The sequence below is a fragment of the Crinia signifera genome, chromosome 7 (assembly GCF_055691185.1).
Source record: "Crinia signifera chromosome 7, ASM5569118v1, whole genome shotgun sequence".
In the NCBI taxonomy this organism is placed as follows: Eukaryota; Metazoa; Chordata; class Amphibia; order Anura; family Myobatrachidae; genus Crinia; species Crinia signifera.
In genome coordinates, this window is record NC_139223.1 from 85361198 (window position 1) to 85505376 (window position 144179).

General features: G+C 44.6%; 1 protein-coding gene across 1 annotated transcript; it reads left to right on the top strand.

Moving 5' to 3' along the window:
- Positions 1-3712: 3712 nt before the first annotated feature.
- Positions 3713-116603, top strand: C7H16orf89 (chromosome 7 C16orf89 homolog). Its single transcript, XM_083152018.1, has 8 exons — positions 3713-3916; positions 24489-24635; positions 28129-28285; positions 39620-39737; positions 53371-53509; positions 95067-95171; positions 97033-97113; positions 116530-116603. Exons 1-8 carry the CDS (start codon positions 3745-3747, stop codon positions 116601-116603), a joined length of 993 nt encoding a protein of 330 aa, XP_083008144.1. The 5' UTR covers positions 3713-3744.
- Positions 116604-144179: the final 27576 nt, after the last annotated feature.

A 144179-nucleotide genomic window follows, 5' to 3' on the forward strand; every position in this document is an offset into this window, starting at 1 on the left:
CAGTGTACCCGTTCTGGGTTGTCCTGCCAGTCTATGCTGTGGTGTCCCTATTTCCCTGCTGTGTACATCTTACACACCTTGTACATCTTACCCACCAGATCATTGTTTGGCATTGTTTCAGTTGCTTATTATACCTCAGTGTATTGTTACACCTACACCCTGTATTGGCACTATAGGTACCGGTGCATTCATTTTTATAGTGTCTCATCTCCTGAGCATTGTTGCTCCCCTGGGGTTTCTGGGAGTTCCCCGTTTCTTGTGGGCAGTAGTTAACTTGTCCCCTTGCTTTCTCCTGGCCTCGGAGGACGAGTTGTATGTACATAAGACCTGCCTGTAACAGACCTAATTCGCCCTTACAGCCGTGACGGGTACAGGCGAAGCCTAGCCCTGCACATGTCCGTCGACTCCAGTGAGAGGCAACGGAGTTAGGTTTGGCGGGGACACTCCCAGAACCCTTACACTGACCTTTAATACACACGCACACACTGATTACAAGCAAACAGATCACAGGTGAGGAGGGTTACCTTTAGTAGCTATTCAAACCCGTTTGTGTCCAATGCGTTCCACACGGGGAACGATGCGGCTCATAGCAGACGTCTTGACTTCCGGGTATACGGAGGACGCTGCGGTTCACAGCCTGCGCCCTCGTTTCCGGGTGCGCGGAGACGGAAGCCAGATTGGCTATTATGTGTCTGTTTAACTTTATTTGATTATGAGTTCATCTGTTTTGTTCTAACCATCCAAGGAGCTAAATATTGTATTTATCTAAGCGGCACCTAAGGAAAAATTGTACAGATTAAAGATCGCAGCTTAGGACAGGATATGCTGACCTTTTGACCCGGATGCAATTTAATAGACAGGTATAAATATAGGAGGTGAGCCACTCTTCAGTATACTGCCTGAGGAAGGGACACTTGGTCCCGATACGCGTTGCAGCAGCCTGGAGTGTATCACCATACAAGGAGTTTGACCAGAACTGGATCTTTTTGGGACACCTGAGACCTATGGTTTTTCCGGAGAACCAGTAGATCGTGAATTAACATCATCTATTCTACAGGCGCAGAAAAATCCAGACTCTGGTAAACCTCCAATTTTAATGTTTTCCGTATAGCAACAGGGTTGCCTTATGTATATACACAGTTTTATTGGTGTGAAATTTTGTATGTACGAATAAAATTTTGTGACAATATCACACTATTTTACATATCTTATCTTTTCATATATCTCCACTATATCAAAAATTGGAGAGCCTCTTGGGAGGCGAAGAAACTCCAGACAAGGAGAGTATTATTTTCTTTCATATATTTATCACCTTAACCTCACAGTGTTTTTGGAACAAGTCCAGCGCAAATAATCACTTACCTTTTACACTGGAATTTAATACACACGCACACACTGATTACAAGCAAACAGATCACAGGTGAGGAGGGTTACCTTTAGTAGCTATTCAAACCCGTTTGTGTCAACTTGTGTGCATGTTATCAGGCCAAAATCTCCAGGGTATGTAAACTTTTGATCAGGGTTATTTGGGTGGTTTCTGTTGTCATTATGATTTAAAAAGAGTAGCCAATGACAGTTGTTGGTCAATAAATGGCTTCACCCAACCACTAACAGAGAGTGAAAGAAAAGTTTGAGTTGAGTTATCATTCATATTCTCTGACAAATGGCCAGAAAATCACAAATTCTGCTAGGGTATGTAAACTTATGAGCACAACTGTATTTGCACTGAAAGATGCCAGCACCCCTGCCAGGTCCCCACAGCCACTGATATCGAGGATCGCTAGTTGTGTACACAATTTTAGAGGATAGTCATTTGTTTTGCACTATGCTCCATTTGTTTACACATGGCTTTATTTTGTGATAGATTTTAACTAGGGCAGCAACAAAGTCAGCTTGTGTCAGAGAGCTACTGTAAAGTATATGAGTCAAATAGCTGGTGATGTACTGTAAGTAATTCCTTATAGGAAAACTGTTTTCCTTGAGATATTTACAGTAATGTTACCCATATGTAGTTCAGTAAGTGATAAAACTGTATTTTAAATGTGTTCTGTTTTCCGTACCATAAATGATTACGCAGCTTTACATTTTATTAGTTATTATATGGCTTTACTGCATTTTATTTCAGACAAATTAAAGTACAGGTATTATGTAAATGTGGAACTTGCAATGGTTGTTATGTATAGCGCATGTTGAAGAAAGTATGCAAAGGTGTTAGGGGCAAACTATTATTGTACAGCGCTGTGTTTTCTCTCCTGTTTGCACATATCAGTGTGGCTTAGCAGAAGTTTCCACCGCCCCATCATTTTGCCATATGTTTTTCTGGGTTGATGAAGACAAACTTGCTGATAATCTAATTTAAAAGGACATTTTCCAGTTTCATTATCATAGGAAATGTATTTTTACTTACTGTATAATGTAACTAAAATATTGAGTTACGTAATAAGAGATGAATCCATTATTGAACATTTGTACACTTAAAGGGTTAAGAGTTACATTGTCATTTCATGTAAGCGTCAATTAATAGATGTGTAATGTACAGTAATCACACAGTACTGTAATTGAATTATCGTTACGTGTCATGTCATTAAAGATCCTAATGTCATTATGATAAATCTGCAAATGGTAATACAGTATGATCCATATTTGAACAAAAATATGTTTTCAACATATTTCACAAGATATACTTTTATGCAAAGGTTATGACATATATTGGACAGCCCGATGGAATGCCACATGCTATTGCCAAGCCAGAAGTGCGACTGCTGTGTTGCATGGTCTTTCAAGTCCGTCATTCTGGAACTCACATGGACACTCTCGTAATATGTTACCATGAGCCTGCAGCCAAAGAAGGTTTTCGCAAGACCTGGATAGAGAGAGACACACGTACAGTGCATGACAGAAGGTAAGAGCCACACATCCTGCAATACAAAAAGGCATACTGATAGATGTTTTAATTGCTATTTTTGAGGGACAGGAAGCTCATACAGGGGTGGGGGCAGACAAAGGTTAGAGACACAGGGCGACAGGCTTTTGCTGTATATCCAAAGGGGGTAGTGGGCAAATAGTGTTAACGAGGTAGGAGCAGGGCCAGATTTACCATTAAACAGCCTTAGGCAGCTGTCTAGGACACGAGTATGGGGGGGGGGGGGGGGGTGCGGGCCAGGGGGTGGACGCCACTGAGTCTAACTATCACAAACTTAAGGATTTCATCGACGAAGACATCCTTGTTGTACTTAACACAGATGGAGGCTGTAGAACACCTCCACACTTGAGGGCCAATTGAGGGTCTGGAAAGTGGGTATTGGTGGCAATGTGGGGTTAGGGGGCTAAGTTAAAGTTTTGACTAGCGGACCAAGATGCCTGGTAGAAGTTTGATGAGTAGCTGGCCCTTACAAAGCTGGGCCCCAGAGCAGCTGGACCCCTTGGAACCACAGTTCTTATGCCAATGCCCATACAGTATCTAAAACATTTAAAGACCTTGCTACATAGTCCTTCTATATTTATTTGATATTAATTTGACACTATGCTGAATGATTTGTATATATTGGAACACATCCACTGATTTCTGCACATTTCTGCTTTATAATAAAAGGTTAATAATTCATTAAGGAATCCCTCCCACAGCTAGAACACGAGGTGTACACCCAACATCCAGGTCTTGAGCTATTGATATTGAGCCAGCAGCAAAGTCTGAGAAAACACATCTCTTTGTACAAGACAGGTATAAGTGCAGGGAAGTTGACAATGAAGCTTGCACTTTTGCTTGTTCTGTTGGCGGTGTGTAATTGTTCTGAAACATATAATGAATCGACATTTAGAAATGTTATTTCAGCCATTTGGAAAGCGATTTTACTTTTGAAGAATGAAGACAAAGAATTCAATTTGGATGGAATGGCAGGATTCAAGCTCTTATTAGGTACTGTGTGAAGATTCATCCCTCAAAGTCATTGATTAGATAATTAATGTAATGGTCATTTCTATCATTATTGCATGTACTGTTGCATCGTTCATTTTTTTTAGCATCACAATATTATACCAACATAAGTAATACTTTTATATACCAGTTTGCTTTTACATACATTTGAATGGTAATTCAGTTATTTATATGATTATTGTAAAAGTAGAATAGTGATTTAAAATATATGTAATGTAAGTTACTATACACCAGTGAGGATTAATATGTTTTTGTGGTGAAATGAATACTACAAGTTTCAGCATTTATTTTTAAATAATTGTACAGTTCCTGCTAGTCTTCACACAAACAGGAATTATCTGTGGGGATCAGTAATTACCTGTCAAAATTTCAAGATACATTTGTATGCTGATAAATAATAGTGAAATAATACAGGTTGAGTATCCCTTATCCAAATATCCGTCATCCAAATTATTTTTGCGGAAATTTTTTTTTGCTAAAAACTTACTGGGGACATCTGTAACAGCACTACTGAGGACATGATATGTAACTGGCACTACTGAGGACATGATATGTAACTGGCACTTCTGAGGACATGATATGTAACTGGCACTTCTGAGGACATGATATGTAACTGGCACTATATATCTGCAAGACAATGATTGCTTGGCATTCAAAGTCAGTGCCTGAGTACACAAACTTTCATATTTTGAAACCTTGTTTTTTGAACAAATAAAATATATTTGTGTTTATTTCATGTGTTTGATGTGTTTATATAGCATAAATGCAAGATACTTCAAAATACATTATTGAAATATTAAAATATTCTGAAATACGGAATAATCCATTATCCAAAATTCTCCTGGTCCTGAGCGTTTGGGATAAGGGATAATCAACCTGTATTGTAATCAAGTTATTTATGTATTGGAAGACTGTATTCTAAAGTACAGTACAATGGCCCTTATTCTTGTTCGTGCGGTACGGCCCGCGTGCGGCCGTACCGCCGATGTTTTTACACTGCACATGCGCAGAGGTCAATCTGCGCATGTGCAGCCCCCTTCGCCGCAGACGTATTTCGTCCGCCGCAAAGGGGGCGTATAGGGGCGTGAGAGGCATCATGCCCTCATTTCCCTATGTGTACGCCCCGCGTTTCATGGGCGTTCCCATGCAAACGCGGGGCGTATGTATGGTAATGAGGCCATGACGCAACTCATGGGGGCGGAAAGCTGACGTCGCCGGATGTCAGCTTTCAGCCCCCATACAAGCTACCACACGGACGATTGTCCGTGTGGTCTCAGCTTGCGGGAGCTGCCGCGGCGTGCGGACCTGCCTTCGATGGTCGACGACCATCGAATGCAGGGGGCAGCTCCCACCATGGTGGAGGCGTACGCCTCCACCATTTTTATGCGGATCGCCAGCCGTCCGTGTACGGACGGCCGTGGCGATCCGTAGGGTGGGCGGGGATTGGTTTGTGCGGCTGGAGCCCCGTGTGCGGCTCTGGCCGCACCAACCAGAATAAGGGCCAAAGTTATGCTCCAAAGAAATTTAACTCATTTATGATGTTTAGAATGTAAGTATTAAAATGAAATTAAGGGGCACAAAAACTTTAAAAACAATATGTTTCATCAATATTTTGCATTCAGTGTTGCTCAGCAATTTCGGTACTTATGTATTATCTGGGCTCCCATGTTAAATGCACCCCATTTTTTCATACCCCTACTATCCAAATACGCATGGAGTTGATTTTATATAGTGTGGCGAGCGCAGCGAGCCACCGTGCCCGAAGCGTGGCGAGGCGACGCGGTCTCATAAGAAAAACGGGAGCCCAGATATTACATGAGTACCGCAATTTCAAATACTATATGTTAAAATTTTAACTTATCCCTATCTAAGTGCATATGGTTTATAATACATGAGAAGCAGTTTATTACAGAAAGTAAGCATTTTGGAAACCTTTAAGGCATGGGTCCTCAAACTGCGGCCCTCCAGATGTTGTGAAACTACAAATCCCAGCATGCCTTGCCACAGATTTGCTATAAGGGAGTGTTAAAAATGTGGCAAGGCATTCTGGGATTTGTAGTTTCACAACATCTGGAGGGCCGCAGTTTGAGGACCCATGCTTTAAGGGATACTATAGCTCAGTGGTTCCCAAACTATGGGGGTTATATTGGTTGATTCGCAGCCTTGCGAGTCCACCAAACCCTGCCTTGCAAATAGTTTTCTGGCGCCGCCCATTGACAAATACAACTCGCTCGCAGGGACTAGCGAATGGATGTTACACATTAACATCCATTTGCAGGGTAGGGTGAACCTCCCACATCTTTCAATGGTCGTCGACCATCGCAAGATGTGGAAGATGCACATATATAAAAGTGATTCTCAAGTCACTTACATATGCGTGCACCCTGGGAAGGAAATAGGGGTACTTGTTTCCTAGCACGGCCACAATCGCGGGCATCGGGTGTCATTTTTAGTGGTATACGACGCGACCGACGCAATGCCCCCGATTTTCCCATTGAAATGCATTGAAAACAGTCAAAATCATGTCGGTCGCGTCGTATGCGGCTAAAAAAGGCTTAAATGGTGCAGACGCGATGCCCAAGATTTCCCCATAGGAAACAATGTTAAATGGCTCAATGTACCCGCGATGCCCCCGATTTCCCATAGGGAACAATGTTAAATGCCTCAATTTCACCCAATCATCATAGGGAACAATGGTAAATGGGCCAGAAAGGCCCAAAAACAGCACAGAACAGTGAAATGTTCACCCAAAAGTAGTTTACGCCACCCCACGATCAACGCGAACCCGAAGCGTGGCGAGCGCAGCGAGCCCGCGAGGGGTGGCGGTACGCGTCCTCCTACCTTTTCATAACCCCACTATCCACGTCGGCGTGGAGTTGAGAATAGAATAGTGTGGCGAGCCCGAAGCGTGGCGAGCGTAGCGAGCCCCGCGGATACCTTCACAGGTAAACGTGTCCCTTCGCGGGCTTCACAGGTATCCGCTGCGCTCGCCACGCTTCGGGCTCGGTGGCTCGCTGCGCTCGCCACACTATTCTATTCTCAACTCCGACATGGATAGTGGGGGTATGAAAAGGTCGGAGGACGCGTACCGCCGCCCCTCGCGGGCTTGCTGCGCTCGCCACGCTTCGGGTTCGCGTTGATCGTGGGGTGGCGTAAAATACTTTTGGGGGGACATTTCACTGTACAGGGGTGTTTATGGGGGTTTCTGGCCCATTTACCATTGTTTCCTATGGGAAATCGGGGGCATCGCGGCTAAATTGAGGCATTTAACATTGTTCCCTATGGGGAAATCGCGGGCATCGCGTCGCGACCATCGCACCCGATTTTTTAGTGCATGCGATGGCCGCGATGCCCCCGATTTTCCCTTACGATGCCCACGATCATGATCGTTGTGGCCGTGCTAGGAAACAAGTACCGAAATAGGTGGGCAACTGACATCAGCTGATGTCAGCTGCCAGCCACCCCGCAACTGCCTCATTAGCATGAAAACGCCCAGCGTTCTGATGGGAATGCCCATGAAATGCTGTGGTTCCCATAAGCTAATGGGGCGGCCCGCTGCAGCAAGCCCATTTCCGTCCCCCCCGCCTGCTGTCCTGGGTTCGTTGTGGGTGCACGCACCCTGCATATGCACATGTGCAGAAATGCGCATGCGCAGAACAAAAACATCGGTCCCCGTGCCCTGCTGCGTATGAACTGGAATAACCCCCTATGTGCCCAGTGATTCATTGGAAAACTTGCAGGGGTGATGGGTTGGAGGTCCAAGACCAACTCAAATGACTTATAGTTAATGTAATAAGAAAAACCAGTGCTTATGGCTTCCAATCATAAAATATGTGGACAACCAGTAGTAATTAATTTAATCAGCTAATGTAAGGGCTCGGACTCTCTTCTGCAACTAATGGCAAGCGTTATGTAAATCAGAAGTAACAGTAATAAGAAATTGGTGTGAATAGTTCATAAGAAAATGCAAGCATTAACAAGTAGCCCAGTAATGTGCTAGTACTAACATCAATAATTATTAACAAGCATCTAATAGAAATAACAGCCAATATATGCAAGCAACAGAGGTACGTGCACCTACTATGTCAACCAAGTCAGGGCCGTCTTTCCCATTGGGCACGATGGGCAGTTGCCCGGGGGTACTAGGACCTAGGGGCCCCCGGCCCAGCCCAATGGGAAAGATGGTGGCCGGGGTCCGGGAATCCGCACACCCTCGCTGGGGGATCCGGGCAGGGGGATCAGGGCGGTGGCGGTAGCTAGAAGCCTGATTCGGCGAAGCTCTATTTGCCGGCGGGGCGGGAAGCGCTGTTGCATTTGAATAGACTGGCCGGACGCTGATTGGCTGAATTCAGAAAATCAGCATCCGGCCAGTCTTTAAAAAGGCAACAGCGCTTCCCACCCCGCCGGCAAATAGCGCTTCACCTCCTAGCTAGCAGTGAATTTAATTTCGGGGGTCCGTGTGCCGGGGTTCTGATCACCCTCACTGGGTGATCTGGCAGGGGGATCAGGGCATCGGTGGCGGTAGCTAGGAGCCCGAAGCGGCGAAGCGCTATTTGCCGGCAGGGGGGGGGGCGAGAAGCGCTGCTGCATTTAAAATGACTGGCTGAATGCTGATTGGCTGAATTCAGCCAATCAGCATCCGGCCAGTCTTTTCAAATTCAACAGCGCTTCCCGCCGACAAATAGTGCTTCGCCGCTTCGGGCTCCTAGCTACCGCCACCGCCGCCCTGATCCCCTTCCCCAGCGAGGATGGTCGGATCCCCGCCACCCGGCCACCATCTTTCCCATTAGCGCTATTTGCAGGTGGGGCGGGAAGCGCTGTTGCATTTGAAAAGACTGGTCAAAAAAATATGCACCCCGATATCTCTCCTAGAGGTACAAGCAGCCATTAAAGCTGTTAAGCCTAAAAAATCGCCTGGCCCGGATGGGTTTTCAGGAGAATTCTATAAAATTCTGCTCAATCAAACTACAGAAACCCTCACAATCTTTTTCAATTCTATATTAAGTACTCATCGTACGCCACAATACTTCAACTCAGCCTTAATACGAGTGCTACCAAAAAAAGGGAGAGACCCCAAAAAATTGGAATCGTATCGCCCGATATCATTACTGAATGTCGACTACAAAATATTTACTAAAATATTGGCCGACCGAATAAAACATTCAATACCACTACTGGTAAATGAAGATCAGACAGGCTTCATTACAGGCAGGCACTCCACGCGTAACATCAGGAAAATACTTGCGGTAATACAGAATTTAGACCAACTGCAGGATAAAACATCAAATATTTTAATGGCAATTGACGCGGAGAAAGCCTTCGATTTTCTCTCCTGGGACCACCTCTGGGAGACCCTAAAAAGATTTGGATTTCCTGAGGAATTCCAGGAGACATTGAAGGCGTTATACAATCTAGCTACGTCCCAAATCTTGAGCAATGGCCAACTATCAAATCATATAAAAATAGAAAGGGGGACCCTCCAGGGATGCCCTCTCTCCCCACTACTGTTCGCGCTTGCAATAGAACCATTAGCCATACTCCTGAGGTCAAATACAGAATTCCAAGGTATAAAAGTAGGAACAAAGGAAATTAAAATTTCACTATTTGCAGACGATCTGCTACTTTTTATTTCTAACCCGGAAACATCAGTACAGAGTATATACAAAAACATTGCCCAATTTGAAGCATTTGCAGGGTACAGGGTGAACCGGAATAAATCCGAGATCCTGTGTCTTGGAAATGTACCAATAACAGCTAAGTTTAGGCAGACATTCACGCAATTCCACTACCTAACAACCCCACTAAAATACCTAGGTATTAAATTTACAGCTAAACTAGGGGACCTGTATAATAATAATTATACGCCTATTATTAAAAAAGTAAGTAAACAGCTCAGTGATTGGGAAAATTTACCTCTATCTCTCCTGGGACGAGCAGCTGTCTTAAAGAGTATAATAATGCCAAAAATTCTATATCCAATTCAAATGCTGCCTATGAAGATGTCTAAGAAAGACTCCCTAAAATGTAATAAAGCTTTCTCTAAATTTTTATGGCAAGGAAAAAGAGCTAGAATAGCGCTAAATAAACTACAACTAGGTCGCAAAGAAGGGGGTCTGGCAATCCCCAATACAGAGGCATTCGCACTGGCAGTCTCTTTTAGATATCTAGCAGATTGGCTGCTACGTAGGTCAACATATTCCAATTATGAGATAGTGGCACTGTTGCATACCCCAAGGAAAGCACTTCCCATAAAAATAAAGTCAAATGCTTTTTTTATGCCCTCTTACTTGGCATGGATAAAAATCCATAAAAGCCTACAGTCTTCGCATTCTTCCTCTAAATATATAGCAATTTGTGGTAACCCGTTATTCCAGCCAGCAATGGATAATGTACTATTCAAGAAATGGCATGAACAAGGCATCATGGATGTTAAAGATGTATTCGACCCAGGAGGGGCCCTATTGTCATACCAAGTTTTAATAGAGAAATTTAAACTGGAAAAAAAACAGTTTTTTATGTATCTACAATTACGTCACTATATTCAAAATTTAACACCACACATTTCACAAGTAAATAGGGGCAGGGTAATAAACCTACTTGAATTAAGTAAAACAACCCCATATAGGACAAGATACCTATATTGGGATGTATTGAATATACGCAAACAGAAATTATGGGTTTCACTAATTACAGCCTGGGGAAGAGATTTCCCAGAAGGAATTTTCACACTAGACACACTAGCACAATTAGAAAGCACTTTGAAACAATTACCGTCAGCACTGCTACAAGAGGTGCACTTTCGTACTATACACAGGGCGTATATAACCCAAGGACAACGTAAACACATGGTTCAAACAGAAGAAGGAAGGTGTCCAAAATGCAAAGCACAAAATGCACTTTTTAAGCACAACTTTTGGGAATGCACTAAGATACGACGATATTGGTATAAACTGATTAATTATATAAATAACATGTTTAATATCCAGGTAGAAATTAATCCGAAAGCTTTACTATGTGCAGATTTTTCAAGCTGGAACCTGAAGGGGGATAACAGAGAATTGATACCTATATTGACAATAATTGTTACAATCGCAAAAAAAATTATATTGAACAACTGGATAGCAAGGAAAGCCCCTAGGCTAGAAAACGTGAAACAACTATTGAGGAAAACAATGTATTTTGAGAGACAAACTGCGATGACAGACCCAGAAAAGGGAGGTTTAAGATTCTATGGGAAATGGAAGTATTATATAAGGTCCCTGGAACAGGATATATAACGCCAAGTAATATTCCCTTTTGAGAAAACAAAATGGGGACAAGATAGTGGGACTGCGGAAATCTGAGTTAGTTTTTTATGTAGAAGTATACGAAGACCAATATTACTATAGTGTTTAATATAAAAAAATAAATAAAAAAAAAAGAGCTACCCAAGCAAGGAATGGCAGAGTTGGTACTTGTGTATTTTGGCGGCGCCCATCGCATCGTATACCATAACGCATGCGATGGTATGCGATGCGACGTGATTTCGTTGGTTAGTGTATGATGGCATACAATTTTCAAATTGTATGCCATCGTACATGGCATACAATGCCATACGATGCGATGCGATTAAACATTGTATAAGCACCCTAATGGGTGCTTATACAATGTTAATCACCCTAATGGGTGCATACAATGTTAAATGCACCCCCACGTGAACCCGAAGCGTCCTACGACCTTTTTATACCCCCACTATCCACGTCAGCGTGGAGTTGAGAATAGATTAGTGTGGCGAGCGCAGCGAGCCACCGAGCCCGAAGCGTGGCGAGCGCAGCGAGCCCCGTGAGGGGACGCGGATACCTGTGAAGCCCACAAAGAGACGCGTTTACCTGTGAAGGTATCCTCGCGGGGCACGCTGCGCTCGCCACGCTTCGGGCTCGGTGGCTCGCTGCGCTCGCCACACTAATCTATTCTCAACTCCACGCCGACGTGGATAGTGGGGGTATGAAAAGGTCGTAGGACGCGTACCGCCGCCCCTCGCGGGCTCGCTACGCTCGCCACGCTTCGGGTTCACGTTTATAGTGGGGGGGGGGTGGCGTGGGGGTGCATTTAACATTGTAAGCACCCATTGGGGTGCTCAAAAGCATATAGGGGGTCAAAATCGCGTTGCATCGCATGCCATCGGGTACATGGCATGCGATGCGATGCAATACGTTCATCGTACGATGTACATCGGGGCGCCGCTATAATACACAAGTACCGCAGAGTTATCTTGTATTTAGGGACAGGAAAGGGAGGAGTCTTCCTCCCTTTCCTGAAAGTTTTCCCGCCCTCCCTCCCCTTGTTGGCTTGCTGGTTGGTGGGTGTTAATTGTGTTGGCTGATAGACGGGAAAGAACGGACGGTTAATGGATTTAGGTCTTCATTAAGTGATGAGGCAGCATACATGGTTTGTTTTCGGTCCGGTCACCCCTCATTGACTTTTGGATCTCCTACTCGGGGACAGTGACCCCACCCGGACGGGGGGTAGTCAATGCAGTAACCTGTGAACCTGTGAACCTGTGAATTTAGCATAAAGTGCTTTAAATAAATTCAACTAACAATGGCCCTTATTCTGATTGACGCGTACTTTACCGCATACTTTCGGATCGCGTCTTTACGGCGTCTGTGCATGCGTGGAGAACGCAACGCGCATGTGCCACGCCTTGACTCCGTACCTGTTCGGCCAAATCCCGTCCAAAACTGTTCCCCGCAATCAGTCGGGAAATATGGGCGTATTATGGGCGTCATGCGGAATGACACATGGGCGTAGTTTCAAAGTGGGCAAAACGGGGCGGAAACATGGGCGGACACGGGGGAGTACACTTATGTTGGGGGGCGTACATTCGGATACCACTCCGAATGCACGCGATCAAAAAGGGAAGAAATGTGCGGTGTCCACAAGTGTACTATTGCTTTGCGGACACCACTCGTTCATGCGGTAGGCGAACGTACGCCTAATGACTACAAGCATTAACACCTGAACCCAATAGAATCGACTCCTTTACTCATTACTCACTAATAGGACGCTTGTCAGTGCTTTAATTGAAACCATTGCACTTCAATTGCTGTAAGGGTTAATGTGTGCAATGCATGTGTTAGGCATGCTTGTAAGGATATATTGGCATCTAATTGATTCCAATTCCAAATAAGAAGTTTTTTATGAGGATAGGTAATTGAATAAGTGGGTCATGTGATGTATTGCAGAAGATACTTAATAGTGGGTTGTTTGGCGTAAATACTCCGCTTACGGGCGGTAGCACCGCTTGGCTCCCGGTCGGATGCGGTATTTCCGAGCATACTCTGTTATACTCTGTAATACCGTGCAGAATCGGAGTGTTTCTCCCGCACACGCATGGTTTGTATGTCGTCCGTAAACACGCCCTGTTCTTAAAGAGTGAGTCCGTCCGAATGCGGAGGACACGTGGGCGTTTCTACGGACGATGGCCGCATGCGGCAAAACACCGTGGCGTGCGGACCGCTCCGTAAGAATGCGGGAATATCCGCACCGATCAGAATAAGGGCCAATGTCTGCCAAACCTAAGTCTCTGAGTCTTTATTTCAGGTTTAGTTATGTAAGGTTATGAAATGTTAAAAGTTATACATGTTAGAAGTCACACATCAGTTGCTAGGATGTTTAAAGAAAAAAAGGATATACAGAAAAATGATATACAGTATGCATAAATATTTTGTCAAAAATCAAATATAAAATATACATAAACTCAGTCTGATCAATAGAACCAAGCTAATTGTAATTTATTTTAAGCTGTTGGCATGCATCTCCATTTATTGCAAATAGCACAATCTTTAGTATGAAGTAGAGATGAGTGGGGTCCATGGCTCTGGTGGCTCGGATCCCACAGCGAGGGCCATTTTGAGCACACAGGCCCACCTGCAGGAGGCGGGACCCTTGCGCGGCGAAGGCAGGACCCTTGTGCGGCGAAGGCAGGACCCTTGCGTGGTGAAGCCGTGCCGCAAAAAGGGGTGTGGTCTCATTGAAAGTAGGTGTGGCATCACAAAAAGCAGGCATTACACATTATGGAACACACCATTATGCTCATTACACATTGCCACACACTGTATTGCCCATTACATATTATGACACACACTGTAATGCCCAATTTTTGTATAATAGGGACAATACACTACACAGGAATCATGTCTCTGATTCACTTTCTGCAGCCATTTTAAGCGTCATAAACTCAATCAGGGAATCAGTGTGAGGGCTTCAGTGGTAATCTCTAATCCAATCCTGGCTGCTGTTACATTAACATATACATACATTCAGCGGCGTAGCTACGTTTTGGGTGCCCCCCCGCCGTTAGGGGGGGCGCCCCCCGCCGCCCATTCAAACCCCCCAATCCCCCGCAGCCTTACCTTTCGCGCTGGTCCCGGCGGCTCCGTTCTTCTGCTGAGGACCACCACAAAATGGCTGCCCCCATACAGCAGACAGTTTTAGAGAACTGTCTGCTATATGGGGGCGGCCACCTTGTGGTGGTCCTCAGCAGAAGAACGGAGCCGCCGGGACCAGCGAAATAGGTAAGCCTGTGGGGGATTAGGGGGAGGTGTAACTATAGCACCGTAGCCCCCGGCGCCCCCATATGCACAGCGCCCCCCTGCGGTGGCGGGGGCTGCGGTGCTGTAGTTACGCCACTGCATACATTCACTGATTCCAAAGTCGCATTTCATGCAGCATTATCATACACCAATGAATCAGACCTATGTCTGGTCTGAACATCATTGTGTGAATTAAGTCTGTATGTAGTAAATGTGCAGGTAGATGGTTGTTCTAAAAAGGAGCATACTGTTTATTAATAGGGTGAGATGTAATGGAGTCCGAGGTCGCCGCACGTGCAGGTTAATTACCGATCTCTGATGTTTTTTTTTTTTTAAAGGGGGCAATCACTTACATCTGGGCAGACTCCTCCAGAATCCAGTGTTGTAGCTGCCGCATGGATGGCGGAAGGATCCGGCCACCGTAAGGCAGGGGGTGGCAGCGCGTCATCAGGAGGTGCGCATGCCTATGATGGTATGCTAATGACGCGGGGTGTGCAGATTGGTGCAGCGCACAATGAAGGCGTTACTGCAGTCTTCACCTGGAATCGAAAGAAAGCCAACCTAGGTTGGTATGGAGCGCTTACCAAGAGTGGTTTTATCAGAACAGCAGCTGCTTAAGGGAGTAGTCAGCTCCCAATTGGAAAAAACAGATAAATAAAAAGTAAAGCAGGGCTGAAATTTACAATGTAACAAAATTTATTTTGTACAATAAAAATAACAATTTAAAAACACATTAAAAAATGAACCAATTAATATGGATTAGAACTTGAATGGACCCAATGTTATAGTCACCAATATTGTATAGTAGTGGAACCTGCTCTGATCCAATGCAATGTGGAGGAGTCTTTGTATGCCACTTGATGGTATCCTGAAGTTGTGATATAGGACTACAACCGATGGCAGAGGATGGAATTAGCCTGATCGGGAGTCCCACTGCTGCGAGTGGTCAGGTGTCCAAACAAGGAATCTTGGCTTGAGACTTCCAAAGTGATGGATAATCGATCAGGCCTTGAAAAAGCAGTCAGAGCACTGCGAAACGCGTTGGTGACACCACTGTTTGGACCCTTATTGTCTTCAGGATGTTTGCCTTTTCATCAAGGACGGTCCTATCTGCCTAATAACATCTGATCGATTATCCATCACTTTGGAAGTCTCAAGCCAAGATTCCTTGTTTGGACACCTGACCACTCGCAGCAGTGGGACTCCCGATCAGGCTAATTCCATCCTCTGCCATCGGTTGTAGTCCTATATCACAACTTCAGGATACCATCAAGTGGCATACAAAGACTCCTCCACATTTCATTGGATCAGAGCAGGTTCCACTACTATACAATATTGGTGACTATAACATTGGGTCCATTCAAGTTCTAATCCATATTAATTGTTTTTTTATTTTTTAATGTGTTTTTAAATTGTTATTTTTATTGTACAAAATAAATTTTGTTACATTGTAAATTTCAGCGCTGCTTTACTTTTTATTCACCTGGAATCGGCCCACAAGGCCATCGGCCCTTCTAGGATTTGTCAGAAGTGCCAGGTGGCCAGTCCGGCCCTGGCGAGGGCGAACAACATCTTCACATCCTCAGATTCTCGCTGGACTTTGAGTATAATTAAGGCACCAAGTCCAGTGAATCTATGCCATTTTCAAAATAGCACATTTCTGAATGCTGTGCTCTCTGCTGTGGATCACTGATTTCTCTTTAACTGCAGGCTGTGCACCTAAACTAGCACCTATACTAGTGACTGTGTATAATTAGGGGCATGCTTCTGCACTTTGCACTGTACTCTGCAGTATTCATTAGAGATGTGCAGACTCGGATTCCAGAGATCCGAGCACCCACAGACGTCATCATTCCGAGCCCGGTTCCGAGCAGCGCTAGGAGATTCCCGCCTGACTCGGGTCCATCCGCGTGGGCAGAATGTCATCGCCCAGCGCCGGATTTCGCAAGGCTTTAAATAGCGGCTGCTGTGCCCGCCATCTTCACTCCAGTCTAGTAGTGGGTTGGGAGAGGGTGTGTTGGTGCTGCTGCTGGGGCTTAAACTTGAGCTTGACCTTGAACGCAATATTTTTTATTCACTGGGGCTGTCTCTCAGTGCTGCTGTGTAGTCTGTTCTCCTCTTTGCTTAGGGTGGGATCACCCTAGTAAGGAGGACAGTCTAACTGTGTACTTGTAGTACTACTGTCTCCTCTGTGCAGTCTACCTCTGGTGTGCTGTGCTGTAATTATTTTATTCGCTGGGGCTGTCTCCCTCAGTGCTGCTGTGTACTCTGTTCTCCTCTCTGCTTAGGGTGGGATCTCCCTAGCAAGGAGGATAGTCTAACTCATACTTGCCTACCCTCCCGGAATGGCCAGGAGGGTCCCGCAAATCGGGTCCCCCTCCCGGTCCCCCGGGAAGGGGGGCAAGTCTCCCGCATTTCCCTACAGCCCCGGCTCCCCCTCTCCCCGCAGTCTAAAAACTATGAGTTTTGCGCGTCCGCGGGGAGGGGGCGGGGCTAAATGACGCAATTCGTGGCATTTTGCGTCATTTTTAGCCCCTCCCCCCACCCACGGACCCGCAAATTGAGGCTTCAGCCCGTCATGGGGGCGGGGCTTGATGACATCACACGTGCCCCGCCCCCAAAACGAAGCCTCTACCCGCCCCCTTTCTCTCCTCTCTGGGCTTCTCCCGGAAAGGAGTATGCCAAAGTCGGCAAGTATGGTCTAACTGTGTACTTGTAGTACTACTGTCTCCTCTGTGCTGGGGCCTACCTCTGGTGCTGTGCTGTAATATTATAATATTATATTAATAATTAATTATATTACAGTATATATAAAGTCCACTGGTGCTGCCTGCACTGAATCTGCCAGTATTATTTACTCAGTCCACTGTTGCAACTGGCAGTGCTACTGCCTAATTGTACCTACCTAGTACATACTAGGCTGCTATATATAATTTAATTAAAAAATAATACCTGTGCTGCGTGGGACTGTAAAAAATAATTCCATGCTGCTTGTGCACTGACGTGTGCCACTGAGTGCCACTGCCAAGCAGTACCTAATAATAAAATTAATTATTATAAATTCTGCTGGTGCACTGCATAATTGTGTGCTACTGGTGGTGTGTAACTACCTTTTGTGGTGGCCACTGGCCGTGCTACTGCCAGTTTAGTTTAGTTTCTCTACCTACTAGGCTGCTATATTATTATTAATACTTAATTAATTTAATTATATGTAGTCCACTGGTGCTGCCTGCACTGAATACAGGTTGAGTATCCCGTATCCAAAATGCTCGGGACCAGGAGAATTTTGGATAAAGGATTATTCCGTATTTCGGAATATTTTAATATTTCAAGGATGTATTTTGAAGTATCTTGCATTTATGCTATATAAACACATCAAGCACATGAAATGCACACAAATATATTTTATTTGTTCAAAAAACAAGGTTTCAAAACATGAAACAAAATTTGTGTACTTTTTCAGATATTGAATTTGAATGCCAAGCAATAATTTTCTTGTACATATATAGTGCCAGTTACATATCATGCCCTCAGTAGTGCTGTTACAGATGTCCCCAGTGAGTTTTTAGCAAAAAAACATTTTTTTTAAACTTTCTGGAATGTATGGTTTTCGGAATAATTCGGATAACGGATATTCGGATACGGGATACTCAACCTGTACTGTGAATAGAGGTTGCCAGTATTATTTACTCAGTCCACTGTTGCCAGTGGCAGTGTTACTGCCTAAGTGTTCCTAACTAGTTGTACAACTACATACTAGGGTGCTATATATAATTTAATTAAAAAATAATACTTGTGCTGTGTGGGACTGTAAAAAATAATTCCATGCTGCTGGTGTACTGACGTGTGCCACTGAGTGCCACTGCCAAGCAGTACCTAATAATAAAATTAATTATTATAAATTCTGCTGGTGCACATACAGTATACTAGTATTGCTGATGTATCTACCCAAAAAAATCCAAACACAAAACGTTTAGGAGGTGTTTTGGCAAAACCCATTAGAACCCAAAACCTCAAGGTAATCAGAACCTAAAACCCAAAACACGAAAAGTGGCCGGTGCACATCCCTAGTATTAATTAGAGATGAGCGGTGGCCACTTTTTTGGGTTTTGGTCTTGTATCTGGATCTCCCTTCATGTTTTGGATGTGGATTGGTTTTAGCAAAACCAACCTTGCGGGTTTTGGTTTTGGATCTGGATTTTTATGAAAAAATGCTAAAAATGGCTAAAATAACAGAATTTGGGCCTATTTTTGCCCCTAAAGTATTATTGACCTCAATAACATTAGTTTCCACTCATCTCTAGTCAATTTTGATCACTTCACAGCTCACAAAATTGTTTTCATTTACTGTAGTTGGGCCAAAAGGTTATACCGAGGTAGCTGGATGACTAAGCTAAGCGACAGCAGTGGGCATCACATACATGGGGACCTTACACTTCCAACCTGGCACATCTTGGAAGCAGAGCGGCACTGCAGGGGCAGACAGGGTGGCAGTTTAATAAACTACCCCTAAAAAAGAGAAATGCTCCAAAGAGCAAAAAATACAAAGAAGAGCAAGATGAAATGGTCCTTAGGCCCTCCCACCTACCCTTATGTTGTATACAGGACATGCACAGTTTAACAAATCAATAGTTTCAGCGACAGGGACTTCAGCGGCAGGGACTGTCACATGTGGCTGAAACGATTGGTTTGTTTGGGCCTCCACAAATCAAGCTGGCAATGGGCAGTGTACAAACTGGTTTTACAAGATGTCATCCTCAGCATCCGATTCCTCACCCTCATCCTCTTCTTCACACACAATTAATTTGTCGTTGCTGGAATCAACCAATACAGGAGGACTGTGTGTATTAGGACGTAAGTGCTGGTGAAGGAGGTCCAGTTGTTGGAATTTGAAATTAATTTTTATGAACATTATCTTCTCCACGTTTTGTGGAAGTAACCTCCTATGCCGATCGCTAACAGGGTTCCCAGCTGCGCTGAAGACTCTCTCAGATATACACTGGAGGGTGGGCAACTTAAATAAAGCAAAGCCAGTTTGTTGCAAAGGCCGCCACATTGCCTTTTTTTCTTGCCAATAATAGAATGGACAGTCTGACATACCTATATCGAAGCTATCGCTAAAGTAATCATCCACCATTCTTTCAATTGTGATAGCATCATAGCCAGTAGCAGTAGACATGTCCATTATGGTAGGAAGCTCCTTCAGTCCGGACCAGATGTCAAGTATATTTCCGGACTGAATAGCAGTGGGTCTCTTAGGAAAATTTAGTTTTTTTCCTCACAACCCCAATAGGAGAAACTGAAGGAGGAGTTGTGTGCCTGCCACATTCCGCTTCAGCTGACAATTTTTGGACCAAGAGGTCTTTGCACCTCTGCAGATTTGTGCCCATTGGTAACAAAGACACAATGTAAGACTTAAACCTAGGATCCAGTATTGTCGCCAAAATATAATGATCTGATTTTAAGAGATCGACGACCCTTGGATTCTTGCAAAGTGAATTAAGGGGGTGATCTACTAGTCCTACATATTTAGCAGATTCACTCTGCTTCAACTCCTCCTTCAATTTCTCCAACTGCTTTTGCAAAAGGCCTATCAAGGGAATGACCTGACTCAAGCTGGCAGTGTCAGAACTAACTTCGCGTGTAGAAACCTCGAAGGTCTTCAGGATCTTGCACAACACAGAAATTATTCTCCACTGAGCTTGACTCAGTTGCATTCCTGTTCCTCTCCGTATGTCATAGGTCGAGGTGTAGCTTTGGATGGCCTTTTGCTGCTCCTCCATCCACTGAAGCATATAGAGGGTGGAATTCCACCTCGTGACCACCTCTTGCTTCAGCTGATGGCAGGGGAAATTTAGCATTTCTTGCAAGTGTTCCAATCTCCTGCACGCACTTGCAGAATGGCAAAAAGTCCACAAATTTTCCAGACAACTGCCAACATCTCTTGAACACCCATGTCATTTTTCAAGAAATGTTGCACCACCAAATTTATTGTGTGAGCAAAACATGGGACATGTTGGAATTTGCCCAGATGTAATGCACTCACAATATTGGTGGCATTGTCGGATACCACAAATCCCGAGGAGAGTCCAAGTGGGGTAAGCCATTGCGCAATGACTTCCCGTAGTTTTTCTAGGAGGTTTTCAGGTGTATGCCTTTTACTGAAACCTGTGATACACAGAGTAGCCTGTCTCTGAATGACAATGGGAAATGATGTTGCTGCAGCTGCTGTTGGTGCTGCTGCTGAAGGCAATACATCTACCCAGTGGGCAGTCACAGTCATGTAGTCTTTAGTTTGCCCTGTTCTGCTTGTCCACATATCCGTGGTTAAGTGGACAGTTGGCACAGCAGCATTTTTTAGGACACTAACAACGCTATTTTTAATGTCCGTGTACAGTCTGGGTATTGCCTTCCTGGTGAAGTGGAACCTAGATGGAATTTGGTACCGGGGACACAGGACCTCAAGCAACTGGGTAAAACCCACAGAATTAATTGTGGATACTGGACGCACGTCTAATACTAACATAGTTGTTAAGGCGTCGGTAATACGCTGTGCAATGGGGTGACTGCTGGCATACTTCATCCCCCTTGCAAAGGATTGTTTTACAGTCAGTTGCTTGGTTAACTGATCAGGACTACCCTTCCTGGTCCCCTTCCTGGCAGCAGAAGCCACTGAGGATTCCAGGATAGGAGAGGATTCCAGGATAGGAGAGGATTCAGTCATGCTCATGACATTGGGTGCAGGACTACTTCCCAATCCAATAATCGATGAGGATGTGGATGATGCAGGTGTTTGAGGAGATTGCAGGCCCTTGGAGCTAAAAGAGACAAGGGAGCAGGACAGTGATGCTGGGCAGGCTGCTACATGTTTGTTCACAGTTTCTTTTACCAAAAACTTCTGATGAATGCGCTGCAAGTAACGTAACAGTGAGGAGGTCCCAAGGTGCTGCACGTCCTTACCTCTACTTACAATAGCTTTGCAAACGCTACAAACGGCTTGACAGTTGTCCGGATTTGGGTAGAAATAATTCCATACATACGAGGTGGATTATTTTGTCTTTTGCCCTGGCATGAGAATGGGCTTTTTCATACCCCAGACAACAGCTGTCTCCGTCGGTGCCTTGAAACAAACAACATTATCCTCAACATCGTCATCATCCACATCCTTCTGTGTGCCAGCTACACCAACAGAACCCACATCCTCATCCAATTCCTCACAAGCATCCTCAATAACCAGGTCAGCATCTTGACTGGGGATGCTCTTCCACACAATTGCAGAGGGCACGCAAATGGTGGAATGAACCTCCTCTTCATATACAGTATTTGAAAGGTGTGGCTCACATATGGCATACGCGGACACACTTCGACTCTCCTCTGGGATTTGTGACATTTGTGAACTCGCCTTCCCACTGTGTGTGGTGAATGGCACATTGGCAATTTTATGCTTCTCTGTAGGTAACTTTACCTGTTTGGATTTTTTATGGACCTTTGTAAAATGACATTTCTGCTTTGATTTCACATGGCCTCTAGGCCTTTGACCATCGGCCTTGTCATGACTGGTGGTAGCAGCTTCAGCACTTCTATCAGGTTGCTGATCTCCCACCATTTCCTCCTCCATCATCCTCCAAAAATGTGTTTTTATTTTATTTATTACCTTTATTTATTTTCTTTCATTGCACTGGACACAGCCCGTCACCCTGGACACAGCCCCTGGACAATGGACACCGCCTCTGGACACCGCACCTGGACACAGCTCCTGGACACAGCCGTCACAATGGACACTGCCCCTGTACACTGGACACAGCCCCTGGACACAGCCCCTGGACAATGGACACAGCCTCTGGACACTGCCCCTGGACACAGCTCCTGTACACTGGACACAGCCGTCACACTGGACACTGCCCCTGGACACTGGACACAGCCCGTCACCCTGGACACAGCCCCTGGACACAGCCCCTGGACAATGGACACAGCCTCTGGACACCGCCCCTGGACACAGCTCCTGTACACTGGACACAGCCGTCACACTAGACACTGCCCCTGGACACTGGACACAGCCCGTCACCCTGGACACAGCCCCTGGACAATGGACACAGCCTCTGGATTCCGGCCCTGGACACAGCTCCTGTACACTGGACACAGCCGTCACACTGGACACTGCCCTTGGACACTGCCCCTGGACACTGGACACAGCCTGTCACCCTGGACACAGCCCCTGGACAATGGACACAGCCTCTGGACACCGCCCTTGGACACAGCTCCTGTACACTGGACACAGCCGTCACACTGGACACTGCCCCTGGACACTGGACAAAGCCCATCACCCTGGACACAGCCCCTGGACAATGGACACAGCCTCTGGACACCGCGCCCTGGACACAGCTCCTGTACACTGGACACAGCCGTCACACTGGACACTGCCCTTGGACACTGCCCCTGGACACTGGACACAGCCCGTCACCCTGGACACAGCCCCATGACAATGGACACAGCCTCTGGACACCGCCCCTGGACACAGCTCCTGTACACTGGACACAGCCGTCACACTGGACACTGCCCTTGGACACTGCCCCTGGACACTGGACACAGCCCGTCACCCTGGACACAGCCCCTGGACAATGGACACAGCCTCTGGACACCGCCCCTGGACACAGCTCCTGTACACTGGACACAGCCGTCACACTGGACACTGCCCCTGGACACTAGACACAGCCTGTCAGCCTGGACACAGTCCCTGGATACAGCCCCTGGACAATGGACACAGCCTCTGGACACCGCCCCTGGACACAGCCGCTGTACACTGGACACAGTCCATCACCCTGGACACAGCCCCTGGACAATGGACACAGCCTCTGGACACCGCCCCGGGACACAGCTCCTCTACACTGGACACAGCCGTCACACTCGACACTGCCCCTGGATACAGCCCCTGGACACTGGACACAACGCCTGTACACTGGACACAGCCCCTGTCACACTGGACACAGGCCCTGTCACACTGGACACAATAGCTTATGTACTGCACATGTAATTTTTCCATTTCAATCCTGTTAAATGCATGTTATGTGCATCAGTATGCTAACTAGATGCACAGGCAGCTTATGCTGATTAAAATGATATGCAGGATGCCTATTCTATATGTAATTGAGACTGTTTCTGCATAAAAACAATGTTCTGCTACCGTGTTTCACAGCCAAACAGTATAACATTATTTGATATGCAAATACATTCATGGTAAATTTAGCTCCACTTCTCTACTGCATTATTAAAGCCCTCCCCTTTCCTTTGGTGTTAACAATGGAGGTTATTCAGACCTGATCGCTGCTGGGAAATTTAGCAGAACCCTACAGTCAGATGGTTGCCATCCAGACCTGCCCTGTGCAAGTCTGTGAATGGCTTGCCAAATCATGCCAATTGGCAACAGGCATGGGTACTTATATGTTAGTTGGGCACCCACTATAGTTAGTACGCTCATACCCCCACTATTCATGTCTGCGTGGAGTTGATTTTATATAGTGTGGTGAGCCCGAAGTGTGGCGATCTTAGCGAGCCCCGCGAGGGGACGCGTAAAACTCAGCAAATAGCTTAGTGGTCGCCCAACTAACATATAAGTACCCAAGCATGTAAGTCCCCTTGGCAACTAGCATGTAAGTCCCCTTGGCAATGAGCATGCAAATCCCCATCCACCTAACAACAAGCATATGACTTCCCCAGCAAATAACATATAACTCCTCCCTGACAACGAGCATGTAATCACCGCTGGCAATGAGCTTGTAACTTCCCCTACCAATGAGCATGTAATTCCCCTAGCATTGAACATGTAACTTTGCCCCTGCATGTAACCCCTGGAATTGAGCAATATACCTCTGCCAACAAGCATTTAGATAAGCTGCACTTATGTGTCATAAGATGTAATATATATGCTATATATATAGTTTGTTCAGTATCCTAATTGTTCCTAATGTTTTCTTTTATGTTAGAGCAAATTAAAGGTACACTTGAACGATTTGAAGCTAAGAAAGACCTCTTTCATTGCATATTACTGAAAAGGATGGAGAGAGTATTGAACAATTCACTCAACAATGCATTATACTACACAAAGCAAAGAGAGCCAGAGTACTTTGATGGTGAGACATGTTTTCATACAATTGTTATATTTTATACCCTTGAAAATCAACCTAACCCCGCCTTGCGAATGGTTGGCTGCTGCCACCCATTCACAAATGCGACTCGCTCGCAGGGGCCTGTGAATGGATGTTACACAGTAACATCCATTTGCAGGGCAGGGGGGGTCCTCCCACATTTTTCGATGGTCAACGACCATCGAAAGATGTGGAAGGTGCATGCATATGTAAGGTTTCTCTGAGCAACCTTACATATGTGTGCATCTTCAGGGGGAATTGGATGGGCAGCTGACATCCGGTGATGTCAGCTGCCCACCCCTCATCTGTCCATTATGCTGGCATTAGCACGGGAACGCCCATGAAACACTGCCCGTTCCAATATTCTAATAAGGCTGGCCGGAGCCCCACGCCCCTCTCCGCCCCTGCCCGCTGTGTTGGGTGCGTGCACCCAGCGAACATAATGTTAAACGTGGTGCATACACTATGAGTATGCTCATGTGCAGATATGCGCATGCACACTAACACAACATCGGTCTCCGTTCGAATGCAGCCCTGCTGCAAAGGAACCTGAATAAGGGCCTATGTAAGTAAATAAGTATTTAGAGGACTATAATTGTATAGTTAAATATTTTAAACCCCAATTATAAAAAAACTGGGATAAACCAGAAGATTTATTTTCATCCTTTGTAGAAATGTTACAGATAGGAGGTTTAAACCTATGTGTCAGTGATAAGGACAATGAAAAATGTTGTGCATTGCAGTGTTCTGTAGCATATGATAGAAATACCTGCTATCAATCTGATCGCCTCTGATGCCTAACTAATGAATATCTAGTCACAGAAGCTCTGTGAGCACAGGGCCATCTGTGGAGATGTTTTAATTTGTGACAGCAGGAAACATCCTGCACATTGGGTTATACTGTCGCAGTGTTCCAAAGACAAACTGCTGAGAAAAGTATACAAGTTACTGTTTTTTGCCAATGATTTGCAAAGTAATTAATCATTTTGCAAATAAATCTTAAGCACTTCTGAGGTAAAATGACAATGCAAATTAAAGCAAAGACTCCGCTGAGTATAGTTACAATCAGAATTTATGGCGGGATTGAAATGTCTTAATTTCTCTCAGTAGTACTACAAATCTGAACATATGGCTGGCATGAGTCATGTATACATTTAGTAGCAGCATCAATAAGTAAAGAAGGTGTGAGTACTATTCTGGAAACATACAGTACAGCCTGATTCAGCAACGGTCGCAAAAATATAAATATGATTAATATTCAAACTCCTGAGTATCCTGTGGTCGCACAGCCATTTTCACTGTGCAAGGGTTCACAGTTAGAGGCCACAGAAAGACATGCATGCTGCAGGGGACACTGGAAGGGAACCAAATGGATCTTTCTCAGTTAGGAAGGCCAAAAGAAGTCCATGGGTCTCTAGTGGGCAACACCATCTAAAGAAACACTCCCCACTGGGTCCAAGTTCAGGAACTTATTGCATTCCAGAGCAGTGGTGTAAGTTCGTCCATGTTGCCCGGAGGCAAGATAAACATAGATTATAGATAGATAGCTAGAGAGAGGGAGCATGAGATAGCGGGAGCGAGGGAGAGAAAGAGAGTAGTATAATGAGAGAGATAGGGAATGATAGAGAAACAGGAGTGTCATAGAGAGTCAGAAATAATTTAAGGGAGAGAGTGGAGTCAAGCAAAGTGAGAAAATTAGAGGGGAGAGAGAGAGAGGGTGTCTGGGATAGAGAGAGAGGCGGTGTCAAGGATAGAGAGAGGGGGTGTCAGGAATAGAGAAAGAGGAGATTGAGAGAGTGTCAGGGTTAGAGAGAAGAGGTGAGAGAGGTTGTAAGGGGTAGAGAGAGAGAGGGGGTGTCAGGGATAGAGAAAAGAGGTGAGAGAGGTTGTAAGGGGTAGAGCATGGGTCTTCAACCTGTGGCCCTCCAGATGTTGTGAAACTACATGTTCCAACATGCATTGCCACATTTTTTCCTATAAGAGCATGCCAAAAAACCTCAGGGCATGCTGGGACATGTAGTTCCAAAACATCTGGAGGGCTACAGGTTGAAGACCTGTGGGGTAGAGAGAGGGGAAAGAAAGATGGGGTTAGGTAAAGAGAGAAGTGAGAGAGGGGTCAGGTAAAGAGAGAGTGATTAGGAAGAGAGAGAGACTGAGGGGGTCAGGCAAAAAGAGATGGTAAGAGAACGGGGTCAGACAAAAAGCGAGAGACAGAAAGAGGGGGTCAGGCAGAGTAAGAGGAGTAAGAGGAGTATCAAGCAGAGAGAGGGGTTATAGGGGGTCAGGCAGAGAGAGTGGGGAGGCAGGCAGGGAGATAGAGGGAAGAGCAGTGTTAGGCAGAGAGAGGTGAGAGAGAAGGGGTCAGGCAGATAGGGAGGCGGTGAGGCAGAGAGAGAGAGAGAGAGAGAGAGAGAGAGAGAGAGGGATCAGGCATATAGAAAGGGGGTGAGGCAGAGAGAGAGAGAAAGGGGGTCAGGCAGAGAGAGGGGGCAGAGAGAGAAATGGATGAGAAAGGGGTAAGGCATATCAAGAGAAGGGTGAGGCAGAGAGAGAGGTGGGGGGAGGGTCTGGCAGAGAGGGGTGATAGAGGTGGGTCAGGTAGGTAACAACTTAGGGCCTTATATTGGTTCACTCTTTCTGACAAAATCCTTCTTAGATGGACAAAACCATGTGCACTGCAGGGGGGGCAGATGTAAAATGTGCAGAGAGAATTAGATTTGGGTGAGTTATTTTGTTTCTGTGAAGGGAAAATACTGGCTGCTTTATTTTTACACTGCAATATAGATCTCACTTTGAAGTAAAACCCCACCCAAACCTAATCTGCACAAGTTACATCTGCCCCACCTGCAGTGCACATGGTTTTGCCCATCTAAGAAGGATTTTGTCAGAAAGAGTGAACTAAAATAAGGCCCTTAGTGACATCTCTGAAGTTGCGGTGCCGGAAGCCACAGGACCTCTGCTGCAGTGAGCGGCAAAACCCCCTGTGTCTCCAGCGCTCTGTGCCTCTTATCCCTGTGCGGCCTCCCCCCAGCTCCTGCACTGCAGCCTACCCGCCACCCTCTACTGCTGGCAGTACAGCTCTACATCGCTTGCTGCTGTCTATCACTGCCTGCACTGTGAAGTAGGGATGGCCATCGACCATCGATGATTCCAATCATAAATGGTTTATGGCCGATGTCGAATATTTTTGCCATTGATTGGGGAAAACCGATGTTTTGGTTTGTTTTTCAAAGTGCCAGGTCACAGAGCATAGCTCCGCCCCCGACACCGCTAAGTTCCACCCTCGCATTTTGATTGGTCCACAGGCCAATCAGTCAAACAAAATGGATGACCATCGATAGGTAAAATATCACTGTGCAGTGTCACTCCAATTTTATGAGAGTCAAGAGAAAAGATACCTGTCTGTCTGCCTGTCTATCTATTTATCTTAATTATTTTTTAAAAAGTTTTCTTTGCTATCATTATTTTTAATATGCAGAGTTTCAAGGACTGTTTGGAGATCAGTTTTGGATTCTTCCTTCTGTCTGGAACCATACTGTGCCAGAACTTGTATACAAAGTAGTAATACCTGATAAATCTTTGTGTTTAATGGAGGAATTTAGTGATCAGTGTATGTCCGCTCTTCTGGGAAGCCCGTAAGTAACCATCTTGTTAAAACTGAAATAATACATTTGTTGCATAATTTAAGTTAATGTTATTATTATTATTATTATTATTATTATTATATGTCATATTATATTTATAATTTTTGTTCATTATAATTACTGTTTTATTTCAGCACACAGTAGGTTAAAATTTTACAAAACATGTTAATTTCACATATGGGTCATGCAATATATTAGTTTTTGCACTTCAGGGGGGCAGATGTAACATGTGCATAGAGAATTAGATTTGGGTGAGTTGTTTTGTTTCTGTGCAGGGAAAATACTGACTGCTTTATTTCTACACTGCAATATAGATCTCACTTAGAAGAAAAACCCCACCCAAATCTAATTCTATCTACACACGTTATATCTGCCCCACCTGCAGTGCACATGGTTTTGTCCATTTGAGAAGGAATTTGCCTCTGAGATTGAACCAGAATAAGAGGACCACTGTGGGTTGTATAAGTGGAGCGGGACGGGGAACTTGGAACTTAGTATAAGTGGAAAGGGAACTTGGACGGCACATTCTAATCACACATCAATTAAGAGGTTCCATCATACTGAAACTTTTATTTCCACAAAGAAAGAAATAGTGCTGATGTACAGTATGTATACTCTACGAGGTTTATGGCATACTCTTGGCCAAAAAATACCAGCCTACCAAGCAACGTCTAGGTGACCTCTTCCTGGTGGGTTCCCATACCTCCCAACATGACCCTCTCCAGGAGGGACACAATGCTCTGTTCCTGGACTTCCCCCTGAATATATAATTGCCATCAGCTGTGCTGAACCTGGTTAATTGATAAGAATGGTGTTTCATATTAGGTGATTCCAATCATACTTTCAAGGGAAGTCCAGAAACAGAGCATTCTGTCCCTCCTGGAGAGGTTAATTTTGGGAGGTATGGGTTCTAAGTCTGGAGCATGGAACCCCAGTAGCTAAAGAAGCTAATGAAGATCTACCACTATTAAGAGGTTAAGGTGAGTTTTGATAGTATACCAAACAAGATTTTGGGTTGTCCCCTGGGCGCTTTTGATGTTGAGGTATGTGCTCCTCAATCAAGATGGAGAATACCCAAAAAGGAAAGAGAATACAGATAGTGTAATACTGTAGAGATCCTTTCAAATATCAATTCTGCTAGATGGAATTTGTATAATTCGTACCGGAACAATATGTCTACTAATGGGGTAGACAACTGCGCAAATTGGGGGAGATCACTCCTTTCAGCCAACTGCTTCCACTCCACTGGACACTTGGTATTCAAATGGAAAAATAGGAAACCATCATGGTGTAGTAAAATTTTATAAAATCCAGATAAAAAGCATAGACGGGGGTATACAACATTGGACTCTCACCATATATTTATGTCTACATGAATTGCAGACACAAAGCACAAGATGTAATAGCCACAGGCAACCATGGAACTGCTGCGGTAGGTTGGAGTCCTCTGGAGATCCCTCTATCTCAAAGTCCGACCGGTTTCGATACCATGCGGTATCTTTCTCAAGGTATGAGAGCATGTTCCCCGGTTACAGGTTACATACCATCTCTCATTAAGTACAGGTGAATCCTAATACCAGACATGGGTAATCTAGCCGTCTAAATACATTCTTAACATATAAAACAATCCAGTTCATGTATTAAGATACTTCTGATAGCGTTTGCCACTCGTTTTTTCATTCTGGCACTTCCGATATTACGTATTTCCGGCAATGACTCACTTCTGGTTTCGGACGTTGCCGGAAGTGACCCGTGCGTGTTCATATGGAACGCAGAGGAAGTAATGCTTGCGTCTCAAGCGGCGGCCATTATTCTGAGTCTTGTCATTCTTGTATTTAACGAGCAATGCACTTCGTCATCTTCCTCAGAAATAAATAACAATATATCAGAATAGGCACATGTAATTCCTCTAATGTAATATACGCTATCAAATGCATATGTCAAAAGTTCTATATTGGTAGGACTAGTAGAGTTTTTAAGGTGAGATTAGGAGAGCACCTGAGGAACATAAAAAAATGTGTAGAAACCCATGCTCTCTCCTCCCACTTTAAAACTCACCATATGTGTGATATTAACCCCTTCACGACATTTGACGTATATATACGTCATGGTCGGGAAGTACTTCCCGACACATGACGTATATATACGTCATGACTTCTAACTGTCACTGCGTCTAGAGACGCAGTGACAGTTAGGTGATGTCTGCTGTCCCTGACAGCAGACATCCCCCCTCGCCGCCCAGGGGGGGCAGGGGTGCCCCCCCCGGTCGGCGATCGCTGTGATTGGCTGTTCAAATCTGAACAGCCATTCACAGCGTTTCCTGTGTTACCGGCGGCTAAGCCGCTCGGTAACACAGGGATCGGTGGTGATCGGTGCTGTCAGGTACAGCACCGATCACCACCGATGTGCAGCCCACCCCTCGCACCCGCCGGGCACTCACCCGGCAGCAGCAGCGGCTCCAACGGCTCCCCCGGAGCGTCTGGAGCGCACGCAGCGCTGCCCTCCTCCCCCCTCCCCCCCGCAGCAGCAGCAGCAGCATCAAGCTGCTGAAAAAGGTTTACAATAAAATACAGTATATGCACTGAAAATATATGTATGTATATATATATATATATATATATACATACACACACACATATATATATATATATATATATATATATATATATGTGTATATATATGTATATATATATAAATATATATATATATACATATATACACACATATATATATATTTATATATATATATATATGTGTGTGTGTGTGTGTGTGTATATACCCCACCGATCGCCAGCCCCCCCCCCCCCCCCCTCCCACCCGGCAGCCCCCCTCCCTCCCACCCACCCGGCTGCCGCAGCGCCAGCACCCCTCCCACCCCCCCGCCAGCCGCAGCGCCAGCCCCCCTCCCAAAGCTGGTGACTAAAATGGGGTCACTTGTGGGGGGGTTCCACTGTATTGGTGCTTCGGGGGTCTTGCTAATGCGACATAGCACCCACCATTCATTCCGCCACCAAAAATCACTCCTTCCCTTCTGAGTCCTGCCATGCACCCAACTGGTATTTTTTGGTCACACGTGAGGCATTGCCGTACTCGGGAGAAATTGGGGCACAGATTTTGGGGTGCTTTGTCTCCTTCATTCCTTGTGAAAATAAAAAATTTTGAGCCAGAACTGCATTTTTCTGTAAAAAATTACATTTTTTTACACAAAAATGCAGATCTGGCTCAAAATTTTTCATTTTCACAAGGAATGAAGGAGACAAAGCACCCCAAAATCTGTGCCCCAATTTCTCCCGAGTACGGCAATGCCTCATGTGTGACCAAAAAATACCAGTTGGGTGCATGGCAGGACTCAGAAGGGAAGGAGTGATTTTTGGATTTTGCAGCACAGATTCTGGTTGAATGACCCCCGAAACACCCATACAGTGGAACCCCCCCACAAGTTACCCCATTTTGCAAACTACACCCTTCAGGGAATTCATCAAGGGGTATAGTGTACATTTCAAACCCCCCGGGGTTTCACCAATTTTGATACAACTGAGCTGTGAAAATGAAAAATTAATTTTTTTTTCATTTTCACTGCCCAGTTGTACCACAATTGGTGAAACCCCTGGGGGTTTGAAATGTACACTATACCCCTAGATGAATTCCCTGAAGGGTGTAGTTTGCAAAATGGGGTCACTTGTGGGGGGGTACCTAACTTTTAGCATCTTATGGTGCCTAGAAACCTACATGGTGCCTAAAAAATAATCTCATAAAAAGGAGGCTCCAAAATCAAGTAGGTGCTCCTTCTATTATGAAGCCTGTGGTTTGGTCACCGTGCACACTAGGGCCACATATAGGATATTTATGAAAACCAAAGAATTGGGGGAATCAATTTTTAGTCACATTTCTCTAGTAAAATCTACTGTGTTCCTTAGAAAAATGTATTAAAATTGCAAATCTGCAAAAAAAATGAAATTTTGAAATTTCACCTACACTTTCTTTTAATTCCTGTGAAACACCTAAAGGGTTAACAAACTTTCAAAATGCTGTTTTGAATACTGTGAGGGGTGCAGTTTTTGAAATGGCATCATTTATGGGGGTGTCTCACATACAAGTCACTCAAAGTCACATCATAACTGACCTGGTCCCTAAAAAAATCAGAGTTTGAAATTTTCTTGAAAATTTGAGAATTTGCTATTCATATTTTAAGCCTCCTAGTGTCCAAAAAATGAAAATGAGGTTGAAATAATGATGGCAACATAAAGTAGACATATGGTCTATGTTAGTTATTCACTATTTTGAGTGGTAAGATTATTTGTCTCACAAGCAGAAAATTTAACATTTTGCAAATCGCAAAATTTTCCATTTTTTTACGACATTTTGGTATTTTTCACAAAAAAACACAGACTGTATCGACGAAAATTTACCACTAACTTGAAGTACAATGTGTCACGAGAAAACAATCTCAAAATCACTGGGATAAGTAAAAGCAAAAAAAAGTTATCCCCACTTAAGTGATACATGCCAGATTTGAAAAAAAGGGCTCTGTCAGGAAGGCAAAAACTGGCTCTGTCATGAAGGGGTTAAATGCAGAAAAAATTTTTATATCCTCCCAAAAATATGTCCCAACATAAGAGGGGGAGATTCAATGAAAAAACTGTCCAAATGTGAAATGTAAAAAAAAAACTATTATCAGACCTTGGTACCCAAGGGGTTAAACAAGGACTTCGAAACTAAATGGTTTTTATAAAATATTGTCAAAATATTTGTATTGTTTTAAAACAGTTTTATGTATTCTGATATATTGTTTTTTATTTCTGAGGAAAATGACGAAGTGCATTGCTCGTTAAATACAAGAATGACAAGACTCAGAATAATGGCCGCCTCTTGAGACGCAAGCATTACTTCCTCTGCGTTCCTTATGAAAGAGGAAGTCCAGCGTGACACGCACGGGTCACTTCCGGCAACGTCCGTGACCAGAAGTGAGTCATTGCCGGAAATACGTAATACCGGAAGTGCCAGAACGAAAAAACGAGCGGCAAACGCTATCAGAAGTATCTTAATACATGAACTGGATTACTGGATTTGTTTTATATGTTAAGAATGTATTTAGACGGCTAGATTACCCATGTCTGGTATTAGTATTCACCTGTACTTAATGAGAGATGGTATTTAACCTGTAACCGGGGACCATGCTGTCATACCTTGAGAAAGATACCGCATGGTATCGAAACCGGTCGGACTTTGAGATAGAGGGATCTCCAGAGGACTCCAACCTACCGCAGCAGTTCCAGGGACGCCTGTGGCTATTACATCTTGTGCTTTGTGTCTGCAATTCATGTAGACATAAATATATGGTGAGAGTCCAATGCTGTATACCCCCTGTCTATGCTTTTTATCTGGATTTTATAAAATTTTACTGCACCATGATGGTTTCCTATTTTTCCATTTGAGTACCAAGTGTCCAGTGGAGTGGAAGCAGTTGGCTGAAAGGAGTGATTTCCCCCAATTTGCGCAGTTGTCTACCCCATTAGTAGACATATTGTTCCGGTACGAATTATAAAAATTCCATTTAGCAGAATTGATATTTTAAAGGATCTCTACAGTATTACACTATCTGTATTCTCTTTCCTTTTTGGGTATTCTCCATCTTGATTGAGGAGCACATACCTCAACATCAAAAGCGCCCAGGGGACAACCCAAAATCTTGTTTGGTATTGTATGTTTGTTTGTGGTGTGGTACTTCACATTGGGATTTGAACCTTAGGCTGCATATTTATAGCGCATGATATATTGATTTAAGACCCACTATCTCGTAGTTTTGATAGTGTAACTATGGTTATGTAGGCAAATGTGACATATTGTACTACCACATGCCTTACTGACTTTCATGATTGTGGAGGCTAAAATCAAAAGACCCCACACAGTGGCCGATTCAGACTTGCTCGCACAGATGCAAATTCGACCCTGTCTGATGATGAGGCCACTGCGCATGTGGATTTTCCATAATGCACATGTGCAGGGCCTGGGTGCTGGCCTCTTCGGCAAACTTATATGTTTGCAAGGTGCTCACAGCCTGATTGACAGACAAGGGGCATCTTGATGAGGACCCCTGGCGTTTCATGGGCGTGCCCACAAAAATGGTGGCTGCTCCCATAGAAATGCTGGGAGTGCTCGGCAAAATGCAGGCCTTCTTTTGCCTGCTAGAGGTGGCACCGGATATTGGCGCCCACCAGGAAGCCCCAGAAATCCACACAGGCACCAAGTGACTCCTAGGTTATGCAGGGGCTGCAAGCAGCAGGGATAGGAGGAGAAATCATTTGATGGTAAATAACTATCGAATGATTTATCCTCTGTACTGGTGCTTGTGAACAGATGTGTACCCCTACACATCCATTCGTAGCCCTGCACAGGGGCACGGAAGGGTGAGGGGTGTGCGTTTATCTACTTTATCATTTTGTAAGCTTGCAGCAAGATTCAAAAAATGATAAAGTGGAGTGTGATAAACCACCAGCCAGCCTGTAACATGGCAGTTAGAAGCTGGTTGTATATCACTTTCCACTATCAGTTTTTGAAGGTTGGTGCACCTGCCCAAGTGATTGAAAATAAAGATAGCTGCTTAATGGGCAGCTATTTCCTGTAGAATATTCCACTCACCAGATTTAAATATACATCTCTCAGGACTGATTTAGTGGAGCCAGGGTGGAGATGGCACTGGCCCCTCCTCACACTGGCAGTGCATTGAAAGGTGGGAACATCCTGTGTTACCATTCAGCTTTGTTAGCAAAGCAAACAAGCACACAGCTGCATGTGTAGCAGATGTAACATATGCGGATAGATTTCGATTTGGGCAAGGTGTGTTAAAACTGAAATCTAAATCGTGATTTTCAGGCAATCTGTACAGTGCGCGTGAGCACTGATGCCCAGAGTTAAAGTAGTGATGGGGGCAAGGACAAAGCAATGGGGGAGGGGGGCAATGACAGATCACTGTGTGTCTGGACCATTCCAGGGGGAGGGCCACAGCGGCTATGTGACTTTACGTGCAGCCACAGTGACCCCAAACATGACTGGTCTGTGCCTGGCTTTGCAGGTTATAACGTGTGAGTACTTCACTGTATAGTAAATGTATAGTAATTGTTCGCACAATAGCGATGTGCTGCAAAATTTTGCATGCACGTTGTGGGGCAGGACCTTCATACAAGATGGCCTTTCCCTGTGTCCCCTGTAGCCTACCACCTGGGTTCTAGCTTTGCAAGGATTTTCAAAACTGCAACCCAAGCTGATGTAGTCCCATAAGCAGCACTGCACACCATAGAAGTCAGCATGTTCACTTCCTTTACAAATGTACTATGGAGCTCAACAGAGGCCACTGGAGAATTATGATCTTCTACCACTACAGGAGTTTTCAATAGAAGGAGAGTATGATTGTCTGCAAGTAGTTAGAGGAATTCCAGCACAGAAGATAGTCCCTGGATGATCAGACATGCTGAGGCCGAACTGTGTCCACCAGCCCAAAGGGCAACATTGCTACTGTCACAGTTGAGGTGGATCCTGGTGTGACAGTTAGAGAAAGAGATAATCATATTATCGCTTGATACTCCATATGTTTCTGAGACCAAATAACAGTCGGCCCAGTGCATTCCAGTTGGGAAAGTGGTGGAGATATTCTGGGTGCAGCTGCTTCAAGAAGTGGTTTGAACAACTTTACATACACTGCTCTGGCCAAGGCCTGATTAACCAATAGGCTGCAGCCTGGAGTCCTGGGGGGAAGCATTGATTGCACTGGGATGAAAGCACTTTGTGATACTGCTGTTTGGGCCGAACAAGGTCTCGTGAGATCTCCAATGGGAACTATGGGGCAGTGGTGCCTGCTGGGATTGCCATTGTCACCAAGGCAGATACAATGTGTAGAGAAGATCCTTTGCAAGCCATTGCTGGCTCTGCCACCAAAGCTGTGATTGATGCCACTTCCACCGTTGCCAGCATTGCTAGGGCGGTAAGTGACAATATGAATGGAGCTGAGGCGTGAGCCTGTTACAGTTTTTTCTGAATATGAGTGGTGGGGAAGTGGCAATGATGTATTATCCTAGGGCAGCTGGAACCCTTAATCAGACCCTGGCTCAGGCAAATACTTTTTGTGCATCTGGAAACTTAGTGCACACCCCTCATATAGAAACAGCCTGAAAGCATATATGCAATTTGTATATATGCAAAATGTCTTCCCTAGTATACAGTTGTTGACATAACATATACAATAAATTGGATTTGAAATAATTAAAATCAATATTTGTTAACATGTATTTATTAACATTTACTTATATAGCGCCAGCATATTCGTTTACGCTTTTATGTCTTTATTTAATAAGGTGTCCAACCGTCCTCCATTAGGGAGGACAGTCCTTCTTTTGTAAGTATTGTCCTCCCTCAAAAAGTGTCCTCCTTTATGTCCTCCTTTGTTGCCCTTAATAACACTGCTAGGGCCGCGGCTTCTGCGATCAGACCTCTTTGATCTTGCAGTGCTGTTCCTTTCTCGGGCTCAAATTGAACTGAAGAGTTTTGCGCTAATTTGCAAGAAACAGGATGACTAGTACAAAGGTACTCCAAGCATGATGTTTGTCTTAATCAAAAGATTTATTCTATACATACAGTACATGCAAAAATTAAATAAAATATAAATAAATTAAAAAAATTAATAAATATAGAACATAAAAACCTTTAAACTGAAAAAAATAAAATTGTCATATACAGAAAAAAGTCACAATATATAATTCTATGTTAGCTTAATCTAATTGAATGACATATATATCTTTAAGAACAAAAGATCTGCAAGGTGGATCAGAAAAAGTAATATACAGTAAAAATACCAAATCTTAAAATAGGCACAAAGATTTATCTCATATTTACTGTATTATCGATGCATTGAAAAAATAAAACATGTATGACACAATCTCTTTAATGGTACTTTTGTATCTTCCCAATACGATATCCGTGTTGTATATTAAAAGTTATATTTCCTGGAAAGGTTTTGACCTTTTAATTGGTAATAAATACATTGGTAAGAAACAGTGTAAATCGTACTGTCCCTAAAAAATTGCAGGTTATAATTAGATGGGTAGAAATCTCCAAATTAATCACAATCTTGTTAACACGCACCCAGTGTATGCTGGTGACAGGTGTTTTTGCAAAGGATGCTCTTTGAGGAATAAGGACTGATAACCCTGAGCTCTCAGCTCGAGGAAAGCTGCATCCTGTTGCCGAGGGGACCTCCCTGGCTGATGTTCACTGTATAATTACGCTCTGTCCACACTAGCACAGTGGATGGTGTGGCAAGCGATGGTATCTGCCGTTGCGTGACTCCACTCAGGTAATGATGAGTGTGCTGATACCAGGTGATGCGGCAGTAGTGTCACCATGCCGAGCTTCTCTCCCGTGCCGGCGGTGCTAGAGATGAAGTGAAGCACAAATGTAGGACAAGTGTCACAAGTGGCGCTGTCACCTCTGGGGATGCCATGTCCCAATTCACTTTAGGAGTTCTCTGCTGATACAGAAGGTGATGATGGCTGTAGATAAGTTGTAGTCTCTCACATTCCACAAGAAGGTGTTAAATGGGAGCACAGGTGTCTGATTATGGTGCTCAGCAATAGGAAGGCCCAATCCAATAAATTGAAAAGCTGGCCCTGCACAGGAGGGTGCTTAAGCTGATTGTGGGGGGGGGGGGGGGCAACAACAAATGTGGGTCCTCACAAATGGGGTCTCTGATGCCTTTCGCCCTTAACGGGGCTTTCTCAAAGCTCAAACAGTAGCTTTTGCACATGAGCAGATGCACTGTACGCGGCCATAATATAATAGCCACCCTGAGTCCAGACTCTAGCTAGCTGTGCAGCATGCCTAGCCCAGGCCCTGTCTCAGAGGAGGAGGTAAGAGACAGCTCAGGGCACAGTGAACATATCGGAGATGGGGGTAGCAGAGAATGGGGAAGGTGAGGGGGGGGGGAGATGTTATTGCTGATATGTGTAAAAAAAATGGAGTTGGTTTTAATTTTTCACTGACTGTGTTTGTAGTCCACGCCCCTTGCTGCCAGGCCACACATGTTTATGTCCCTCCTACCGTGGATTAGAAGTTGTGAGGTATGGGTTGCTGGAGGCCCAAAGCATATGCTTGCAACTGGACCTACGAGTTGCTAGTTCCGCAACTGCCACCCTGCTAGCCTATTTAGATTTGCTCCTTGTTTCTTTTATTTACAATATTGTTTTTCTTCAATTTATTTGTGTCCTTTTCATTGTAAAAAAATTGGTCACCTTGGGCCAGATTCTCTAAGCTTCAAAAGTGATAAAATGGAGAGTGATAAACAGCCAGCCAATCAGCTCCTACCTGCCATGTCACAGACAAAAATGTCAGGCAGGAGCTGATTGGTTGGCTGTTTATCACTCTCCATTTTATCACTTAGAGAATCTGGCCCCTTATATTTAATAATTGTCCTAGAACCTACAGTAGCATGGTTTCTATGTTCTGCACAATCTCTGTATAATGCAAATTGATATCTTATTTATATCTGGCAATGAAATACTTATAAAGGTCATAAAAAAGGAGATTATTAGTTCATAATGAAACATTTGTGCTTCCATTCCAAATATATGCTGTGCATAAATATACATAAACAGCTTAACACATATCTGAACACAAATTAACATAAACTTAGCTTATTATACACCATCGCAGACATAAAAAAGTATTAAATAATGCAAAGTGACGAAAGCTCAGCTTTGAATTTTGCTTGATGGATTTTTCTATAAAATTTCCGGAAAAGAGACCGCAGGAAAATTCTGCATGTGGTACATCTCACAGTCCAAATAAGATTGCACAAAATGAGTACAGATGTAATATTCTATGACTGATCAATTATTCAGCTTGAAAAAAAATGGATGATGTATGAAAAATGGTTTAAACTGTATAACAATGTGTAAAAAACACCAAACAGTATTATTTACTGTTTTCATAATACAAGAAAAACAGAAAAAAAGCTAAACAAAAAAGCAACAAAGACATAAATAAATGGATAATAAAAAAAAACAACACACAACAAAAAATAAAATGCGTAGCTCAATAATTGAGAATGGATTTATTTGAAAGTGAACTCATTAAAAGTACCAGCAGGGTGCACTGTCTGCAATGTTTTAAGTTCTCTTGTCATATATGCCAATTAGACAAGCGTCTGTTATTTCCAGGGTGTACAGTTTTTGTGTTTAGGTAAGGAAATACAGTAAATGTAAAATCATCTACATAGCAAAGTGTTTTATTAATAAATATATAACATTTTATTTTTGTCTTATTTGTCTGTGGAAGGAATAGTGACAGAGAGGCCTGCATTGTGAGTAGTCCCTGCTGGGTGAAGATGAAGCAAATAGGATGCAGTGATTACTCCCTCTCTCACCAACTTCTATATTTTATTATTGGAAAAATGGTAAGTACGACAGGTCTAAAACTTATTAATCATCTATTTAGTATTTTTTCACAATGTAAATGGGATACGGTCGGTTGGTCGACCTAAAGATGGTCGACAGTCATTAGGTCGACACCGTTGGGTCAACATACTGCAAGGTCGACAGGGGTCCATGTCGACATGGGACAATGTCGACACAATCATTAGGTCAACGTGGTCTAGTCGACAGTCAAAAGGTCGACATTGGGGTTTTTCACTGTTTTTTGAACCGACATGGGGTATTTCATGCCCTACCATCCAGTAGGGCGTGGTGGGAGAATAAAATACTCGGCCTGAAGCATGGCGAGCGCAGCAAGCCATGCGGGGGATACGGTGCACTTAATCCTGTGTCCATGTCAACTGTGTCGACATTCGGGTCAAAAACCAGTGAAAAACCCCATTTCGACCTTTTGACTGTTTACCTTGTTCCATGTCGACCTAGACCCCTGTCGACCATCTTTAGGTCAACCCAATGATCCATACCCGTATAAATGGTGGGCCTTTTCTCCAAGGCAGTTCTAGGGCCTGTTGTGAGGACAAGGATACTAGCCAAAGACTAGTTTAGAAATTACCTGGCTCATTTAGAGTTTGAAAATTTACTTGCACCAAAGATAGATAGTCCATCCATATCATTTTGCATGTTGTTGACTGGAGGTTTTCCTGGACAAGTAAATTGGGAATTGACTGGGGCTGAGAAGTACTGTATATCATTCCTCCCAACTGTCCCCCTTATCGCGGGAACGTCCCGTTTTTTTGGGGATGTTCCCGCGTCCCTCCCAAGGCCGGCAGTGTCCTGCGGGGGGGGGGGGGGGGGGCAGCTGGGAGTCCCCCCTGCCATAGCGCACAGCGTCTATTCCGGTAGCCAGAGAGGATGGAGGCATAGCCAGCAGGTCACAGAGCTGCTGGGCATGCCCCCACAGCATCAAAAATGGGGCGTGGCCTCATGGCAGCGCTGCAAGTATAGACCTGCCCCCAAAATTTCGGTGCCCATTTCCAAATTTTTCCCATATCCATTGAGACGGACCACTTACGGTTCCGTCTACAGGATCATCAACATCTCCTGGTGCTTTTGCCTGATCAGCAATCCATTGGGAGCTACTTATGCTACCCTCAGATGATCATCTGCCCACACCTAAGCACAACATGATTATTTGCTTCCCATCATGTCATTGCCCCCTTCTGTTGGGGCCTCCCAACTGCCAAAGCAGCACCAACCTCTTCCCCTTTCCACCCCCACAATGGACTGGCCATTGCATCCTCCCTCACCAGTTACAAAATAAAAACATGTCATAATGATAAAAAAAAGGAATCATCACTGAAATTGGGTTCTGTTGACTATAAGCTTGCCCTGTTTGCGGACAACCTATTTTCTGTGCTGTCCAACTCAACTATTTCCATTCCCAACCTCATGGTTGAGTTTCAGAAATTTGGCTCGCTTTCAAACTTTAAGATTGATCTATCCAAGTCCCTAGCTCTGAATGTGTCTAACCTCCATGGAAGGACTCAAGCAGTATTTTACCTTGCCTGGCACCATACTAGTCTCAAATACCTTGAAGTTTCACTGCATTCTGACCTATCCTGTCTTTTTGATCATTTTAAATGTCTACTTCTCACACTCCGTTCTAAACTTAGAAGTTGGAGGAATAAACTTTTGTTGCTTGGTAGAATTAGCATAGTTAAAAAGAATGTACTGCCTAGGGTTCTATACCTTCTTCAAAAGTTGCCTATACGTGTCCCGAAAATATGGTTCTGTGATCTACATAATGAGGTCAGAGCATTTGTGGGGTAATAAGAGACCACGACATGCAATACTTTTTAGACGGAAATATACGGGTGGACTTCAATTGCCGCATTTTTCAGTTTATTATGACTCTATTATATTGGGTAGGGTGTTGGAGTGGTCATGGACAACTGACATTAAATAATGGGTTCATTTGGAAAATAAGTCCCAACCCACGCCTAACAAACACTACCCTTGGCAATCTAGGGTCCAAGTCATCTCAAACCCTTCTATAGGTCCCACCCTGGCCCATTGGAATAGACTACGGAAACTTTTCTGTGTTTCCTCTCAACCCTTACCCCTTTGTTTGGTAACCCTGATTTCCCTCCAGGAGTTGCTAGCTCCACCTTTGATATATGGAAAAAACATGCGGTACAGCAGTTAGGCCAACTGGAGGATGGGTCTGTGTGCTGCCCTTTCCTGCTTTGCAAGTTAAATGGGATTTACCCTCATCTGAGATTTGGTGATACTTGCAATTAAAGCATTTTTCAAAAGGAAGGCAGCCAACAGACCTTTGACTCTCTTTGAGAATATGTGCCTTACCCCATCGCATCCGGCGAACTTTCTCTCAGGAGGCTATGGTCTCCTAATTGTACATATGTATCCTTCTTTATATAAACATGCTCCTGCTTGGGGAAGTGACATTCATATTGATTTAGTAGATGAGGCCTGGACAAAAATATTTCAGGCTACATTTGCTAGTTCTTCCAGCAACTCTGTGATAGAGACTCAGTTCAAGGTACATTTGTATAGGTATAGATGCCCACTTACTATTGCAAAGATGTTCCCCGGGGTGCCTGACACTTGTTGGTAGTGTAATGAAGAGATAAGCTTCCCTTTATATATATATGGTGGGAATGCCGGCTACTCGGCCCCTTCTGGGATCAAGTGGTGTCTATTACTAAGTCCATAGTTGGTAATGAGGTCCCTTCTGTTCCCTCATTCTGGCTCCTTAATCTGTACCCTGGCCCAATGCAGGCCCCGTTCACTGGCGGTCTGCTTCCCCTCCCATGATAAAAGACTGGTTTGCCAGAATTTATATGTATATTTCGATGGAGGATCTGAGGGTGGCCCCAGAGCATTCACAGCTATGTGGTACCCGTGGTTGGAATTTAAGTCTTCCCGGTTGTATTCAGTTGACACTTAAATGGCAGATTTGCATATCTGCAGAGGCTCCACACACACTCCCTTCCTATACTCCCTTTTCCCACTTTCCTCTCGCTCCTTCCCTTCCGTACGTCTTTGCTTCTGTCAGTTTTTGCTAGTTTAATTTTATTTTTTTCTTAGTCCACTTGTGCGATTTGTTCTGGACAGGATTGTCTGGATTTTGTCAATTTGTTGTGTACAACGCTTCATGATCCACTTCTGTTACCTTGTTTGCTGTCTACATTGCCATATGTTGTATTTTGTATATTTTCTAAAAAATTATATATATATATATATATATATATATATATATATATATATATATATATATATATATATATATATAACCAGTGCTGGTGGCTGCCAATCATAAAATATGTGTACAAACAGAAGCAAATCCTGCAGTTTAACACATAACTGAACCTAAGAATCACATATAAACACAATCTACTTCATTTTATATATATTTGTCTGCATTTTTTGGGGGGTCTAGGGGTGCCCTGGAAAAATTCTGATACTCTAAGGTGCCATTATTCATAAAAGATTGGGAACCCCTGACCTAGGCATTCATTATTTTGGCTAAATGAATATTAACCCCTCTAGATAATAGTACTTAAATCACTATAATATATCTCATATAAAAGGGTTTCAGACCTCATAATTATTTTTCATTGCAATTTAGGCAACTCCAGGAAATTCTCTTTTGATGTTTAAGGCAAACAACTGACGTTTCTATGCAATTTAATGTGTAATCATATTTGTAATCTATTACACTTTATTTTGAACATGTAACACTTACATTTGTTATTAATTAAGAAGACACTAATCTCAGTTGTGGATATGTGCTTATGACACTTCCCCAGAATAAAAGGTAGCGTAATCGCTGAAAAGAATCAGCAGCACCATGCAGTCTGTAATAGCATTGGGACATATGTTCAGAAATCTATGGAGTCTCCATAACATAGAAACGTAGTGCTCACTAGGCTAAATTAAACATGGAAAACCAGCTGCAGATGGCTGATAACAAATTAATTGTTGACAGTTCATCTTGCAGGTTTAAGACTATACCTAGATAGGCAGGGCCATTAATGTTTGCGCTCAATGGTAGTGTACTATGTGATGAATGACTTTCCATGGTTTCATCTTTTGATGACCATTCATTTTATTTGAATGACTAGCCTGTTGGGCCAATCGGAACCTGGGGGTTATGCTCTGTGTCCTAGCCCCTTGGGTAAGGAAAAAAAACTAATTTGGTTATACTTTGACATCAATGGAGGGAAACCATCGGGTTCTCTCCCGTTAATGGCAAAAGTATTCTGCATCTGTCATAAACCATCGATGATGACTATTCCTATTGCTAGATGGTTCCAGCAACAGTTGTAAAATAGATAAACAGTTGATAACATTGCATAAACCAATCAGGGGCACTCAATACCATACTAATTTGAATATACAAATCAGAGGCCCTCGTTTCTAAACTAATTTTCATAAAGTTAACTCAGGTTTCCATAACATAAAATAAAGGAAATGCTTCACAATAAATAGGTTAAATTAAAACAGGTAAAACCAGCTGCAGATAACATAGAAACATAGAATTTGACAGCCGATAAGAACCACTTGGACCATCTAGTCTGGCCCACTACCCTTTCTGTGAAGATATTTTTCCTCAAATTTCCCCTGAATATTCCTCCGTTTAATTTCAGTGCATGTTCTCGTGTTCTGTTGCTCCTCTTCCTGTGAAGAATGTCTTCTTCCTGTACCTTGTTAAAGCCCTTGATATACTATATTTCATGTCCCTCTTTCCCTTTTCTGCTCTAAACTATACATATTAAGATCTTTTAGTTTTTTGGGTACGTTTTGTGATGTAGGCCATGCACCATTTTCTTTGTTCAGTCTCTAATGTATTTATATCCTTCTGGAGATATGGCCTCCAGAACTGAACACAGTACTCTAGATGAGGTCGTACCAATGACCTATACAGTGGCATTATTACTTCTTTCTACTGCTGATTCCTCTCCCTATGCAACCAAGCATCTGACTTGCCTTCTTCATTGGTTTCTTACATTGCCTACTTGCCTCTAAGTCACCTGAATAGTGACACCTAGATCCCTTTCCATTATAGTGCCATTTATACTGTAATTAGTCTTTGGATTTTTGGGACCCAAGTGCATGATTTTGCATTTTTTGGCATTAAACTGTAGTTGTCATGCTCTTGGCCATTCCTTTAATCTACCTAGATCATCAACGATTTGTTTTACCACTCCTGGTGTGTCTACTCTGTTGCATACCTTTGTGTCATCTGCAAAAAGGCACATTTTACCCTTAATTCCATTTACAATGTCTCCAATAAAAATATGAAAAAGAACAGACTGGATTGATTTTGAGAAATGAGTTGTTGAGAGTGCATCTTGCAGGTTTAAGACTATTTATAAATGGTTCCAGTAACAGTTGTAAAATAGAAAAAATGGTTAACATTGCATAAAACAATCAAAGGCCCTAATTTGTTAACTAATTTGCATAAACTTGTTTTTGGTCTCCATAACATAGAAAGATAGTGCTTCACATTAGGTTAAATTAAAGCATGAAATACCTGCTTCAGATGGCTGGTAACAATTAATTGTTGACATTTCATCTTGCAGGTTTAAAACTATAGCTAGCTAGGGATGGGCATAGATAGATGTTTTCCATTGGTGGTAGCATACCATGAGATGGATGACCATCCATGATCTTAATTATTGATGGCCTGATCAGGACATCTGACGATCCTGCAGGTTGACTGGCATGTGCTCCATCTGTAGGTCTCCATAATATAGAAAGGAAGTGATTCATGCTAGGTTCAATTAAAACATGTAGAAACAGCTGCAGATGGCTGGAGCCCCCCCTTGTGGGCTCGCTCCGCTCGCCACATAGCGGGTGTCGTGGACACCCACAGTGGGAGAAACTGTTGGGATTCCGGCATCGGGATTTTGAACGCCGGGATTCCGACCACCGGGAAACAGACCACATCCCAGTGAGTCATATATAGAGGAGTGGCATGTTCATAGCATGAGAGAGAGTTATTCTGCCAATATACCTATGTGATCAGATTTGATGCAGCATGTTATGGTGCAAAAAGTGCCCCCTTTCAGCTCTCAATGTCATATGCCATCTTGCAATGACACAACGGGTGCTGGAAGAGGGTGGGCAAAGGGTGGCGTAGTAGCATAGTGTTATGCAACAGCGCTAGCAGGCGGTGGGGGTCAGTGCAGCGGCAGAATTTCAGTCACTCGGCAGCCCTTTGATTGGCTGAGAGAGCTCAGTTAATCAGAGGGCTGCCCAGTGTTTAAACAATTCTGCTGCCACTGCTGACCCCCACCACTCACTAGCGCTACTTCACAGTGCTAAAGTACCCAGACGGACACTGGCAGTGATCCCTCCAGCCCCCTCTCCCAAAACCAGATGCAACCAAAAGTGTTCCCTCTGCCACATACCCGTGGATTGCATTTGAGTGATCGCATGTGATTATAAATCACATGCGATTGCTCCTGCAATTCGATAGATGTTATGTGCAGCACATACTATCTATCGAAGCGACAATAGACGGTGGGCCTGCGCATAGCGTCAATGGTCCCTAAAATTTTCATACAATCATTTGATTTATCGAACAGATGTAGTCGAAATCCAATGATTGCATGCAATATCTCACAAGTGTATGGGCTAGAATAGAGAGGGAGAGAGAAGTAAAGTTAGCCTTAGGCAGAAGTGGAGAAGCAGTGATGGATAAGTGAAAAGAGAGCAGGGGGATAATTCCTCATACTATACACCACACATTCTACCTTACTTCTCCTTCAGTCCCCAGTCTATCCTCAGTTAGTTTTTCCCAGCAACTATGGACAATGTCTCAACAATAACCTTCCCTCGACCTTTTCTGTGCCTGACTACAGTTTAACTTTTACCCTGGCCCTCTCTCCTCTGGGACATTCTTATAAATTTAAAGCAAATGCTTACTTCCCGATCCTGTAGAAGCCTTCTCTTCTCTTTACCCATTTGCCCTCTTACTACTGTCTTACTCTCCTTCCTGAATTTTTAATGTGGATTTTCTTGCAAAGTCTTGGAAAAATAAATAGTCAACCCTCTCCCTGGTTAAATTACATCCAATTCACAGGCCCGCCAAAAGGGGGAAAGTGGGTACTAATTACCCCAACAGGGTGGTCAAGGTCTACCGAAACCAATCCCTTGCGACCTTAATGTGGACCACCTTCCAAGATGTGGTGTCTCCAGTGTTACAAGGGGAGCAGCACAGTGTAAGTGCAGAACCGGAGGCCGAACCAGGACGGTCCTCCACCTGGTGGAGAGGGCTCCAGATCGGAGATGACAACACACGGCCAGACAAGAAGGAAGGAACTTTGGATGTGGTACAAGAACACACCGTCACCTTTAGCAAGCACCTGACTGATATAGGTATCGTGGAAGACATCCATCACTGCTTCCCGACGGGAGCCCACCCCATAAAAGAGCGCCACCGACCAGTAGCCCCAGGCCCTCTACCAACCGTTCAGACAAATGTTGGAGGAGATGAAGTCGAGTGGAGTTATCCGGGAAAGCCACAGCCCGTGGGCGGCACCGATGGTATTGGTCCGCAAGAAGGATGGGCAGCTACGCTTCTGCGTCGACTATCAGAAACTCAACAGCATTACACACCAAGATGCCTACCCTTTCCCCCTCATAGAGGAGTCCCTTGCAGCCCTCAAGGCGGCCAAGTACTTCTCGACCCTGGACCTGACCAGTGGATACTTAGGGTAGCAGAAAAAGACGGCTTTCGTGACACCAATGGGCCTCTACGAGTTCAATCGAATGCAATTTGGCCTATGCAATGCCCCAGCAACCTTCCAGTGGGTTATGGAGCATTGCCTCGGCCACATGAACTTCGAAATCGTGTTGCTATATCTGGATGACATCATAATCTTCTCTGAATCCTATGCAGATCATCTCCAACACTTACATAAGGTCTTCCAGCAGCTAGTGACGTACGGACTCAAGCTGAAATCTGAGAAGTGTCACATCTTGAAACCGGAGGTTAAGTACTTGGGCCATGTCGTAAACGCTGAAGAGGTTGCCACCAACCCAGAGAAGATCAGAGCCGTGTTGGAGTGGCCCATACCCCACACGGTGAAGGATGTCCAGTGTTTTCTTGGATTCGTGGGTTAATACAGGCGGTTCATGCAGGGTTTCACCCCTGTCAGAATTGCTACATGGTATCCCATAAGAAGAATATCATAAGAAGACCCCAGTCGAGTGGACAGAGGCCCGACAGACAGCCTTCGATAGCCTTAAGAGGGCTTTGACCACCGCCCCACTCCTGGCATACCAAGATTACAGCCTTTCTTTTCGACTGTATACAGATGCCAGCAAGGATTGGGCGATATCCTCTCCCAAAGGCAAGGGGGCCAAGAAAGGGTCATCGCCTATGCCAGCAGCAGTCACAGGCCCACAGAGAGGAATGACGCCAATTACAGTGCCTTCAAACTGGAGTTCTTGGCGCTGGTGTCGGCGGTGACTGAAAAATTTCGAAACTACCTGGCGGTCACCCCGTTTGTGGCCGTCACAGACTGTAATCCACTGGCACATCAAGCGACCTCCTGACTAGGCACGCTAGAGCAGAGATGGGCATCACATCTGGCTAACTACAATTACCAGATCAAATACCGTAGCAGCAGCAGCAACACTAACGCCGACACCCTGCTGCGCCTGCCGGCCCCAGAAGAAGAAGAGGTAGACCCAAGGAAGGTGTTGGAATTACCTCCTTTGCTCGCCAGCCCATCGGCAACCGGGCAGCATCAGCTGAACACCACAGCTGCCGGGCTGGTGGGCGACCAAGAAGAGATGGATTGGGCTACATGACATCTGTGGACTCGCAGGAGACTGTCCTGAACTTAGAGAGAGAAGGCACCCGCAGAACTCCTACAACTCTGGCGACAGAGAGATTGACTCAACTTACAGGGGGGGGACTGCTATATCGTAATTTCATCAACCCCAAGACACACTATACCGAAAAACAGCTCATTATACCCCGACCAGCCAGAGATGACGTCCTACGGGCTTATCACAATAGGTTTGGACACTTTGGGGTCCAGAGGACCGAAGCGATCCTGCGCAGTCGGTTCTACTGGCACAACTTGAGGAGAGACGTAGAAGACTGGTGCAATGGCTGCCTGGAGAAAAGGTGCCCATTCACCCGATCGTCAGTTGCCAACCATTGGAACTTGTGGTTCTCGACCATGTCAAGATGGAGCCCAGCTTAATGGGGTACACTTAGGCACTAACCATCGTAGATCATTTCACCAAGTTTGCAGTTGCCCTGCCGGTGCGTGTCCGCAGAAATCTTCTGGCGGGCCTTCATTAGGCCATATGGGTTCCCCCACAACATCCTTACAGACCAGGGTCCGTCATTCGAGTCCCAACTCTTCCAAGAACAATGCAAACTTTATGGATGCAGAGTTGCACATGACCTCGTATCACCCACAGGGGAATGGCCTGTGCGAACGGATGAACCGGACCTTGATCAATATGTTGAGAGCGCTCCCACCAGACCAACGAAGCAACTGGCCAGCCCTGTTGGCTGAAGTGACTTTCATGTACAATAATACTCACCAAACATCGACCGGCTACTCTCCATACTATCTCCTGTTTGGCAGATGGGGAAAGTTGCCTGCAGACTTGCAGATCCTCTTACCCGACCTTGGGCACATTCCCCAGGCCCCTTGGTACAAGAACATCGGTCCAGATTGAGATAAGTAAGCAAACTGGTGAGGCAGAGGATGGAGGAGGCCCAGGGCCGACAGAAGCAGAACTATGACCAAGATGCTTTTGCTCGCCCCCTGACAAAAGGGAGTTTGGTGTTGAAGAGAAACAATCGCCCACGGAGTAAATTGGATCCTAAATGGGAGGCCAGCCCTTATATGGTCACCAAGAGCCCAACCTCAGCAATATAATTCTATTGGATCAGAGAACCAGATGGAACTCGATTGTACTGGGTGCACCACAACCAGCTCAAAACGTACCCTCTGCAAGGCCCGATTCAGGAAGAACCAAGGATTAAGGGGAACAGCAGACAAGAGACCGCTACCGATTCACGGACAAGGATGTCCAACGACCCAATCGAACTCTTGTTGAGCGTAGGGTGGCCCATGTCATTCGCCCCAGCCGAGCCAACTCCTGGGCTCGGAGAAGAACATCAACCGCTACTGGTGCCAGAAGAAATGGTTCCAGTTTCAACAGTGAGAAGATCATCCAGAAGCATGAGGGGAATGTTACCAGCTCGTTACCAGTGTCGAAATGTTGTTGTCTTGTGAAATGTTATACAAATGTTAAAATCGGTTGGTTTGAGTTGTTGTTTAATGTAACCATGTTTGCTTGCAGCTGCCGCAAATGTATGAGGACACACACCCAAAAAAGTGGGGAGTGGGGGTGTAATGCCGGAGAGGAGATCGACGGCTAGCAGCATGTGGCAGCGGAGTGGAGGACAGTCCCGGAGACGGAGCAGTGAATGTCAGCTCCAGTCCCGACGTGTGGCCACATCCCTCCCAGCAGCAGCTCCCGTGAATGGCGGTTTCCGGTGCCTGCATCACCCCAGCAGCAAGACCCTGCATCCAGCTTCAGAGGATGGCAGCTCTGGGGTCACATGGATTGGAGCACCCCAGCCGGGTCACGTGAGTCGGCCAGTGCGGCCATACACAACTGCGGTACCATAGTCTGCACCAGAGGGGATAATGGTACCCCACTCACCTACAGCCAACCCCTGGCCATCCGTTTGAGGCCCTCTTCTCCTCCTTACACGACCCCCATTACATCTCAGTAATGAGAGGTAGCAAGGAAAAGGCTTCCCCACGTGGAGGGACAGTGAACCCTTTCATCCATATATAGGCTATACAGCCCCACAATGCCATCTGGTTGCAATAGTCAGGAGCACCGTCTGGACAGTAATTCCCTGGAGAACATTCCTGTTTAGTCCCCATCCTCCAGAGACTTCACGTTATAGGTCCCCGAGGAGACCCAGAACAGTATTTGTTTGAGACCCCTTTGCCACACCTTCTATGAACAGGGCCCCACTTGGGACGTAAGCTTCAGTCCTCTCAGGAACTTGCCCCACGCCGCCTAGCACCCTAGGATTTCAAAATTTTTTACCCATATTCCCCCTCTAAAGCTTGTGCACAGGTCGGGCCACAGGGTCCGTGGGCTCCAGGACATTGAATAGCAGATGTATGGTTATATCAGTTAATCTCACTAGCGTTACCGGTAACCGTTAGGGCTGTTCTAAATACATGCCTGTGTATTGATGTGCGTATTATAGGGAACAATTGACTGTCGGTAAAGTGTTTACTCTACCTGTAGTGGTAGAATACCCAAACTTGGTGACCGTGTGGCAATGCACCTAGCACTGCCTTGTCATTATACTTTGGGGCAGGGAGTTAAGTAGCACTGTCACCAACCATCCCCATCCCCAACCATCCCCTGCGAAGAAAGGACCCTAGCGACCCTGGCTGGGATACTACACTTGCAAGGGTTTTTATGCAAATGGCAGAGGGTACACAAGACAATCAGACTGGTAAGCATGACTTTGGCTTCCCTTCATGTGCGAGATACAGTAAGCATATTAGAGCTGGACTGATTTATTTTACTAAAAAGGGTTCAGTGGAGATTGTGGTATCTGTCCGTCTGGCCAGCGTGCTGATGTTAGCTTACATGTCAGTTACATATTTATATGTAACTAGCTAAGCCCACTAGAAGCAAAAGTTTTGAAAGCTAGTCTACCTTGAGATTGCCTATGTGTTTCTGTATGTGTGAAAGAGAATGAGATGTAGTTTCACTTGCTGCCAGCAGATGGCAGTGTTTCAGTTACACACGGACACTAGACATATACAGTATATATAAGATAAATGTCATTGGCACCTACTCTCCTAAACATACATAAACACACACAAGAATTGTGTGTACCCCATCACTTTTACATACCATATATATATATATATATATATATATATATATATATATATAGGTACTTATGTATTATCTGGGCTTCCATGTTAAATGCACCCCATTTTTTCATACCCCTACTATCCAACTACGCATGGAGTTGATTTTATATAGTGTGGCGAGCGCAGCGAGCCACCGTGCCCGAAGCGTGGCGAGCGCAGCGAGCCCCGCGAGGGGACGTGGTCTCATAAGAAAAATGGGAGCCCAGATATTACATAAGTACCTATATATATATATATAAAATCACTTATACATATATTTAGTATTGTTATGCCCTTCCACCATGTAAGATGATAATTGAGGAAAGAATGAGACTCTAAGATCTGATTGTTATTTTAAGAAAACCATTTTAAAATTACAATATATTTATTTTACTATAAGCAAGTTTGCTGATATTGCTGGTGTATATGTAGCAGATTTTTCTTTATGTTTAAATAAGTTTATGTTGTTAATGTCAAGTCAGAAATATATTTATTTGGTTTTAGCTAAATATATAGTGTGACTTACTTATCTGTCATCATTTATTTTGGTTTGTGACAAGTGACAGCACTCATGTTTGTATGTATAGTGCTATATGTTGGCTTTAGATTAGTTTTTCCCATTAGAGGAAGTGTTCCTTCCTATTGGCATAATGGCAGTTAAACAGAATTGGGCACTTGTGCTCCACTTTGCTTGTACAGAAAAAAAAATTCAGGTTGGATCGCACTATGCGCAATAGTGGGGCACTGTACAGGTGCAGGATTCGTTCTGTGATCATCAAGTAAAACAGCAAACCCCTCTGCCTGATTGACAGGCAGAAGCAGCTGGCATTTCTGTAAATTTGGGGTGTGTCTTACCCGCTTTCCAAGAATGGCTGTGCCAAGGACAGCGCTGCGAGGTTCAGTTTCCTTGGCCTTACAAGTCGAGCTGTGACAGGCAGCCTGCTTATAGGGCCTACATTCATACCAATATTAAGGGATTTTCCAAGCAACTACTTAATTTGGCAAAGTTGCTTAGAAAATGCCTCTACATCTGTGTGTGTATAGGGGCAATAGCGACAGCAATGCGTGTCGCTGTCCGAGATTGATGGCAGTGTCCATCAATCTCGATGGTCACCAGTGTTCTCCATTGGAGAACACTGGTGCTGTCAGCTCGCTCTGTGCGTGGGCTGTCATTGCTGTGTGCTGAGCGACAGCGGCACAGCAGCACTGCCCAACCTAGCATAGCTAGTTCGCCCTACACACATCGCTACAACCATAAGGTTAGACTTACACAGGTTAGACTTACACAGGCTGCAGTCACATTGTTCAGGCATTCCAGTCCATGCACTGGAAAACACCAACATCACCAAGAATGAAGAAAGCATGTCAAACACATTCAAATTCAAACCATGTTATTTGTTTCCTTTGATATCAATAGAGTTATCCTAGTAGAATGAGATCAATAGTGAATCAACACTATTAGAATCTTTGAGGGAAAGAATCAATAGAAAGAGTCCGGAGTTGTAAAGGGAGCCCCCAATGTGCATGTTGCAAACTTAACAGCCCTCCATGATTATTAAATAGATATGTTCCATTCATGAGATGTCAAAATATTTTACATATTACAGTCAGATATACTGTATATTGGTCACATAGTAATCTGAAACGACATTTTTTTATGCATGTTAATTAAATACATTTTTTTTCTATTTGACAGAAAAAATGCAGAAATGATCTATTTATAAAAGAAGGCAGTAACTACATGAATTTATATTGTGCAAATATGATGAAAATCAACCATGAAATTGAACAAAATGGATATCCCTTTCATCAGCAAGATATTTTCATGGAAAATAGTAAGAGATGTTAAATGACAGACTGTATCACTGACATACACCACATTACTTTTCTAACCATCAAAATTCAAAATCCATTAGATTACTAGACAATTGTATGTGTATGTATATATATATATATATATATATATATATATATATATATAGTTCGGTAGAATGACCGCACTCGCACTTGTAAAATGGAGTATCAATCGGGTGCGCATAGAAGGTACAGAGTTAAGTCCGTGCCATCAAATGTAGAAGAATTCTCCCAGCTGGTAATGTGCACTCGCCACAATATCGAAGAGACTTGCTCTGATAAAATTCAAGGTAGTCTTTATTTCATATGGAGATATCCACAGCTTATGCCAAAATATTAGAGCCCCGACGTTTCGGTCCTACATCTGGACCTTTATCAAGGAGCCTGAAATTTACATAACATAAAGCACATCACTAACATGTGAATGCATAATGTGTTCTAAATATAGAGCACAAACAAATAAGGGGGACATAAAATTAAAGACATGTACTTACACAGGCAGAAGTGGTCAAAAGTATACATCAGCACAACGATAGCAGATCAGCATGGTGCAGGAACGCCAACCATGTCTGAGAACTGCCCAGAACACATTATGCATTCACATGTTAGTGATGTGCTTTATGTTATGTAAATTTCAGGCTCCTTGATAAAGGTCCAGATGTAGGACCGAAACGTCGGGGCTCTAATATTTTGGCATAAGCTGTGGATATCTCCATATGAAATAAAGGCTACCTTGAATTTTATTAGAGCAAGTCTCTTCGATATTGTGGCGAGTTCACATTCCCAGCTGGGAGAATTCTTATATATATATATATATATATATATATATATATATATATATATATTTTTTTTTTATATATTTTTATACATGACACATACCAAAAGTCACCTAATAAACAGTTCCATGAAAAGTTATAATAGGCGCTTATTCATTTGATTACTTTCAATAAAGACAATGAGGTGAGGCATGATTGCATGGTTGCGGCTGTGGATTGTACGGGTGCATGCGAACATGCGCTCATATGAATAAACCAGCTTTATTATATATATATATATATATATATATATATATATAGATAGAAGAAAAGGTTTTTGACTGAATTGCGCTGGGTTGTGTGTGCAGCACCACCAAAATTCCTCCTGTTAGTGAGGAACGGTGTAGTAATCAGGAAAGTGGGGGGTGATTGGGGTGCGCTACCTAGTATAGAAACTGTACCTCCCAATATAACATTACAATTTCAAAATAGAATACACATTTCTGAAATAGTGTTCTTGTATTTGAGGATGTTCCCATTGAATAGGCTCAGTCCATCTCTGGGTAAATAGTTCTTTTATTGGTGAAGAAACCCGACGCGTTTCGTCTCTAAGACTTCATCAGGGGTAAGAACCAATGGGTGAGTATATTTTGTGTGGCTGGTCCTATTTGAAGTTTCTGCTGATCACAGCACCAAGTCCTTCTCGATGGGGCTCAATTAAATGGAAGTTTCTGAGTTGAGAGTCTAGTGTAGGTTCTTACTAGGAACAATATCGCACTCAGCCGTATTCATATTCATCGAGAAGGACTTGGTGCTGTGATCAGCAGAAACTTCAAATAGGACCAGCCACACAAAATCTACTCACCCATTGGTTCTTACCCCTGATGAAGTCTTAGAGACGAAACGCGTCGGGTTTCTTTACCAATAAAAGAACTATTTACCCAGAGATGGACTGAGCCTATTCATTGGGAACATCCTCAAATACAAGAACACTATTTCAGAAATGTGTATTCTGTTTTGAAATTGTAATGTTATATTGGGAGGTACAGTTTCTATACTAGGTAGCGCACCCCAATCACCCCCCACTTTCCTGATATATATATATATATATATATACAGAAAACAGGTGTTGGTCAGAGCCCTGATCAGTAATTAATACCAGCTGAACAAGTCCTTAGTGTTAACACTAAAGGTAAGTATCACCAAAGTCCAAATGAATAGGGACTGCAGCTCCTCCTCTCGCGCATGCACGGATACCCTGGGTCCAATGGGCATAAATTGATCTAGAACAAGGAAAGCAGAAGTGGTGCATTAAAACGACTTTTTAATATCGGATCCAACAAACACTGATCCACAATAAAAGCAATTGATCGTACCGAAAAGACAATCTCTGTGGGCTAGTTACTACATGGCATTAACATATACCACACAGGAAAAATCAGCTCACGGTTCTCTGGCGGGCAGATGGATCACTCCTGGACGCTACAGCTGGCTAACGCTGGATTGTGCTGCACGCTGTAGGAGGACGCGGGGAGACCACAGCCGGCTTGCGGTGAGTGAAACGAGGACGGGCAGAGAGTCACAAGCCACGCCCTGACACGTTTCATCACTGGGACTTCGTCAGAGGGAGTGGCTAGTGTGACATCTCGCCCGAACTTAACCCAAGTTCCAGCCAATGGGATTAATCCCAAGGCTGGAACACTTTAAAAAGTCAACATGCAATATATAGTGTGAAAGAGCTTTTACATAACTAGCTCAGCAAAGTCCCATCATTCTACAACAATGAACTCATAGATGAAAATCGGCACATTAATCGACACTAAAATGTCAACAATTGAAAGTCGACATAAAATATATTGGCATATATGTCTGATAACCAACATTTAGCCTATATAATAGACTATAGCAACTATGCATATGAAAAAATAGACATAAAAAACATGACATAAAACATATATATAAAAATATATATATAAAAATAGCATGAACAGTCGTATAAAAAAAACATAGAAAAAAACACACATTAATATATGGATAAACACAGACAAGTTAAACCATGCGGGATGATTTCTACCTAATGAACGGGGTAATTTCATATCCCTCGTTCAAACCAGCAGGCGCAAGGGTACCCAATTTAATAATCCACGGGGTTTCCCTTCTTATAAGGTGTTTGTCCATATCACCTCCTCTTATACCATGCTTAATCTGTTCTATGCCTTTAACAATGAGACCTGAGGGGTCACAGTTATGGAATTCCTTAAAATGCCTGGGTACGCTGTGGTTAAGTACCCCATGCTTGATGTTACGGATATGTTCCAATATCCTAATTTTGAGGCATCTTTTAGTTTTTCCGATATATCTGAAACCACATGTACACTTCAAAAGGTAAACCACATGAGTGGAATTACAATTAATAAACTCATTGATTCTAAACTGGCCAAGTGTAAGATCAATAAAGGGACCCTTTTCCAAGAAGCTGCAAATTTTACAGTTGTTACACGGGTAGTTCCCTTTTAAAGTGAGAAATGTATTTGATCCAGGTTTAACATTTATATTTTCTAGTTGGCTCTTAGAAACATTAGATTTAATGGTATTAGCCCTCCTATATATAATATATAAAATTTTTGGAACATCTGGAATATGCTCCTTGAGGACTGGGTCGAGTTTCAGAACATTCCAATGCTTATTGAAGATTCTCTTAAGTTCTCGATCCCTACTGTTAAACCGTGTAATAAACAAAGCATCATTGTTTTTACAATCAGGGCGTGTGTTTGTCTTATACTGCAATAGGCTGGATCTATCAGTACTAGAGGCACGCTGCAAAGCTCCTTCAATAATTCTAGGTAGATACCCCTTCTCTCTAAATCGCTTGACATATATCTCAGCCTGCTCATTGAAAGCAGACAGACTAGAACAATTCCTTTTAAGTCTCAGGAACTGTGAATAAGGGATGTTATCCTTCCAGGGACCAAAGTGACTACTGCTATAATCGAGGTAGCTATTAGCATCCACTTTTTTAAAAAAGGTGGAAGACTCGATCTCAGTTACCATGGGAAAATTCTCAACAGTGAGCAGTAAATCAAGAAACTCAATGGTGGTATTTTGCAGGTTATAAGTGAAATGCAAGTTATATCGATTGACATTAATAGATGACATAAAATCAATAAATGAATTTTCATCATTTTTCCAGATAACTATCACGTCATCAATATAACGTTTCATTAAAACAACATTATCGAGCAAACCATTACTGAATGTTTCAAGTTCCCATTCACCCATGTAAATATTTGCCAGGCTAGGGGCACAGATCGTGCCCATAGCAGTCCCGCACACCTGCAAGAACCATTCCCCTAGGAATTCAAAATAGTTGTGTTTTAACACAAATCTGAGACAGTCTCGTATGAACCCAATTCTCTCTCTAGAGAGTGACTCATCTCTCAAGAGGCGTTGTTCAATCGCTGAGATACCCATCTCATGTGGGATGCTTGTATAAAGCGATTGAACATCGATGGTGGCAAATCGATAGTTAGTTTCCCACTTGACATTTTTGAAGATCTGCAGGATATGTGTGGAATCCTTAACATATGTATCAATTAGAGGAACATATTTCTTTAAGAAAACATCAACATACTCAGACACATGGGCTGTTAATGACCCAATGCCCTCTATAATGGGGCGACCGGGGGGGGGGGGGTGCTTCACGGTTCTTATGCACCTTGGGCAAATGGTAAAAGGTGGCAATATTGGGAGTTGTATTATACAGGTATCGGTATTCCTCCAAATTTATAAGTTTACCATCTAAGCCTCTTTTTAATAACAATTCTAGTTCAGCTAGAAACATATTAGTAGGATCTTTTTCTAACTTAGTATATGATTTTTCATCACTTGGCAGATTGTATGCCTCAGTGACGTAATATTCCCGATCCATCACAACCAGGCTACCGCCTTTATCGGCTCCTTTTATGACGATGGAAGTGTCAAGAGCCAGATTTTTTAAAACCTCAGATTCTTTTCTACTGAGATTATATTGGCGGTTAGCATTAATATCCATCTTATCAAAGTCTTTTTTTACCAGTTCAGAAAAGAGATCCACATAGGGACCCCTTAATTCAACTGGGTAATATGTGGATTTATTTTTCAAACCTGATGCAGAACTAGTAACAGTGTCATTATTTAAAAAAATTATCCTTATTAGCTGTTTTGCGGAGAAAGTGTCTTTTTAACGTGAGTTTTCCTACAAACAGATTAAGGTCAATTGTAAGATCTACCTTATTGGGTTCTCTAGCAGGTGCAAAAGACAACCCTCTGGTTAATACCGTTTTTTTCAATTTCAGAAAGGTTTTTTTTTAGAAATATTTATTATGGCAGTGTTAGTTTTTTTATTGATGGGAAGTGCGCTAGGCAAACTTAAACTATTCTCATTTTTGGTTCCCTTTTTGGAAGACCCTGCTCCCCTTTTACCCCTAGTCTTCTTTTTACACTCTGGGTTTTTTTTTGCACGAGACCATGTAATCGGGGTTCTCGCAAGGGGGTTCTGATCCCTAAAAAATGAGTGTGAGTATTAGTATTCTCATTATTGGACGATTTTAATCGCTCAAATCTGTTATTATTTACAAACCCTCTTTGGGCTTTAGGCTCAAAGACTGGTTGATTCCAGTGTTTTTTGGGGTCCCTCGTTCCTGAGGAATATTTATTTTGGTGTCTATTTTTATTCTTATAGGGAACCTTTTGCCATTTTGGTTGTTGCTCCCTGGCAGAAAATCCTCTTTTGACATACTCATAATTTCCCTGTTGATTGCGTGGAGAATATGCGTGATCATTAGAGACTATAGGAACAAACATTTGTTGATTCATATTTTTATTCTTATTTCTATTTTCATTTTTATTTTTATTCTTGCTAGCAGACTCATTAGCGGTCTGTTGCCAAGTTCTTATTTTATCTGTTTCATAGTCAATTTTATCACGTAGAAACTTTTTCTGTTTAGTCTCTATAATTTTGCTTTCTATTACAGAGACTTTTTTATCCAAAACAGTCTTAACTTGGACCAACTTATCGCTTTCAAACAATTGTTCCAAAGCTGGACTGAGTATATCGATCTCTTTCTCAATGTCTTTAAGAATTTTCTTTTTCTCATACATAAGTAAATTCATTAAGCCTATAGAGCATCCATCTAAAACTTGATACCACTCTTTCATGAATTGGGTATTGTCAGAACCCATAGATGGATTTTTAGTGAGGCGGAGGCCACGGGGGATACGATTGCAAGTGATGTAATTATCCAATCCCTTAATGTCCCACCACGTTTTTGCCTCCTTGATTAATAATCTTTCAAGTGATAATACAACATCATTCCTATCAGAAAGATTATCTGTCCCGATTTTCGTGGGGTTACTCTCATTAAAAATCCTGGAACATTCCTGCTGTTTTGCCCCAAGGATCACTTGTCTTGTGCTTTTACCAAAGTCACTTTATTGTAAGTGCAATTATTGTATTAAATTCTTTTATCCAATTGATCTGCACTATGCTTTGTTGTATTCTGTCTCCCCTGTTTCATTATTAGGGGAGAACCAGAGAATTCTGCAACTTGGTACTACACTCTGTGAAATCAGTTAAACCAGTACCCTTTTGAGCATAAGTATAGTTCATTATCTACATATTGTCACCTTGAGCGCTGTTTTTTCAAATTCACAATCCTCCTTTCCACATTGTCTATTTGTCAGTAGTTACAGGTGTTATTCTACTGTGTGAATTTGTATCTAGCTGCACGAGGTACTTTATTGTGCACTGTTTGGTTGAGACTTTCTTGTATTTCCACTTCCATCGTCATAAAAGGAGCCGATAAAGGCGGTAGCCTGGTTGTGATGGATCGGGAATATTACGTCACTGAGGCATACAATCTGCTAAGTGATGAAAAATCATATACTAAGTTAGAAAAAGATCCTACTAATATGTTTCTAGCTGAACTAGAATTGTTATTAAAAAGAGGCTTAGATGGTAAACTTATAAATTTGGAGGAATACCGATACCTGTATAATACAACTCCCAATATTGCCACCTTTTACCATTTGCCCAAGGTGCATAAGAACTGTGAAGCACCCCCCGGTCACTCCATTATAGCGGGCATTGGGTCATTAACAGCCCATGTGTCTGAGTATGTTGATGTTTTCTTAAAGAAATATGTTCCTCTAATTGATACATATGTTAAGGATTCCACACATATCCTGCAGATCATCAAAAATGTCAAGTGGGAAACTAACTATCGATTTGCCACCATCGATGTTCAATCGCTTTATACAAGCATCCCACATGAGATGGGTATCTCAGCGATTGAACAACCCCTCTTGAGAGATGAGTCACTCTCTAGAGAGAGAATTGGGTTCATATGAGACTGTCTCAGATTTGTGTTAAAACACAACTATTTTGAATTCCTAGGGGAATGGTACTTGCAGGTGTGCGGGACTGCTTGCTTGCATTTCACTTATAACCTGCAAAATACCACCATTGAGTTTCTTGATTTACTGCTCACTGTTGAGAATTTTCCCATGGTAACTGAGATCGAGTCTTCCACCTTTTTAAAAAAGTGGATGCTAATAGCTACCTCGATTATAGCAGTAGTCACTTTGGTCCCTGGAAAGATAACATCCCTTATTCACAGTTCCTGAGACTTAAAAGGAATTGTTCTAGTCTGTCTGCTTTCAATGAGCAGGCTGAGATATATGTCAAGCGATTTAGAGAGAAGGGGTATCCACCTAGAATTATTGAAGGAGCTTTGCAGCGTGCCTCTAGTACTGATAGATCCAGCCTATTGCAGTATAAGACAAACACACGCCCTGATTGTAAAAACAATGATGCTTTGTTTATTACACGGTTTAACAGTAGGGATCGAGAACTTAAGAGAATCTTCAATAAGCATTGGAATGTCCTTAAACTCGACCCAGTCCTCAATGAGCATATTCCAGATGTTCCAAAAATTATATATATTATATATAGGAGGGCTAATACCATTAAATCTATTGTTTCTAAGAGCCAACTAGAAAATATAAATGTAAAACCTGGATCAAATACATTTCTCACTTTAAAAGGGAACTACCCGTGTAACAACTGTAAAATTTGCAGCTTCATGGAAAAGGGTCCCTTTATTGATCTTACACTTGGCCAGTTTAGAATCAATGAGTTTATTTACTGTAATTCCACTCATGTGGTTTACCTTTTGAAGTGTACATGTGGTTTCAGATATATCGGAAAAACTAAAAGATGCCTCAAAATTAGGATATTGGAACATATCCGTAACATCAAGCATGGGGTACTTAACCACAGCGTACCCAGGCATTTTAAGGAATTCCATAACTGTGACCCCTCAGGTCTCATTGTTAAAGGCATAGAACAGATTAAGCATGGTAGAAGAGGAGGTGATATGGACAAACACCTTATAAGAAGGGAAACCCTGTGGATTATTAAATTGGGTACCCTTGCGCCTGCTGGTTTGAACGAGGGATATGAAATTACCCCGTTCATTAGGTAGAAATCATCCCGCATGGTTTAACTTGTCTGTGTTTATCCATATATTAATGTGTGTTTTTTATATATTTTTTTATACGACTGTTCATGCTATTTTTATATATATATTTTTATATATATATGTTTTATGTCATGTTTTTTATGTCTATTTTTTCATATGCATAGTTGCTATAGTCTATTATATAGGCTAAATGTTGGTTATCAGACATATATGCCAATATCTTTTATGTCGACTTTCAATTGTTGACATTTTAGTGTCGATTAATGTGCCGATTTTCATCTATGAGTTCATTGTTGTAGAATGATGGGACTTTGCTGAGCTAGTTATGTAAAAGCTCTTTCGCACTATATCTTGCATGTTGACTTTTTAAAAGTGTTAACTTTTGAAGTGTCGATTTATGTACCGACTTTCTCCTGCAAATTTATTTTTATTAGAATGATATGACTGTGCACAGCAAGTCATGTAAAGGTTCTTTCGCACTATAGTTGCTCTATGTTTAAAGCTATCATATGTTTTTAAACTGTTGATGTATGTGTATTATGTTTTACACTGCTTTTGAACCAATTGGCTGGCCACAACCAGCGTCACTTGTTCCAGCCTTGGGATTAATCCCATTGGCTGGAATTTGGGTTAAGTTCGGGCGAGATGTCACACTAGCCACGCCCTTTGACTAAATCCCAGTGCCGAAACGCGTCAGGGCGTGGCTTGTGACTCTCTGCCCGTCCTCGTTTCACTCACCGCTCCAAGCCGGCTGTGGTCTCCCCGCGTCCTCCTACAGCGTGCAGCACAATCCAGCGTTAGCCAGCCAGAGAACCGTGAGCTGATTTTGCCTGTGTGGTATATGTTAATGCCGTGTGGTAACCAGCCCACAGAGATTGTCTTTTCGGTACAAGCAATTGCTTTTATTGTGGATCAGTGTTTGTTGGATCCGATATTAAAAAGTCGTTTTAATGCACCATGAAGCGCCCTCTTCTGCTTTCCTTGTTCTAGATATATATATATATATATATATATACATATATATATATATATATATATATATACATATATATATACACGCATTCCTCACAGGACTGCTAAATGTATTCAGCATATGGTGTTACGCTGGGTGGCGGGGAGAACGTCAGGCGTGAGCCCGTAGCCGGGACCGCCGGTCAGGACGGCCACAGCGAACCCTACACTCTCTCTGTTGGGTTCCTCTGGCAGATGACTGGCCACTGCGAAAGCTAGTGTTCACCTGTGGCCGCCGCGTCCGAAGGAGCGAGTTATGCCCGCTCCAGCCCCGATGCAGCCAGGTCTTATGTTGGGACAAGTGACCAGCGATCGTCAGAGGTAACACAAGAGGCGACTCTAACTACAGGGCCTAACTGAAATAACACACCCTGACTGCCGGCACCAAGCCAAGGACGGGGATGCGACCCAGTCGCAAACACAAAGAGGATAACACAGGGAATTCCCACCATGCGATACAAAATGAAACCAAAAGAATTCCCCAAAGCGACAGAGGAACGTAACAGGAGATATGCCCTGCCTACCAATAAGAAATAACGAGAAGTACAGAATAAATCCTGTTGCTAAGAGAGACCAACAGGGTAGGTCCGAGAACACAGGGACCAAATCTCAAACAAATAAATGGCGAGGTGGCCAAGGTGTAACATGAGGAACACAAAAGGTAATCAGCCCCAAAAACAGGGGATAAAGAGTAACGCTCCTAAAGGAGTACTCACGTGACCCCAGGAGGGGGAACAGGGTAAACCAAGGCATGGAAGAACCAGGACTGACCCCAGAAGACACTTGGGAGCAGGGTCTGGGACCAGGCAAGGCGACCAGGATAGCTGAGAGAACAAGCTATAACCGGCGCCATCTTGCCTGTGAGCATCCCTTAAAAGGGATACTACAGCCAATGGGGATGTCCCTGCATGATCCAGCCCCCCGCTACTTAATAGTATCAGGTGGCCGAGCGCGCGACTCCCGGCGTCCCCTGTTGCTAGGCACCCGCTGGGCGGCTGCAGGGGAACGCCGAGAGCTAGTACACAGACGCCCGCGCTGGGCGGAAGTGATGTCACTCCGCCGGGCGGAAGTGATCATCGGACGCTCGGCTGAGCCGGGCGGAAGCACTGTGTGCACCTCCTGTGCACCCGCCCCCGGCCGCCGAGCGTCAGGAACGGCAGGAGAGTCCCTGCAGCGGCGCACCCGCCGGGCGGAAGAACCCGCTGGACGCTCGGCTGAGTCGGGCGGAAGTGCGGTGTGCACCTCCTGTGCACCCGCCCCCGGCCGCCGAGCGTCAGCGCCGGTAACAGTACCCCCCCCTTGAGGAGGGGTCAACAAACCCCTACCACCGGGTTTGTATGGAAATTCCCGAAAGAATAGCCTCTTAAGATTGGGGGCATGCAAATCCTTGTCGGGAACCCACGACCTTTCTTCGGGACCGAAGCCTTTCCAATGCACTAAAAACTGCAGAGAACCTCTACAGAACTTAGAATCCAGTATCTTCTCCACCTGAAACTCCTGCTGTCCCCGCACCACCACCGGAGAGGACCCAGGGGAAATCCTGCGGGGAAACCTTGGTGAGAAGAACACCGGTTTCAGGAGAGAGGCGTGGAAAGTGCTGGCAATCTTGAGGGACTTGGGAAGCAAAAGGCGAAAGGCCACCGGATTAACCCTTTTAACAATACGAAAGGGACCAATATACCTTGGCCCTAATCTCGCCGACTGTTGGTGGAGTTTGATATTACGGGTGGATAACCACACCCAGTCACCAACTTTGAATTGGCAAGGACGTCTGGACTTGTCAGCGAACACTTTCTCCTTCAAGGCAGCTTCCTTGAGAGCCTCATGGGTTCTTTTCCAGATAACTCTGAGGTGAGAAACAGAAGGAAAAGACGACTTGGGGACTTCTGGTCCAAAAGCATTGGCCCGTGGATGAAAACCAAACACCACAAAAAAGGGGGAGGCTTTAGATGCAGAGTGGTAGGCATTGTTATACGCGAATTCTGCTAATGGCAAAAAGCTCACCCAATCATTTTGTAGTTTGGACACAAAACATCTTATATACTGCTTGAGGGATTGATTCAGACGCTCCGTCTGTCCGTTCGATTGCGGATGAAACGCTGAGGTTAGACTGATCTTTATTTTGAGAGAGGAGCAAAAAAGTCTCCAGAATTTTGCGACAAACTGTGGACCTCGATCTGAAACAATATCGGAGGGTAAACCATGAAGCCTGAACACATGTTGTAAAAACAACCCGACCAACTCCTTGGCGGACGGTAGTTGTTTCAGCGCCACAAAGTGTGCCATTTTAGAAAATCTGTCAATGAGGACCCAGATAACTTGACACTGAGATGACACAGGTAACCCAACTATGAAATCCATGGCCAGATGAGACCATGGCCTGGAAGGAACGGATAAGGGGATAAGAACCCCAAGGGGCCGGGACCTAGGAACTTTATGTTGGGCACATACTGGACAGGACAACACAAATTCCCTGGCATCCCGTGCCATCCCTGGCCACCAAACCACCCGGGATAAAAGATCTAAGGTTTTAACAATCCCAGGATGACCAGCAATTTTGGAATCATGCAGTTCCGACAAGACCCTACGTCGAAGAGATTCGGGTACAAATAATCGAGAAGCTGGGGTTTGGGCAGGAGCCTGATCTTGAGCTTGACAAATTAACCCCTCCAACGTCTGATTGATCCCTGCATGTATACAAGTTGCTGGCAAAATAGGAATTTTGCTCGTCTTGATCTCGTGTTGGGGAAGAAAACAGCGAGAGAGGGCGTCAGCTCTACTGTTCTTAGAACCAGGCACGTAAGAGATAATGAAGTTAAACCGCATAAAGAACAGTGCCCAGCGGGCTTGCCGAGCATTGAGCCTTTTGGCTGTTTCAATGTATTGTAAGTTCTTGTGGTCAGTAAGAACCAATATTTGGTGAATAGCTCCTTCCAACCAGTGACGCCATTCGTCAAAGGCCCATTTGACCGCAAGCAATTCTCTATTCCCTACGTCATAATTAGTCTCAGCCGAAGAGAATTTTCTGGACATGAACTTACAGGGATGTACTTCTTGAGACTCCGGATCTCTTTGGGACAGAACAGCTCCGGCCCCTACTTCGGAGGCATCCACCTCTACTATGAAGGGGAGATCTGGGTCCGGATGTCTCAATACGGGAGCTGAGACGAAGGCCTGTTTAAGAGCCTGGAAGGCCCGCTCCACTTGTGGAGACCATTTGGATGGATCGGCCCCTTTCTTGGTTAGGGCAACCAAGGGCGCTACTATAGAAGAAAAAGAATGGATAAAGCGCCTATAATAGTTGGCAAATCCAAGAAATCGTTGGACAGCCTTCAAGTTGGTGGGTCGGGACCAATCCACAATGGCTTGTAGTTTCTTGGGATCCATCCGAAATCCCTCAGAGGAAATTATGTATCCCAGAAATGATACTTGGTACACCTCAAACTCGCATTTTTCCAGTTTTGCGAACAGCTGATTCTCCCTTAATTTTTGTAGAACTTGTCTTACTTGGCTCCTATGTAAGTTCACATCTCGGGAAAAAATCAAAATGTCGTCCAAGTACACGACCACGAATTGACCCAAAAAATCACGGAGGACGTCATTAATAAGATCTTGAAAGACGGCAGGGGCGTTGGAAAGACCGAAAGGCATTACTAAGTACTCATAATGCCCAGATTGAGTACTAAATGCCGTCTTCCATTCGTCCCCTTCCTTGATTCGAATAAGATTGTACGCACCTCTGAGATCAATCTTGGTGAAGACAGTGGCGGATCTTAATTGATCAAAGATTACCGAAATCAAGGGAAGAGGATATGTGTTTTTTACCGTGATCTTGTTAAGCGCACGGAAATCAATACAAGGCCTGAGAGAGCCATCTTTCTTTTCTACAAAAAAGAAGCCGGCACTAAGGGGTGATTTAGAGGGTCGGATGAAGCCCTTTTTAAGGCTTTCCTGGACGTATTCTTCCATAGCCTTGGTCTCGGGGATAGACAAGGCATACAACCTCCCTTTCGGCAGAGGAGCATGGGGAATTAACTTGATGGCACAGTCGTAGGACCGATGTGGAGGGAGATTGTCTGCTTTTCCCTTCGAGAAGACATCCGAAAAATCCATATAAAAAGAAGGAATCTCGGAAAGAGATACAGAAGCCTGGACCAACGGGATGTGCACACATTGTTCGGAGCAGAAAGGACTCCAACGAGCAATCTCTCCAGAACTCCAATCAATGACTGGGTTATGTTTAACTAACCAAGGATGACCCAAGACGATGGGGACACCCGGACAAGAGGTCAATAAAAATGTAATTTCTTCAGAATGACACAAACCTACGGTAAGCCGCACTAAAGGAGTTTGAAAGGAAATATCCCCGTTGGAAAGCACATTCCCGTCTAAACCCCGCAGGGTGATAAAACCATTGAGTCTGAGAAGGGGAATACCCAGACTACGGGCTAAAGAAATGTCTAAGAAGTTTCCTGCAGCACCACTGTCAATAAAGGCAGTCCCAGAAAAATTATTCTCTTGAAAAGAGATGCAACAAGGAGCTAGTAAAGAATCTTGAGAGGAAAAAAGCTGAAGGCCTAAGTGAACCCTCTCCACGTTCACTTGGCCTGAGCTTTTACTGGCCTAACTGGACAATTGCGGAGAAGATGCCCTTTGCCTCCACAATATAGGCAAAGGCCGGTACTGAACCGGCGGGCTCTTTCTTCCGGGGAGATGCGAGTCGCCCCTATTTGCATGGGTTCTTCGCTGTCCTCGGGAACCAAGGGAACAAATGGAAGTGGACGTACGTGAGCCCCTCGCTCGGACCTTCGCTCGCGTAGGCGGCGGTCTATGCGAATAGCCAACTCCATTAATTTATCTAGAGAGGTTGGTACTGGATACTGGATTAGGCTATCCTTGATGGCATCAGAAAGCCCACAGCGGAACTGACTACGTAAAGCAGCGTCATTCCAGCCGCAGTCATTGGACCAACGGCGGAAATCGGTACAGTAAGCCTCCGCTGGGTCTCTTCCCTGTTTAAGGGCCCGGAGATGGGTTTCCGCGGAAGCCTCTCTGTCAGGATCATCGTAGAGTAAGCCTAGGGACAAAAAGAAACTCTCCACCGTTGCCAAGACTGGACTATCGGCCGGGAGACCAAAGGCCCAGGTTTGCGGATCTCCTTGTAGGAGAGACATTACTAAGCCCACTCGCTGGGTTTCTGAACCAGAGGACCGAGGTCTTAGTCGGAAATACAACTTACAACTCTCTCGGAAGTTGAAAAAGGCCCTACGATCCCCGGAAAAACGGTCAGGCAAATTAACTTTGGGTTCCAGAACCCCTGGATCTGGAGATCGGACCCTCTGCTCCTGAGTAGCCACTTTCAAAGATAAGTCTCGCACCATCTGAGTTAAACCCTGTACCTGGTCTGAAAAAGTCTGAGGAGTGGGATTCATTTCTAAGTCTGCCTGAATGGTTGTTATATAAAAGAAAAATTTATATAACCTGTATGGCCGGTTATAATGTTACGCTGGGTGGCGGGGAGAACGTCAGGCGTGAGCCCGTAGCCGGGACCGCCGGTCAGGACGGCCACAGCGAACCCTACACTCTCTCTGTTGGGTTCCTCTGGCAGATGACTGGCCACTGCGAAAGCTAGTGTTCACCTGTGGCCGCCGCGTCCGAAGGAGCGAGTTATGCCCGCTCCAGCCCCGATGCAGCCAGGTCTTATGTTGGGACAAGTGACCAGCGATCGTCAGAGGTAACACAAGAGGCGACTCTAACTACAGGGCCTAACTGAAATAACACACCCTGACTGCCGGCACCAAGCCAAGGACAGGGATGCGACCCAGTCGCAAACACAAAGAGGATAACACGGGGAATTCCCACCATGCGATACAAAATGAAACCAAAAGAATTCCCCAAAGCGACAGAGGAACGTAACAGGAGATATGCCCTGCCTACCAATAAGAAATAACGAGAAGTACAGAATAAATCCTGTTGCTAAGAGAGACCAACAGGGTAGGTCCGAGAACACAGGGACCAAATCTCAAACAAATAAATGGCGAGGTGGCCAAGGTGTAACATGAGGAACACAAAAGGTAATCAGCCCCAAAAACAGGGGATAAAGAGTAACGCTCCTAAAGGAGTACTCACGTGACCCCAGGAGGGGGAACAGGGTGAACTAAGGCAGGGAAGAACCAGGACTGACCCCAGAAGACACTTGGGAGCAGGGTCTGGGACCAGGCAAGGCGACCAGGATAGCTGAGAGAACAAGCTATAACCGGCGCCATCTTGCCTGTGAGCATCCCTTAAAAGGGATACTACAGCCAATGGGGATGTCCCTGCATGATCCAGCCCCCCGCTACTTAATAGTATCAGGTGGCCGAGCGCGCGACTCCCGGCGTCCCCTGTTGCTAGGCACCCGCTGGGCGGCTGCAGGGGAACGCCGAGAGCTAGTACACAGACGCCCGCGCTGGGCGGAAGTGATGTCACTCCGCCGGGCGGAAGTGATCATCGGACGCTCGGCTGAGCCGGGCGGAAGCACTGTGTGCACCTCCTGTGCACCCGCCCCCGGCCGCCGAGCGTCAGGAACGGCAGGAGAGTCCCTGCAGCGGCGCACCCGCCGGGCGGAAGAACCCGCTGGACGCTCGGCTGAGTCGGGCGGAAGTGCGGTGTGCACCTCCTGTGCACCCGCCCCCGGCCGCCGAGCGTCAGCTCCGGTAACATATGGGTCACATACTATGATGCAAGCAAAAAGCAGCCTCAGTCTGCAAGGTTATTTTTTAATAACACCAAAATATGTATAGCTAAACCAATTAACAAAAAAAGCCATAATGGTGGTGTTGAAACAAACCAAAAACTCTAAAAATAAATTAGGACCCAGCCAATCCGTTTGTTTCCTAGAAGAAAAATTGAGAACAATGATGAACATGAAGAATTGTATGTATTTACGTACAAAATGAACACAAACAACTTGAGTAATCATACAATTAGATAGCAAACCAATAATCACACACATTACAAAACCCATATTTGGTTTGAAAGAAGTTTCTCAAAACCACCTCCTAGCTAATTCTAAAATGTTTCATGACAACTTGCATGCTACCAAATTACATTTAAAATGCTACTTACAGTATTTGCTAGGATAATGTGAATAGACCCTGCACAGCACTCTCCAAAGTACCATTTACTTTTTTAAAGTGTGGCAATCGACATTATCCATGCATTTTAACATTCACCTTTTTGTAGCAGAATAACCAAAAAATAGCATTGCTTCCTAAAAGGGCAACACTCACCTGAAGTACAGAGGGAAAATGTGGGATGTACAATAGCTCAACTATCTGCCACTGCCAGCACAATGTCAGCCATTCCTTATTTAGGCAGATGACATGTTGCATGTGTTTATTTGCATAATTACACCTGTTACGCACACACAGCAAATAGCTTTGACGATGAGCGTTGTGCATGAAAGGCAAAATCTTGCATATGGAATTTGGAGAGGCATACCTTGCAAAACCCTTTCCCCACATATGCAAAGAGAATTTATTTATATTTATATGTTTTTTTTTAAAATAAATTAAAGATGTATGTGGGTTGGGAGAGTGTATAGGTTTAAAATGTTTGATACAAATATTGGCCCTTATTCATATCTGATCGCAGTACAAATTTGTTCACAAAATGGGCAAAACCATGTGCACTGCAGGTGGGGCAGATATAACATGTATAGAGAGAGTTCGATTTGTGTGAGTTATTTTGTTTCTGTGCAGGGTAAATACTGGCTGCATTATTTTTACACTGCAATTTTTAGATTTCAGTTTCAACACACTCCAGCCAAATTTAACTCTCTCACCGGCAGTGCACATGGTTTTGCCCATTTTGAGAACAAATTTGTACTGCAATCAGATCAGAATAAGGGCCATTGTCATCATTATAGTGATTTTGTAGTCATGATTCCAAATGAAATAGTCCACATGCACACAGCCACAGTTTGTAAAGTGATTGCTATAAAGCAACAACAAAATCTAAATATATACGTTACTACATAGTACAGAGAGTACTATACATACATACTATACTTACATAGTAAGAGAACGGCAGAGAACCGATCAGATTTTTTTTTAAAAATTATCAATGTAAATTCAACAAAACAGTATATTGACACTAATTAGAATAAAATAATCACATCTAAAAATATATAATTAGATGGAGGGGTGTGGCCACGGCAGCCTGTGAGTGAGGTGTAGGGAGTGAGGTCCGGCTCTCCAGCTACCCCAGCGGTACAAGCTGCCCTACCCTCCCCGCCACCCAGAGCATATACCTGGGGAGCTTGTGAGTGGGCGAGCCCCTGTTCTGACTCCCCTCCGGTGTAGCAGTGTTGACCTGTGCGGAGAAGCTTCTGCATGAACTCTCCCGGCTGCAGGGGAATGTTGAAGCGCTGACAGCCCAGCGGTGACGGAGGAAGGTCACGTGAGCGGGCGAAGAGGCGCAGGTGCTGTGGGGAGGAAGGGACGCCATAGCCTCTCGCCGCATCAGAGCCTGCTGCCGGAGAGACGCTTCAGGCAGATCCAGCGGCATTAGAAGCTGACGGCAGCGATACCCCAGCCAGACGGCGGCCGGTGATACGGGGAACGGACGAGCAGGGGGCTGAGTATCAGTGCCCAGGCAGCCCAGCAATACCAGGAGGCTGAAGGTGACATATGCAGCAGGAGGACTCTGGTCTGTGTTCTAAAGTATACATTAAAGGCTCAAGAGGGAACTGCGTCTCGAATGGGAAGTCAAGCAGGCTGGTAAGCCATTTAAAACTTCTGCTCCTGATTGTGAGACTATGTACTGCTTTTGAGGGACTATAAAAGGAACCCCCAGTATACTGTAGCTGCAGGAATATATAAGGTGGAACAGGCAGGCCACAGTATAGCCTGGTAACCTTACAGCAAGTGCAGCAGCAAGTAAAGAGTCAAGGGGTGGAAAATAAAACAAAAGAGTGCATATTAAAGGATTAAGACTGTGTGGTAATACCTGTGCAGGAGAAACCTGGCCTTTACTGGGGGAAAAATAAAATAAAATTATATTATCCCTTGCCTACAGCCCACGTGTCACAAAATGGGTAAAACAGGCCAAAACACAGCCGCAGCGCGGTTGGAGAAATACGCGCGTTTGCAAACCAATGCAGCCAATAGCTCACAGGTGGCTACACCTCAGTCAACCCCTACCAAAACAGCTAGTACACCCCAAACCCCTGAAGTGACTTTACAGCAGGTCCTTGACGCGGTGAATAAATGTGAGGTTCGCCTCTCTGACCAAATAAATCAGGTGCAGTCGGACATAATGCTGATAAGGAATGATGCACAAAAAACCAGAGAGCGAGTGACTGAACTAGAAAGCCGTATGTCCACAATTGAAGATGCATCGGGGCCACTGCAAAAACAAGTCAAAATGCTGACTGGGCAGCTAAGTGAGATGCGCTTTAAAATATCGGACATTGAAGGGAGGATGAGGCGTAACAATGTTCGATTTGTGGGTCTGGAGGAGCGGGTGGAAGGCAGAGCCCCTGAAAAATTCCTAGAAGAATGGCTGAGGGATGAGTTTGGGGGGGAGGAATTTTCAGCCCAATTCGCTGTGGAAAGGGCACATAGAGTGCCAGGCCGTCCACCGCCTCCAGGAGGTCCTCCTAGGACTTTCATTGCAAAAATCCTCCATTTCAAAGATCGAGATACAATATTAAGGCTGGCCCGTAATAAAGAGGACTTTGGATACAAGGGCTCAAAGATTTCAGTATTTCCCGATCTCCCTCTGGAAGTTCAACGAGAGAGAGCCAAGTTCCGAGATATTAAAGGCAGGATGAGAGAACTGGATGTGAAATACTCAATGATGTACCCCTCTAAATTGCGAGTGATCTCAGGGGGCGAAACAAAATTCTTCCTAAGCCCGGGTGAAGCAGCCAAGTGGCTAGATAATAACTATCCGGGCAGGAAGCAACTTGGAGCCGACTGAAAAATATGTGGCTTAACGTTGACAAGTATTGAAAAAAATATATAAAAAGGGGGAGCGGGGGGAAAGAGGTGGGAGATAAATATTCAGAGAAGCTAGTATGTGTATATGCTCTGTGGAGATTTGGGGGGAGGGGGGGGGGGCAGGAATATATTGAATTTATATTTGAATAAGAGCTACAGAGCCGGCCGGGCGTTGGTGGCTATTTAATTAGTTCTAAGGGTAAGGGGGTAAGGTGGGAATAGGTATGCCTAATGGGGTAGGTTATACAGGGTGGGGGGAGGGGGGAGGGTATGTGTTAAGTGTGATGTATGTAAATGTGAGTCATGTTTGTAGTATGCAACCAAGAAAATGTAAAATAAGTTCGCATGGAGGAAGAGAACCTGAAAATGGTGTTACCTGAAAATATACAGCTAGCAAAAGCAAATAATAATGGTTAGGCTTATGACCTGGAATGTGAGAGGCTTGAATGAGAAAGTCAAGCGCTCACTTGTACTTAAGCAGTGTAAATCGCTGAATGTAGATATCATATGTCTTCAGGAGACGCATCTGTGTGGTGATAAGCTATTATCATTAAGGCGCCCCTGGATTGGGTCATCCTTCCATGCCCCATTCACCTCTTCCTCACGTGGGGTTTCAATTCTTGTTAAGAAAAGTATTTCATTTGAGTGTATCACCTCCAAAATTGATCAAAGTGGCAGATTTATATTCCTGGATTGTTGTATAAATGCTGTCAGGTTTTGTATTATGTCAGTGTATGTGCCTCCTCCTTTTACATATGAAATATTGAGGATGGCGGTGGACTTTGCGTCGTCGTATCCAGAGAATAAAATAATTTGTCTTGGGGACCTCAACGCTGTCATGAACCCCGTAGTAGATAGTTGAAGTAGTAAAGGGGTGTTGGCTAATGTAAGGAGAGGTATTGCTGATTTTGTTAGGGAAGTAGGATGGTTCGATGTATGGAGGGATAGATACCCTATGTCACGACAATATTCTTGCTACTCCCCAGCCAAAAAATCATTTTCTAGGATAGATCTGATACTTACATCCCTGAACATTATAAACAGCATCTCCTCAATAGAGTATAAAGCCCGCGGAATTTCTGATCATTCCCCAGTGGTTATGCAAATAGAACTAGAAAAGGAAGCGGGGTACAGGTATTGGAGACTCCAAACAGTATGGTTGGAACAAATAGATAAAACAGAGGAGGTAGCAGAAGAAATAGAGAGATTTTTTGAAACTAATACAGGTACAACTAAATTTACCAATGTATGGGATTCATTCAAAGCTTTTTTTAGAGGCTATATGATCAAGAAATCAATTACGATTAAAAAAGAGGCACAGGAAAAAGCTTTAGAATTGGAGGCCAAAATGAAAGAATATGAACAGGGATATATTATAAGTAAAACGGAAAATGACAGAATGGTCTGGGTGAGTGCACAGGAAAAATGGGTAGAACACCTGCAGAACATGACCAAACTTAGGCTACTTAAAAATTCCCATCAACTGTATGTAAATATGGACAAAGCAGGGAAGTATATGGCCCTACTGTCTAAAGTAGATAGACCCACGAATATAGTAAATAAAATAACCTCAGATACCGGTGAAATCCATACTAATACCGCCAAAATCACGGAAGTATTTGTAAAGCATTTTAAAGAGGTATACCAATCCAGACTAGAAGAGAGAGGGGAAGAGGATATACAAAGCTATGTGGGAAGGATTGGGCTACCAAAGCTGACCCCTGAAATGGCCAATACATTAGAAACCCCTTTTTCCTTAGAGGAAATAGAGGTGGCAGTAGCAGCATTGGCGAACGGAAAAGCGCCGGGTATAGATGGGTTGCCGGGGGAGATGTACAAGAAATTCAGCTCTACATTGATACCTAGACTACTATATTTGTTTAAAAAAATGGAAGAACAGGGAGAAATAGCAGACTCAATGACGGAGGCAGTAATAACGGTCATCCCTAAGAGCGGTAAAGACCCACAGAGTGTGGACTCATATCGGCCTATATCCTTGATTACAGCCGATGTTAAGATCTTTGCTAAAGTATTTGTTATGGTCCGGGGACTCTCTTGCCACCCCTACCTCCGTTGCCTCCAACCGGAATTGGCGGACGCGTGCAGAGGGCTAAGCTTCACCAATAATAGCCGCGTTCGTGAGAGCCCGTTAGTCAGGCTCCCACCTCGATGCCACCTGGTCTTACGTAGGGACAACACGACCGCCAAGGCTAGTGGAGTGCAAGGGTAAAACTATCTAAACCCACAGAAGGCAAGGAGGCCCCGGATACCCACGGGGTAGCCACGCAAGGGACAAGGCAGATCCAAGGGGTATATCAGACGTAACAATACGAAAAGGTGGAATAACTGTATAACAGTGGTAATAATGGCAACAATGCCCAGAGGGTGGAATATAATAATATGAGATACAAGCAACAATGCTGACAAGATGGAATATAATAATATGAGATACAAGCAACAATGCTGACAAGATGGAATATAATGATATGAGATACAAGCAACAATGCTGACAGGATGGAATATAATCAAGGAACAAAAGGTAAGGACTTATCCGAATCACAGCAAGGATCACGGCACGGGGTACTGTAAAGGAGCTGCTGGAACCAGGAACACAAAGGCTGCAGGGCACACCAAAGCTATAACCGGCGTCTGTTCCCAGCAGACGCCGGCTATTTATTTGAATTTGCCGCCTGTGACTGTGCAGACGTCAGCTGCCTAGCAACGCCCCGATGCCTGGCAGCCGGAGCAACAGAGCCGGAAGCTCAGGGCGCTGCTAGGCAACGCCCCCGACGCTCCCCCGGCGCTCCATCTCCGCCGCCCGTCCCGGACATGACAGAACGCAGTGACGCCCTGGGACGGCGACGGCTGACAGTACCCCCCCCCTTGAGGAGAGGTCAACCGACCTCCAAATCCTGGCTTCAACGGATTTTGCCTATGAAATAACTCTTTTAAGGATGGGGCATGAAGGTCCTTGTCCAGAACCCAGGACCTTTCCTCAGGTCCATAGCCCTTCCAATGGACAAGAAAAAATAAACGACCGCGGGTGATTTTCAAATCAAGGATACTATCAATCACAAACTCCTTGATGCCTTGCCGAATGACCGGTGCTGGCCTGTAAGCACAAGGCCGATGGGCAGGTTTAAGTAAAGAGGCATGGAACGTGGGATTGACCTTCAGAGAGCGTGGAATCTGGAGACGGAAGGCCACAGGATTGATTCTCCTAACGATTTTGTAGGGACCAATAAAGCGAGGACCCAACTTCTTGGATGCCTGATGGATATTAATATTTCTGGTGGATAACCACACCCAATCTCCGACTTTAAATGAACAAGGTCTCCTGTGACGGTCGGAAAAGCGCCTTGCGGCCGTGGTCGCAGAGAGGAGAGCCCTACGGACCATAGCCCAGGTGCCCCTCCTACTGGTCACCCACCTGGGATTACCTGTTCTGGCGGGAACAGGATCAAAAGAATTAGCCCGAGGGTGGAAACCATAGTTACAGAAAAAAGGAGACATCTTGGTGGCAGAATGCCAGCCGTTGTTATAGGCGAATTCTGCAAATGGTAGGTTCTCCACCCAATCCAGTTGGGACTTAGATACATAACATCGCAGGAACTGGTTCACACGTTCCGTCTGCCCATTGGATTGTGGGTGATAGGCCGAAGATGGACTGAGCTTAATCTGTAACGCAGAGCAAACAGACCTCCAAAACTTGGCCACAAATTGAACGCCCCTATCTGACACAATATCTGTAGGAAGGCCATGCAATCGAAAAATGTGGCATACAAACAAGGAAGCCAACCTTTCCTCGGAAGGTAAACCAGTCAAGGGGACAAAATGTGCCATTTTGCTAAACCGGTCTACCACCACCCAGATAGAGTCACAACCCCGAGATTGTGGTAGATCAGTTATAAAATCCATGGAGATATGTGACCATGGCCTCCTGGATATCGACAAGGGAACCAACTGACCAATCGGAGAACAACGGGGAGTTTTATTTCTGGCACAGACGTCGCAGGCAGACACCCATTCCTTGACATCTCTCCTCATGGTGGACCACCAGACAGCTCTTGATAACAAGGATAACGTTTTATCAATGCCTGGATGTCCCGCCGATCTACATTGATGAAACTAAATAAAAAATTTTTTTGCGGAGCTCTAAAGGCACAAAAAGTCTACCCTCTGGAATGGCCTTAGGAGCCGAGGCTTGTGCCAAAATGACTTGGTCCAGAAGGCTATGAGTAAACCCGGCAATAATACAAGAGGCAGGAATAATAGGCTCCAGCTGTAAATGGGGGTCTTGGACAGCAGAAAAACTTCTCGAAAGAGCATCGGCAACGACAATCTTTGACCCTGGCCTGTAAGTGATAATAAAATTAAATCGGGCAAAGAATAAAGTCCACCTCGCCTGCCTGGCATTGACTCTTTTGGCTGATTGGAGGTATGCCAGATTTTTATGATCTGTTATGATGATAACCTGGAACCTAGCCCCCTCCAGCCAATGTCGCCATTCCTCTAAGGCTGCTTTAATGGCGAGAAGTTCCCGATTGCCGACGTCATAATTACATTCCGCTGCGGAAAACTTCCGAGAAAAAAAAGCACATGGATGTAAGAAACCGTCCTGCCCATCCACCTGTGAAAGGACTGCCCCAATCCTTACCTCTGAGGCATCCACCTCAACAAAAAAGGGCAATTCAGGATTGGGATGCCGCAAAACCCCGGCGGAGAGAAAGGCTGCCTTCAACTTAGTAAAGGCTTTGACAGCGGCGTCGGACCAGACCGAAGGATTGGCGTCCTTCTTGGTTAATGCAACTATGGGGGCTACAATATCGGAGAAGAATGGAATGAATCTCCTATAATAGTTGGCAAACCCCAAAAACCTCTGGGTGGACTTGAGGTTTGATGGTTGTACCCAATCCTTAATGGCCTGAAGCTTTCCTGGGTCCATTTGAAAACCCCGAGGGGAAATAATGTATCCCAGAAAAGAAATGCTCTCCACCTCAAACTCGCATTTTTCCAACTTAGCATATAAATTGTTCTCTCTCAATTTTTTGAGAACTACGCATACATGCAAGCGGTGTTGCTCCAGTGATGGGGAGTAAATCAAGATATCATCCAGATACACTACGACAAAAACTCCCAAAAACTCCCTTAAGACGTCATTAATAAAATCCTGGAACACAGCAGGTGCATTAGCGAGACCAAACGGCATTACCAGATACTCATAGTGTCCAGAATGCGTATTGAACGCCGTTTTCCACTCATCACCTGCTTTGATGCGAATTAAATTGTACGCCCCCCTCAAATCAATTTTAGAAAAAATGGATGCCTTACGTAGTTGATCGAAGAGGACAGATATGAGTGGAAGAGGATACGAATTTTTTACTGTAATGGCATTAACCCCTTCACGATATATGACGTATATATACGTCATATGTCGGTTGCGGGGGAATCAAGCCAGCTCACGGAGTGAGCTGGCTTGAAAGAGAGCAGGTAATGGCTGTATATTACAGCCAGGTCCCTGCTCTCACGGCCACGAGCGGCGAGTTCGCCGATCGTGGCCGTTTAACCCTTTAAGCACCGCGGGCAAAGCGCCCGCAGTGTTTAAATAGCTGATCGGAGGGGGGGTGCCCCCCTCCGGCGCCGATCGGGGCCCCCCACAGCGAGATCGGAGGGTGCCGATCGGTTGCCATGGTAGCCAGGGGTCTAATGTAGACCCCTGTGCTGGCCGTGTATGCATACCTATTACATCCTGCCTCAGGCAGGATGTAATAGGAAGTGCATAAAATCACTACGTTCAGCCATAGAGCTCTATGGCTGAACCTAGTACAGGCGATCGCGCCCCCTAGTGGTCAAGTACACTAGGGGGCCTTGTAGTAAAAAAAAAACAAAAAAAGTTTAAAAATAAAAAAAAAATAAAAAAATATTAAAAGTTCAAATCACCCCCCTTTCCCCATTTCCCAAATAAAAATAAATAAAAAATAAAAAAAATAAACATATTTGGTATCGCCGCGTTCCTAAAAGTCCGATCTATTAAAATATAACATTAGTTATCCCGCACGGTTAAAGGCGTAAACGGAAAATAATCCCCAACGCCAAAACTACGTTTTTTGGTCGCATCGCCTACCCAAAAAAAATAGCTAAAAGAGATCAGAAAGTCGCCCATATCCCATAATGGTATTAATTAAAAAGTACACTTCAGCCCGCAAAAAATGAGCCCTCACCCAGGTCCGTAGGTGGAAAAATAAAAAAGTTATAAGCCGCAGAACATGGCGACGCGACGCAAATTCGAAAAACTGTAACATATTCTATTTTTTTTTTAATCGTAAAACGTAACGAAAACTATATAAGTTTGGTATCACCGGAATCGTAACGACCCATAGAATAAAGATAACCCATCATTTTAAACGAACTATGAACTCCAAAAAAACCGTAACCAGCGCAAAATTGTGGAATTGCGTTTTTTTTTTCTTTTTACCCCACATTGAATTATTTCCTGATTCCCCAGAATATTATACGGTTTAGTAAATGGTACCATTAAAAAGTACAACTTGTCCCGCAAAAAAAAAGCCCTCATGTGTCTATATAGCCGGAAAATTAAAAAAGTTACGCTTATTTGAACGCAAGGAGGAAAAAAAAAAAATTACCTTAAAAGGCAATGTCGTGAAGGGGTTAAGCTGTCTAAAATCAATACACGGGCGTAAGGAGCCGTCTTTTTTCCCCACGAAAAAGAAGCCGGCTCCGACGGGTGACTTTGAGGGCCTAATGAACCCTTTTTTGAGGTTTTCCTCAATATACTCCTCCATCGCCTTCTCTTCAGGGAGAGACAAGGAGTATAGTCGTCCCTTGGGAAGTTTGGCCTCAGGAACAAGATTAATGGCGCAATCATAAGGTCTATGAGGGGGTAAGACGTCTGCTTCCTTTTTGGAAAACACGTCAGAGAATGACCAATAAGGTTCAGGTACCTCCGAAACTGAGGGAGTCACCATGCGGACTGGAAGAGCCAGACAATTATGAGAACATTGTTCACCCCAACTTACAAGTTCCCCTGATTGCCAATCAAAACGTGGGTTGTGTAATTTGAGCCATGGCAATCCCAGTACTACGGGTGTAACAGGGCTATGAAAAATAAAAAAAGATAAGAGCTCAGAATGGGTGACCCCAACCTGGACCAGTAGGGGGACGGTACGCTGTGTAATAACCCCACTGGGCAAGCGATTGCCATCTAAGCCATAGACCGAAATCTCTGGAGATACTGGTATGAGAGCAATCCCCTGTTCCAGAGCTAACTGTGAGTCCAGAAAATTACCCGCAGCCCCACTATCAATAAATGCCTGGCCATCCCACCTATGAATTTCAGACAAAATACATATGGGAATTAATAAAGAATTACTGGGAGATATAAGAGATAGGCCTGACAGGATGTCTCCCTGCATCCTCAGGCCTTGGCATTTCCCGGACGCTCAGGACAGGAATTCACCAAGTGTCCCCGGACCCCGCAGTAGAGACAGAGGCCCTGGGAACGCCGTCTCGCCTTCTCCTGTGGAGATAAGCGAGCTGCGCCCAGCTGCATGGGTTCCCCGAGGTCGACGGTGGAGTCCTCGGAGACACTGGGCAATGGCGCCAAACCTGCCCCCTGTTCTGAACGTCTCTCACGGAGCCGGCGATCCACCCTGATAACCAGCTGCATCAGATCGTCCAGTGACGTGGGTGTGGGATACTGAACCAGAGAATCCTTTATGTGGTCAGACAGCCCTACCCTAAATTGGGAGCGTAAAGCTGGATCATTCCACCCTGAATCATTGGCGTATCGCCGGAATTCAGAGCAATAAGCTTCTGCCACCTGGCGACCCTGTTTAAGAGATCTAAGATGAGCCTCTGCTGCGGCTGCCTTATCTGGGTCATCATATAAAATCCCCATTGCCTGGAAAAAGGACTCCACAGACCGAAGAGCCGGACTGTCTGCCTTCAGCCCAAAAGCCCATGTCTGTGGATCCCCCTGGAGCAAGGAAATCACCAACCCCACTCTCAGTAGTTCAGACCCGGAGGAAAGGGGCCATAACCGGAAATATAATTTGCAGCTCTCCCTGAAATTAAAGAACTGATTTCGGTTCCCAGAGAACCGATCGGGAAGACTCATCTTGGGTTCCTTAACCAACACAGCCATTGGAGGAGCTGCTCTGCGAACTTCTTCCTGAGACTCTACCCTGAGAGTAAGATCCTGCAACTGCTGAGTGAGGAGGTGTAACTGATCAGCAAAAACCTGGGCCGGAACCCCCGCATTGGGATCCATGCTAAACCAAGAAACACACAACCACTGTAGAGGGAATATGGTTGTGTTACTATTATTTTGTGGCCGGTTATAATGTTATGGTCCGGGGACTCTCTTGCCACCCCTACCTCCGTTGCCTCCAACCGGAATTGGCGGACGTGTGCAGAGGGCTAAGCTTCACCAATAATAGCCGCGTTCGTGAGAGCCCGTTAGTCAGGCTCCCACCTCGATGCCACCTGGTCTTACGTAGGGACAACACGACCGCCAAGGCTAGTGGAGTGCAAGGGTAAAACTATCTAAACCCACAGAAGGCAATGAGGCCCCGGATACCCACGGGGTAGCCACGCAAGGGACAAGGCAGATCCAAGGGGTATATCAGACGTAACAATACGAAAAGGTGGAATAACTGTATAACAGTGGTAATAATGGCAACAATGCCCAGAGGGTGGAATATAATAATATGAGATACAAGCAACAATGCTGACAAGATGGAATATAATAATATGAGATACAAGCAACAATGCTGACAAGATGGAATATAATGATATGAGATACAAGCAACAATGCTGACAGGATGGAATATAATCAAGGAACAAAAGGTAAGGACTTATCCGAATCACAGCAAGGATCACGGCACGGGGTACTGTAACGGAGCTGCTGGAACCAGGAACACAAAGGCTGCAGGGCACACCAAAGCTATAACCGGCGTCTGTTCCCAGCAGACGCCGGCTATTTATTTGAATTTGCCGCCTGTGACTGTGCGGACGTCAGCTGCGCTGACGCCGCACGCTGTCTGGAGACTCGGGGACGTTGCCTAGCAACGCCCCGATGCCTGGCAGCCGGAGCAACAGAGCCGGAAGCTTGGGGCGCTGCTAGGCAACGCCCCCGACGCTCCCCCGGCGCTCCATCTCCGCCGCCCGTCCCGGACGTGACAGAACGCAGTGACGCCCTGGGACGGCGACGGCTGACAGTATTGGCCAATAGGCTTAATCATGTAGTCAAGGATATAGTGTGCCCAGACCAAACAGGGTTTATGAGTGGGAAAGCTACCTCGGAAAATATTCGAAGAGTCTTTACATATCTTCAGACATTGGAATACACAGGGGCGGAGGCAGGGGTGGCGTCGTTCGATGCCAATAAGGCTTTCGACTCCGTGGAGTGGATATATTTACGCGCAGTACTGAAAGCTTTTGGTTTCGGACCACGCTTCATTGGCTGGATCTTTCTGATGTATGGAAAACCGACAGCCAGAGTAGTAATAAATGGATTTGTGTCAACGCCGTTTAGCCTGTCAAGGGGTACACGGCAGGGATGTCCCCTGTCGCCACTGTTGTTTGCAGTGGCAATCGAGCCAATAGCATGTAAGATAAGAGCGGCATTAGGGATAGAGAGGAATAGAAGTATAAAGAACTATAACATAATTTCCTTATATGCAGATGATCTGCTGGTCGGGGTATCAAATTATCATAGGGACCTGCCAAAAGTGATAGCCCTACTCAGAGAGTTTGGGCTCTTCTCTGGCCTCACAGTAAATTGGAATAAATCTAATTTATTGATAGTGGAAGGGCGAGGCCGGGGCGAAGCTGTGGTGGACACTCCTCTGTCAATCTCGAGAAAATTTAAATATCTTGGGATTGTTATTTCCAAGGACCCTAAGAACTTCTATATAGATAATGTAACTCCCTTAATTGAAGAAATTAAAATTAAGTGTAAATGCTGGATGAAGTTACCATTAAATCTGATGGGGCGTATAAATCTTATAAAAATGGTGATTCTACCCAAGTTTTTATACATTTTTCAGCAATCCCCGATATACAGTACATAGGTGAAGATACATTTAGGAAAATTAACAGTATAATTACATCTTTTATATGGAGAAACAAATGCCCTAGAATTAAAAATGATACCCTGATAAGAGAGCGAGAACGTGGTGGGCTGGCAATGCCAAGCTTTAGGCTTTACTATTTGGCAACTCAGTTAGCCCATATTAGTAATTGGATCAGGGAAGGGGAAGAGCCACCCGGTCTGTGGGATCTGGTTGGAATAGTCGCCCCTGGGCAAACCCCGCTCCAAGTAATACTGGCGGCGGAGGGAGGTCGGGGGATACCGCCGATCATGGCGCAGGCAATAAAAGTATGGAAAAGAGTGGGTAGAGTCACCAACTATGAGGGACTCGATCCGGGCACGCACCTGTTTTCCTCCAAACATATGGAAAAACTGAAAAAAGAACAAGGGGGTAGAATTTGGAATAATTATGGTATTAACTCGGTGGGACAGATGTATGATAATAATGTACTAAAATCTTTTACACAACTTCAGGGGGAATATGGGATACCCAAGACGATGTTCTATCGATATTTACAAATGAGGAGTGCTTTCTCCCAATTTTTTGGGATGGAAAATCCCAAAACTATTATAGAAACACCAGTCAAAAAATTTATTTAACAAGATCAGTGGTGGGCAAAGAGTCTCTAAAATGTATAAATATCTTTTGAACTATAATCAAGAGAATGATCTCCCAGAGTTGAGAACTAAGTGGAGGATAGATATTCCTGAAATTAGTGACGAGGATTGGAAGCTGGCCATGGCGTCAACAACAGGTGCGACCAACTCCCTTAGAGTCCAGCAAGTCCAAATAAACATTCTTCATAGGACCTATATAACTCCCGTGAAATTGAGTAAATTCTCAGGGAACATAGTGGACAATTATCCAAAGTGCAGGGAACTGGGCTGCTCTTTTTTCCATTTGCTTTGGCAGTGTAAAGAGGTGCAAAGTTTCTGGCAAAAAGTCAGAGATATACTGATAGACCTGGGTATCCCATCCCAGAGTGTGCAGCCAAGTAGCTGTATATTGGGCATATGGCCTAAAGAGAATACTACAGCGGAAATACGACAAAATGCTCTAAACCTCTGTGCAATGGCGAAGGTTATCATAGCGAGATCCTGGATGGCCAAGGACGGCCCAGATATTAGTAAGTGGGTAGAATTAGTAAAGATCACGATAGAGCACGAAAAATATATTCATACAGTATGTCAAGAAAAACAGTAACAAAGTTTTATAAGGTATGGGGGGGTTGGTACAATAAGGGATATGTATAGGGGGAGGGAGGAAAAATGTATACTGGGGCACAGAAAAGTGAAAACAGCGGGGGTTTTTTTCCTTTTTTTTATGTGTTTCGGTCTTTATTTATTTACTTATTTATTATTTTTTTGTATTTTCTTATTTATTTATTTAGATGTGCTCCCCTTTAATTGCGTTCAGCAAGGTCACATTGATAGAAACAGCACTAACAAACATAATCGAGAAGAAAAAAAAAAAAAAAAAGAGAGCACTGAAGAACACTGTAGAGAGTTAAAGTAATTGGTTTCACGTTAATATATAATAGTAAGATAAAGAAAATATGTATATCAAACACCTGTTAAAAATCACTATAAAGTTAAGTTGGATATATTTTGGGAAAATAGGCCGAAAAGGTATTTGGAATAGTTAAACCAGGATCAAGTGGATAATTAGAGGGGGAGTTGGTAAAGTAGATGGTCAAAGCACAGAAAGGTAACAAAATATCGGAGGATAGGAGAAGAATGTGAGAACCTGGAGAGGGAAAAAAAAAAAAGAGCATTCTAATGTAGGTGAGACCATATGGTTAGGTAAATGCGTTATTATGATACATTGTATTGGTTGCAAGTAGTGTAAGTGTTTGTGTACGGTACTGTCTATATATTATGTGATGTTAAACGTATATGTCTTGTCTATTTTTGTTTTTAAAATTACCAAATAAAAATGAAGTAAAAAAAAAAATATATATATATAATTAATATTGCACTTCTCAAAAATAATAATGTACAAATATGAGTGCTATGCTCAACTTCTAATGGAATGTCAACTGACCTGTTATGGTGTAATGTGATTCTCACCCCTTAATTTTGTAGCTGAAAGTTCAGACTGAAGTGAATTAACCAGCAGTTTGAAAATAGGTCTTGTAACGTCTCTAGCTGATCACCGCAAGCAGCAGCCGCCACCGGCTGATGATGGGCCACCGATAGATGGTGACAGTGTAAGCGAGACCGCAACCCCTGTAAATGGTGTGAATTATCTGCAGTGTTGCGACAGGACTTTAATGTGGCTCTGGCTGTCCGCCGCAAGCAGTAGCTGCTGCCTAATGATGGCCACCTGCAGATGGTATGGGAGACAGCAAGCAGACAGCCTCCATATGCGATGTGCAGTATTAAATAGCTATTACAGTCTTTGGTGAAATTAATCCGGGTGAGATGGCATGGGTCTGGGAGGGAGGGAGGGAGGGAGATTATTTCAGTAGGAAGTCCATGTAAGTGAAAAATCTCAGAAATGAATAGTTCAGCCAACTTGGGTGCTGCAGGTAATCCTTTTAAATAAACAAAATAAGGCTAACCTGGGATTCCTGCACTGTGCACTCTGTAGGTATAGGAGGTTCTTATGATCTATGAGAACAGAAATGGGAAAGTTGGCTTCTTAAAATAAATACCGCCACTCTTGAAAAGCAAGCGTAGTGGCAAGTAACTCTGGTTCTCCCACAGGATAGTTCTTTTCAGCAGGTAAGAATTGTTTGGAAAAATATGCACATGAATGTAGTTGACTACGACTACCTCCAGAAAAAATGTCCGATTGACAACAGGTTGTTGAAGTATGGGACCACTGGTGAATGCTTTTTTTAATAGTTGAAGGCAAAAACAGCTTCTGGTGGATGGATTTGCAAGTGAGAAGAGTAATAGGACTGACAATAGAAGATACATTTTTAATGAACTTACTATAATAGTTAGAGAATCCCCCAAAAATGTTGAATTGCTCTGATGTTTGTAAATTGGATCCAGCTAAGAACAGTTCTGGAATCATACATAATCCTGAAATAATGGAACCTAGAAAGGGAGTAGAATCTTTCTTAAAGTCACATTCTTCCAGCTTGCGATATAACTGATGATTCCAAAGACGAAGAAAGACTTCCTTAACATGTTGGTCTTGAAGATTTAGAGAATTTTTTTTTTATTTCATCAAGGTACACGATGACAGAGTAATACAATAGATCATGGAATATTTCATTCATGAACTGGAATACTGCAGGGTTGTTACTGAGTCCAAACAGTATTACAAGATATTCATAGTACCCATCTCTAGTATTTAATGCAGTTTTACACTCATATCTAGATCTAATATGGATTAAAGTATAGGCACCTCTCAAATCTAGTTTAGAAAAACTGTTGCACCTTTAATTCAGTCTAAAAGTTCTTTAAATAGGGGTAATGGATGATTAACAAAATAAAAAACCCTGCTCCAGCCGGAGAAGTCGAGGGTCCAATAAAACCTTGCTGTAAATTTTCTTTGATGTATTCTGTCATTGCCTCAGTTTCAGGAAGAAAAAGAGGGTACGTACTGCCACGAGGAGGAACTTTTCATGGCATTAATTCAATAGGACAGTTGCAATGTCTATGCAGAGGTAATTGAAGATCTGTCTTTTTGAAAACAACTTCAGAATAAGATTTGTAAGGAAGAGGAATTCCAAGAGATCTTTTAGAATCAGAAGAATTTCAATGAACCGCCTTTGTTTTTTAGCAATTCTGTTGACAGGCTGTACTCCATTAGGTAATCTGCATGGTACTTCAGTCTATTTAGGGAGAATGCTCCTGAATCAAGGACACACCAGAACTACCGGATAGGAGAATTTAGGAATTACGAGAAAATTTACTTTCTATTGATGAAGAACTCCGACTTGAAGAAGTTTGGAGGTCTGAGAAGAAATATCCCCTTGAGGTATATACATAACTGCTGCCCATTGCTGACAAGAGATGATACAAAAGTTCAAAAGTACTGTATTAAAACCATTAGGAAAAAAAAAAAAAACTTGAAGTGATGAAATTGTCAGCAGCACCAGAATCAAATAAAGCAAAAGTAGTGATTACTCTGATATCTAACAAGAACTGAACTTGTATGAGGGAATCAGGTTATCTAGGAGAATGATGAATGATTCCTAGCTTGACTTCTCCTGGACCAAGTAGGACCTGGCGTTTAACGGTTAGCAAAGGGAAGAGACTGATAAATGTCCTGACTCTCCACAGGAGTTAAACCGTCCCTGTTGAATTGCATAGGGTCATCTAGCATTTGTGGAGATGAAAAAAAAGATGAGGATGGACAAGGAACTGAAAAAATTTAAATCATGTCTGGATCTTTCAATTTGTCTTTCTCTATAAAGAAAATCTATCTTGTTACATAAGGATAATAGCTCAAACAATTTGGCAGGGGGGTCTTGTGTAGCTAGATCATCTTTGATGTGGTCAGAAAGGAAGGTTGAAAGCAATGCATCCTCATTCCATTGTAATTCTGAAGAAATAGTTTGAAAATGAATGACATACTGCAGCACTGTTTGGGAACCCTGGCAAATACAAAAAATCTCAGCAGCCACTGATGAAACACGATCAGGCTCATCAAAAAAAATCTAAAAGAAGAGAAAAAGTCAGAGTAATTGGTCAGAAGTGGGTTCAATCTCTCCCACATAAGTGAAACCCAATCTAGGGCGTGTCCAGTCTACAATAAAACAGTGAATGAAATCTTAGCTGTATGTATAGGAAAGTTCACTGGCTGTAGAGAAAAGTGCACATCACATAAATTAAGGAATCCTTGGCATAACTTGAGTGTTCCATTAAATTTGGAGTGGATAGGCAGAGAGTGAACATAGAAGAAGAATGAAGTGGCGTTAATGATCTAGGAAGTGCTGGCATTGAAGAAGAGGTAGTAGATTGATTTCAAGAAGCTTGAAAGACATCTTGTCGTCGAGCAATATCCTGAAGAAATTGTGTCACTTGCTGCAGGGTACCATCCAAAGTCTCTAGATGGGTGCCCATACCCTGCAACAACTCCTAAACTGCAGTGGAATACGTGTGGCCAGTACAAACTATCAGATCTTGATTGTTTGTGAATCAGACCATGTGGTTGTAGTGACCAAAGTGTCAGCAAAAGGAGGATGAAATTTAGCAGGATGAATATAATTTTATTCATAAATGAAGTTCACAAATTGTTCAATACATTTAGTCAATTTATATAGATAATATAGCAATGTATCTTTCTGGGTAAAGCAAAGACTTGGACTGGACTTGAACTTGCAATAACAGTATACTTAAAATAATAAAGTAAACCGAAGACTTGGACTGGACTTGAACTTGCAATAACAGTATACTTTAAAAATAAGCTAAACCGAAGACTTGGACTGGACTTGAACTTGCAATAACAGTACTGAAACATTACTCAGCCAGCGCTGGCAAATTGCTTCTTTACAATTTACCTTTGTAGGGGAGTGACTACCCCTTGCCAGCCACTGATAATAGCGCACCACACATTTTTGTTCTTTATTGCAATAACAGTATACATGTAACAATGAATAACACCGGCTTGCAGAAATAAAGGAATAAGTAGACTGTGGTTTAATGGAAGCAGATTAGATCTGCACAGTTTATCAGACTATAGATCGGACCAGAGACAACTTGCAGTAATAAGGAAAAAGTCAGACTGTAGAATAACAGGAACAGAACCGGAATATTCACTAAACTCGCTAGACCGGCAGAAGGAATGCAGACTTGGACTGAAGCAGGAAACAGCGGACTGTAATACAGTCTGAAGCAGGAAACAGCGGGTTGTAATGCAGCCTGAAGCAGGAACAGAACTGGAATATTCACCAAACTCACTGGACCGGCTGAAGAAATGCAGACTTGAAATTATGCAGTAAATGGCACGCTGTAAATGCAGGCATGACCTGGGAAAACACCAGACTTAGTGGATCGCAAGAGCTCAGGACGCAGGACCTGACGAACAGGTAATAAGCATTGTACTGGCATCTGTCTACAGCCAATGGGCTAAAATTGAACCATCCAGTTCTCTCCGATAGGTTGGAGGACAACTGGTTTCCATAGGCTGACTTTTAGAAGATGGCGACATCTGTAGACACTTTGCTATGCTAACTGAATCTTGTAAAAGAACACTGCAATGGTCCGCTGCTGAAGACATGCCAAACCAAACAGAGGAAGCTTGGGACCCCCGCCACATGGTAATGGTGGGTAAGCACTGCGGCCCGGTCGTGACAGTTGTGTGGCATGGGAAAAGTCATCTTGAGATATACCCAGCAATGAGGACTTGTGAAGTACTGTAGGAAAGACTTTGCTTTGTCCATTCTGCATTGTGCATGCAATCTACATTTTGCTGAGATATATTGCCAGCACTAATCAGCTGGTGAGCAAGATAAAATGCTAACTAGATAGATAGATAGATAGATAGATAGATAGATAGATAGATAAAAAGTGAGACTGAATTAGGAGTCCTATTACATATTCCTAATGAAATAAATAAGTCCCATTAATATATGGGCACAAACACAATTTTCCTAATTTGGGCCCTGTCACCACCATGACTGATTTTAAATTATACATGGGAGATGTAATTGAAGTGTAATTTAAGTGCAGACTTTCAGCTTAATTCAGTGAATAAAAATATTTTATGAAACATTTAGGAACTGCAACCATGTTATACACAGTACTTTGTTTTCAAGGGCTCATATATAATTGGACAGATTAATACAATCATAAATAACATGTTTATGTTTAATGCTTTGTCGAGAACTCTTTGTAGGTAATTGGTCTAAAGTCTGGAACCCACGGACATCACCATATGTTGGGTTTCCTACTTTTTTGTTATGCTTTGCTATCTTTACTGCAGATGTCTTCAGTTGTTTGTTCTTGAGTCTTTCCGCCTTTAGTATTGTCTTGCATGTTCGGTCGGGTTGAGATCAGGTGACTTGGCCTTTGCAGAATATTCCATGCCTTTGCCCCAAAAAACTTCTGTCACAACATTCATTAACTCAAGTGACCCAGTGTCAATGGAATTGATGCAGGAACATACCATTATACTACTTCCACAGTGTTTTACAGAAGGATGTTGGATCCTGGATTTTGCAATCCTGGAACCTGGGTTCACTTTTAAAAATAAATTGTTTGGCAAAGTATAGTAATTGGGCTTTTTGTTCTGGGATTATAGTGATATGCTTTCTTTCATCTGGCCAAATGTTTCCAAAAAGAGGTACACCGGATTTTTTTGTATTAAAGGCTATTAGCCAATAATTTTGTTCATTTGGTTTGTTTTTCAATATCATGTATTTCCTTTTTTCCTGGAAAATATGATATGACGGGATTGTGTGCTTATACTATTTATGTGACAACACTCCACTTGTTTGAGATCCAGAAGATGTGCTCTTTTGCAGTGCACATTGAAAAGACAGTCACTCTGACACTGAGTATGTAGACCCATCACAGACAGGGATGATGCAGAAAGGTGCTCCTTTCTCATCTAAGATAATTGAGATTTATCATTAGTCACAAGAGGATGCCTCAAGGATGACAACATTCTTATATCTTTCCTTCTGACGGAGAGAGACCTGCAGCACCTTTCTCTTTCATACAGTTCTTATTGAAACTTTTTGACAAAGACATTAAACATACTTTGAAAAGAAGAAAGCAAATGACAAGTACACATTTATTTTCTGCAACAAAAAAATGATGAGATTTTTTCTTTCTAGAGAAATGTCAGGAAAAGGGAAACATACATTAATTTATAGAAGTTGGTCTACATGTCACATTATATGAATGCAGATATTGCTCTTAGATTATTGGGTACTTGTTTCCTAGCACGGCCACAATCGCGGGCATCGCGGGTAATTTTTAATGGTATACGATGCGACCGACGCAATGCCCGCGATTTCCCATTGAAAAGCATTGAAAAAGTCAAAATCGCGTCGGTCGCATCGTATGCGGCTAAAATAAGCATAAGATGGTACCGACGCGATGCCCGCGATTTCCCATAGGAAACAATGTAAAATGCCTCAATTTACCCAAATCAACATAGGGAACAATGTTAAATGGGCCAGAGACTCCCAAAAAACCCCCATACCAGTGAAATGGCCCCCCAAAAATAGTTAACGCCACCCCACGATCAACGTGAACCCGAAGCGTGGCGAGCGGACGCGGATACCTGTGAAGCCCGCGAAGGGACGCGTTTACCTGTAAAGGTATCCGCGTCCCAGCGCGGGGCTCGCTGCGCTCGCCACGCTTCGGGCTCGGTGGCTCGCTGCGCTCGCCACACTAATCTGTTCTCAACTCCACGCCGACGTGGATAGTGGGGGTATGAAAAGGTCGGAGGACGCGTACCGCCGCCCCTCGCGGGCTCGCTGCGCTCGCCACGCTTCGGGTTCACGTTGAGCGTGGGGTGGCGTTAACTATTTTTGGGGGGCCATTTCACTGGTTAGGGGGGGTTTTTGGGGTCTCTGGCCCATTTAACATTGTTCCCTATGTTGATTTGGGTAAATTGAGGCATTTTACATTGTTCCCTATGGGAAATCGAGGGCATCGCGTCGGTCGCATCGCATGCAATTTTTTAGCCCTCATGCGATGCGACCGACGCGATTTTTTTACCTGCGATGCCCCAGATCAAGATCGTTGTGGCCGTGCTAGGAAACAAGTACCGATTATTGTGTTGATATGCTATGACCTGCAGCATCAAGTATCATTGTCTAAGATCCCCTCTGCTTTGTCATCTTTAATAAGGGTTACACAAGTAATAAAGAATAATTTGAACATATAGGATGCTACCATAAAAAGTATTTCCGTAACTTGCTATACTCACAGTTTTCATTGTAAAGACCCAATTTTCAATTGTATAGTCAACCATGGGTGATTTCATACCCCCACTATCCAACTACACATGGAGTTGATGTTATATAGTGTGGCGAGTGCAGCGAGCCACCGAGCCCAAAGTGTGGCGAGCGCAGCGTGCCCCGCGAGGGGACGCAAATTACTTTACATGTATTCTGCGTCCGCTCGCCAAGCTTCGGGCTCGGTTGCTCGCTGCGCTCACCACACTATATAAAATCAACATCATGCGATGTAAAGAAAAAAATCTGGCGCCCAGATATTACATAAGTACCGATAAATCTTATGTGCAGCCATCAGCAGCATATTGTGGGTGCTTTTTAGCACCCACAATGTATTGAATTTTATGCGGGGGGACTCTGAGAGCCTGGCATGGGGATGCTGGGCGCAGAGCAGGGGAACGCAGAGAGTCGGGCGGGAGGAGCCAGGTGGTGGGCGAATTAAAAAAAAACATACAAATGAATAAGCAGATGCTGATTGACTGAAAGAGCTCTCTTAGCAAAGCAATGGCTGCTCATTCATTTGTATGGTTTTTTTTATACTCCTGCACCCGGCTTCCAGCTCCCTGCAGTCCAGTTTCCGGCTCCCTCAGCCTCCCCCCCCCCCCCTTCCCCGTCTGGCTCCCGGCTCCCATCCACCTGCAGCTCCCTGGATTTTACTTGTGATAAATCGCATGGTATATATTGCATGTAAAAAATGGCACATCAATTGCCTAATCGGCTGTGAGCCCCCTGGGGTGCTTCCAGATAAATCAGGTCTGAAGGTATGGGGGCCTTTGAATATATTCTTGTCCTGTGAAGGCATCCAACTCTGGGGCAGAGTAATATACTGTAGGTGCTGAAGCTGCTGTAACTAACAGTGTTGTGTGCTACATCACAGGAGGTTAGTTCTGCTGGCAGCGTATGGAGGTGTGAGCAGAACCAGCCTACCTAATTGGCTAACTGAGTACAGATGAGCTACAGTAACAATTACAATTGCCAGCTGGTGTTTAATTGAATATATCCATAAGAGGGTAAAGGTGCTGAGAGACTTCAAAAAATATATATATATATATATATATATATAGTTTTTCTGACTTTAAGCCATATTCTACAAATTCATTTCAAACTTGGTGTTTGGAATAATTTCTAAAAGCAGTAGCTTAGTGTTCTATAACTACACTTGAAGTACTATAAACTGGGCCTTGATGAATATTTTCTGGTACTTCTTTACTTTCACGGCGCCAGCATGGCGCCGCGCGTACTTCCGGGTTACGCTCGCCACTAATTAAGTAAAATAAACTAAGTTAACGCCATGCCAACATGGATAGTTCATACCGCCACTATCCATGTTGGCATGGAGTAGATTTTAATTAGCGTGGCGAGCGTAGCGAGCCATCGAGCCCGCAGCGTGGGCGAGCGAAGCGAGCCCCGCAAGGGGACTCTGACGCGCGGCGCCATGCTGGCGCCGTGAAAGTAAAGAAGTACCTATTTTCTTTATTCTTATAGCTATCTCAGCACTATACTGTACATTAACAAAATATAACATTTTTCTGAATATTACATATCACATAAAGCTACATACCACATATTATATATCACATAAGGCAAAACAAAACTGTACAACTAATCAGTTGGAAAAGCAAATTACACATTAAAAGAGAAGAAGCACATACTGTACAAGACAATCTAGCTGCAGCCATATTAGTGAGGGGGCATGAGAAAGTCAGCCATGTACATAGGCAAACACAGGGGGGAGGTTCTGGTTGCCCGGAAACCCCCTCCTCTTGGCAAGTGCCTTAAATTGTGACAACAATAGCACTGGTATATAATATGATCAACAGAGTTGCCACCACATCATGCAATGTAAGGGACAGAGCAGAGCTGCTGCACATGCCTAGTGTACCAGATTCTTCTAGCACATTTATTGTATGTGTGGATCTAAAGCCCTCAAACATCGCAATGGACTAGAGAGTAGCTGCAAGGAAGAAGAGAAAGGAGATTTACCATGAAGTGGGATATTGTGAGCTTAGAAAGTGCAGTACTGGTTCTTATATGTTTGTGTATTTATTTATTATATGTTTAACCTTTTCCTGACCACTTATCTTATTTAAATGTTTGAAACAGCCTATACTATAGACCATCTGTACAGTTTCCAGTGTATAAAAAGAACAATTTTCGGGGATGTTACCGCTCCCCCAGACTTGCGTACTTATTCCAATGCCCTGCAGAGTGGGAGATTGTGGATTACATTTGGAAACCCCCCTCTAAATATCCTGCGTTTGTCATTGATGTATATCATGAGGAATGTACAATATGGGTAGGAGCTGCTTAGGGTTTTACAGATACACATGAGTAGCTTCAATTAGCTTTTGTAGTTATTAATAATGAATGACTTGGGGAAATATCAGGAAACTGCAGATGTTTTGTGTATTACAACAGTATAACTTCTGAATAATACATTTAAATCAGAGTTCTATAATAATTTAGGCTTGAATTTTCAATCTGACGTTTTACAATATGATCTATTGTTGTTCATTAAATATGATGCAACACTTTAGAGCATGGGTCCTCAAACTGCGGCCCTCCAGATGTTGTGAAACTACAAATCCAGGCATGCCTTGCCACAGTTTTAACACTTCCTTATAGCAAAACTGTGGCAATGCATGCTGGGATTTGTAGTTTCACAACATCTGGAGGGCCGCAGTTTGAGGACTCATGCTTTAGAGCATACTTGCCTTCTTTTGAAAACTAGTTTCAGGGAGATTATAGTTGGTAGTAGATTTTTGCACAGCACCCCATTGATTATATGGAGAGATTGTGAAGAGAGATTGTGCACATGGCACCAATAAGCGTGGGTGTGCACTGCTACATCTGAGAGGAATCTTTCAAATAAGTTATATACAAATGTAGATGAGCCCCAAAGCAGTTAGTAAGAGCTACTATACCTGGTAAAGTGCTGGGAAATGGCGCTGAGGATTCAATGTAAATGTATCTATCTCTCCCCCCCCCCCCCCAAAATGTAACAGTGTAATGTGGGCTAGGTGAAATTAGGGAGGTTGCTAGACTAATGAGGGAGAGAGGGAGATTGCTGCTATTTCAGGGAGTCTCCTGCAGAATGCAGGAGGGTAGGCAGCTATGCTTTGGAGTACAATTATATTGGACTTACCACCCAACATGAGTCACTATTTATAGTTCACATGATCCAGGCCTTTCTTGGAATAATGACTGCCAGTACATTTTGCTATAGTTTATCTTTTTTGTGCCATACAGTATACTGAAACATGATATTCTGTTTTACAGTAATGCTGTGTGGGTTATGCGGCTATTCAGATTTCTACAAACTAGAATGGATAAATAGAATCATCAGCTGGCAAGATCCTGTAAGTGGCTGCTTTGGGTATACAGGTAAGATTTATGTGCAAATCAGTCCACCCATATGCTTCATTTTGTCAATGTTCTAGAGCTGCAGCAGAAATCCAGAAACAATTATCTCTTATTGTTATCATTTCTATGTCAAGAATGAATCTTTTTCATAGAGTGTTTAGGAGAAAATTAATTCTCATTTAGCTACTATGGAGATGATTAGAACTACAATTTAACAAATCACATTTATAATTGTAATTTGATTAAAAGGCAATGTCATGTTAATTACTTTAATTCATGAAGTCATTACATTTTCTGATTTAAATATTTTGCCCTAAACGCAAATGATTTCCATGATTCCAAGTGGTCAGTTGGGAAAGCTTAGAATGGCGCTCTCACTAGAAGCTAAACCATAAGCAGAGTCATGTGATGCTTGGTCGGTTTAAGATATATTTAAAAAGAACAAAAACACCACATCTTCCAACTTAAAGGTTAAAATGTTTATACAAATAGCAACTTAGATAATTACATAGATGTTTATATGAACAGAATAATACCCGGTTACTTATCACTACATCTAGTATGATTCCTATATGAAATGGATTGGAACTTTAAATGCACCTTATATGGAGGCAATTGGGGATTTGTATTTGCCATAGTGCGGTGGGTTGATCTGCCATAGAGATGTTGTTGATGAGTAGAAAGAATTTCTATGTATTAAGTGAGATCATCTCTTTACCCAAGGAAGCACCAATGTGCATGCACCACCATGCCACATGTCTTCAGCTTCTTGTTACATGGAGGCAGAGAGTCTCCGTAAATGAGAGATGGAGTTCCTCAGGCCAGTGCTGCACTGCTACATATACTGGGGTGGGTCAATGGCTGGTGATGCACTGGCTAGAATCAGAGCTAGATTTACTCAATATACCACCCCATATACAGCCCATCACCTCTACAAGCAGTACAGTATTGGTCAGCAATCACAGCTTTGTAAGCAGACAGCCCTGATATACTGTACCATTACATAATCCCTCTCAGATCACATTAATGTGCAGAGGGGAAAATGTAAATTAAAAATGCTGTCCATCCCCCACCACATCAGCTTTTCAAACCTGCCAAATTTCTGTACTTTTGCCTGTAAAATGGCAATATAACCCACAGGCTCTTTATGCAGACTTGTATGTCACAACAATCTTCTCAAACACAATGATATTAATAGCAAATGGCATACCACTCAAGAATCCTTCTGAGTGACCATGGATAGGAGAGAAGTCAGTCATGCTTATGACATTGGTTGCAGGAGTACTTCGAAACTTGATTGAGGATAGTGACCATGATGGTTTTGGTAGTGGAGATTGCAGGCACTTGGCTCTGATAGAGAGAACAGATCTAGGTGACAAACTTTAGCCAAAGTTTCTGAATTTCTCAAAAACTTTTGATGATTACTCTGTAAGTGGTGTAACAGGGAGGAGGTTCCTAGATGGTTAAGGTCACTACTTCTACTTACTATGGCTTTACAAAAGGTACATATGGCTTGACAGTTGTTTTACGGATTTCGGCAGAAATAGTTTCACACTTAAGAGGTGGATTCTTTTGTATTTTGACCAGCCATGACACTAGGTTATAACTGACAACTTCGGTGTCCATTCTGCCCAGTGACGCTCCTCCACTCCACTCTAATCCACCCTCTTAGCCTGCTTCTTTTCTCACTGATGGAGCACCGGAGGCCCTCTCAGAATTTTGCTATGGGGCCCACAAAGGTCTAGTTACGCCCCTGGCCAATCCCTATAGCTCTATAGCTGTTGCTACATGCTGTGAATAACTGCAAACATAGAATCACTTCCTGTGTTGAAAGTTGTGTGTTTAATATTAGTATTGATATTCTTATTTTTCATCAATATAGGTGAAAATGGTGTTACTATGAAAACTGATAAAATAAATTATTTCCCAAAAAGAGTTAAAAGAAGAGAGAGAATGTTTTTAGGTATGTATACAAATTTACTGTAAGTTCCGCTAACAAAAACTTTACTTTACTGCGCTGTTGTGGCAATTATTGAAAATGATAAATCCTCTTCCAGAAAAAAGGACAAAAGAGAAGGACATGAATTTCAGTTGGGGGTCTCCATCAGGGCATAGGTAAGACTGCAGGGGAGGGGGTTAGCATAGGTGACGGGGCGACGGGGCGGCCGGTGGGGGGGGTGGTGGGTATGGGCGCCCCCCCCCCTAACGGCGGGGGGGCGCCCAAAACGTAGCTACGCCACGTAGCTACGTTTTGGGCGCCCCCCCGCCGTTAGGGGGGGGGGCGCCCATACCCACCACCCCCCCCACCGGCCGCCCCGTCGCCCCGTCACCTATGCTAACCCCCTCCCCTGCAGTCTTACCTATCGCGCTGCGCTGGTCCCGGCGGCTCCGTTCTTCTGCTGAGGACCACCACAAAATGGCCGCCCTCATACAGCAGACAGTTTCAGAGAACAGTGTGCTATATGGGGGCGGCCATTTTGTGGTGGTCCTCATCAGAAGAACGGAGACACGTAAGATACGTAAGTCTGCGGGGGATTGGGGGGGTAACTATAGCACCGCAGCCCCCGGCGCCCCCACATGCACAGCACCCCCCCGCGGTGGCGGGGGCTGCGGTGCTATAGTTACGCCCCTGGTCTCCATCCTTGTACACCGGGGAAGGGCTTTGTAGCAACATTTGAATAAAGTTGTGTCAATCTCTGCATCAGGCACTATGGGGCTTATTTATCAATGAATAATAAAACTTGTTAATTTTAAAAGCTGTTGCATATAATAAATGCTGCTCCAGCCAATCAGCTCCTGTCATGGGTTCACCTCCTAAATGTCATGTGTTTTATAAAATGATAGGTAGGAGCTGATTGGCTGGAGCACCATTTATCATAACCAATGAATTAATTAATTCACTAAGATTTTTATAACTCCTTGATAAACAGGCCCCTATAGGTCCACATCTTCACTTATTTCACTGCTTGATTCCAATTATATCAACCCTTATCTCTACTATTACCGTAATCAGAGAACTAGCGTCTGACTAAGGCTAATCTTATTAGTGCTTTGATTTCCAGATATTAATTTTTCTGTGTTAGAATATATATGTCTCTTTATAGGTTCTCACATGCAGGGTACTTTCCGCTAATTGAATACCTCTGGGGTGGCAATATTACCCTGCGGCGAATTGAATAACCATCTGGGTAATCCGATAGCAACAAGATTAAAGTCGTTTACACACCGGGCGGTTGTTCTATGCAATTTTAACTACATCATCAAAATTGCGTAGAAGGTTTGCCTGAATCGCCCTTTATGTACACAGTGGGTGATAGAAATGCGCGGCCCCACAGTGTCGCAATCGCCTGGATGAATAGACACTGCAGGCAAGAATATTTTGACTAGACACTTCAGTGTCTATTCGGCTGTACCCGCGGGCTGCTGCTGGGGATGGCAGTCACATCACGATTTTGACTAAGCAAAATTGCTTAGTCAAAATCGCGCAGCTGCAGCCTGTGTGTACACCCCTTTAGATTACGAATCCAAAAGGACAGATAATCTGTCATACAAGTGTTAAGCTCTTATGTACTAAACTATGAAAAGAGATAAAGTGGACAGTGATAAAGTCATACTTGCCTACTTTTTTAACGCCTCTCCGTGAGAAGCCCAAAGAAGAGACCAGATACTATGTGTCAGGGGGCGGTATGAGGCTGAATTCACCAAGCCCTGTTTCCATGAGATTCAACCATGGTTATTCGTTGGTCTGCAAGTGTTTGGCTTCATCTGCGGTGGTTTTGAGTCCTTGCTGAATAAGACTTGTAGTTGTTGGATGGTAACATCCCTACTTGTCTAAGAATGTTCAGTGGATTGTCTAGCCACTAAGAAGCCCTAATTCTCCTCACTACAGTATCTCTCAAACAGTTTCTAAGAATATTAAAAATGAATAATAAAAATTATCGAATATTAAAAAAATCTAAGAATATGGAACATTTTTTTGGGATACCAGTAATCCCCTACATTTGTGACAGTCAGTATTTGCTTCTATGAATCTAGTCTTGGAAATTTTCCCTGCATATATACATCAGCGCTTATAAGTAAGAAGTGTGTATATATTAGAGTTGTGCGGCGGCCACTTTTTTGGGTTTTGGTTTTGGATCTGGATCTCCCTTCGTGTTTTGGATCTGGAATGGTTTTGGCAAAACCACCCTTGTGGGTTTTGGTTTTGGATCTGGATTTTTATGAAAAAATGCTAAAAATGGCTAAAATAACAGAGGCCCTTATTCTGGTTGGTGCGGTCGAGCCGCATATGCGGCTGCGACCGCACCAGACGAATCCCCGCCCACCCTACGGATCGCCACGGCCGTCCGTACACGGACGGCTGGCGATCCGCATAAAAATGGTGGAGGCTACGCCTCCACCATGGTGGGAGCTGCCCCCTGCATTCGATGGTCGTCGACCATCGAAGGCAGGTCCGCACGCCGCGGCAGCTCCCGCAAGCTGAGACCACACGGACAATCGTCCGTGTGGTAGCTTGTATGGGGGCTGAAAGCTGACATCCGGCGACGTCAGCTTTCCGCCCCCATGAGTTGCGTCATGGCCTCATTACCATGCGTACGCCCCGCGTTTGCATGGGAACGCCCATGAAACGCGGGGCGTACACATAGGGAAATGAGGGCATGATGCCTCTCACGCCCCTATACGCCCCCTTTGCGGCGGACGAAATCCGTCTGCGGCGAAGGGGGCTGCACATGCGCAGATTGACCTCTGCGCATGTGCAGAGTAAAAACATCGGCGGTACGGCCGCACGCGGGCCGTACCGATCCGATTAGAATAAGGGCCAGAATTTGGGCCTGTTTTTGCCCCTAAAGTATTATTGACCTCAATAACATTAGTTTCCACTCATTTCTAGTCAATTTTTATCACTTCACAGCTTACAAAATTGTTTTCATTTACTGTAGTTCGGCCAAAAAGGTATACCGAGGTAGCTGGATGACTAAGCTAAGTGACAGTGTAACACCCTCACCAAGTGTAAAAATGTCACCAAACACAGAGATGTTTCAGGGGACATGTCTTAAAAGAACTAGGAGGACACGCTAGCGTCCATCTGAACAATAAAGTTTTCTCCCTCGTGGACAAGAACGGGCAGGGTGCCCGCGGGGAGAAGGGGAGACTACAGCCGTTAAGGGGGTTGAAGCCGGTAGAGAGAGAGAGAGGAGGGAAGAGCGAGGCAGCCGGAGGCTAGTGGGGAACTGCGCAGCAGAACGAAGTGCCGTACAGCAGCGGAAAAACTCACCCGGCAGCTCCGACGGGTCCGGTTACTCTGTCCGGGCAGCAGAGAAGGACGGCGGCTTCCACCTCTCGCCCTGAGCGGACGGGCTGACACCCGCTCGACGGGTAGTACCGCGCCATTACTGGGAGGCGCCAGAGACGGCCTGTCACCAAGGGGGCGGCACCCGAGACGCAGGAGACGGCCTGGCACAGCAGAGAACGACAGCCGGAGGCGAAGCAAAGACAGCCAGGGGGTGGTGAGTACCAAACCCAACCCTGGAAAGGCCGGCCAATACCTCATAGGGGCAGGATTTCACCCAGCAGCCAGTCTCACATCAGATCAGAGCCAGACTGTGAATCCCTGCGGGAATAGTGACAGGCAGGGAAAAGTAACTCAGTGCAGAGCTGAGTCTGTCCAGCTAAATAGCCCGAGCCCCTAAGCTCCGTATAATAGTGACATGCAGCAACCCAGACACACTGTTACTTGCACATAACCCACCTATCTAAGCAGCCTGCTTCATACCCTCCACCTAACAGTGACCAAGCCATAGCCTGAGGATAACCTGATGTGTGGGGAGACGAATACAGACTAGGATATATAGTGCAGATCACCGTTCAGGAAGTGGTTAAACCCGGCCGTTAGGGCCAGGGGACACCCGTAAAAGATACTGACGGTATAAGTGCAACATAGTCCCGGATATTCACTGTTGCTAGGGGAAACGGCTAAACCCGGTGGCTGAAACCAGGGGACGCCAGAAGAGCGATACTTATCTAGTGAGAACCGACCCCAGAGAGGAAATTATTTACAATAGGAATCCAAACTCGATATTCCTATCCAGAGGTTCTTATCCGCTCGACGGATTAGCTGGAAACTGTCATCACAGTCGTCCAGGAAAACAATTGCGACAGGAGAAAGGACTAACTACGCTACAGAAATCGTCACTTTCTAGAGTACATAGTAACGGTCAGATAGATAAGTGGTCCGCGGACTCTGGGTAACGGATCACAATAGCTACGGATAGAAGCAGAGGGAGCGAGAGAGGAAACACTGTAGCTAATTGGACCGTCAGTATATTCCAGTAAAGGAAGTTGTAAAAACTATAAATAAACTGAAATAAAAGACACTAAGCTCCTATTTAATAGACTTAAGGGAAAAGTCACATAGAACGTTGAAAAAGGTATAGCTACAAAATAGAAACTGTTTCATCTTTCGGATGACTTGTATAAGTTTTGTTATAACTCTAAACCTGTTACAGCAAACAGGGTAGAGGTGTTGAAAGTGTCAAACAGAATTAATGTGTTTACAGTAATCTAATTAATCTTTTAGAAGCGTGTCAGTACGATAGATAACCCAGTAAGGACAGTTTAATATGTTATACAGTAAATGGTAGAGTGTTGTGTTATAGCCTGTCAAGATTGAAAAGTGATTGCTGTTTCCATACTACCTTGCTTTGCCTATGACCATAATAAATCTTAAATTAAAAACACCACCGTTTGTACTTACCTGCAACGAAGAGAAGCATCACAACGGAGAAATCCGGAACCTAAAAAGAAAAGGTAATCAAGTGTAAGAAAAGGATTACAGTATATTACAGAGACAAAATTTTGGCGTCCACGAACAGGATTACGAAAGAAAAATGACAAGTCCCCAAAGCCCTGCATCGACATCAGGAAGGAGGTTCTTACCAGCAATAGACCCCTCACCCAATAAAAGAGTCAGCCCCATAATGGAAGCGTCACTCATTACAATGCCCTATTATTTTGGTGCCCCGTGGATACCAACGTATTCGGGAGATACTCGTACCCCGGGAACCACTACGTTTAAAGACTTCAAAGACCAGATGCTGTCTATGTTCAAAGTATACAAACTCGGAGACACGCAGCAAGTAGAGATACTGATGGGACAGTTGAAGGGTTCTGCTCGTAGGGAGGTCAAGTCATGGGCGGAAAAAGAAAGGCAAACAGCAGAAAACATATTTAAAAAACTTGCCAGCATCTTCGATCGGAGAACGGTGGCCGAGATCAAAAGTCGCCTATATGCAAGGAAGCAACGCCCTAACGAAACCCTCAGAGACTTTGCATTAGGGTTACAAGAGGCGTTAAAGACCATTCAAACACTGGAGCCACAGGGGGAACCACATGGAGATGAGACCCTAATTAACCTATTCATCGAAGGAGCTTCTGGAGAAGCGACGCGCGCCCAACTAAGAATGTGGAGGCGACAAAATCCAACGTATTCTTTTCCCGAATTCAAAGAGACGATACTACAAATTCTGGGCTTAGACGCAAGCATCGACCCCGAGAGTGAGGAGATCTTTGAGGTAACAGAAGAGACGGGAATAGCGGAGGCCAGCCGAAACTGGAAAGGCCCAGCCACTCAGCAAGCACAAGCGGAAAGAGACCCTCTCCTCCTAGAATTAAGTAAGAACATGATGGAGTTGGGGCGAGAACTAAAAGAGATCCGTCAAGAACAGACCGAGGCCAGACGCAGAGGGTGGCGGCAGAACGCGGGTGGAAGAACTCGCCCCCGCTGGGATGTACCCCGCGAGTATGGCCGAAGAGCCACCGACCAATTCGACGATCAAGGTCGACCGATCTGTCGGCGATGCCGGCAGAGTGGGCATATTGAACGGAACTGCCCGCAAGAAGTTTTAAACGACCAGACCCCGGGGAGGCGGACCGACCCTCGGGAGGAGACGCACATGTAGGTCCGGTACCAAAAGAGTGGAGGGCACACTATGTTGGCGAGTGCCCCCACTTGAACATTAAGATCAACAATACCATCTTGCCAGCCCTCGTCGACACTGGGTCGCAAGTGACGACGATTCAAGTTGAAGAGTTTGCCAAATACTGGAATCAGGAAGAACTCCAAGAAGTACCCACTAATTGGCTACAGCTGATAGCCAGCAATGGCCAACAGATCCATATTAAAGGGTACTGGGAGGCGGATCTGTGCCTTGGAGCGACCAAACTGGAGAAACAAGGGTTCTTGGTCACCACTGTGCAAAATCAACACATGCCGCCTGTTATATTGGGCATGAATACACTAAGGAACTGTCCAGAAGAATTGGTGGACCTCCTGAAGAAAGAAATGCGCCTCGCAAACCCGAAAGAGAGGAAAGCCTTACAACGAGCTGTTCGAGTGCTGGTAGGACAGCAGAAGTTTGTAAACAGTGAAGGTGAAGCGGGCAAGGCAAGAATTGTTGATCGACGCCCCGTGGTTCTCAGACCAAACTCCGAACACATCGTATGGTGTAAGGCGAAGATTGGACCTGGCGGTCAGGACTACGAAGCTGTCCTAGAATCCTGTGACCTCGAGGGGCGGAACCCTTTTGCTGTGGCCAGAACGTTAGCCAAGGTCGACCGGGGAAGGGTCCCTATTCGAGTGCTAAACCCTCATAACTACCCCATTAGACTCTTCCGGAACTGCCCAATAGCCAGCATTGTCCCAATCAACTTCCAAGATGTAGTGGAAGGGAAGAATCCAGGAGACTCCCAGGAGCATATCGCTGGACAGATAGTATCACCTGACGGCGGGCCCACGTGGTGGTCTGATATTCAGATTGGGGATACCAATACCCCGACGGAAAAAAAAGAGGAAGTCCTCCGCATTGTACAGAAGAATGCTGCCACCTTTAGTCAATCTCCTGCTGACTTCGGGACAGCGGAGGGTATCCATCATCGCATCCCGACAGGTACTCACCCGCCCATCAAAGAACGACATCGCCCTTTGCCCCCAACGCTATACCAACCTGTAAGGAAGATGCTAGCCGAGATGGAAGAGACCGGTGTAATCCACGAAAGTTGTAGTCCTTGGGCAGCCCCAATTGTCCTGGTAAAAAAAAAAGATGGAAGCCTTCGGTTCTGTATCGATTACAGGAAATTAAATGCCATTAACCATAAAGATGCTTACCCCTTGCCCCGGATAGAGGAGTCGTTAACTGCCCTCAAGACCGCCAAATACTTCTCAACTCTTGATTTAACCAGTGGGTATTGGCAGATTCCGATGGCCCCTGAGGATAAAGAAAAAACAGCGTTTACAACCCCAATGGGCCTCTTTGAGTTCAACCGCATGCCTTTCGGCTTGTGCAATGCCGCTGCCACCTTTCAAAGGGTAATGGAGCACTGCCTCGGTCATTGCAACTTTGAACTAGTCTTGCTATACCTCGACGACATTATAATCTTTTCCAAAAGTTTTGAACAGCACCTGAAACATCTGGATTATGTGTTCGGCCGTCTGGCTCAGAGTGGACTGAAGCTCAAACCCTCAAAATGTCACTTGTTAAAGCCAAAAGTTCACTATCTGGGACATGTAGTTAGCGAAGAAGGAGTGCAACCAGACCCTGATAAAATCGGGGTAGTGCAAGATTGGCCCATCCCCACTACAGTGAAAGAAGTCCGCAGTTTTCTAGGCTTCGCAGGGTACTATAGGCGATTCATAGAACACTTTGCTAAAATTGCCGCCCCGCTTCATGAACTGTTGCGAGGCAAAACGGGCCGAGAGAGAAGAAGTACATCCCCAGTAGTATGGGCTGAAGAACACCAAAACTCGTTCCAACAACTAAAGTCATCCCTGATAAAGGCGCCACTACTAGCCTATCCGGATTATTCCAAACCCTTCCGTGTCTATACGGATGCGAGCCATCAGGGACTTGGGGCCGTATTAGCCCAAGTGCAGGAAGGGAAGGAACGGGTTATAGCCTACGCCAGTAGAGGTCTGCGTAAAACCGAAAGAAACGCCGAGAATTATAGCACTTTCAAATTGGAGCTTCTGGCCCTTGTATGGGCTATCTCGGAAAAATTCAAAAATTACCTGTCAGCCACCTCGTTTGTCATAGTAACAGATAATAATCCATTAGCCCACTTACACACTGCTCATCTGGGGGCATTAGAACAACGATGGCTGTCCAGATTGGCCAACTTCCGGTACACCGTTGAATACAGAAGTGGCAAGTTGAATGGTAACGCTGACGCACTGTCTCGACTCCCAACTCAAGATGTTACAGAGCTGGAAAGAGATCCGGAAGAAGAGGTAGAAATCCCATACTCGTATCCCTCTAAAAGCGATTCCTTACTTGTAACCTCAGGGCCAGTAACTGCCAATGAAGGCCTGAACTCCGGTGACCTGGGTGTGGAGTCCGTAAACTTTGATTGCGAAGCCATACAGAAGGAGAGCTCAGTACTACAAGAGTTAATCAGCATAATGAAAAATAAAATCAGATTGACCAAACCTCAAAGGGATAGGGCCGACCCAGAACTAATCAAGTTAATAAGGCAACAGGACCGCTTCCGAATGCATCATGGCTTGTTAGTACGGGTCAGCCTTGACCCCGGTACCCACCGGTCCATTATACAGAAAGTCATCCCACGGCAGGAGTCTCGACTCCTACTGAAGGCCTACCACGACCAATCTGGGCATTTCGGCTCCCAGAAGACAGAGGCGGTCCTACGGAAGAGATACTATTGGATCAACATGCGAGCCGATGTCGAACAATGGTGCCGGAATTGTGTGGCCTGCAATCTAAAGAAACATCCCAAGCAAGATCAGAAGGACCCCCTCTGCCCAATCAAGAGTCACCAACCGCTGGAATTAGTTGTCCTGGACCATGTGAAACTGGAAATGGCGTCCAACGGGGTACAATATGCATTAACCATAGTAGACCATTACAGCAAGTTTCTCATAGCCGTTCCAGTTAAGGATATGACTGCAAAGACCACAGCAGAGGTCATATTGAGATGCTTAGTTAGGCCTTATGGATACCCCGAACAGATTTTGACGGATCAGGGACCCGCTTTCGAAGCACAAGTATTTCATGAACTTTGCCGGCTGTATGCCTGCAAGAAATTACGAACCACGGCCTACCATCCGCAGTGCAATGGATTGTGCGAACGAGCGAATCAGACAATAATTAGCATGTTGAGGAGCCTCTCCGCAGACCAACGCTCCCATTGGCCTGCCGCCTTGGCTGAGCTAGTATACTTATATAACAATACAGAGCACTGTTCTACAGGCTTCACCCCGTTTTATTTGATGTTTGGACGGCACGGAAAATTGCCCAAGGATATTGAATTGAATTCCGGAGTGACTGAAACCCAAAACTTTCGTACTGGGTGGGTGGATGAACACCAACGACGAATAGGGGTTGCCCGGAAAATTCTACAAAAGCGAATGGAAACAGTGCATCTTCGGCAGGAACGGAACTACAATTTCAACGCCAAAGCGGTCCCTTTAAAGGTCGGTGATAGAGTCTGGAGGAGAAAGATGCGCCGAGCCAGTAAACTCGACGTTCTGTGGGAAGAGAAACCTTACCTCATCGTAAAGACGCCAGATAACGACTTGCAGGCCTATCAAATTCAAAGAGAGGAAGACGGCCCCATCATTACAGTGCCGAGGGATCAGTTGAAATTATGCCCGGCTGAAGTCCCTGTTTTCATCTCTAAACAGCCGCCAGATGTGGGCACACCAAAATCTGTTGAGAATGTACCTTTTCGTAGTCCAATGGATTGGCTATTGTTCATGTGCGGGCCAAATTTATCAAATACCACCAAGAGAATGATCGACCAGCCGCAAGAGGAACAGACGGTGGAGAGTAGACTAGACGCCCCCATTATGGTGGGTCAAACTGAAGACACTGGTGCTACTGTAGTACTTAGAAAGTCAGAGCGTAGTACCCGGGGTATACCACCTCTGAGGTATCGGGTTTAGAGTATATGCTCGATAGTAATGTTATAGACAAGAACCGGGGTATGACCCTTACTAAAAATGTATATATGTATATAGAAGTATGTGAAAAGACTTTGGAGGAGTATGGATTGACTGTGCAGATGCCCGAGGACTGGCATCATTCTGCCGGGGAGGCATGTAACACCCTCACCAAGTGTAAAAATGTCACCAAACACAGAGATGTTTCAGGGGACATGTCTTAAAAGAACTAGGAGGACACGCTAGCGTCCATCTGAACAATAAAGTTTTCTCCCTCGTGGACAAGAACGGGCAGGGTGCCCGCGGGGAGAAGGGGAGACTACAGCCGTTAAGGGGGTTGAAGCCGGTAGAGAGAGAGAGAGGAGGGAAGAGTGAGGCAGCCGGAGGCTAGTGGGGAACTGCGCAGCAGAACGAAGTGCCGTACAGCAGCGGAAAAACTCACCCGGCAGCTCCGACGGGTCCGGTAACTCTGTCCGGGCAGCAGAGAAGGACGGCGGCTTCCACCTCTCGCCCTGAGCGGACGGGCTGACACCCGCTCGACGGGTAGTACCGCGCCATTACTGGGAGGCGCCAGAGACGGCCTGTCACCAAGGGGGCGGCACCCGAGACGCAGGAGACGGCCTGGCACAGCAGAGAACGACAGCCGGAGGCGGAGCAAAGACAGCCAGGGGGTGGTGAGTACCAAACCCAACCCTGGAAAGGCCGGCCAATACCTCATAGGGGCAGGATTTCACCCAGCAGCCAGTCTCACATCAGATCAGAGCCAGACTGTGAATCCCTGCGGGAATAGTGACAGGCAGGGAAAAGTAACTCAGTGCAGAGCTGAGTCTGTCCAGCTAAATAGCCCGAGCCCCTAAGCTCCGTATAATAGTGACATGCAGCAACCCAGACACACTGTTACTTGCACATAACCCACCTATCTAAGCAGCCTGCTTCATACCCTCCACCTAACAGTGACCAAGCCATAGCCTGAGGATAACCTGATGTGTGGGGAGACGAATACAGACTAGGATATATAGTGCAGATCACCGTTCAGGAAGTGGTTAAACCCGGCCGTTAGGGCCAGGGGACACCCGTAAAAGATACTGACGGTATAAGTGCAACATAGTCCCGGATATTCACTGTTGCTAGGGGAAACGGCTAAACCCGGTGGCTGAAACCAGGGGACGCCAGAAGAGCGATACTTATCTAGTGAGAACCGACCCCAGAGAGGAAATTATTTACAATAGGAATCCAAACTCGATATTCCTATCCAGAGGTTCTTATCCGCTCGACGGATTAGCTGGAAACTGTCATCACAGTCGTCCAGGAAAACAATTGCGACAGGAGAAAGGACTAACTACGCTACAGAAATCGTCACTTTCTAGAGTACATAGTAACGGTCAGATAGATAAGTGGTCCGCGGACTCTGGGTAACGGATCACAATAGCTACGGATAGAAGCAGAGGGAGCGAGAGAGGAAACACTGTAGCTAATTGGACCGTCAGTATATTCCAGTAAAGGAAGTTGTAAAAACTATAAATAAACTGAAATAAAAGACACTAAGCTCCTATTTAATAGACTTAAGGGAAAAGTCACATAGAACGTTGAAAAAGGTATAGCTACAAAATAGAAACTGTTTCATCTTTCGGATGACTTGTATAAGTTTTGTTATAACTCTAAACCTGTTACAGCAAACAGGGTAGAGGTGTTGAAAGTGTCAAACAGAATTAATGTGTTTACAGTAATCTAATTAATCTTTTAGAAGCGTGTCAGTATGATAGATAACCCAGTAAGGACAGTTTAATATGTTATACAGTAAATGGTAGAGTGTTGTGTTATAGCCTGTCAAGATTGAAAAGTGATTGCTGTTTCCATACTACCTTGCTTTGCCTATGACCATAATAAATCTTAAATTAAAAACACCACCGTCTGTACTTACCTGCAACGAAGAGAAGCATCACAACGGAGAAATCCGGAACCTAAAAAGAAAAGGTAATCAAGTGTAAGAAAAGGATTACAGTATATTACAACAGCAGTGGGCATCACATACATGTGGACCTTACACTTCCAACCTGGCACATCTTGGAAGCAGAGCGGCACTGCAGGGGCAGACAGGGTGGCAGTTTAATAAACTATCCCAAAAAAAGAGAAATGCTCCAAAGAGCAAAAAATACAAAGAGGTATCGGCCTTGTCATGACTGGTGGTAGCAGCTTCAGCACTTCTATCAGGTTGCTGATCTCCCACTATTTCCTCCTCCATCATCCTCCAAAAATGTGTTTTTATTTTATTTATTACTTTTATTTATTTTTCTTACTTTACAATGGACACAGCCTGTTACACTGGACACAGCCCCTTGGACACTGGACACTGCCCCTGGACACAGCCCCTGGACACTGAACACAGCCCGTCACCCTGGACACAGCCCCTGGACAATGGACACAGCCTCTTGACACAGCTCCTGTACACTGGACATCTGCCCCTGGACACTGCTCCTGGACACAGCCCGTCACCCTGGACACAGCCCCTGGACAATGGACACAGCCCGTCACCCTGGACACAGCCCCTGGACACAGACTCTGGACAATGGACACAGCCTCTGGACACCCCCCCCCCCCTTGACACAGCTCCTGTACACTGGACACAGCCGTCACACTGGACACTGCCCCTGGACCTTGCCCCTGGACAAAGCCCGTCACCCTGGACACAGCCCCTGGACAATGGACACAGCCCGTTACCCTGTACACAGCCCCTGGACAATGGACACAGCCTCTGGACACCGCCCCGGGACACAGCTCCTGTACACTGGACACAGCCGTCACACTGGACACTGCCCCTGGACACAGCCCCTGGACACTGGTCACAGCTCCTGTACACTGGACACAACCCCTGTACACTGGAAAAAACCCTGTACACAGCCCCTGTACACTGGACACAGCCCCTGTACACTGGACACAACCCCTGTACACAGCCCCTGTACACTGGACACAGCCCCTGTCACACTGGACACAGGCCCTGTCACACTGGACACAGGCCCTGTACACTGGACACTGCCCCTGGACACAGCCCCTGGACACAGCTCCTGTACACTGGACACAACCCCTGTACACTGGACACAGCCCCTGTACACAGCCCCTGTACACTGGACACAGCCCCTGTACACTGGACACAGCCCCTGTACACTGGACACAACCCCTGTACACTGGACACAGACCCTGTACACTGGACACAGACCCTGTCACACTGTACACAGGCCCTGTCACACTGGACACAAGCCCTGTCACACTGAACACAGCCCCTGTACAGCCCCTTGTACACTGGCCACTGCAGCCCCTGTACACTGGACTTGTGTACAGCAGCCTCTGCAGACCCTAATCGAGTGAGCAGCAGCAAAATAATATATTATGATAGCACAGCACACAGCAAGAGCACAACCACCCTCTTCCCTCTCCTATGCTGGAGTAAAGATGGCGGTGCGCGCGTGCGTTTTATATAGAATCCAGATCCCGCGAGAATCCGACAGCGCGATGATGACGTTTTGCCTCGTTTTCGGTCCGGAATTTAGGTGGGAACTCCCAAGCCGGCTCAGATCCAGACTCGGATCGCGATATTCGGATCTGTCGGATCCCGGAGATCCGGACCCGCTCATCTCTAGTATATATACATAGATAGATAGATAGACAGATAGATAGATAGATAGATAGATAGATAGATAGATAGATATAGAAGAATAAGAGGCACTCACCGGACTCAAATTTGCATTACTCCAAATAAAGCAGCAGTACCTACAGCGGGTACTGCATTATTTGTGCTGTGGGTTTTGTACAAGGATTCTGTATGGACTGATACTCCGGAAGACGGTCCCTGTGAGGACAGAAACCTGTGATTGTTGAGTGATTTCATGTTCCATTTTGAACAATAAATACCCAGCACCTGGACTGATACACCTGGACTGATACAGCACACTTAGCATCAACCATGGACTTATACAGCACACTTGGCAGCACCCTATGAATTATACGGCAGACTTGGCTTACCCCTGGAATTATACGGCACAGATGGTGGCATTCCTGACCTGATACAGCACACATGATGGCACACATGGTATACGGCACAGATGGCGGAACCCCTGGACTGACACAGCACACATGGAATTATACGGCACACATAGTGACACTCCTGTAGTAAAAAGAGTTATTCTTTTAATAAAAAAATGGCAGCACCCCTGGATTGATACAGCAGACTTAGCAGCACCCCATAAATTATACAGCACACTTGTCTCACCCCTGGACTGATACGGCACACTTAGCATCCCCCCTGGACTGTGACGGCACACTTAGCAGCACTCCATGAATTATACAGCAGACTTTGTAGCAACCCATGAATTATATGACACACTTGGCTCACCCCAGGAATTATGCGTCACACATGTGGGCATCCCTGACCTGATACAACACACATGGAATTATACGGCACAGGTGGCGGCACCCCTGGACTGATACGGCACACATGGCGGCAGGCATGGAATTATACGGCAGACAAATTCCTGCAGTAAAAATAAAAAATTTTATTCTTTAATTATAAAAAAGAGCAGTAGACCTGGAATTATACGGCAGTCTTAGCAACTACATATGAATTATACAGCACTGTTGGCTCACCCCTTGACTAAAGCGCATTTAACAGCCCTTGCAGTAAAAACAAAACAAAAAAAAAACACCTTATTTTTATTTTCATTTAAAAAAAAGGGCAGCTCCCCTGGTCTGATACGGGACACATGAGGGCAGCCCTGAAGTTATACGGCACACATGCGGGCACCCCAGGACTGATACAGGACATATGGGGGCACCCATGGAATTATATGGCACACATGCGGGCATCCCTGGACTGATACGGGACACATGGGAGCACCCATAGAATTATACGGCACACATGCGGGCACTCCTGGACTGATGCAGCACACATATGGTCACCCCTGGACAAATATAGCAAACATGTTGGCACCCCTGGATGGATACAGTACACATACGGGCACCCCTAGACTGATACAGCACACATGTGAGTACCCCTGAACAAATACAGCACACATGTGGGCACCCCTGGATGGATACAGTACACATGCGGGCACCCCTGAACAAATACAGCACACATGTGGGCACCCCTGGATGGATACAGTACACATACGGGCACCCCTGTACTGATACAGCACAAATGTGGGCACCCCTGGACAAATACAGCACACATGTGGGCACCCCTGGATGGATACAGTACACATGTGGGCACCCCTGGACTGATGCAGCACACATGCGGTCATCCTGGGCACTGGCAGCAGTAATTAAAAACATTTTTTTTTTGCTTTGAATTTTTGTTTTAACTAAAATAATGCAGCCCCCTCTGTAGCACTAGCAGCCCCCTCTATGCATTAATCACCCCCCCAGCAGGTTTCCCCCTCACACCCCTCAGCAGACAGCACGGACACATCCGTGCTGTCTGAAATCACCAGCCTGTTTGAAAATGGCGCCGACCGCCGGGAACTTTATATCCCCAGGTTTCCCGCGAATCTGACGCGGGATGATGACGTTTTAACCTCGAATTTGGACTTGAAAAGATGGCGGGAACCGGCGAACTCCTCAGATCCGGCCTCGGATCAGGTAAGTTCGTGGGGGTTCGGATCAGTGGCGTAACTATCGTCCCGCAGCCCCCGCGATTGCGGGGAGGCGCTGAGGGCATGTGGGCGCCGGGGGGGCTGCGGGATGATAGTTGCCTTCTGCCGCCGGACCGGTGGTTTTATTTGCACCACCGGGTCCCAGCTCTCCCGAGTCCCGACAGCCGCAGCGCTGTTCTAATACAAAAAGGTGACACTTGGAAAATGGCTGCCCCCATACCGCAGACAGTTTTTCGTCTGCAGTATGGGGGCAGCCATTTTCCAAGTGTCACTTTTTCATTAGCAGCAGTAACGGGAGAGCCGCCCGGGACCCGGCGCAGACGGATGCGGCCAGCCGGCCACGCCGGCCAGAGGTAACACACACATACACACAAACACGTCACACATACATACAAACACACACACACACACAGAAACACAACCCCCCCTCCCCACCACCGTACCACGGCTCCCCTCCGCTCTGTTTTTTTTTTACCGGGGGGCGCCTCCTGCATTGTCGGCAGGGGGGCGCCGAAAATCTAGTTACGCTGCTGGTTCGGATCTCTAGGATCCGAACCCCCTCATCTCTAGTTCTGGTATGTATATATATATATATATATATATATATATATATATCACAGTATATGCAAAATACAGATAATATAATACAGATATATTTTCAAGGCAAGGACTAAAATGGTAGCAATGTAAATAACAACAGAGTGCTTTAGGCTCATTTAAATACATTCTTGATATATCAAAGCCTATAAATGTGACTGCAATAGTAAACCATGGGGATTTTAAAAGCAAGAAAACACTCCGGAGCTTTAGTAAACACTCTGCTTTATTTTTATAGCACCATACAAACAATTTTTCTAGCATAGTCGTGGAACTTACAATATCGGTACCAAAGGCACTTAGGGGTAAATTTACTAAGATGAGAGTTTTATTTAAGGTGGGATGTTGCTCATAACAGCCAATCCGATTATATCTATTATCTTCTAGAAGGTGCTAAATAAATAAGAGGTAGAATCTGATTGGTTGCTATGGGCAACATTCCATCTTCAATAGAACGCCTATCTTAGTAAATTTACCCTGTAGAGTACACAAATTACAGGCAATTTGTTTCAGAATCCAATTAATTTACCATTCTGTTTTTGGATGATGGGAGGAAACCAGAGCAACTAAAATAAACCTACAGTTAGGCTCACAGGGAGCTCATACATACTGAACATGCCTAACATACATCTTACCAATGGCAGCGGTATAACCACAGAGCCCCTGTGCTACACACAGTTTTATTGAGACACTAGTTACCAGCACCTCATAATGATGGAACCAGTCCACACTAGTGGCTGTGCACACCCGGAATGGAACAACACAAGAATTGCTCCATTGGCGCCATCTAGTGGCTGCCAGTGAGTAAAACACTTGAATTCTCTCCCATTAGCTTTTTATTATATAGGATTAGGATAGATAGAACACTTGCAGTGATGAGACACATGTGTAGCCTATTTATTGCATTCCCAGAAAAGATACAGGGTTGGGGCGAGCAGTAATGTGCCTTTTTTGTTTTTCGACTGAGCACACCAGGAAATTATTCACACAAGCTATATATTGGCGCATTTCAATGTATATCTAATCCTTTTATAATCCTGTTGTAATAATTAAACAATTGACCTAAGTAATGTGTGCCATTTCACATTTTACAAACATTGGCCTGGATTCAGCTTGAGTTGTTTCAGCGGCAGCATATGTGTGTGTGTGTGTGTGTGTGTGTGTGTGGGGGGGGGGGCTGCCTAGAACAGGACAAGGCTGCCTGCATGCCAGGACCCACCCCGCAATGTGATTGCAAAGTTTTGCAATCACCTGGCCATCATGGGAATGCTTCACTGTACAGTGAAGCGCTTGCATACTTGGGTTAGTCCCCTGGTTATGCAGCTGAGTCGTCAGGCTCCATGTTTAGGTAGAGTCACAGCAGCTGTGTGTGACATCATGCAGCCGCACGCCCCCCAACCCCACCCATAATTAGTCTGGACCAGAAGTGTAAGTTCATCTCAAACACCTGTAGGGAAGTTGGACTTTGGTGCCCCCACCACCCCTAGAAAGTAAAGTGCTCCAGGTATGCTGTTTGAGAATGACCGGTGGGTCAGGGTCTGACTCATGAACATTCAAAATAAGTGTTCACTGGTGCATCCCATATATCGGTCCAGCTGCAGGTGCACCATTGCTGCCCCCCTGCACTGGAACAACCTTCCGCCACCCATCAGGCTATCTGATTCCCTTACCTCCTTCAAGCGCTCCCTCAAAACCCACTTTTTTCGACTAGCCTATCCCTCCTCCTAACCTCTTTTGATCCTCCTATCCTGCCTCCGTTCCCCTCCGTTCCTACTTATCCTATTGTATTTCGTTCGTCCACCCACCTATTTTTAGTATGTTAACTCTTATGAGCAGGGCCCTCCTTCCTCACGTACTCACCCTACCTCATTACCTCACCTGTGCTCCTGTCCTGTTCTTCCCTTCCTCTACTTCATCTTCAGTCTCCTTGACAATTTTGACACCTACTTCTGAACTGATGCTGATTTTAGTTCTACCAGCTATACCCCTATTTATACTGTATCTTTCAACACACCCTGTACGTTACCTTGTAATTTTTTTTTTTTTTTTGCTATGTACGGCGCTGCGGACACTTTGTGGCGCCTTATAAATAAACGTACTACTACTACTACTACTTGCTGCAGCGCAGGTCAACTGGGACCAGTCGGGAGCCATTATGTCCTCCATTGCCGGATGCTAGCGAGGCTCCTGGAATAGAGCAAATTAACTATGTGGCTGCGCTGCAGAGCTCCTTGGAAGAGCAGCGGCCATATTAGAACTCCACTGTGAGCCACACAGATGCTTCTATACATGGAGGTGCCCCTTCAGGGCAATGGAGGCACCTGCCTCTGGAAGTTATGCCTCTGGTTTGGACACACATGCATTGTCCAAACCGCCCCCGCAAGGCTGAGTCGATGTTCTGGCAACACCGTGTCATGGCTTTATTGCCACCCGCTATCACATCTTACAATGCGGTCGCATTTTTCTGAATATCGTTTTTTACTATACTACGACCCTATCTAAATTAGACCCATTATTACAGAGCTTAGATGAAACATATTTATATTTTCTTTCTGAAAAAATGTTTTTGAAAGTGGATTTGGGATCTAATTTGTTACTGAATATAACAAAAGACAGTAATTGATGTCTGTATGCTATGCTAATTATTGTATTCTATATAAAATCAGTACCCTTTGTTGTTCATTACTGTAAGCTAATAGTGAGACAAAGTTTCCAATTAGCTGTATGAATGAGTGAGGAAGGTTTTTATTTTTACTAGTCTATAACGACATGCAGTTTGAAGTGGAGTAATCACCCAGAGCTAATCAAGACCACTGCAGTAAAATGGCAGCTTATGCTACAGTATATAAATTCTTGCAAGCCGATGATGTTACAGAATGGTTCTCATGAGCCCAGGGAGCACATTCCTGCCAGAACAAAGAATGTTTACACTCTTGTTAGTACTCAAGAATTAGTAGTATCGCCGAGAATGGCTCCTACCCATTGGTCCTTCAAACATTCATGTTAAAAGTTCTAAAAAAACAACAATACAATTTTCCTTGCCAATTGCCAGTTTAATATGCAGCTCCACTTATGGCGGTTCTATTTAAATTGCCAGTTTCTTGATTAATGTCTTGAATCATTATTAATTGTGATCTCTTCTGAAGCTTGACTACTACTTTTTTTTTTTTTTCTGTTTGCCCCCCAGATATTTGTCTGAGTCATAAGACAGCTATGGCGGTTGGAGCTCTTGGAGGCTTTCTCTATTATTTCACCATGTAAATGTACGTTTTAATTAAATATTATCAAATAAAGTAAGTTATTCAAAAAAGTGTTGAAGTTCTGTTTTCACTATATAGTAATGGCCGTGAAGCAATATAATCAGACATGGAACAGTTTGCTGCTAAATCTAATCATCCTACTTCCGCCAACACACAGTAACATGAACAAAAATAGAAACAGATTAATACTATGGACTGTTTTAACCACTTAACTGTTGTTTTTTTGTTTTTTTGTTTGTTTGTTTGTATCAAGAATGATGAAACTTTTAGTGACGAAGAAACACATTAGTACATTTACTGTCTGGTCCTTACTTTATCTTTTTATTAGTCACTGCGCCCAATTGATTGCCAGCACCACTTTAACTAGCATTTCCTAGTAGGTATAGGTAAAAGCCGGAAACATGGTTAATGCATTGAAAAAGCCAGAAGCCATGTAAAGTGTTTTGAAAAAGCTGGAAACATAATAAATTTAAACCATATTTATGGTCCCCACACAGAGTGCAATTCTCGGATGCATTATTTATTTATTAACAGTTTATTATATAGCACACACATTAGTCCCTGCCCCAGTGGAGCTTACAAATCTATATTCCCTACCACATGTACATGCACACACAGACATTCTAAGGTTAATTTGTTGGGAGCCAATTAACCTACCAGTATATTTTTTGGGATTGTGGGAGGAAACCGGAGCACCCGGAGGAAACCCACGCCAGTACGGGGAGAATATACAAACTCCGCACAGTTAGAGCCATGGTGGGAATCGAACCCATGATCTCAGACCTCATTACACCATCCGTACTGCCCGCTTGTAGTTCAAATTGTACCATGTTTTTTTTGGCTGGTGATGTGCTCTTCTACGTACTTCATATTGCTGTAACACTGTAAATTACTGTAACTATTACAGGAAAAGATAAACCCTAAAGGTTGTAAAGATGTAGTCAAGAAGAAAAACTTGTAACCTGAACAGCAGTAAGAAGTGAATTTAAAGTAAAACAAGTAACAATTGGCTCAATAGGAGTGACGGAACATCCAGATGTAAGTATACAAAAGGTCATTTAGAGAGATGGGTTACTAATCACCCCTCTGGAGGAGCTTGGAGCAGCACAACTTGGTGAGGGGAGCCATACATTTTTGGCAGAGGTCCCGAGTCAGATGCCCAACAAGGAATAGCCAATCCTGTCCATAATTCGTAAAGCTGCCAGTCTGTCTAGGTTGTTTTAGAGCAGAGTAACATGAATGTTCAAATAAGGACTACAGGGTAGTGTCATGTTTGTAGATGGAAACTTATTTGTCAGAGGGCTAGATGTACTAAGCTTGAAAAGTGAAAAATGGAGAGTGATAAGCCACCAGCCAATCAGCTACTACCTGTCATTTTCAAACACAGCCTGTGACAAGGCAGGTAGGATCTGATTGGCTGGTGGTTTATCATTCTCCATTTTATCATGTTTTAAGCTTAGTACATTTGGCCCAGACAGTAAGAGTTTCGCACTATAGCTGATGAGGCATGGATTGCAATAGGTTTCTCAGCAAGATGACCATCTCAGCAAGATGACACTATTGTTGGAGTAAGCAGCCAATAAATGCCCTTTTCATACTGAGCACTTTTTATTTAAATTTTTTGTATATTTTTCTCACAATACTTGAAATTAACCAGTGTCTTCTGACAAATACATTGACTTAGATGTCAATCCTTTACTATCACTAAGGGGTCCATTTACATAAAGATCTACAGTATACTAAGCATATACAGTATTTTATCAAACCAATGCACGTGGAATTTACTAAATTAAAAACCTATACTACAAAGCATTTCCAAGTACATGTAAAAAGCAGTGAAGAAAATGCAGCTAAATTAGTTTTTCTTCCTTGACAGATGTACTGTTTGTATTTTCAGTGGTTATCAGATGTGTACAGATTGTTTCTTCAGTCAGTACAGTCATTGAGAGTGGTAATATCAAAACTGGGAAACTGATGCATTGCTCACATAGGGGTAGCTGTAATATGAACTATTTCTGATGATCATCGCAGACACACCAGCAATCAGTCAGCAAAAATATTATCTTGCCAGGAGAACTCCCTCTGTGACTTGCAGTCCCATCAAAGTATTTACTTCAGAATATTTTGGACCCAACAGATTTAATACACATGGCGGCCTTCAATATTATAGCCAATAGATTATATATAAATATATACATATACCGCAGGTCACTGATTGTTGGTGCAGCAGTTGGACCTCAACTCCGGTAACTCCTGCTTGACCACTTTTTGATGTCGTAACCTCGGCTGACTTACTCCTTGACAAAGGTCCTAGTGATTGGACCAAAATGTTGGAGGTTTTTTTGGATTTATTGCATCACCTAGTATGTGCTTAGTTTACTTTTTTTCACAAAAGTATATATATATATATTACCCAATAATCCACTCGCTATGTATAGATATAGATTAACCAATCTGAAGGTTGGCTGCCTTACCACAGTGTCACCAAGGAAACAAATCCAACAATACAAAACCCAGTTGTGGTATGGCGCCTAATTTTAGTGGCGTGTGGTGGGTACGGCAGGTGAGGCACAGCCTTTCCTGTCATACTAACGTATATGCTGGAGTTTTGAGTTTATAAAGTATGTTAAAAATACAAAGAATATATTGAAAAATCTTATTTTTATTATTCTAATAATTTTTATAGTCAAAACTCTGGAGTAAAAAGTCTATGGCTAACTTTTCTGTATGTCTCTTATCAAAACTCAGAGAATCTCCAGTGGTATATACTGCTGCACATGTGTATAATGCCAGCATGTACCCCATGGCTCATATATTGTGTTCAAATCTGGCTCTGGTACTTGCCAGGGACTCATCGGCCATTTACCTCACCACACATCCCTGATATATAAATAATGTCCATAAATATGGTGATCCAACGTTAAGTGAAGCAAACAATGAATGTTCATCCAGAACTTGTTTATTTTTCTTCAAGATGACACAGGAAACACAATATACATATCCCAATGCGTTTTGTCTACAGTGACTTGATCAGGGGAACAATGTAAGAGTCTAAAAATATCAGTACTTTTATTTTAATATACAATTTTAAAACTCGGTGTAAAGAATCAAGAAATCACCAGGAATACTAAATGCAACATTTCGATTGTTCATCAGGCAGCCTGATGATGATTAAACAATCGAAACGTAGAAACTAAGGGGGACTGCTCTGCCGATTTTAATAGAGGAACCACAGCAGAAATATTCACTACAATGTGAGTCTCATTTAATACATAAGGGGTAACTTTAGTGATGTGGAAGTTTGCCTGAATTGGTCCCTTTTCTCTCCTCAGAGGGCTCTTAGTTACTGGTGTTTGGAAAGGTTTCTGGTTGGTGTCTTATTTTTGCTGTGGATGCTAACATCTTCTCAACTATTTGAGCAGTATGGCCATCACAGCTTGCATGGTGAGTGTCTGTAGACGGATGGATGTCACCACAATGTTGAAAGTCCCTTGAGTAGAGCAATCATGGAAAACTAGGAAGGGCTTGCTATGGAGGTAGCATTTCAGATTGCTACTTACTGAGGCAGTACCTTCCAATATTACTATATTTTACTATTATCATTTATCGAATGTAACATTGGAACAGTATTATACTGCTGATATTGGCAGTTTCACAGCGCCCGATATATCGGATGCAATATCGGCCGATATATCGGATGTGATATCGGCGGATATATTGATGCGATCCTATGCCATTTTTTACCTGTTCATAACCCGACCATCCACTACGCATGGAGTTGATTTTATGTAGTGTGGCAAGCGCAGTAATCCACGTCCCCTCACGGGGCTCGGTACGCTCGCCACGCTTCAGGCTCGGTGACTTGCTGCGCTCGCCACACTATATAAAATCAACTCCATGCGTAGTGGATAGTGGGGTTATGAACAGGTAAAAAATTGCATAGGATCGCATCTATATATTGGCCGATATCGCATCCAATATATCGGCCGATATCACATCCGATATATCGGGCGCCGTGAAACTACACAAGTACCCTGATATCACCCCTACTCTTTACCTTTTAAATGTCCAAGTGGGGATGAATACACAGGTTACACAATAAAAATTGAGGCTTCCAGGACATAACATTAAGGAATATGAATCCTGATAATGTTGAAATACATTATGAGGAAATTAGATTTTCTTATACGCCAATTGAGAAATGTAATATCATGAAATGAAATGTCAGAGGACAGCGAGGATTCCCCCAAATATCGAGGCCCGCGGCTAATGCATTTACCCGCGAGCCTTGCTGTTTTGAATACTGAACCTGTGAGCAGTGACAGCGAGCAGTCAGCATTGCTTGCTGCCACAGCTCACAAAAATCATTAAAAACACCCCATTGTGGTGAGTCCAGCGTCTTTGTTTCCTGTTAAAAACTTATCAAAAGATAAAATAATTGCTTAAGACTAACAATTTTAATTTAAAATTACACACCTTATTAGATATTGATGTAATATCAGCAGTAATATTTAAAAAAAAAATGTGTGTGTATATATGTATGTGTATAATATATAGCTCACACACAGGCAGCTGAGAACTGCAATTACTTTTTATTATAGATGACTTTATGGTTATGAAATCACATGAGAAACCTAGTCATCTGTTAAATACCTACAGTTCTTCTCTGTATTAAACCTATAAATGGGTTCCATCTGCTTACTTACAGAAATAATGAATCCTCCATAAGGTGTAACCTTAGCTCAGATTTATTTTGGATTTTCCCTATTAATTACAAACTAATTCCATGCACATTTCTTTACTTTCTAGGTATTTGAGAAGTAGGTTAAACATTTTCACCATACCTTCCAAGTAGAAATTGGGTAATTGGAGTGGTAGTGTCATACTGATGTGTGTGACTGCATTTTAAGGGGTGTGGCCTTCACTATGACTGGCATATACCAAATTTGTGTACTGCATGCACTAGAGCAGTGGTTCCCAACCCTGGTCCTCAAGTACCCCAACAGTGCACGTTTTGCAGGTCTCCACACAGAATCACAGGTGAGATAATTAGCTCCACCTGTGATCTTTTCAAATGTGCCTGAATAATGGGTGCACCTGCCGTGTGACCTGGAAAACGTGCACTGTTGGGGGAGGACCAGGGTTGGGAACCACTGCACTAGAGCAGTGATTTTCAACCTTTTTACCTTGCGGCACACTACAGTGGCAAACGCAGGATTTTCAGAAGGGGGTTTCCAGAGGGGCGGAGCAAAGCACAGAGATGGACACTTAGGTGACCCAGTATATGCCGGGTCAGTTAAAGTAGTATTAAAGATAGACCAAATGTATATAAATAATAATAATAATAATAATAAAAAAATATATACACACACACATATATATATATATATATATATATATATATACACACAGGGGCGTCAACAGCCGTGTGGACCCCTGGGCATAGCAATGTATTGGGGCACCTACCGATCCTCCAGCGGTAGGGGTGGGGGAAGCTTTGATGTCCCCCGGGTGGTAGGGCGTATTATATCAATCGCTCAGCATGTAGGGCCTGGATCAGTAATTTCCACTAATTACCCCTTTACTGCACAGATGGTGGGAGATGGGGTGGAGAAGGGGGCATTCGGCATCCAGGGTGGTAGAGGATGTTTAATATGCAGAGGAGGGGTGTATAGTGGAGTGGGCTTATTATTCATAATTTTCTGGTGGGAGGACAGCTTGCTTGACTGCAGATATCTCCAGTTCCCAGAAATAGATTTCTTAGATTTTAATGGAATTAAACACTAGAGGATCCCACCTACCAAATGGTATTGGGGACTAGGGGATCAGAGTTCAGGAGGCAGAGCAATCTGCCAACGAGTATATAAAACTACATACCAGGAGTGTGGAGCTGGAGCAGTAACCAGCTGCTGGAAGGCTGATATCTCTGGTTCTGGGAACAGTAGAGACAAGCTACTAGTGTCCATCAAAGGGGGAGAAAAACTCTAAGTCAGACAGAACCTGAAATATCTGACTGGGAATTGCAATTAACAGGCTTGGATGGGGACCACTGCTTTGAAGTCAGATATCTCCGGTTCCCAAGGGCCGATTTTAAAAATTCTTGTACCCATGGAAAGAGGGGACCCTCAGCTTTCAGACTAGAGCCCTTAGACTCCAGGGGGGGTTTCTGGGTACTCAGAAACCCCCCCTGCATGCGCTACTGCACTAAATAAGGTTTTAAAATTGTTAAGGCACAACATGACATCCCCACATGGCAAAACACATTGGCCCCCACAGGAAAAACACAAACCTAATGGCCCACATATAAAAGACAATCACACTAGTCTCCACCGGTTACAAAAATAAAATACATTGGTCCTTTACATGAAAAGAAAGGATTCGGTATGAATTCCAGACGGTCAAAATCACAAATTGGTCATAATAACAATAAATGTGCAGGGTGTTAAAGGGAAATGGGAGGTATATACTTTGAGTGGTACCTCTAAAACAATGGGGTTAGTATATAAAAATGTTTACACCCTTTTAGGGAATAATTAGTGGTTTTGTTAAAAAGAGTGTGTCCAGCTTGCTTTCCCTGTATAACCCTACCTCTACTCCAGATCGGTGTATTTCCTGCTGTTGTAATGTTGGAGATAGCGTCCGATTCTGGGGCAGCCGCTAGTTGTTGTTTGCGGCTGTGTCGCTTGGGCTGGGGTGCCGGGCTCGATGTTACTGCGGCCGCTCGTTGTTCTGTTGCGGCTGGGTCCCACGGGACTTGATGTTCGGCGTCTTCTCCCGCGAGTACCGTAAGTCACCGGGCAGCCGCTAGTCGTATTTGCGGCTGTGTTGCTGGAGGTTGGGGTGCCGGGCTTCCAATGCTGCGGCAGCCGCTTGTTGTAGTTTCGCGGCTGGTGCTCAGCGTCTCCTCCCGCCGAGTGCCGGAAGTCACCGGAAGTGACACTGCGGCCACGAGCGAGGGTTTCAGGTCGGGTGTCGGGTGGGCAGGCTGGTGTGGTCTCTTCGGTCCAACGCGTTTCGTGCGACTAGCGCACTTTTTCAAGGATGGTCTATGTCCCAACTGTGTGGGGTATTTATGGTGAAAACTTTATTGATAAAAACGGAAGTAAATTTCCGGAAGTGCTGTTAAAAAAGGTGGGAAGCACATGTTTCTTTTGGTGGCCATATTTGTTTAATAAAAATGAGGATTTAGTCTAAAAATTTGGGGATTATTTTATTGGCTACCTCTCATAGGTACCACTCAAAGGAAGGCGTTTAGTTCTATATCAATATTGAGTCCCAATGGTTCTAGGGTTCTCATGGTATAGATCCATTTAGTTTCTGCTTTCTTCAATTCTTTTACAATGTCTCCTCCTCTCCAATTTTTTGAGATTTGTTGTATTACTGTACATTTTAGACCGGCTGGATTTTTGTTGTGGAACTTAAGGAAGTGATTGGAAACACTGTGGGTGGTCATGCCTTTTAGGATATTATATATATGTTCCGCAAACCTGATTTTTGCTCTTCTTTTTGTTTGACCTATATACTGTAGGCCACATTGGCATTCTAACAAGTAAATTGCTCCTTCTGTATTGCATGATAAATGTTGTTTAATTTTGAACTCTTTTCCAGTTTGATTGGATTTAAATTCTATTGCTGGTTTTGTAGAGCTCTTGTTGTTCTTACAAGCTTTACAGTCGAGGCAATTATAGAAACCTTTTCTTTGCGTGGTGTCAGGGTCCTGATTTGTTCTGGTGAAACTGCTTACAAGATGTTGTTGGATATTTTTTGCTTTTCTGTAAATTATTTTTGGTTTTGATGGTAATGATGGAAGCAGGGTTTCGTCAAGTCTCAGTACATGCCAGTGTTTCTGAAGCATGGTTTCTATTGTTTTCACATTGCTATTGTATTGTGTGAAAAAGGCAAAATTGTATTGGTCTGAGGTTTTTTCTTTATTTCTATATGTTAGTAGGTCTTTCCTATCTAGTCTTTTTGTGTTCTCCAGTTGTTTATTCAGTAGATCTTCTTTATATCCTTTCTTGAGGAAGTTGTTTTTCATTTCATGGCTTTGAACTTGGAATACGTGTTCATCTGTGCAATTTCTTTTAATTCTTCTGAATTGGCCTGCTGGGATGTTTGTGATCCATTTATTGTGGTGGTTGCTGGTGGATGGGAGGATATTATTACCGCTGACTTCTTTAATATGTGTTCTTGTTTTGAGTTGATCATTTTCTGTGAATATTTCTAAATCAAGGTATATTACTTGTTGCTTGCTGTGAGTAGTTGTGAATTCCAGGTTTAGCTGATTGGAATTGATATATGCGATGAAGAGTTGTAGCTGTTCTTCTGTGCCCTTCCATATAAAGAACACATCATCTATATAGCGGTGCCAATTTACAAGATGTTTACTGTGTTCATTTTCGTGCCAGATGTTATCGTCTTCCCATTTTGCTACGAATAAGTTTGCGTAGCTTGGGGCTAGGGAGGTCCCCATGGCTGTGCCACGTTTCTGTAAGTAAAATATACCGTCATGCCAGAAATAGTTGTGCGAAAGGATGAAATGAATATTTGCCATTATAAAGTTTATCTGTGCATTTTTTAGGTTTGAATTGGACGAGAGATAATGTCGTGTATGTTCGCAGCCTATATCATGTGCGATGCACGTGTATAGGGATTTTACATCCGCATTAAACAAATATGGCCACCAAAAGAAACATGTGCTTCCCACCTTTTTTAACAGCACTTCCGGAAATTTACTTCCGTTTTTATCAATAAAGTTTTCACCATAAATACCCCACACAGTTGGGACATAGACCATCCTTGAAAAAGTGCGCTAGTCGCACGAAACGCGTTGGACCGAAGAGACCACACCAGCCTGCCCACCCGACACCCGACCTGAAACCCTCGCTCGTGGCCGCAGTGTCACTTCCGGTGACTTCCGGCACTCGGCGGGAGGAGACGCTGAGCACCAGCCGCGAAACTACAACAAGCGGCTGCCGCAGCATTGGAAGCCCGGCACCCCAACCTCCAGCAACACAGCCGCAAATACGACTAGCGGCTGCCCGGTGACTTCCGGTACTCGCGGGAGAAGACGCCGAACATCAAGTCCCGTGGGACCCAGCCGCAACAGAACAACGAGCGGCCGCAGTAACATCGAGCCCGGCACCCCAGCCCAAGCGACACAGCCGCAAACAACAACTAGCGGCTGCCCCAGAATCGGACGCTATCTCCAACATTACAACAGCAGGAAATACACCGATCTGGAGTAGAGGTAGGGTTATACAGGGAAAGCAAGCTGGACACACTCTTTTTAACAAAACCACTAATTATTCCCTAAAAGGGTGTAAACATTTTTATATACTAACCCCATTGTTTTACAGGTACCACTCAAAGTATATACCTCCCATTTCCCTTTAACACCCTGCACATCAACTGTTTCCCCCTTTTTTCACCTAGCGCTCTTCAAAAACCCCTTGGCAACTTTATATTAAAAAGAGCTGCTCCCCCTAGCGCAGTAACCATCACCCTAACCGATAATAACAATAAAGACAAAATCCCGACAAGGTCAAAATCCCGACATTTAAAATCATGACAAGGACAAAATCCCGACATTTAAAATCCTTACAAGGTCAAAATACCGACATATAGAATGTACAGGTGAAACAGTGAACATGACTTTGGGTCGACAGGTCGCGAGGTCGACATGGGTTTTTTCACTGTTTTTTGACCGGACATGTGTCGACAGGTGGTATTTCATGCCCTACCATCCACTAGGGCGTGGTGGGAGAATAAAATAGTGTGCTGAGCGCTGCGAGGCGTTTACCAGGCTGCGGTTCACTTCCAACTGTGTCCATGTCGACTGTGGATGGTGGATCCACCTAGTGGATGGTAGTGCATGAAATACGGCCTGTCGACACGTCGGGTCAAAAAACAGTGAAAAAACCCATGTCAACCTTGCGACCTGTCGACCCAAAGTCAGGTTGACTGTTTCACCTGTACATTCTATATGTCGGTATTTTGACCTTGTCAGGATTTTAAATGTCGGGATTTTGTCCTTGTCATGATTTTAAATGTCGGGATTTTGACCTTATTGGGATTTTAAATGTTCAGATTTTGTCCTTGTAGGGATTTTAAATGTCGGGATTTTGACCTTCTGGAAAAGGGGGTTAAGGTGATTATATCTGCGCACTATTTGAGCTGTGTGATGCTCTGCTGCCCTCTGTTGACCAAAAGAAAGAGCAACACTGACTCTTATAGGAAAGACCAAGAAGTTTGAGCACGGCTGATATAAATAATCTGGATCGTGAAGGGATTTTAATTAACCAGAATAATTTTTATTGTACATATACAGTATACACAATTTTTAAAAGTGCAAGTGCAATAAAGTGCAGTTGCATAAAAATCATACGAACAAGGTATAACAATAAATACCACAAAATACAATTCATATGAGATAAAATACCATATATGGCGACGGGGGTGGATAACAAATTTATTGATCTCACCGTTGTTGGTGGGTGCCGTGGGCTTGGTGCTTGTAAAATGATGGTAAGTCCCGGGGAAGCAACGGGTCTGCACCACCGCACAGGCTTAATCAATAACGATCCCAGTTGGATAGTCTCCCGTCAGTGTATTGGCATCCAGCGTGACATGTTTCGGAGGTAACTCCTTCTTCAGACGTGGATGCCAATACTCTGAAGCGTCTGGCTTTTAAGCCCTTACAATTAAGTTCCATCTCCTTCACGTGTGCGGCACTTCCGCATTCGACGTGAGGACGGAAATGATGTTTTCAGATGTGTCTCCGTTGAGATCTTCCTCGTCCAATGATATCTGTATTCGGACGAGGTGTTTCCGGGTACTGTACACCGGACATTGAAATAAAAGCATTGGAACGCATGAGAATAGACGCACCGGAACGCAAACGTCACGTTTGCGTTCCGGTGCGTCTATTCTCATGCGTTTCAATGCTTTTATTTCAATTTCCACAATAGGACACCGGCCAGACTTGGTTGTTTAATTCCCCGTAATTCACCCTTTATTTCAGCACGGTAAGCGTTCAGGATGGATGTTTATTTCCGTGCCTATACGCTTTAGGATGTTTTTCACTCATTCTTTTATATCTGGCATATGAAGCACGGTCCGCCATCTTTGAAAAGGGCACATATGGCTTGTCTTCATTTTTTCATGGCAAATTTTCATATTTTCATGTAGAAAACCTAACATATAGGATGTCACATCTAAAAACTAAGCCCTACTTTATGTTCAGGCTATGTCCATCCCTATATGTGACATCCTTTTTCGCATGTCCATTCGCCCTTATATACAAATATAAAAGATAAATAAAAAATGCATTAATAACAAGAATAAAAAGGTATTTAAAACAGAGTGTAATATGATAAAAGATAATTGATTATTCTAAAAACCATTTGAGTTCAAACTCAATGTTTAAACCATTTGGAACCAAAGTGTCAAGTGCAAATATCCAACGCATCTCACTTTGGGCCAAGCGTTTCTCCATATTCCTGTCTTTCCAATTACCCTTTATAGGTTTTGTCGTTGTTTTGCACATAAGGCATTCTCCACATCTGTGGAAGCCCAAATTCCTAGTACTAGGAATTTTTTCTTGTAGAGCACTTTTGACTAGTTTGTTCTTCAGGGAATTGGCCCTTCTATAAATGAAGGAAGGTTTTGGAGTTATAATTTTTCCTATTACGGGGTCATCACTTAAAATATTCCAATTTTTGTGTATGGCATATTCTAATTTTTTGTGATGGCGAACAGCAGTGGTTTGCAAATCTATTGCCAGGAGCAGCACTAATGAGAGCTGCTCCATCTAAAGGAGTGTGTTTCTAACACCCCAATTCATGACAGGAGGTCCCTGCTCACAAGCTTAGAAACTATAGACACAATATTTTGAAGTTACTGGTACATTTATACATGACACTACCAACACAAACATCCAAGTGTGCCACTCCCATAAAGATGCCACAACTAGACACGTACCTAATAGAAATTCACCATTAGTCAACATTCCGATATATTGAACCCCAATGTTACTGGTTCCACAGTTATTTACATTTAGTTATTTATAGGTAAAAGAGTTACAATAACTTTCTGCAGGGAGATCAAGGAGTTGGGTCTAATAACTTTTGTTTATTTTTGTCCTTCCATTGTTACTAGACATTGGCTATAAAGGTTTTATTAATATATTAATATATATTTTATTAATATAAGATTGTTGTTCTTCATAATTGTAAGAATTTTTATATTTGGCGAAGAAAAGTAACATTGGGCCTGATTCAGACCTTACTCTTGCTGTGCAAATTCACCCAGAGGACAACTATCAATAGACTGTGCATGTGCAATGCGGTCTAGCGAAGAAATCCTGTTTATTTTTTTCTTCGCTAGCCGTTGATTGACAGGAAGTCGTCTTCTGAGGTTGGTAACCAGCCGTTTTACGGGCAATATATATAAAAATGCAGGTGTGCCATAATAAATGCAGGCATGACTAGGGAAAACGCAGATGTACCCAAGAGTTAAAAAAAAGTAACCTTACCAGCAGACATGAATGCCTCATACAGAAGTGCACATGCCCCACAGCACATGCCTATTCCCTGTCCCAAAATTGTTCTTCCCTCCTGGGGATCCAGTGGCATCACTTGCTGGCTGCAGGGGGTGCAGCCCAACACCGGGTGTCACCCTCAAAAAGGTGACACCAAAGTCCTGTCTCTTCAGTGTAATATTCTCCTGCAGCACTCAGTACCTATCACAGATAAATAGCTAGTACTGCAGACATCCCCATCTCCGGGGGCAGCCAGCATCTACGGGGATATTGTACACACCCCCGGAGTGACAAAAGCTGAGTAACGGTGAGGCCATGCCCCTTTTAATCAGGCCAAGCTCTCTTAGTGAATGTTGGGGATACTAATGCAAAGTGTTCACCAGGTGTCACCATACCATGTGACATCTCTGACCTGGGCCACTGATGGCCAGTACTCTTTGTCCATGTAAAGCTCCCCAATCGTTAAAACAGAGCTCATTACCTGAGGATACAGTGCAGGTTACAATGTGGGTCTTATACAGTGCAGCTTATAGTGCAGGTTGGACACAGTACAGGGTGCGGTCAGTTAAAGAGCAGGTCGGAGGGTTAGGCACAGTGTGGCTTGGATATACGAATAGGGCATGTACTGTGACTGCAGGCAGGAGGATCCCCCTGATGGTAAATGCCACTGGTAATGTCTGTGAGGATAACGGTGATCTGAGCACTGTAATGTACACAGTGCTTTCTCATTGACTGCCATGCAGTGGAGTAAGTTTGTCCCATTTGCCCAGAGGCAAGATAAATATTGTTCCCCCCCCCCCCCCCCAACGAACACACATCATCTTATATAAATATATGTATGCATGTTAAGGATATTATGTTTGGAATAATGAGAGTGTGACCTCTATGGTCCTGCTGGGAGGAGGAGTCAGCCACAGAAGCGATAACAACGGCTTTCAATTAACTGATTCAAACTCACAGGAGAGGAGAGGTGCCCCTTTGGGAGCAGGAGCCCGACGGCAGATGACTCCATTGCCTCCCAGAGTTCTGCCACTGCTGCCATGCTGCATATGTGTGGAGTGCAGCTGCAGTAGGATTAGAATGTATGGCTATGTGTTGTTGTAGTGGTGGGGGGAGGGGGGCATCCCCAGAATCCGATGTGCAATCTGCCACAGCAGTGTCATCATTGTGGGGTGACAGCAGTAGCCTCAGTGCAGGGATGCATGTGCACTGCCCTATGGAGCATGCTGAAGCCACCACCCTTCAGCTCTAAAATGGGGGTTGCCCTATTCACAATTCACAATGAGTGATCAGGATTTGTAAAGATGTGATGATCTCTGTTTTTGAGACATCAGCTGTTGACAAACGCCAACCTGACCATGGGCTGATTATATAAATTGTCTTTCAAGGTATTGTGCACAATAAATGTGTTTAATATATTTGTTTGTAAATGCAAATTTTGCGAGTAACAGGAAACAGGAAGTCCTGTTACTTCCTGTATATGGGTATATAAACCCATTCAATTTCATCCTCTATACACTTGAAAAAGATCCCAGAGTGGATCGAAACGCGTTGTGTGTATTGACTAGAGGAAGGTGATCCCTTGATGACTGCTGCAACTCTGAACTTGGACTGACCTACTCTCTGGCTGGATCATCCGGAAGACATCCCAGGTTGTAGACTCCACGCATTCACTGTTCTATTGTATACGGCAGTCACAGTGATTACTTTGTTTGATTTTTATTCTATATGTTGTACACTTCTGGATGTGGAAGTTATTAAAGTACTTTTTGGTTCATCTACTGAGTGGCCTGAAAGATACCTTGATGAGAATATTACAGCATTCATACCAGTGAGTTGGGGTACGCATCCCCTTAGCTAATCCTATTTGCTTTATTAAAAGATACCTTTATGTGAGAATACTACATTCCTTAATTGTGAGTTGGGGTACGCACCAGAGATTAAAAGATACCTTGATGTATGTGACCAGTCACATCTCTATGTGAGTCTGGGTACGCAAGCCATCCGTACAGATCACATCTGTCTGTCCTCCCTGTTTGGTGGAAGAAACAGCTACACAGTCTCAACCTTCCTGCACGGGTGTAGAACTGATTTTATAGTGTGGATAATATATATGATTCCCTTGTTTTCATTTTTTGCATGGACTAAACACCTATGAACATTAACTACAAGGACGGTCTATTCCACACACCTGCCCAAATAGGATTATCCAACCAACAAAAAAGGGAAGTACTATTATCTATGTTAGAAGCGCTGGAGGGTTTCCACTTATAACTTTGTGTGGTGTGATGATGCAGTTGCCCAAATAGATGCCATGATCTCCAAATTCCTACCGAGAGGTTACCCCCCCAAATTATTAACCAACACTAAACAAAAGGTTTTAAACATGGAGACTGACATTGCTACAGACAACCACCCCTACGCTCCATCCTGACAAGGTCGTATGGACACAGCCTTATTCCAGTAAAAGTGATAAATTAATGAACACAGCGCGCAGAATTTGGCCTATTGTCACTTCGGACAAATACCTCTTTGCTTTGAGAGACAACTCCATCCTCCCCTCCTTTAGAAGAGGCAGAAACATACAGGATCAGGTTGTACATAATGATCTTTCACGTATTAAAACAAATAACCCCAGCCACTTCTTGAGTAGAAAAAATGGCAATTACCGATGTCTCGGCTGCACCACATGCAGTTTTCTTGAACCGAGTGACTTCTTTCATCACCCGCGCTCTGGAGAAAAAAATTAAGATTAAACATGCCCTCACTCAGTAGCGTAACTTGTGTAAGGCAGCCCCCGCTTTCGCTTGGGGGAGCAAGCGGCAGCGGGGTCTGTGTGGGCGCTTGGCACCGGCACCTGCCTGCTGATTGTGCCACTGCTGCCGCTGCCCATGCGTTGGCTAAGCACGGGAGGCGGCCATGACAGCGGCATGTCAGTCTCCATAACAAACAAATACCCACCTCACTTGCCGACTCAGGGGCGGAACTACTGCCATAACCAGTGCCCTGTGCGTCTGCGCTAAGAGCTGGTTGGGAACTCCAGTGTCAGCAGCACTCAGCAGCTTTAAATCACCCCGTCATCCCAGCTCCAGTGAGCAGGAGCCGCGGCGCAGAATGAAACCCGGTGCTGGGTTGAATATAAGGCTGCACCAGGGAGCCACCTTCACTGCGTGGGGCAGCATGCGGCCTGGCAGTGAAGAAGTAGGAGAAGGAGACTTGTGGCGGAGCGGGAGGACCTGCGGCGTCATGATCAGGAGCAGGAGGCTCTGCTGCAGCATTGCAGGACGCCCAGCACAAGTCATAGGAGGAGAACGGAAGGAGACTTGCGGCATCAATCAGCGCTCAGCAGGAGACCTGGCAGCGGATCAGGAGGCCTGGCGACTGCGGTCAGCTATGGAGCTGGAGGCCTGACTGCTGCTGTAGAAGAGGAAGGCCCGGCGGTGGTGGTTGACAGTGGAGGAGCAGATCTCAGAGTTGAAGGTACACATCTTTTTATCTTGGTGAAGGAATAGAGCACAATTGTACCGGGGAGGGTAGTGCGGGTGCAGAAGGGGTTAATTAAGCTCTCCCCCTACTCCCTGTTTTCCCCACCCCTTTCTTTCCCCTCCATTCACCCCTATCCTCTATTTACCTCTCCCCAGTCTCTTTATTTTTCTCCCAGTGTCTCTCCCCTTTTTTCTCCACTCTGTGCTCCCTCATCTAATCCCTTTCTCACCCTCTCTCATCTGCCTCTCTCCCTGTACCCTTTTTTCTCAACCCTCTCTCACCAATTCATCTCTCTCTCTGCCCCATGTCTCCTCTGTGTCTCTGGTCCTCACACTTCCACATCTCACTTTCTACAGTGGGAGACCTGGCTTGACCATGTAATCCCCTGTAAATTAGCATGTAAATCCCCCCCCCCCCCCAACCTCCCAGAAACGAGCATGTAATCCTCCTAGGCAAATAGCATGTAACTTGTTCCTAGGGCCCGTGGCTCCCAATGCACCCAGTCACTGGCTGCTGCAAATACTTGCTGGTGCTGCTCACCTCTGCCGCCACCTCACCCATCGCTGCCGCTACCTCTACCGCATACACCCTAATGTCCTGCGGTTGTAGCATTGCAGGGAAGCACCAGGCTTCAGAGGTGCTCTCCCTGCAGCCCAGCACAATCCAATCCTCACTCCTCCATCACCCACAATACGGCAGTACACACTCATTCCCTGGGTGGGGGGGGCGCCAGAAACCATTTTGGCTGGGGGGAGCCAAATTTATAGTTACGCCACTGCCCTCACGTGTAGTAGCAAATTAGTGATTTACTACATAAAATGTCCATGTGGCCTCCTGTATGTAGGTAAGACCATAAGACAATTCAAAGAAAGAATTGCCATGCACAGAGCCAGTATCCGTGCGGCATTTTAAAGCACTCAACCACAGTGTGTGCTCCATCAGATATAAAATGATTGACTGTGTCCCCTATAACAAACGAGGGGGTGATCACAATTGGAATCGCGGTGGATTAACAGATTACAAACTGTTCAACCTTTGGGATTGAATGAGCAATTGTCACTTTCATGCTTTCTGTAAACATTGTTCTCATGCGCACCTGTATACTATTTTCCTGTACACTCATGCTATCAGCAGGAATATCAGCTTTGACTTTATTACCCACTTTTACAAAGTTAATTGGTTCCAATCAGCGTTAATTGGGTCCTCTATAGTGTCTGTAAAATCAAGCTGAAGCATCCGTACACAGCATGCATCATACATAGCCTGCATCCCCTTTTTTTACAGAGGTGCACACAAAGTGTGAGGGATCTACATGGCCATTTTCTGTAAATGACGGTATGTATTTCCTGCCTATATCCCTTGTGATTTTGTCTGATTCAATTTGTACATGTTGATTCTAGTACTGTCTATTTTTAAGTTCACTGTATGGGCAGTATTCAATGAAAAAAATTCTCTGTGCATGGCGAGAGATTTTTTCTCTCGCCATGCACTCTCCCTGTTCCGGAGCCTCCTGCTCCAACTATTCAATGTATTTAAGACTCGCCGCCACTCGCGGCGAGTCTTAACCCCTGCAGCGGACGAGCGTCCGCGGCAGGGAGCCGGGGGACGGAAGCAGCCAGAGAGATTAAAGTCTCCCTGGCTGCTGCAGAGGAATGTGGAGGGGAGGTGGGCTCCCCGGGACCCAGGCAGCACAAGCTGCCCCCCCCTATAGCCAGCGGGGGACCCAGTATTCACTGCACCCGATCGTGCATATTAACGATCGGGTGCAGTGAATATATGAATATCTAATGAGCGGCTCGAACGCTCCGGCCCCCTGCTGGCTGCACTGTGTAAAAAAAAAAAAAAAATTTTTTTAAATATTTTTTTTTTAAATTAAATAATATATATTCATGTGCTATAAGCACATGAATAAAAATAACATGCCCCTTCACAGAAAAAAAAAAACCTGATTTTTTAACACCAAAATTTTAAAAACAAAACTTTTAGTTTAATAGTTCACATTCCAGCTCTCCATCAAAAGATGGAGAATTTCTACACGGAGAGAGACGGCGAAAATCACTTAGAAAGACGGCGAATATTTCACATTGAATAGGGTGGTTCACTTTTGGAGAGCAAAATGCTCCGTCCAAGGCGAAAAAAGCAAAAATTCTCCATAAAACATGGAGAATTTTTCTCATTGAATACTGCCCTGTATGTCTTTTTATACTTGAAGATTGTTCTCTATGGCCAGCCCCTCCCCCTGCTGACCACAGCTGTGTGTGTTTGCACTGATTGTAATGATGTCACAGTTTTGGCTCCTGGGTGGGGTTTGCAGCTTCTCTGACCACATGGGTTTCCTCACAATGCTATTTATGTATGTACTGAGTGTATTGCAATGTGATTTGTCTTGATAAAGGGCTTAACAGCCCGAAATGTTGACTAAAAACGTACACAATATATATATATATATATATATATATATATATATATATATATATATATATATATATATATATAGGTAAAGTACAATCGAGGTCACTCACAAGATTTTCTAGCTGCACGGCGGCAGACTGACAATAATGATCACAACTGACACAAGTAGTGAGTCAGTTGTGTCAGTACTTGTGTCAGTTGTGATCATTATTGTCAGTCTGCCGCCGTGCAGCTAGAAAATCTTGTGAGTGACCTCGATTGTACTTTACCTACATTTCCTGCCGCCGTGCATGGATAGAGGGACACCCAAGTCTTTGACCGTTTGGATTGAGTGCCAGGATTACCTGTATATATATATATATATATATATATATATATATATATATATATAGAGAGAGAGAGAGAGAGAGAGAGAGAGAGAGAGAGAGAGAGAGAGAGAAATCCAAGAAAACAGCACTCAGGAGGCAATGGCAAAGGTTGAGGTCTGTATTGAAGCAACAAGCTTTCGGGGTGTGACCCCCTTCAAAAGGTACATACTGTATGTACCTGACGAAGGGGGTCACACCCCGAAAGCTTGTTGCTTCAATACAGACCTTAACCTTTGCCATTGTCTCCTGAGTGATGTTTTCTTGTATTTCTGCATTATTATTATTATTCAGGCACCGGGGCTTATTATCAAGGAGTATCAGCGAGTGCCGGTCGATTTGGAATTATATATATATATATATATATATATATATATATATATTTAACTACAGTATAATATATATATATTATATATATATATGCAGGGCTGGCGCCACCACTAGGCAGCTCTAGGCATTTGCCTAGGGCACCAGCCACTGGACAGCGGTACTGAGCCGCCGAGCAGAGGTACCACTACCATAGAGAGGTACCACAGAAACATAGAAAGCAGGGAGCCGGTGAACATCTCTACAGCCCCCCCTCCGGCCGTGAATCAATGCTGGACACGGGGGTGCGGGGCCACAGTAGTATTGCCCGCAACCCCCCCCCCCTGCTGGTCAGCGCACCAGCAGACACAAACCACCACCACCCCCCCCCCCCCGCTGGTCAATCAAGGGAATCAAGCGCCCAACACCCCCATCCGCCCCCCCCCCCCGTGCCACAGTATCGTCAGCCCCCCCCCGGAGTGCGTATATTGCCCGCTCCCAGAGGGGAGAGGAGGAGCAGAGGGGGGGGGGGAGGCAGCAGGGGGATTGCCTGGGGTGCAGCCAGGCTTTGCACCGGCCCTGTATATATGTATTTAGTCAGTCATTCAATTTATTGTAATAAACAATTTTATATAGCAATTAGGAATGCTTATACTGTATTCCAATAACCTACTTTACACTGAATTTATTTTGGTACTTGTTTCCTAGAACGGCCACACCGATGTTGATCGGATCGGTCGCATCGCATCGATCGCATCGCATGCGACCAAATCGCATGCGATGCGACCGACGCCATGGTCCCGATTTTTACATTGATTGAAATGTGAATAGGGTCCCTGGGACCCTATTTTACATTGGATTCAATGTAAAAGTCTCCCCAGACCCCAATTTTAACCCCCTCAACGGCACCCCACGATTGACGCCAACCTGAAGCGTGGCAAGCGTAGCGAGCCCGCGAGGGGCGGCGGTACGCCTCCTCCGACCTTTTCATACCCCTACTATCCATGTCGGAGTGGAGTTGAGAATAAAAAGTGCGGCGAGCGCAGCGAGCCACCGAGCCCGAAGCGTGGCGAGCGCAGCGAGCCCCGCGATGGGACGCGTATAACTTCAGTAGCAGCCTCTCCATATCCACCGTATTACAATGCATTTTTAAATTATAGGAGTGTATAAGCTTACATCCAGGCACTCCAGTAAGGCGGTTATATAGTAACATTTCTAAACAAAGTTTCTTCAGGTGGAACTCAGCTATTCTTGTTCCTTTTTAACAAATTTTTCTATACATTGTATCCACTTTTATATTAACTGTCGTTTTCCTATATTACCATTTATATGCACTGTCACTTTAATAAGGCTAATGCTGTCAATTTTGTTTATTTTTTGGCACATTGTTATGCAGTTTTTGCGTGAAGAGTTACATGAGTTTGAACACAGACAGCAGCCACATTAATAGCCCCACGCTCACTATGTTTTTACTTATCATCTTTTTACTATACAAATAATGATTTTAGCCATCAGCACTGTTTACGTGTTTGCACGCTAACAGAGACATCATAACGATGTATTCACCCATTCCGTTGTCTTGTTTCCAAGACGACGGCTTCCCTGACCAGTGACGTCATACAGACCCGCCGAGAAGAGGTGGAGTCCTAGGTGCCGCTGTTCCCGCACAAACTCATGAGACTGCTCTATTAATAGAGGTGAGTGTACACTGTCTTTTATGTAAGCTGTTTGATAAAAGCCTCACCGGCTGAAACGTCACGAACAACACTTTGTGTGATCTTGTCGTCTTTTTGATCTAAGTCCCGAGTGCCGCCCTCCCTTCCCCCCTCGTATTCATTGGAGGACTGCGGACGCAGCCCTCTTTGTGAAGGCACCGGGCTTTAACCTTCTTAGGAACGAGTGCCAGCTATCCCCCGATTTGTACGCATGGAGACCTGAAGCATCGCAGACACCTCGAGTGAGTGCGCCTTCTTTCTACCACAGCGTGGCACCGACCAGCGTTTCCATCAACACCTTTGTTCATACAGCAACCATCAGTGTTTGTCCTCACGGGAGCACCAGCACCACTGCACTTTTTTCACCTAAGGCAAGAATCCTGCTGCACTTGCAAGGGCTCCTTACTCAGTAAACCTACAGTTGCCCTTTAAACGTGTATCACAGTGAATCCGCACCCCGCAAAAAATAGCAGTCGACATGCAGTCGACACCGGCAAGTGAGGTTGTCCACCAGCGAGTGACGCTCACCCCAGGCTCAGTATTCAGCTATTCTGAGTCGGAATTTGAAGGTATTTTATTCAATGAAGAGGCCGGACAATTGGTGGGCAAGGACATTCCCAAAGATATTTTTCAAAACATGTATCGATTAAAGAAAAGGGAATTGGACTTTTTTTTATCATGGACTGACGTTGTCTAATTATTTCCGTGATAAGAAGATCCCTCGCGGATTCAGAATACGCAATGTCCCTACCATAGGGCGGTATAACACCGAGTTTTGTATTAAATGGACCTCCATCCTTAATAAATGTTCTTTTGATTTACTTTTGTTGGTTATTGAAGAATCTAAAAAAGAATTTGAGAAAGCGAAGCAAGCATTTGCCAGTTATGAAACTGAGAAAAAGACCATCCTGACATCTGATCCTGCAGGCGATTGGCTTAACAAGCTTAATGTCGACATTGAAAAATACAAGGAGGAACTCCTCCAATTCAAACGTGCTAAACGCACGAAAGTTGACCAGGATTATGAATTTCAGCGGGTCTATGGCTGGCTAACAGGGGCACAATACAGCGATGAGCCCTCTGTCAACAGTAGACGCAAACAATACCGCAACCGCCGCAGGAACAACTATGATTCCGCGACCACGGGCAGCGACTGTTATGTTGTCCCCTAGGACTTTGGGAGAGACTGTAGGTGGGTAGGAGCAGGAAGTCAGGCGTGAGCCCGTAGCCGGGACCGCCGGTTAGGATGGCCACAGCGGATGCTACACTGACTCTGTTGCGCCCCTGAGGCAGATGGTAAACCCCTGCAGAGCTAGGCTTCACCTGTGGCCGCCGTGTCCGAAGGAGCGAGTTAGGCCCGCTCCAACCCCGATGCAGCTAGGTCTTAGGGAAAGGACAAGGGGTAGACGATCGCCACAGGGTGCACAAGAGGACCACTAGCTACCGGGCCTAGCTGGGAGAACCCCTGACTGCCGGCACCTGGCCAAACCGGGATGCGACCGAGTCACAGACACAAGTGGACCAAGAGAGGAGTCCCACGTAGAATACCACACAGGGGAGGCGACTCCTCAAAACACTGAAAATTAAAATGGACACTCCCTGTCTGAAAGATATAATAGAAGACTAATGGAAGGTGGAAAAAGAGAAAGAGAGATAAAACAGTTGGTGCGGATGATACTGAACCCACGGAGGGGTACGGCCACGGCGGGCCACAGAATATAAAGAAAAGAGACCCAGGCTCCACAGGAGCACTTACGTGACCCACGAATGGTGGAAGGTGTGGGCCGAGTGCAAGCACGCGCTGAAGCTGGGCTCTGGAAGATGAAGAGTGCTTGGCAGATACGAGATCCTGGCCGACGCTGGACCCTGGTTGAAGCAGGACACTGGGGGACACAGGATGCAGCTGGACGCAGGCAGCAGTAGGACACTGGCTGCAGCAGGACACTGGATGTAGCTGGACGCAGGCAGCAGTAGGACACTGGCTGCAGCAGGACACTGGGTGACACAGGACACAGGATGCAGCTGGACGCTGGGACCGAGGACTGGGAAGCCTCGGGGACCAGAGAAGCAAAGGGGACAGAGCTAGCACTCTGGGGACCAAAAAGCTATAACCGGCGTCTGTGCCCAGCAGATGCCGGCTATTTATTTAAATTTCGTGCCACCTGACTGACGTCAGGTGCGCGCGTCTGCGGCCGCCGGGCGGAAGCTCTGGGACGTTGCCTGGCAACGCCCCGACGCTCACTGTCAGCGTGAGGCTTGGGACGCTGCCCGGCAACGTCCCAGGCCGCCTCACTCTGCGCCGCATCAGCCGTCCGTCCGGGTGCCTTGCAGCCCGGACGGCGGCATGCAACAGTACCCCCCCCCTTGAGGAAGGGTTAACAACCCTTTCCCACCTGGTTTCTTGGGAAACTGTCTAAAAAAAACCCTTTTCAGGTTGGGCGAATGCAAGTCCTTATCGGAAACCCAAGACCTCTCCTCAGGACCGAACCCCCTCCAGTGTACGAGGAACTGCAGAGACCCCCTCACGAGTCTGGAATCAAGGATTTTCTCAACATGGAACTCCTGTTGCCCCTGCACAATAACTGGGGCGGAGCCACTTTTCAGTCTGCGGGGAAACTTTTGTGAGAAGACCACTGGCTTGAGAAGCGAAGCATGGAAGGTACTAGAAATCTTGAGGGACTTAGGTAGGGAAAGACGGAATGCTACCGGATTAACCCTCCTGACAATCTGAAACGGGCCAATGAACCGAGGCCCCAATCTTGCCGATGGTTGGTGAAGCTTTATATTACGGGTGGATAGCCACACCCAGTCACCAACTTTGAAACGGCAAGGACGTCTAGATTTGTCAGAAAATACCTTCTCTCTGAGGGAAGCTTCTTTAAGGGCCAAATTGACCTTTTTCCAGATAACTCTGAGTCGAGAGGCAGCTGACGAAGAAGAACTGGGGGCATCGGGTCCCAAAGAGTTGGCCCGCGGGTGGAATCCATAGACCGTAAAAAAGGGTGAGGCCTTGGACGCTGAATGATGTGCATTATTATATGCAAATTCAGCTAATGGCAGGAAACTGACCCAATCATCTTGTAGTTTGGAAACAAAGATCCTTAAATATTGTTTGAGAGACTGATTGAGACGTTCCGTTTGCCCATTGGCCTGTGGATGGAATGCAGAGGTAAGACTGGTCTTAACTTTCAGAGTTGCACAGAACAGTCTCCAGAACTGTGCCACGAATTGCGGCCCACGGTCGGACACAATATCACTGGGCAACCCATGCAACCAAAAGATGTGCTGAAGAAATAAAGTGGCCAGTTCCTTAGCCGAAGGTAACTGTTTTAAGGCCACAAAGTGTGCCATTTTGGAGAATCTGTCGATCACGACCCAGATGACCTGACACTGGGACGAGATCGGAAGACCGACAATAAAATCCATGGCCAGATGGGACCAAGGCCTGCTGGGAACAGACAGCGGCAACAATTCTCCTAATGGTCGAGCACGTGGAACCTTATGTCGGGCACAGTCCGGACAAGACAAAACAAACTCTTTGTTATCCCTGGCCATCCCTGGCCACCAGACCACACGAGAGAGAAGAGCAAGCGTTTTATATACTCCTGGGTGTCCAGCAATCTTGGAATCATGGCATTCCGCCAGAACCCTGCGTCTTAGTGACGGAGGAACGAACAACCTGTTTTCTGGTGTTTGGGCTGGAGCTTGTCCCTGTGCTTGACGGAGAAGGCCATCCAAGGTTTGACTCACTCCAGCATGAATACAGGACGTAAAAACAATGGGACCCAACTTGACACTTCCCTCCTGTTGAGGCAGAAAACATCTGGAAAGAGCATCTGCTCTGATGTTTTTTGATCCCGGTCTATACGAAATAAGAAAATTAAATCGCATAAAGAAGAGAGCCCATCGGGCTTGACGAGCGTTCAGTCTCTTGGCTGACTCGATGTACTGCAGATTCTTATGATCCGTCAGAACAAGAATTTGATGGGCTGCACCTTCCAGCCACTGGCGCCACTCGTCAAAAGCCCATTTTATGGCAAGTAATTCCCTGTTGCCTACGTCATAATTGGACTCAGCCTGAGAAAATTTTCGGGACATGTAGGCACAGGGGTGAAAACGTAATGATTTAGGATCTCTCTGAGAGAGAACCGCCCCGGCCCCAACTTCTGAGGCGTCCACCTCCACCACAAAAGGCAGCTCGGAATTGGGATATTTAAGAATCGGAGCTGAAACAAAAGCTTGTTTCAAAGTTTTAAAGGCCTGCTCTACCTGAGGACTCCATACTGACGGATCCGCCCCTTTTTTGGTCAGAGCCACCAAGGGTGCCACAATAGACGAAAAGGCATGAATAAAGCGTCTATAATAATTGGCGAACCCAAGAAACCGCTGTACTGCCTTTAAATTAGTGGGCCGGACCCAATCCATAATGGCCTGCAATTTCTTGGGGTCCATTTGGAACCCTTGGGAAGAAATAATATAGCCTAGGAAAGATACTTGGGTCACTTCGAATTCGCATTTCTCTAATTTGGCGAATAACTGGTTCTCCCTAAGTTTCTGTAATACCAGGCGTACTTGTGCTCTATGTGACTCCAAGTCTCTGGAAAAGATTAAAATATCGTCTAAATAGACAACTACAAATTTGCCCAAGAATTCCCGAAGGACGTCATTGATAAAGTCCTGAAAGACGGCTGGGGCATTGGAGAGACCGAATGGCATCACCAGATACTCGTAGTGCCCCGTCTGAGTACTGAACGCCGTCTTCCATTCGTCCCCCTCCCTGATTCTTATCAGGTTATAGGCCCCCCTCAAATCTATTTTGGAAAAAATAGCAGCAGATCGTAGCTGGTCAAACAGGACCGTAATCAAAGGAAGGGGATAGGTGTTTTTCACCGTAATCTTGTTGAGGGCCCGGAAATCAATGCAGGGCCTCAAAGACCCATCTTTTTTCGACACGAAAAAGAAACCGGCGCTGAGAGGAGATTTCGAAGGTCGAATAAAACCTTTTGCCAAACTCTCTTGGATGTATTCATCCATTGCCTTAATCTCCGGACCAGACAAAGCATAAAGCCTGCACTTAGGAAATGGAGCATTGGGGACTAATTGGATGGCACAGTCATATGGCCGGTGTGGAGGCAAACTGTCGGCCTTGCCCTTTGAAAAGACGTCTATAAAATCCTGGTAAGGAACGGGAACCCCTGCTAAAGAGGTGGCATTTATTGGGAGTGAAGAATGGCAGCACTGTTGCTGACAATGAGAACTCCAATGGGCAATCTCCCCCCGCTGCCAATCAATAACAGGATTGTGCTTCTTTAACCAGGGGAAACCCAACACGATGGGCACTGAAGGGCATGATGTTATCAGGAAGGTAATCTCCTCCTGGTGAAACAGACCAATAGTTAATAGTACGGGAGGAGTCTGAAATGAGACCGCCCCATTGGAGAGCACTCCACCATCTAAACCCCGTAGGGAAATGGGAACCGGAAGCGGGAGTTGGGGAATCCCCAATCTCTGGGCGATGGCTACGTCTAGGAAGTTTCCTGCCGCGCCACTGTCAATAAAAACAGACCCTGAAAACTTATACCCCTGAAAGGATAAACACCCCGGTACTAGTAACGAATCTAGAGAGGAAAATAACTGAAGGCCAAAGTGAACCCTCTCTCCGTTCACTTGGCCCGGCCTTTTACTGGCCTATTGGGACAATTTCTCAGAATGTGACCTTTACAACCGCAGTATAAACAAAGGCCCGAACTCAGTAGGCGAGCCCTTTCCTCCGGGGAAATGCGAGCTGCCCCAAGCTGCATAGGCTCCTCACTTTCCTCAGAGGTCATCGGTACATAAGGAACTATCCGAGTGAGAGAGCCCCGTTCAGACCTCCGCTCACTGAGGCGACGGTCGATTTTAATGGCTAACTCCATTAATTTATCCAGCGTTTTAGGTGCTGGGTATTGGATAAGGCAATCCTTAATCTCATCAGCCAGACCACAGCGAAATTGGCTACGTAATGCTGGATCGTTCCAGCCGCAATCGTTTGCCCAACGGCGGAACTCAGTACAGTAGACCTCAGCTGGACCCCTCCCTTGCTTAAGGGCTCTAAGATGAGTCTCAGCTGAGGCTTCTCGATCAGGGTCATCATACAATAACCCCAGGGAGCTAAAGAAACTGTCCAGTGAAGACAGGGCTGGGCTGTCTGACGGAAGTCCGAAGGCCCAGGTCTGGGGGTCACCTTGGAGTAACGAAATAACAAGACCTATGCGCTGGACCTCGGAAGTGAATGAGCGTGGCTTAAGCCGGAAATACAGCTTACAGCTTTCACGGAAATTGAAAAAGGTTTTGCGATCCCCAGAAAATCGATCTGGAAGGTTCATCTTAGGGTCTGAACCTCCTGCCTCTGGGGGCCGCGTCCTTTGCTCTTGGGCTGTTACTTTTAACGACAATTCCCGTACCATCTGGGTAAGCCCCTGGAGCTGATCTGAGAAGGTCTGGGGAGTAGTACTCATAATAAGCCACCAACCACTCAACACAACACAAAACTGCAATAAGACCAATGATAGTCTGTTCTTTCAGGCCGGTTATAATGTTATGTTGTCCCCTAGGACTTTGGGAGAGACTGTAGGTGGGTAGGAGCAGGAAGTCAGGCGTGAGCCCGTAGCCGGGACCGCCGGTTAGGACGGCCACAGCGGATGCTACACTGACTCTGTTGCGCCCCTGAGGCAGATGGTAAACCCCTGCAGAGCTAGGCTTCACCTGTGGACGCC

What these genes read in the sequence shown, in the direction of transcription:
- C7H16orf89 (XM_083152018.1), top strand. Translation starts at nt 3,745, where the DNA reads ATGAAGCTTGCACTTTTGCTTGTTCTGTTGGCGGTGTGTAATTGTTCT. An exon ending in AGGATTCAAGCTCTTATTAG is followed by an intron (nt 3,917 to 24,488) that starts GTACTGTGTGAA and finishes CTTTTATGTTAG; the next exon opens with AGCAAATTAAAGGTACACTT. An exon ending in ATTTTATTATTGGAAAAATG is followed by an intron (nt 39,738 to 53,370) that starts GTAAGTACGACA and finishes TCTATTTGACAG; the next exon opens with AAAAAATGCAGAAATGATCT.